General features: G+C 51.4%; 2 protein-coding genes and 1 long non-coding RNA gene across 3 annotated transcripts; 2 read left to right on the top strand and 1 right to left on the bottom strand.

Moving 5' to 3' along the window:
* The first annotated feature begins 25,683 nt into the window (after positions 1–25,683).
* On the top strand, positions 25,684–93,999 carry ADAM8 (ADAM metallopeptidase domain 8). The gene is made up of 25 exons (XM_075610304.1): positions 25,684–25,781; positions 32,363–32,466; positions 35,404–35,480; positions 39,134–39,212; positions 40,250–40,326; positions 47,066–47,255; positions 50,238–50,303; positions 51,116–51,184; positions 51,665–51,834; positions 52,642–52,723; positions 53,046–53,194; positions 55,184–55,361; positions 61,256–61,345; positions 61,806–62,001; positions 62,405–62,507; positions 73,242–73,425; positions 73,618–73,695; positions 81,177–81,261; positions 82,004–82,121; positions 85,902–86,088; positions 87,218–87,280; positions 87,750–87,827; positions 89,152–89,199; positions 90,340–90,423; positions 91,193–93,999. Exons 1-25 carry the CDS (start codon positions 25,718–25,720, stop codon positions 91,229–91,231), a joined length of 2,658 nt encoding a protein of 885 aa, XP_075466419.1. The 5' UTR covers positions 25,684–25,717; the 3' UTR covers positions 91,232–93,999.
* On the bottom strand, positions 81,884–86,740 carry LOC142501046 (uncharacterized). The gene is made up of 2 exons (XR_012803403.1): positions 86,682–86,740; positions 81,884–82,085 (listed from the first exon to the last, which is right to left on the bottom strand). It is a non-coding gene; the product is annotated as an uncharacterized LOC142501046 (long non-coding RNA).
* Positions 94,000–95,270: 1,271 nt separating the features above from the next.
* On the top strand, positions 95,271–119,674 carry LOC142501047 (sperm flagellar protein 1-like). Its single transcript, XM_075610305.1, has 7 exons — positions 95,271–95,468; positions 96,545–96,656; positions 99,105–99,270; positions 100,493–100,535; positions 102,892–102,973; positions 110,976–111,078; positions 118,904–119,674. The coding sequence occupies exons 1-7, from the start codon at positions 95,372–95,374 to the stop codon at positions 119,015–119,017; spliced, it is 717 nt and encodes a 238-aa protein (XP_075466420.1). The 5' UTR covers positions 95,271–95,371; the 3' UTR covers positions 119,018–119,674.
* Positions 119,675–144,179: the final 24,505 nt, after the last annotated feature.

A 144,179-nucleotide genomic window follows, 5' to 3' on the forward strand; every position in this document is an offset into this window, starting at 1 on the left:
CACCGCCCAGGCCCTCAGCACACCGCCCAGGCCCCCAGCACACTGCCCAGGCCCCCCTGCACACCGCACAGGACCCCCAGCACACCGCCCAGCACACCGCCCAGGCCCCCAGCACACCGCCCAGGCCCCCAGCACACCGCCCAGGCCCCCAGCACACCGCCCAGGCCCCCAGCACACCGCACAGGCCCCCAGCACACCGCCCAGGCCCTCAGCACACCGCCCAGGCCCTCAGCACACCGCCCAGGCCCCCAGCACACCGCCCAGGCCCTCAGCACACCGCCCAGGCCCTCAGCACACCGCCCAGGCCCTCAGCACACCGCCCAGGCCCCCAGCACACCGCAAAGGCCCTCAGCACACCGCCCAGGCCCCCAGCACACTGCCCAGGCCCCCCTGCACACCGCACAGGGCCCCCAGCACACCGCCCAGCACACCGCCCAGGCCCCCAGCACACCGCCCAGGCCCCCAGCACACCGCCCAGGCCCCCAGCACACCGCCCAGGCCCCCAGCACACCGCACAGGCCCCCAGCACACCGCCCAGGCCCCCAGCACACCGCCCAGGCCCCCAGCACACCGCCCAGGCCCCCAGCACACCGCCCAGGCCCCCAGCACACCGCCCAGGCCCTCAGCACACCGCACAGGCCCTCAGCACACCGCCCAGGCCCTCAGCACACCGCCCAGGCCCCCCAGCACACCGCCCAGGCCCCCAGCACACCGCCCAGGCCCCCAGCACACCGCACAGGCCCCCCAGCACACCGCACAGGGCCCCAGCACACCGCCCAGGCCCTCAGCACACCGCCCAGGCCCCCAGCACACCGCCCAGGCCCTCAGCACACCGCCCAGGGCCCCAGCACACCGCCCAGGCCCTCAGCACACCGCACAGGCCCTCAGCACACCGCCCAGGGCCCCAGCACACCGCCCAGGCCCCCAGCACACCGCACAGGGCCCTCAGCACACCGCCCAGGCCCTCAGCACACCGCCCAGCACACCACCCACAGGCGCCCAACACACCGCCCAGGCCCTCAGCACACCGCCCAGGCCCCCAGCACACCGCCCAGGCCCCCAGCACACCGCCCAGGCCCCCAGCACACCGCCCAGGCCCTCAGCACACCGCCCAGGCCCTCAGCACACCGCCCAGGCCCCCAGCACACCGCACAGGCCCCCAGCACACCGCCCAGGCCCCCAGCACACCGCCCAGGCCCCCAGCACACCGCCCAGGCCCCCAGCACACCGCCCAGGCCCCCAGCACACCGCACAGGCCCTCAGCACACCGCACAGGCCCTCAGCACACCGCCCAGGCCCTCAGCACACCGCCCAGGCCCCCCAGCACACCGCCCAGGCCCCCAGCACACCGCCCAGGCCCCCAGCACACCGCACAGGCCCCCCAGCACACCGCACAGGGCCCCAGCACACCGCCCAGGCCCTCAGCACACCGCCCAGGCCCCCAGCACACCGCCCAGGCCCTCAGCACACCGCCCAGGGCCCCAGCACACCGCCCAGGCCCTCAGCACACCGCACAGGCCCTCAGCACACCGCCCAGGGCCCCAGCACACCGCCCAGGCCCCCAGCACACCGCACAGGGCCCTCAGCACACCGCCCAGGCCCTCAGCACACCGCCCAGCACACCACCCACAGGCCCCCAACACACCGCCCAGGCCCTCAGCACACCGCCCAGGCCCTCAGCACACCGCACAGGCCCCAGCACACCGCACAGGGCCCCAGCACACCGCACAGGCCCCCCAGCACACCGCACAGGCCCCCCAGCACACCGCACAGGCCCCCAGCACACCGCACAGGCCCCCAGCACACCGCCCAGGGCCCCAGCACACCGCACAGGCCCTCAGCACACCGCCCAGGCCCCCCAGCACACCACACAGGCCCCCAGCACACCGCCCAGCACACCGCCCAGGCCCCCAGCACACCGCCCAGGCCCCCAGCACACCGCCCAGGCCCCCAGCACACCGCCCAGGCCCTCAGCACACCGCCCAGGCCCTCAGCACACCGCCCAGGCCCCCAGCACACCGCCCTGGGCCCCAGCACACCGCCCAGGCCCTCAGCACACCGCCCAGGCCCCCAGCACACCGCCCAGGCCCCCAGCACACCGCCCAGGCCCTCAGCACACCGCCCAGGCCCTGGGCACACCGCCCAGGCCCCCCAGCACACCGCCCAGGCCCTCAGCACACCGCCCAGGCCCCCAGCACACCGCCCAGGCCCTCAGCACACCGCCCAGGGCCCCAGCACACCGCCCAGGCCCTCAGCACACCGCACAGGCCCTCAGCACACCGCCCAGGGCCCCAGCACACCGCCCAGGCCCCCAGCACACCGCACAGGGCCCTCAGCACACCGCCCAGGCCCTCAGCACACCGCCCAGCACACCACCCACAGGCGCCCAACACACCGCCCAGGCCCTCAGCACACCGCCCAGGCCCCCAGCACACCGCCCAGGCCCCCAGCACACCGCACAGGCCCCCAGCACACCGCCCAGGCCCTCAGCACACCGCCCAGGCCCTCAGCACACCGCCCAGGCCCCCAGCACACCGCACAGGCCCCCAGCACACCGCCCAGGCCCCCAGCACACCGCCCAGGCCCCCAGCACACCGCCCAGGCCCCCAGCACACCGCCCAGGCCCCCAGCACACCGCACAGGCCCTCAGCACACCGCACAGGCCCTCAGCACACCGCCCAGGCCCTCAGCACACCGCCCAGGCCCCCCAGCACACCGCCCAGGCCCCCAGCACACCGCCCAGGCCCCCAGCACACCGCACAGGCCCCCCAGCACACCGCACAGGGCCCCAGCACACCGCCCAGGCCCTCAGCACACCGCCCAGGCCCCCAGCACACCGCCCAGGCCCTCAGCACACCGCCCAGGGCCCCAGCACACCGCCCAGGCCCTCAGCACACCGCACAGGCCCTCAGCACACCGCCCAGGGCCCCAGCACACCGCCCAGGCCCCCAGCACACCGCACAGGCCCCCCAGCACACCGCACAGGGCCCCAGCACACCGCCCAGGCCCTCAGCACACCGCCCAGGCCCCCAGCACACCGCCCAGGCCCTCAGCACACCGCCCAGGGCCCCAGCACACCGCCCAGGCCCTCAGCACACCGCACAGGCCCTCAGCACACCGCCCAGGGCCCCAGCACACCGCCCAGGCCCCCAGCACACCGCACAGGGCCCTCAGCACACCGCCCAGGCCCTCAGCACACCGCCCAGCACACCACCCACAGGCCCCCAACACACCGCCCAGGCCCTCAGCACACCGCCCAGGCCCTCAGCACACCGCACAGGCCCCAGCACACCGCACAGGGCCCCAGCACACCGCACAGGCCCCCCAGCACACCGCACAGGCCCCCCAGCACACCGCACAGGCCCCCAGCACACCGCACAGGCCCCCAGCACACCGCCCAGGGCCCCAGCACACCGCACAGGCCCTCAGCACACCGCCCAGGCCCCCCAGCACACCACACAGGCCCCCAGCACACCGCCCAGCACACCGCCCAGGCCCCCAGCACACCGCCCAGGCCCCCAGCACACCGCCCAGGCCCCCAGCACACCGCCCAGGCCCTCAGCACACCGCCCAGGCCCTCAGCACACCGCCCAGGCCCCCAGCACACCGCCCTGGGCCCCAGCACACCGCCCAGGCCCTCAGCACACCGCCCAGGCCCCCAGCACACCGCCCAGGCCCCCAGCACACCGCCCAGGCCCTCAGCACACCGCCCAGGCCCTGGGCACACCGCCCAGGCCCCCCAGCACACCGCCCAGGCCCTCAGCACACCGCCCAGGCCCCCAGCACACCGCCCAGGCCCTCAGCACACCGCCCAGGGCCCCAGCACACCGCCCAGGCCCTCAGCACACCGCACAGGCCCTCAGCACACCGCCCAGGGCCCCAGCACACCGCCCAGGCCCCCAGCACACCGCACAGGGCCCTCAGCACACCGCCCAGGCCCTCAGCACACCGCCCAGCACACCACCCACAGGCGCCCAACACACCGCCCAGGCCCTCAGCACACCGCCCAGGCCCCCAGCACACCGCCCAGGCCCCCAGCACACCGCACAGGCCCCCAGCACACCGCCCAGGCCCTCAGCACACCGCCCAGGCCCTCAGCACACCGCCCAGGCCCCCAGCACACCGCACAGGCCCCCAGCACACCGCCCAGGCCCCCAGCACACCGCCCAGGCCCCCAGCACACCGCCCAGGCCCCCAGCACACCGCCCAGGCCCCCAGCACACCGCACAGGCCCTCAGCACACCGCACAGGCCCTCAGCACACCGCCCAGGCCCTCAGCACACCGCCCAGGCCCCCCAGCACACCGCCCAGGCCCCCAGCACACCGCCCAGGCCCCCAGCACACCGCACAGGCCCCCCAGCACACCGCACAGGGCCCCAGCACACCGCCCAGGCCCTCAGCACACCGCCCAGGCCCCCAGCACACCGCCCAGGCCCTCAGCACACCGCCCAGGGCCCCAGCACACCGCCCAGGCCCTCAGCACACCGCACAGGCCCTCAGCACACCGCCCAGGGCCCCAGCACACCGCCCAGGCCCCCAGCACACCGCACAGGGCCCTCAGCACACCGCCCAGGCCCTCAGCACACCGCCCAGCACACCACCCACAGGCCCCCAACACACCGCCCAGGCCCTCAGCACACCGCCCAGGCCCTCAGCACACCGCACAGGCCCCAGCACACCGCACAGGGCCCCAGCACACCGCACAGGCCCCCCAGCACACCGCACAGGCCCCCCAGCACACCGCACAGGCCCCCAGCACACCGCACAGGCCCCCAGCACACCGCCCAGGGCCCCAGCACACCGCACAGGCCCTCAGCACACCGCCCAGGCCCCCCAGCACACCACACAGGCCCCCAGCACACCGCCCAGCACACCGCCCAGGCCCCCAGCACACCGCCCAGGCCCCCAGCACACCGCCCAGGCCCCCAGCACACCGCCCAGGCCCTCAGCACACCGCCCAGGCCCTCAGCACACCGCCCAGGCCCCCAGCACACCGCCCTGGGCCCCAGCACACCGCCCAGGCCCTCAGCACACCGCCCAGGCCCCCAGCACACCGCCCAGGCCCCCAGCACACCGCCCAGGCCCTCAGCACACCGCCCAGGCCCTGGGCACACCGCCCAGGCCCCCCAGCACACCGCCCAGGCCCTCAGCACACCGCCCAGGCCCCCCAGCACACCGCCCAGGCCCCCCAGCACACCGCACAGGGCCCCAGCACACCGCCCAGGCCCTCAGCACACCGCCCAGGCCCCCCAGCACACCGCACAGGGCCCCCAGCACACCGCCCAGCACACCGCCCAGGCCCCCAGCACACCGCCCAGGCCCTCAGCACACCGCCCAGGCCCCAGCACACCGCCCAGGCCCTCAGCACACCGCCCAGGCCCTCAGCACACCGCCCAGGCCCCCAGCACACCGCACAGGGCCCCAGCACACCGCACAGGCCCCCAGCACACCGCCCAGGCCCCCAGCACACCGCCCAGGCCCCCAGCACACCGCCCAGACCCCCAGCACACCGCCCAGGCCCTCAGCACACCGCCCAGGCCCCAGCACACCGCACAGGGCCCCAGCACACCGCACAGGCCCCCAGCACACCACCCAGGCCCCCAGCACACCGCACAGGCCCCCAGCACACCACCCAGCACACCGCCCAGCACACCGCCCAGGCCCCCAGCACACCGCCCAGGCCCCCAGCACACCGCCCAGGCCCTCAGCACACCGCCCAGGCCCCAGCACACCGCCCAGGCCCTCAGCATACCGCCCAGGCCCTCAGCACACCTCCCAGGCCCCCTGCACACCACCCAGGCCCCCTGCACACCGCACAGGCCCTCAGCACACCGCCCAGGCCCCCAGCACACCGCCCAGGCCCTCAGCACACCGCCCAGGCCCTCAGCACACCGCCCAGGCCCCCAGCACACCGCCCAGGCCCTCAGCGCACCTCCCAGGCCCCAGCACACCACCCAGGCCCCCTGCACACCGCACAGGCCCTCAGCACACCGCCCAGGCCCCCCAGCACACCGCCCAGGCCCCCCAGCACACCGCCCAGGCCCCCCAGCACACCGCCCAGGCCCCCCAGCACACCGCCCAGGCCCCCCAGCACACCGCCCAGGCCCCCCAGCACACCGCCCAGGCCCCCCAGCACACCGCCCAGCACACCGCCCAGCACACCGCCCAGGCCCCCAGCACACCGCCCAGGCCCCCCAGCACACCGCCCAGGCCCCCCAGCACACCGTCCAGGCCCCCCAGCACACCGCACAGGCCCCCCAGCACACCGCCCAGGCCCCCCAGCACACCGCCCAGCACACCGCCCAGCACACCGCCCAGGCCCCCAGCACACCGCCCAGGCCCTCAGCACACCGCCCAGGCCCCCAGCACACCTCACAGGCCCCAGCACACCGCCTAGGCCCCCCAGCACACCGCACAGGGCCCCCAGCACACCGCCCAGGCCCCCCAGCACACCGCACAGCACACCGCCCAGGCCCCCAGCACACCGCCCAGGCCCTCAGCACACCGCCCAGGCCCTCGGCACACCGCCCAGGCCCTCGGCACACCGCCCAGGCCCCCCAGCACACCGCCCAGGCCCCCCAGCACACCGCCCAGGCCCTCAGCACACCGCCCAGGCCCCCCAGCACACACCGCACAGGGCCCCAGCACACCGCCCAGGCCCTCAGCACACCGCCCAGGCCCCCGGCACACCGCCCAGGCCCCCGGCACACCGCCCAGGCCCCCCAGCACACACCGCACAGGGCCCCAGCACACCGACCAGGCCCTCAGCACACCGCCCAGGCCCCAGCACACCGCACAGGGCCCTCAGCACACCGCCCAGGCCCTCAGCACACCGCCCAGGCCCCAGCACACCGCCCAGGCCCTCAGCACACCGCCCAGGCCCTCAGCACACCGCCCAGGCCCTCAGCACACCTCCCAGGCCCCAGCACACCGCACAGGGCCCCAGCACACCGCCCAGGCCCCCAGCACACCGCCCAGGCCCCCCAGCACACCGCCCAGGCCCCCAGCACACCGCCCAGGCCCCCAGCACACCGCCCAGGCCCCCAGCACACCGCCCAGGGCCCCAGCACACCGCCCAGGGCCCCAGCACACCGCGCAGGCCCCCAGCACACCGCCCAGGGCCCCAGCACACCGCCCAGGCCCTCAGCACACCGCCCAGGCCCTCAGCACACCGCCCAGGCCCCCAGCACACCGCACAGGGCCCCAGCACACCGCCCAGGCCCCCAGCACACCGCCCAGGCCCCCCAGCACACCGCCCAGGCCCCCAGCACACCGCCCAGGCCCCCAGCACACCGCCCAGGCCCCCAGCACACCGCCAAGGCCACCAGCACACAGTGCAGTTGACTGAGCCACTGATTGGGCCACCTGTGCTGAAGCAGGAATATCCTTAATATCTGATCTGTTTGTGGCTCTTGAGGACTGGGGTTGGTCACCAAAGTCCTATAACATGTATGTAGTGACATCCCCAAGCTCTGGCTATTAGTGAAGGGGTTGGGGAGACAGTGGCAGGTCCTTCAACCTGAGGAATGTCACTTTCTCTCCATGTGCTGCAGACTAAATATATGGGAGCGTTTATTACAGAGAAAGGAAATGCTCTTCTGGTGGCTTCCCGAAGGGTCAGTAATCCGAACCAAGGAGTTAACCTTCCGCCCTGGCGCGGGTAGAAATGGGGTAGAAATGCTCCCGGCAGCGGGCAGCGGGCAGACACCTGAGTGTTTCCTTACAAGAGAATAAAAGCAGCAGAGTTCTTATCAGAGTAATGTGAGTTCTTATCAGAGTAATGTTATTGCAGACCAGGGTAAGAAGGTTATCTTTTAGTGACCTGCTGGGTGGTCAGACATGTCAGGCAGGTCAGACAGACTATCAGAGCACACGGGGAGGGGGACACACACATTACAGGGCTTATTATAGAACCAGGGGCAGACAAGAAATGACTTTTATTAGGACAGGCACTCATCATATATGTACAGGCATACCCCGCATTAACATACGCAATGGGACCGGAGCATGTATGTAAAGCGAAAATGTACTTAAAGTGAATCACTACCTTTTTCCCACTTATTGATGCATGTACTGTACTGTAATCACCATATACGTGCATAACTGATGTAAATAACACATGTGTAACAGGCTCTATAGTCTCCCCGCTTGCGCACAGCTTCGGTACAGCTAGGGAGACGGTATTGCTGTTCAGGACGTGCTGACAGGCGCATGCGTGAGCTGCCGTTTTCCTATTGAGCAATATGTACTTACTCGCGAGTGTTCTTAAAATGAGTGTCCTTAAACCGGGGTATGCCTGTATACACACATGCACTCATACATACATACAGTACACACATACATGCACACATACATGTACTCATACATACAGTACACACATACATGCACACATACACACACATGCACTCATACATGATACACACACATGCATGCACTCAAACATACACACAATTCTACATACATACAAATATGCACTCATACATGCACTTATACATACACATGCACTTATACCGTTGCAGGACCCTGAGGGGCTGGAAAGCCTGTAACATATCAACTACGTCTTGGTCCAATAAAAGGCATCATACCCCCTACTCGCTCTCCCTCCCGCGTTACTACTTTACGGGTGATTGAATCTGGGTGAGGCGGGTGGAAGTTACACGGACCCATTGCAGCAATCACTTGAACGTAATGCCACAGGATGCAGTAACGCGCGGCACGCATCACTTCCCTTCCTGGGAGTTTGTCAGCGTACAGCGCGTTCTGCAGACATGTCTCAACATCCTCAGGGCAGCCGGTTCTGTAACGAGCTGCGCTCACTCTGCTACTTATCTCACGCAAAGTCTCCCGGATTCCGCCGAACAGCACCAAATCAGCCCAAATCACAGTCACATGTTTTCTCTGATAAAGAAAGTGCATATTTACTGCAGCAAAACTCTGAGGTTCTGCATCAGAGCGACTTCTACAAACAGTCTTATCAGTCTCGGCATAAGCGTAGCAGAATACAAAGTGTGGCTGCATTTGCTTCTTGGGCTCCAGCAGGTTTAGCAGAGTCCTGCAGGCCCTATATCAGCTAATAACCTTTTGGGCATCAGAGTCTCCCTGTTGCAAAACGGTGCCAAAAACTGCCCCTGGAAAAAAGTCCCGTGGCTTTGTACGATTTTCCTTCTCTGGTAACTCTGGATCTGTTTTCTGCACCATTGTGTAGCTGCGACACTTTGAGAAATGCACCTTCGACTTTTTTTTAGTCATCAGTTTATAAATTAATGTATCCGCCCCAGATTAACGTATTTGTTATCATTATTTCTGCAACGCCTCCAACTATCCCAATTATTCTTCAGGGTGCGTGCGAGCAGCCACCTCTGCGGTGGAATCGTGGATATTTATTAGGGTGATCACCCTGCGCACAAAGTTAAAAAATAGGATTTGCACCGGCCAGGACTCGAACCTGGGACGCAAGAAAGGCGAATCGCGCGTGTAACCCGTACACCACTAGCGCTGGAAGTAATGATCCTCCCACTTGTTTTACTCCTGGTATTAAATCTGCCCCCAGTGTCTGACAGTATACCTCTGTATAACAGGCGGCAGGAGGAAGTGTCCGCGCTGACGCACACAACTTCATCATTTCTTTTTTATTATTTTTCATTACAAATTGAGACGCCTCTAATTGAATTTCATGAGAAGCGGAGCAGAGAAAAAAGACCTTTCTGGGAATTCACAGAGAGCGATATTTCTACTGAAACAGCCACGATTGAGTCAGAGTCGTCGTGGTTAGTACAGGCAGAGAGGTCGTACCCAGCAGACTCTGTGCAGTATGGAGAAAGAACTCACCCATGGTGCAACTTTTGGAACACGTGACACAGATACATAAAGGGTTCTACGGCCAATCCAGTAATTTCCCTAAACCACGGTGACAGAGACACTGCTAGGTGACACAGAGACACTGCTAGGTGACACAGAGACACTGCTAGGTGACACAGAGACACTGCTAGGTGACACAGAGACAATGACACAGAGACACTGCTAGGTGACACAGAGACACTGCTAGGTGACACAGTGACACTGCTAGGTGACACAGAGACACTGCTAGGTGACACAGAGACACTGCTAGGTGACATAGAGACACTGCTAGGTGACATAGAGACACTGCTAGGTGACACAAAGACACTGCTAGGTGACACAGAGACACTGCTAGGTGACACAGAGAAACTGCTAGGTGACACAGTGAAACTGCTAGGTGACACAGTGACACTGCTAGGTGACACAGAGACACTGCTAGGTGACACAGTGACACTGCTAGGTGACACTGACACTGCTAGGTGACACAGAGACACTGCTAGGTGACACAGAGACACTGCTAGGTGACACAGAGACAGTGACACAGAGACACTGCTAGGTGACACAGAGACAGTGACACAGAGACACACTGCTAGGTGACACAGATACACAGTGACACAGAGACACTGCTAGGTGACACAGAGACACTGCTAGGTGACACAGAGACAGTGACCCAGAGACACTGCTAGGTGACCCAGAGACACTGCTAGGTGACCCAGAGACACTGCTAGGTGACCCAGAGACACTGCTAGGTGACACAGAGACACTGCTAGGTGACACAGAGACAATGACACAGAGACACTGCTAGGTGACACAGAGACACTGCTAGGTGACACAGAGACACTGCTAGGTGACACAGAGACACTGCTAGGTGACACAGAGACACTGCTAGGTGACACAGAGACACTGCTAGGTGACCCAGTGACAGACAGAAGAAACTGATGACCCATACACCATGTCCCTTCCCTAACTTCTAAATAACGACCCTGCATGTGTATACAAGGGTCACAGTGACAAAGAAAATGAATTACAGTGATGAGCGCTAATTCAATTGATGGGATCGTCTGAAAACCCAGAGAAACATTTCCTGCAGACAACACAAGCAATAATCTTATTAATCTGCCCCCTTCCTGATCTAACCAGACAGAATCCTCACCCCTGGGTGCGGAGTCTTTATCTCTACAAAGGAAGCTGGCAGAGCTGTGATTACAGGAGCTTGGGATAGTTCCATATATGTGTCCCCGCTCTGGCAGGAGAAGTATCCCCTGTATACTGGGCCTGTGACTCCGCGTTACACGGGGTTAATTTCTCGTGTTACCATATCTTTACTCAGTTTTCAGATAAACGGATAATTATTATTATAGGCTAAAGCAGCAAAATTCCGGGCATTACTGAAATCCCTGCTCTCTGATTGGTCAGAATTCCGGGCATTATTCATTCAGTAATGCCCGGAATTTTTGACAACTTGCCAACTCACATCAAAGCAGAGAAGCAGGGGCTCGCGCTGAGAAAAAAACGGCAAGTTTAAAACTTAATTGCAGCAGCCCTGCTCATCTCCCCTCACCTCCCTCTTAACCCCCCCCCCTCACCTCCCTCTTACCCCCCCTCACCTCCCGCTTACCCCCCCCCCCCACACCTCCCTCTTACCCCTCACCTCTCTCCCTGTCCCCCACTTCTCTCTACCCCCCTCCTTCACTTCTTTCTTCCCCCACCCCTCCCTTCACCTCTCTTCTCCCCCTCCTTCACCTATCTTCCCCCCCTAAACCTCTCTACCGCCCCTCCCCACATAGTCGGTGGGTCCCCTCTGTCAGGGTCACCTCCCCCCATAGTCGGTGGGTCCCCTCAGTCTGGATCACACCCCCCCCCCCTATTAGCTTAAAGCTGCAGTTCAAGCAATATCCTGCATGTGTTTTTTTTTTTAAATAAATCAGTTCTGTAGTAAGAAAAAATAGTTTTAGCATTTTCTGTTTAAAAAACAACAACTTTGAAAGACCAATTTTCTTGTATTCTATTTTAACAAGCATGCTTGTTCCTATAGCAATGATTTACATTCCCCAGATTTAAAGATGTCGCCAAACTTCGCCCATCAATAGATGGAGAACGAATTGACCGGCAGCTATGCAGTTCTTTAGGTAAGTAGAGATTGCCCACATGAAACTATTGAAGTAAAAAAAAAAAAAACTAAAAAAAAAACGGGAGCTTGAACTGCAGCTTAAGGCTGAGACCCCAATCTTCACTGTGGCACACGCGCCCGGCGGGGGGGGGGCGCCGCGTGCACAGCGCTACACCGCGATCTGCGGTCTGGGGGGAGAGGGAAGGTTTGCGACGGGAGGGGGCGTGGCTGTAGGTTTGCAGGGGCGTGGCCATGACGTCCCGCGGCTGGTTCGCCCTTATTGGCTGATCCGTCGGCGGGGGCGTGGCCACGCTCCCGTCGCAGATGTCGAGGTCAAATTCTCCTGCCTCCCTGCAAACCTGTCGCGCACCGCTGGGGAAAGGTGCGCGACAAGGTAGGTGGGACCGGCCGGACTGGAGGGGCGGGGCTTGATAGCACAGCGCACACCGAGCCGTGCGCTGTGGCGGTGACTGGGACCGCAGCCTTAAGCTTGCTGCATTTCACAGCTTTGAGCACAGCCTGGGTTAAGATGCATAGCCAGTAAATAAAGTGATAAAGTGTGATAAAGTCACTTGGCATATATCACATTATATATATATATAAATATATAAATATATATATATATATATATATATATATATATATATATAAAGTCACTTTATCACTTGAGATATATATATATATATATTGTGATATACCTTCAGTGTCTCTTCTGCTAACACCTCCTCCTCCTCTATTGATCTCTCTGTGGGGGTACCCCAGGGCTCTGTCCTGGGACCTCTTCTCTTTTCTCTGTATACACTCTCTCTAGGTGACCTAATAACATCTTTTGGGTTTAATTATCACCTCTATGCCGACGACACACAAATATACTTTTCAACACCTGTCCTTACACCTGCTGTATAAACCAAAGTTTCTGAATGTCTCTCTGCTATATCATCCTGGATGGCCCTCCGCTGCCTTAAACTCAACATGGCTAAAACAGAGCTCCTCATACTTCCTCCCAAACCTGGCCCTACTACCTCCTTCCACATTACTGCTGGAACTACAATCATTCACCCAGTAGCCCAAGCACGCTGCCTAGGGGTCACACTCGACTCCTCTCTCACATTGGCCCCTCACATTCAAAACATTTCTAAAACTTGTCGCTTTTTCCTCCGCAATATAACAAAGATACGCCCTTTCCTCTGTTGCTCGACTGCTAAAACTCTGACTCAGGCCCTCATTCTCTCCCGTCTTGATTACTGTAACCTCCTGCTGTCCGGCCTTCCTGCCTCTCACCTGTCTCCCCTACAATCTATCCTAAACGCTGCTGCCAGAATCACTCTACTCTTTCCTAGATCTGTCTCAGCATCTCCCCTCATGAAATCCCTCTCCTGGCTTCCAATCAAATCCCGCATCTCACACTCAATTCTCCTCCTCACTTTTAAAGCTTTACACTCTTCTGCCCCTCCTTACATCTCATCCCTAATTTCTCGTTATGCACCATCCTGACTCTTGCGTTTTTCTAAAGGATGTCTTCTTTCTACCCCCTTTGTATCTAAAGCCCTCTCCCGCCTTAAACCTTTCTCACTTTCTGCCCCACACCTCTGGAATGCCCTTCCCCTCAGTACCCGACTAGCACCCTCTCTATCCACCTTTAAGACCCAACTTAAGACACACTTGCTTAAAGAAGCATATGAATAGCACTGTGGATATTCTGAACACGATACATAAAGCTTGGCCCCCTGCAGACGCACTTACCAGAACTCCCTCCTACTGTCTCTGTACGTTCTCCCTACCTACCAATTAGACTGTAAGCTCCTCGGGGCATGGAGTCCTCTTCCGAAATGTTACTTTTATGTCTAAAGCACTTATTCCCATGATCTGTTATTTATATTATCTGTTATTTATTTGATTACCCCATGTATTACTGCTGTGAAGCGCTATGTACATTAATGGCGCTATATAAATGTACAGTGTTGTGTAACACGCACGCACGCACGCACGCACGCACGCACACGCACATATATACCCCATGTGCAGCATGCAGTGGGGTATGGGAGCAGAGATCCCTCGGCAGCCTGCAGCTGTCCCAGGCTGAAAGAAGACTGAGCACAGGGGAGTTTAAATAAAACCTCTCCTCATTGTTACGCAGAGAATGTCAAATGTATGTGAAAAATGACAGGAAGAGCCTTCAAAATCTGCTCCTCATTTTCTATCAGCAACTGCTTTGTGCCCTGGTAAAGAGCCAGATTCCTGCGCCAATCCGGGCTACGGCTCCCAATCCGGGCTACGGCTCCCAATCCGGGCTATGGCTCCCAATCCGGGCTATGGCTCCCAATCCGGGCTATGGCTCCCAATCCGGGCTACGGCTCCCAATCCGGGCTATGGCTCCCAATCCGGGCTATGGCACCCAATCCGGGCTAGGGCACCCAATCCGGGCTAGGGCACCCAATCCGGGCTACGGCACCCAATCTGGGCTACGGCACCCAATCTGGGCTACGGCACCCAATCTGGGCTACGGCACCCGACCCGGGCTAGGGCACCCGACCCGGGCTAGGGCACCCGATCCGGGCTACGGCACCCGATCCGGGCTACGGCACCCGATCCGGGCTAGGACACATCAATCCCGGCTAGGACACATCAATCCCGGCTAGGGCACCCAATCCGGGCTAGGGCACCCAATCCGGGCTAGGGCACCCAATCCGGGCTACGGCACCCGATCCGGGCTACGGCACCCAATCCGGGCTAGGGCACCCAATCCGGGCTAGGGCACCCAATCCGGGCTACGGCACCCAATCCGGGCTACGGCACCCAATCCGGGCTAGGGCACCCAATCCGGGCTAGGGCACCCAATCCGGGCTACGGCACCCAATCCGGGCTACGGCACCCGATCCGGGCTTCGGCACCCGATCCGGGTTACGGCACCCAACCCGGGCTAGGGCACCCAATCCGGGCTAGGGCACCCAATCCGGGCTACGGCACCCAATCCGGGCTACGGCACCCAATCCGGGCTACGGCACCAGCTCCTGTGGTAATTGCCTCTAGATTATAAACTTCCCAGGGGCAGGGCCCTCATTACCTGAGGAGCGGCTCAGTGAGTAAAGGCGCTCACTCCGAAAGCAGTGGCCCTGAGTGAGAAACACAAGATCAATGCACCTTTCCATGCACTAAAACCCAACATTTCATCATTATTAATCCTTTCTAATTACTGATATTATGTTGCATAAAGCCTGCATATCCTAAAGTTTATTAGGGGTTTAATTATATAATTAGTATGATAAGCTTAGCCATCACACCCCGTAACCCCAGGCCAGGCTTGACCTGAAGGAGCGGCTCAGTGAGTTGGTGCTAGCTCAGACGGCATCGACACTGAGTGTGAATATGGGGGACCTCGTTCTAATCCCGGAGCCAGCTCCTTGGGACCTTGGGCAGGTCACTTTATCTCCCTGTGCCCTGTGGCAATAAAATCATAGATTGTAAGCTCACCTGGCCAGGGTCTGTGTCTGTAACTTTCCTATGTACCACGCTGCTTACTGTGCACTATAATTGTGAAGCACTTTGAGGTCCATTGGGAGGAAAACACAGTATGAAATACATTTATTAAAGTTATTACCGTCACGACTCTGCCCTGCACCCCACCACACTGCGCCCCACCACACTGCGCCCCACCACACTGCGCCCCACCACACTGCGCCCCACCACACTGCGCCCCACCACACTGCGCCCCACCACACTGCGCCCCACCACACTGCGCCCCACCACACTGCGCCCCACCATGCTCCCCACCATACTGCGCCCCACCACACTGCGCCCCACCACACTGCGCCCCACCACACTGCGCCCCACCACACTGCGCCCCACCACACTGCGCGCCACCATACTGCGCCCCACCATATTGCGCTGTGGCATATGTTGGCACTTTACAAATAAACTATAATAATTACGTGAGTGGCTACTAATGCCACGTTGACTCTTGGTGATTCCCCCCCACAGTGTTCGTCAGACGGGGGTTTTGTGTCACCTACGGCTGCCTGGGATAAACTTGATAGGTTCCCCACGGGGAAACAGACTCGCATGTGTATTGCTGACAAAACACCTTCCATCCTATTTAAATAGTTGACCGGTAAGGAATGGACGGCTCCATCGACGAGCGCAGCCATCGGGATAACGCTGGGATTGTACATGCAACGGCAAACATCGCGTGTGCTGGGAAACAGGATTTGTATCTCATTCTAGTGTCCAAACAGATGAATGAAGATTGAGAAATGGATAAGGAGCCTCAGCAAGTGGATCCAAATAAACGGGGATCATTGTGCGGAGATACAATGCCGGGGACCTGGAAATGCTTGGGAAGTCCACCTGATTTGTGTTGTATGGTGGAGAAGGTTTTTGAGTAAGGGGTCACAGGTCACCAGTGCAGCCATTAAACATGGCAAGGTGAAGACAGAGGCGGTGTTATTAGTAACCTGTGGGCCGACACACAAGCACTCCTGCAGTTTGGCCCAAGCTCTCCCTTGGTGACTTGGTCCCTGTTACTCTGGGTTGGTCACGGGTGAGTGAGGAGTCTGCGGATCAGTTCCAGGGAGTATCAGATAACGGAGGGGGGGAAGAAGAGACCAAAACACTGGAGATCCATCCACACGTTCTGCACTATCTCAATGCAATGTTTATGCTGCATGTGTCAGCTTTCTGGGTGTGGACATACAAATCACTCCTCATACTATGGATTCAAATTAAAAACAAACCTGATGTGACCCCAACATGTGTTTAGGATGTGACTTTGTTCTTTTGTTTTGTTTTTTATAAGGACAGACCCCTTATTGGCAGTGCGGGGGACTCCAGTGCTGAATGTGCAGCATAGGGATAATAGCACTGACTTTAATTAGGGTGATACCCGTGTCCTCTACATGTGACCTCAACATATGACCTCGGACACTTTTTGGGGCATGGACTCTTTGTTACTGCAGCAATGCTGTGTACAGCGCTACATACACTGTCAGTGTTGTACAATAATACATATTATTATAGCTGTGTCTGTTTTGGCGTACTCCCCTTACAGGGGTGCCTAAAAGTATGATCCTTTCTTGACCCCACAGGATCCGGCCAGTCTGCCTCTGCTTTATAATCAGAATCAAACAAAAGCTGCTTATATATGTCCAAATATCTGCGTTTGCCGAAAACCGGAGACTATCTTTGGACTCTCCCTACAAGACAGATATAAGTATTTATTTCTATTTATGTGATGCACGGTACCATCAAATCTTTATTGTATGTGTCATTTTATTTGTATAGGGCCCGCAATGTATGTAATGTACAAAATTACAATATAAGGTAAATAAATATTGTCACTTTGATACATCCAAAGCACTGGCCTCTGAAGTGGGATTCCAGGGCTGCAGGCTCCCTGCCAGCTTTGTGTCCCTTTACCTCCCTGTGCCTCAGGTGATATAATATAGACTACGACCGGTGCGTTTTACTCACCCGCGCACAGATAACTGGCGCAGTGACGCCGTGTAGCGGAGAACAGGTTTATTTTCATAAAGTGAAACGTTTTTTTTTCTGAAACTCATATGATTTGAGACGTAAAGGAAGAGTTTGTAAGAGCGACGGATGGGAGGAAAACTCAGGTAATATAATACAGCGAGGAAAATATCTATTTCTACATCAAATAAAGTCGTCCCGCGCGCCCCTCATCCCTTCCCGGGCGACCCCTGACATGCACATTTATTACCCATTTTCATGCATGACTTCCGTCTGCGCAGAAAATGTATTTGTCTCCCACCTGCAGCGGCGGAACCGTCCTGCTCAGCGCTCGGCATTGCCAGGAGCATGTTACGAACCGCGAGGTCCCCCCCCCTTTTTTTTATAGAAAGAATAACGGGATTTAATAACTTCTTCCTTATAGGTTTCAAAATAAAGAAAAGAATGACGCTCTCCTGATTTCAAGCAGAAAGCATTGTTACTGTGTCATTAAAACGTAGTTCTGCTGCATCCATTGTAAATGTTGGTCCTGGAGTGTAAGCCAGAAAGTCTCAAACTCAGTTCTCAAGGGCCACCAACAGGACAGGATTTATGGATATCGCTGCTTCAGCGCAGGTGGCTCAACTGATTGAGCCACCTGTGCTGAAGCAGAGCCTAATTGAGCCACCAATGCTGGAGCAAACTGATTGAGCCACCTGCGCTGAAGCAGGGATATCCATAAAACCTGGCCTATTGTTGGCCCTTGAGGACTGAGTTTGAGACCCCTGGGGTAAGCTGGATCAGGCCTCCTCTCTCTCACCGATTCCACGTCTGTCTCTATCCTCATGCAAATTCTCTGTGCTATCAGCAAACATATTATAACAGTATTCCTGGTAATACTCAACACCACTCTATACTATCACCCCTTCCTTCACGCGCTGTGGGCTCAGATGCTGAGGTGTGGGTTCCCCATCTGCAGGACAGTTGCAGGAAAAACATTATTACATTTGTGCGCAACTGCTTTTTAAAAAACAAAGTTGACATAAAATACAGACATTGGGGGGGAAGTGCCACTAAAGCCCAAATGGTTCTGTGCCGGATAATGACCTAATATTCAAAGCGATCCAGTCCGACTTCAAAATGCACTTTTTCTTAATGCTGCATTTTCATGCTTTATGCAGTGATTCCTGCCCTTTCCTGGGTTACAACAAAGAAACATCCAAGTGATTAGGATTGCGGAAGTGGTAAATGTGACTCATATACGCCTGGTTCTGTGCAGCATCTCCTGGCCTAACCCTTTCATTGCCAGAAGGGGCCAGGGACTGCAGTAAAGGGAGTCACCTCCTATATAAGGGTGACAATACAGATCACAATGGCCCGTGCAGCGGCTGAATCTGCACAATTAGCCTCACTCAGGATACAGGAGATCAAAGGCCTGGGGAGAAGCGTGTCAATCACAGATCTGTTATCAGAGGGGGCAGGGATCCCTTTGGAACAGTTCTTATCTCTGTCACATCTGGGACATGTGTTACCCTCAGGCTCTGGCTGCAGGAAATAATCCTCACCCCCTACACATGCTGGGCCTGTGATAAGCAGAGCTGGGAGGAGGGGGTCCCCCTATACAATGGCTCAGTTAACATATTGATTCCATAGGTTCTGCTCTCCAGGTTAGCCAATAACTAGGGTTCAAATCAAAGTGCCGTGATACAAAGTATCCGCCCTGCGCCTCGTGTTGGGAGAACGCAATACACGTGGCGACAGAAGCGTATCAGACAGATATTGATGACGTTGTTACGATAAGGCGGGGTTCCTAAAGTAGACGGTGTTCTCTGTAGCAAAGAAGAGGACATTTTGAGTTGTAAATAAAAAGCAGCGGTACTTAGCACCCCGCGCTATCACACTGCGATCCCGGGGTGGGGAGCGATGGAAGTTACCTTCAGACAGGGACGCGGTCTGCACACTTTGCCCTCAGCTATAAAACAGGACTTCCAGATGAAAGAATGATACAGTAGGTTCCGCTTTACGGCGTTCCCCGATGTATACCCATATTCATTAGGTTCGGCGCTTGTTCCGTTTTTCCGACGATTTTCGGCATGACGCGCACAGCGGCAAAGTATCCAGCTGTCACTAAGCAGCAGTTTTAGCGCGTGCGCAACTCCTTGTCACATGACATTTGTCAGCGAAACAGTCGGGTTACAGCTCTGCAGCTCTGTTTGCAAAGGTACAGTACAGCCGGGCCCCGCTTTACGGCGATTTCCGCATTACGGCGATTTCCGCTTTACGGCGATTTCCGCTTTACGGCGGCGGCCTGGAACGGAACCCGCCGTGTGATCGGGGCCCTGCTGTATTTATATTTATGGGAATTTATCTGCCGCCCTGTACAATTTCCCAAAGGGCCTCCCACTTCTCAGCTTCAGAGACCCTCAGACCACCTCCCCCCGACTGGAAAGAGCAAAGCCCCCTCTAACTCTTGTATCACTGGAAGACTCTCCGCCCTTTGTACTGCGCTGCACTATGTGTTGGTGCCTTCTAACTAAATTATAATCTTTTTTTTTTTACTTCTACAATTTTTTTTATTTTATTTATAAAAACGTGTTACCAGAAAGTAATACACTGAGAGTTACCTCTCGTTCTCACACATGTCCTGGGCACAGAGTTATAACATGTGTTACAGGCAGTAATACAGTGAGAGTTACCTCTCGTTCTCACGCATGTCCTGGGCACAGAGTTATAACGTGTTACAGGCAGTAATACAGTGAGAGTTACCTCTCGTTCTCACACATGTCCTGGGCACAGAGTTATAACGTGTTACAGGCAGTAATACAGTGAGAGTTACCGCTCGTTCTCACGCATGTCCTGGGCACAGAGTTATAGCATGTGTTACAGGCAGTAATACAGTGAGAGTTACCTCTCGTTCTCACACATGTCCTGGGCACAGAGTTATAACATGTTACAGGCAGTAATACAGTGAGAGTTACCGCTCGTTCTCACGCATGTCCTGGGCACAGAGTTATAACGTGTTACAGGCAGTAATACAGTGAGAGTTACCTCTCGTTCTCACGCATGTCCTGGCCACAGAGTTATAACGTGTTACAGGCAGTAATAAAGTGAGAGTTACCTCTCGTTCTCACACATGTCCTGGGCACAGAGGTATAACGTGTGTTACAGGCAGTAATACACTGAGAGTTACCTCCCGTTCTCACACATGTCCTGGGCACAGAGGTATAACGTGTTACAGCAATTAGATTGTAAGCTCCTCGGGGCAGGGACTCCTCTTCCTTAATGTTATGTTTGTCTAAAGCACTTATTCCCATGATCTGTTATTTATATTATCTGTTATTTATTCGATTACCACATGTATTACTACTGTGAAGCGCTATGTACATTAATGGCGCTATACAAATAAAGACATACAATACAATACAGGCAGTAATACAGTGAGAGTTACCTCTCGTTCTCACGCATGTCCTGGGCACAGAGTTATAACGTGTTACAGGCAGTAATACAGTGAGAGTTACCTCTCGTTCTAACGCATGTCCTGGGCACAGAGTTATAACGTGTTACAGGCAGTAATACAGTGAGAGTTACCGCTCGTTCTCACGCATGTCCTGGGCACAGAGTTATAACGTGTTACAGGCAGTAATACAGTGAGAGTTACCGCTCATTCTCACGCATGTCCTGGGCACAGAGTTATAGCGTGTGTTACAGGCAGTAATACAGTGAGAGTTACCTCTCGTTCTCACGCATGTCCTGGCCACAGAGTTATAACATGTTACAGGCAGTAATACAGTCAGAGTTACCTCTCGTTCTCACGCATGTCCTGGGCACAGAGTTATAACGTGTTACAGGCAGTAATACAGTGAGAGTTACCTCTCGTTCTCACGCATGTCCTGGGCACAGAGTTATAACGTGTTACAGGCACTAATACACTGAGAGTTACCTCTCGTTCTCACGCATGTCCTGGGCACAGAGTTATAACGTGTTACAGGAAGCAATACAGTGAGAGTTACCTCTCGCTCTCACGCATGTCCTGGGCACAGAGTTATAACGTGTGTTACAGGCAGTAATACAGTGAGAGTTACCTCTCGTTCTAACGCATGTCCTGGGCACAGAGTTATAACGTGTTACAGGCAGTAATACAGTGAGAGTTACCTCTCGTTCTCATGCATGTCCTGGGCACAGAGTTATAACGTGTTACAGGCAGTAATACAGTGAGAGTTACCGCTCGTTCTCACGCATGTCCTGGCCACAGAGTTATAACGTGTTACAGGCAGTAATACAGTGAGAGTTACCTCTCGTTCTCACGCATGTCCTGGGCACAGAGTTATAACATGTGTTACAGGAAGCAATACAGTGAGAGTTACCTCTCGTTCTCACGCATGTCCTGGGCACAGAGTTATAACGTGTTACAGGCAGTAATACAGTGAGAGTTACCTCTCATTCTCACGCATGTCCTGGGCACAGAGTTATGACGTGTTACAGGCAGTAATACAGTGAGAGTTACCTCTCGTTCTCACGCATGTCCTGGGCACAGAGTTATAACGTGTTACAGGCAGTAATACAGTGAGAGTTACCTCTCGTTCTCACGCATGTCCTGGGCACAGAGTTATAACGTGTTACAGGCAGTAATACAGTGAGAGTTACCTCTCATTCTCACGCATGTCCTGGGCACAGAGTTATGACGTGTTACAGGCAGTAATACAGTGAGAGTTACCTCTCATTCTCACGCATGTCCTGGGCACAGAGTTATGACGTGTTACAGGCAGTAATACAGTGAGAGTTACCGCTCGTTCTCACGTATGTCCCGGGCACAGGGTTACATTAAAAGAACAGGGTTATACAGTCAATTCACAATATCACAAATATTTAAACCAGGTCCCTCCACTTCAGGACAGCGACATATACCAATTAACCACAATACATGTGTGTATATGTTAGTAACAATGCACATGTGTACATGTTAGTAACAATACATGTGTGTACATGTTAGTAACAATACACATGTGTACATGTTAGTATCAATACACGTGCGTACATGTTAGTAACAATACACGTGTGTACATGTTAGTAACAATACACGTGTGTACATGTTAGTAACAATACACGTGTGTACATGTTAGTAACAATACACGTGTGTACATGTTAGTAACAATACACGTGTGTACATGTTAGTAAAAAAGAAGGGCAACCCTATTTACAATACATGCTTATTTTGCCCAGTTACATCCGGTCCCACTTATAATAATAATAATAATGATAATAATAATAATGATAATACTTCTCCCAGAATCTGATGCAGTTTGTGATAGGAAATGTGTGCTCATTTGCATGTCATGTCCCAGAATCCCTGGCTGCAGTGGAAGCACTGTATGCCAGGTGATAATGGGGGAAGGCTGCAGGCATGTGTGAGACGCGTGAATTTGCTCACAGGTGGGATTTCTCTGGGATGATAGGAATTAAATCTCCTAATGAGATTGGGAGGAACATAATTAGGCAGCAGAATGAGCAGTCTCCCCCCAAGCTGATGACTCACTGTAGTCTTCCTGTGCAGTGTGCATACACTCACACTCACTTCTCTCTCCTCAGCACTGGTCTGCCATTAGAATTGTCTATTCTTTCTTTCCCTCTCCCTCCCTCACTCACTCACTCACTCACTCACTCTCCTTCTCTCCATCTGTCCCTCTCTCACCTCCTCTCCCTTTCCCTGCCCTCTCTCCATTCCCCTCACCGCTTTTCCTCTCTCTCTCCTCATCTTACCCCTCTCCCTCCCTCTCTCTACCTCCCTCCCCATTCACTCTCCTCTCCCTCTGTCCCTCTCTCACCTGCTCTTCCTTTCCCTGCCCTCTCTCCATTCCCCTCACCGCATTTCCTCTCTCTCTCCCCATCTTACCCCTCTCTCCCTCCCTCTCTCTCACTCCCTCCCTCCCCATTCACTCTCCTCTCCCTCTGTCCCTCTCTCACCTGCTCTTCCTTTCCCTGCCCTCTCTCCATTCCCCTCACGCATTTCCTCTCCACCTCCCCATCTTACCCCTCTCTCCCTTTCCCTCCCGCTCTCTCCATCACTCTCTTGCCATCCCTCTCCATTTCCCCTCACTCTCTCCTTTCCCCCCTCTTCTCCCTTTCCCCTTCTCCCACTCTTTCCCACCTCGTCTCTTTCTTCCTGTCCCACTCTCTCTCCTCCAACTCTGCCCCATCTCTCCCCCTCCTCTCTCTTTCTCTTATCTTCCCCCTCCTCTCTCCACTCGCCCTACCATATTTCTCCATATCCCCCTCTTCCTTTTCCTCTCTCCCCTCTACCCCCCAATATCTCTCCCTCACTCACTCTCCTTCTCTACCTCTCTCCCTCTCTCACCTCCTCTTCCTTTCCCTGCCCTCTTTCCATTCCCCTCACCCCATTTACTCTCTTAATCCCCATCTTACCCCTCTCTCCCTTTCCCTCCCTCTATCTCCCCCACTCTCTTGCCCTCCCTCTAAATTTCCCCTCACTCTCCCCTTCCCCTTTTCCCCATCTCCCCCTCTTTCTTCCTGTCCTACTCTCTCTCCCCTCCATCTCTGCTCCCCATCTCTCCCTCTCACCTGCCCCCTCCTCTCTCCCCTCCCCGTACCATATTTCTCCATGTCCCCCTCTCTTGCTTTTCCTCCCTCTCATCTCTATCCCCCCCTTCATATCTCCCTCTACCCTCCTCCCTGTGTCCCACAATCCCACTCCCCATTCTCCATCACCTATGCACACAGATGTCCCTGACAGTATACTTTCACTGTACATATACTGTATATGACTTGCAGTGATACAGAGCTCAAATTCGTCTTCTTTTATTTGTATAGCGGCAACATATTCCGCAGTACGTATATCAGAAGAGCACGTGCGTGCTAAGTCAAACTGAGACCATATGAAGGAGATCCGCTAGCCCAAGGAGCTTACACTCTAGATTCTAGGAGGGGAGATTGGGCGTGAAGACACGAGGAATAGTGTGTGACTTTCTTAGCAAGGGGTTGGCTATCACATCACTGCATGACTTGCAGTAATAAGTATATATATATGGGACATGCAGTGATACTGACAGTACACACACACACACACACACACACACACACACACACACACACACACACACACACACACACACACACACACACACACACACACACACACACACATATATATGCGACATGCAGTGATACTGACAGTATACACACACAGACACACACATATGGGACATGCAGTGATACTGACAGTATACAAACACACACACACACACACACACACACATATATGGGACATGCAGTGATACTGACAGTATACACACACACACACACATATATATATATGGGACATGCAGTGATACTGACAGTATACACACACACACACACACACACACACACATATGGGACATGCAGTGATACTGACAGCACACACACACACACACACAAACACACACACACACACACACACACACACACACACACACACATATGAGACATGCAGTGATACTGACAGTATACACACACATATAGATATATGGGACATGCAGTGATACTGACAGTATACACACACACACACACACACACACACACACACACACACATACACACACACACACACACACACACACATATGGGACATGCAGTGATACTGACAGCACACACACACACACACAAACACACACACACACACACACACACACACACACACACACACACACACACACACACACACATATATATCGGACATGCAGTGATACTGACAGTATACAAACACACACACACACACACACACACACACACACACACACATATATATGGGACATGCAGTGATACTGACAGTATACACACACACACACACACACACACACACACACACACACACACACACACACACACACACATATATGGGACATGCAGTGATACTGACAGTATACACACACACACACATATATATATGGGACATGCAGTGATACTGACAGTATACACACACACACACACACACACACACACACACACACACACACACACACACACACACACACACACACACACACACACACACACATATATGGGACATGCAGTGATACTGACAGTATACAAACACACATATAGATATATGGGATCTCAGCTGCAGATTTCTCATTTCCTCCCCAGATGATTAAGAAACTGGAATGAGTCAGGGGGCGGGGCCTGCGGTTACTGACTCCCAAGTCGACCAATCAGAGCCCCCGGACATTTGCATATGAATGTATGTAAATGAGGCCCTGATATAGGCAGCGCTGGGAGTGGGACAGTGAGCGGAGAAACAGCAGCACGAGCAGTGAGCGTCTGGGAGGCAGCATGTCCCCCTGTGCCAGCCTCTGTGCCAGCCTCTGTGCCAGCCTCTGTGCCCTCTCCCTGCTGGGTAAGTCTGTGCCCACCTCTGTGCCTACCTCTGTGCCCTCTGCCTGCTGGGTAAGTCTGTGCCCACCTCTGTGCATACCTCTGTGCCCACCTCAGTGCCAGCCTCTGTGCCCTCTGCCTGCTGGGTAAGTCTGTGCCCACCTCTGTGCCTACCTCTGTGCCCTCTCCCTGCTGGGTAAGTCTGTGCCCACCTCTGTGCATACCTCTGTGCCCACCTCTGTGCCCTCTGCCTGCTGGGTAAGTCTGTGCTCACCTCTGTGCCCTCTGCCTGCTGGGTTAATCTGTGCTCACCTCTGTGCCCTTTGCCTGCTGGGTTAATCTGTGCCTACCTCTGTGCCCTCTCCCTGCTGGGTAAGTCTGTGCCCACCTCTGTGCCCACTTCCTGCTGGGTGAGTCTGCGCTGCTCCCTTCTTATCACTCCCTGATTTGGGATATTTTGTAGGAGAAAGACAGTTCATGGGAAATCTGAGACTTATTACTATTATTACTAATATTATTATTATTATTACTAATATTATTATTATTACTATTATTATTACTATTATTAGTAGTACTAGTATTATTATTACTATTATTACTATGGAAAGATGTTCAAAGATCTGCAGCTCAGGAAATATATGTTAAAGAATTATATAGTGTTACTATTATATACCAATTCTAGTGTTAGTAATATTATACTAATTCTAGTGTTATTATTATACTAATTCTAGTGTTACTATTATATACCAATTTTAGTGTTACTATTGTATATCAATTCTAGTGTTACTATTATACAGTATACCAATTTACTGAAACTATTATATACCAATTTTAGAGTTACTATTATATACTAATTATTGTGTTAATAATATATACCAAGTATAGTGTTATTATTATATACTAATGATAGTGTTACTATTATACCAATTATAGTGGCACTATACACACTGTTGCTGTGGGAATGTAGTTATTTAAAAGAACACACACACACATATATACACACACACACACACACACAAATAAAAGCATTTCGTTAGCCACAGAACGGTATCGTCTATTCATTTTTTATTATTGAAGCACGGCTAACATGGTACTGATATATATAGATATTTCCCAAATGATAATGATATATTGCTATAATGTGTGTGTATATAATAATATATAGCTAATTCGTGTCTTTATTAACTATATACTATAGAAATGCATGGCTCATTAACAGGAACATGTTAAAGTCACATCATTGCGATAGTAGCCGGCTGTACATTATAAGGGATGTATATTGTGCGTGTGTCTGTCTAATTTAAATATTTGAATTGCTTGCTTCATTGTGGATCAATAATGTATTATTATTATTATTGTTGTCCTCATAGTTTAGCCTTATTTTCCTATACTGTACTATATATTCTTGCCTTACTGCTGTAGGAATGAAGACATTGTAGCGACACTTATTGTAGTGATACATTATTGTAGTGATACATTGTAGTGATACATTATTGTGGTGATACATTATTGTAGTGATACATTATTGTAGTGATACATTGTAGTGATACATTATTGTAGTGATACATTGTAGTGCTACATTATTGTAGTGATACATTGTAGTGATACAGTATTGTAGTGATACATTATAGTAGTGCTACATTATTGTAGTGATACATTATTGTAGTGACACATTATTGTAGTGACACATTATTGTAGTGACACATTGTTGTAGTGATACATTGTTGTAGTGATACATTGTAGTGATACATTATTGTAGTGACACATTATTGTAGTGACACATTGTTGTAGTGATACATTGTTGTAGTGATACATTGTAGTGATCCATTGTTGTAGTGATACATTGTAGTGCTACCTTGTGGTGATACATTATTGTAGTGATACATTATTGTAGTGATACATTATTGTAGTGATACATTATTGTAGTGATACATTATTGTATTGCTACATTGTAGTGATACACTATTGTGGTGATACATTGTGGTGATACATTGTTGTAGTGATACATTATTGTGTTGATACATTGTAGTGATACATTATTGTGTCGATACATTGTAGTGATACATAATTGTGGTGATACATTATTGTAGTGATACATTATTGTGGTGATACATTGTAGTGATACATTGTAGTGATACATTGTAGTTGATGGGAACGTTCCTGTGGGAATTGGAAGCATATGATCCGGATTACAGCTCCTTGTAGAACATATTTAGCATTTGGGTGGATATGCTGGCCTGTGAAGTGGGTGTTTGAAGTTCAGTACCTGGTTTTGCTGGGCAGAGAGCTGGGTGTCGGCAGTGAATCCGTTTATAACGCATTGAGATCCTGATCACATTGTAGATCATGGCATGTGTGACAGGCAGGGTATGTGTTAGGACCCTGCAGCAGACAATGGGTTAAACCCCACAGGCAACAGTGCAAAGTATCTCACTTTACAGTCTCTAATGTCTGATTGTACCTCCTTACACCTCTCCTCTCTCCCCACTGTGCGTCTCTCTCTCTCTATTTCTCTGTGATTCGCTCCCTCCTATCTCTCTTCCTACTCTATCTCTCCCCTGTGCCTCTCCCCCTCCTATCTATCTATCTATCTATCTATCTATCTATCTATCTATCTATCTATCTATCTATCTATCTATCTATCTATCTATCTATCTATCTATCTACTCTATCTATCTACTCTATCTATCTACTCTATCTATCTACTCTATCTATCTACTCTATCTACTTCCTCTGTGCCTCTCTCTCTCTCTCTCTCTCTCTCTCTCTCCCTCTCTCTCTCTCTTCTGTGTCTCTGTGCCTCTCTCTCTCTTCTGTGCCTCTCTCTCTCCTCTGTGCCCCTCTCCCTCCTATCTCTCCCCCCTCCTCTCCTCTGTACCCTTTCACTCTCTTTTTCTCCCCCTCCTATCTCTCCCTCCTCTGTGCCTCTCTCTTGTATTGTATTGTATGTCTTTATTTATATAGCGCCAAAAGTGTACTCAGCGCTTCACAAAGAATACTTATTAAAGAATTATAATACAATAAGCGCAGCAAAATCAGACAATAGGAAAGGAAACCCCTGCCCCAAAGAGCTTACAATCTAAGTGGTATGATGGGAGACAGCAGGTGAGGGAATAAGTGCTGTAGATGGCTGTGCTTGGTCACAATGGGTGTCTCTCTGTCCCTCTTTGCCTCTCACTCCTCCTATCTCTCACTCCTCTGTACCTCTCTCCCTCCTATCTATCTCTCCCTCCCCCTCTCTCCCTCCCCCTCTCTATCTCTCCCACTCTCTTTCTCTCCCTCCCATCTCTCTCACCCTCCCTTCTCTCTCTCTCCCTCCCTCTTTGCCTCTATCACTTCTCCTATCTCTCACTCCTCTGTGCCTCTCTATCTCTCCCTCCCTCTCTCTCCCTCCCTCCTATCTCTTTCTCTCCACCTCCCGCTCTCCCTCCCTCCTATCTCTCTCCCTCCCTTCTCTCTCTCTCTCTCTTTCTCTCTCTCACTCACTCCTATCTCAAATCAAATCAAATAAGCTTTATTGGCATGATGAAATAACATTTCAATCTCTCTGGGACTCCTTTGTGCCTCCTTTCTCCCCCCTCTATCTCTCTCCCTCCTATCTATCTCTCTTTCTCCCCCTCTTTCTCTCTCCTTCCTATCTCTTTCTCTCCTTTGCTTTCTCTTCTCTCTCCCTCCCTCCTCTCTCTCCGTCTCTTCTCCCTCTCCCTCTCTTCTCCCTCTCCCCCTCTCCCTCTCTCTCTCTCTCTCTCTCTCTCTCTCTCTCTCTCTCTCTCTCTCTCTCTCTCTCTCTCTCTCTCTCTCTCTCCCTTCTCTCCTCTGACCCTGCCCTTTCCCATTTCTTCTGTGTCCCATAATTACTCTGTGACCATGTTCATCCATTAACCCATTAAGTGCCAGGGGCCCAGCAAAATAAGTAGTGTTTAAATAAACATGCCAGTGCCCCACTCCCACAGGGGTTAATTAAAGGCATGTTTGAGAGAATGTAATGTACATACAAAGAAAGTGATTGACAGAATAGTCCTAGAGGTGACGTGGGGTGAGACAATGTTTCTGGAGAGCAAAGCACATGGGCAAAGAAGCTTGTAACATTCTTATATAATACAGAATACACACACACACATCTACATATACACATGCGTACACACACACATACATATACACATGCGTACACACACACACACACACACACAAACACATCTACATATACACATGCGTACACACACACACACACACACATATACATATACACATGCGTACATAGATACACACACACACACACACACACACACACACACATCTACATATACACATGCGTACACACACACACACACACACACACACACACACACATATCTACATATACACATGCGTACACACACACACACATATACACATGCGTACATACATACACAAACATATATACATACACACACACACACATATATATATATATATATATATATATATATATATATATATATATATATATATGCAAATATAGCTGTATGCTCATCTGCATGTCTTAGGCAGGTCTGCAACCCCGCCTTTCCCCATTATCACCCAGCATACAGCACTTCCACTGCAGCAAGGGATTCTGGGAAATGACATGCAAATGAGCACACAGTGTCACTTTTTGCCTCAATAACCATTTTTAACATGGTTCCCTATATACATATACATATACATATATGCATACAAATCAAATAAACTTTATTGGCATGACGAAAGAACATTTCAGTATTGCCAAAGCACGAATAACATATACACATACATACACACACACACATACATATATACATACACACAAACATAGATACTCAATACAGACACTCTACTCTTTCCTAAATCTGTCTCAGCGTCTCCCCTCCTGAAATCCCTCTCCTGGCTTCCGATCAAATCCCACATCTCACACTCCATTCTCCTCCTCACTTTTAAAGCTTTACACTCTTCTGCCCCTCCTTACATCTCAGCCCTAATTTCTCGCTATGCACCATCCCGACTCTTGCGTTCTTCTCAAGGATGTCTTCTTTCTACCCCCTTTGTATCTAAAGCCCTCTCCCGCCTTAAACCTTTTTCACTGACTGCCCCACACCTCTGGAATGCCCTTCCCCTCAGTACCCGACTAGCACCCTCTTTATCCATCTTTAAGACCCACCTTAAGACACACTTGCTTAAAGAAGCATATGAATAGCACTGTGGATATTCTGAACACATGATACATAAGCTTGGCCCCCTGCAGACGCACTTACCAGAACTCCCTCCTACTGTCTCTGTACATTCTCCCTACTTACCAATTAGACTGTAAGCTCCTCGGGGCAGGGACTCCTCTTCCTTAATGCTACTTTTATGTCTAAAGCACTTATTCCCATGATCTGTTATTTATATGATTACCACGTGTATTACTACTGTGAAGCGCTATGTACATTAATGGCGCTATATAAATAAAGACATACAATACAATACAATACACAAACATATATAAATACACACCTTCATATATACAAACATATATACATTCACACAAACATATATACATACACACCAACATATATACATACACACACATATATACACATACACACCTACATATATACATACACACAAACATATATACATACACAAACATATACATACATGTAACAATGTGTGTTAGTGTCACACAGACTCTGCAACGTGAGTTAGTGTTACACAGACTCTGCAATGTGTGTTAGTGTCACACAGACTGTAACATGTGTTGGTGTTACACAGACTCTGTAATGTGTGTTGGTGTCACGTAGACTCTGTAACGTGTGTTAGTATCACACAGACTGCAGTGTGTTAAGTGTCACGCAGACTCTGCAAAGCGTGTTAGTGTCATACAGACTGTAACGTGTGTTAGTGTTATACAGACTCTGCAATGTGTGTTGGTGTTACAATGACTCTGTAACGTGTGTTAGTGTCATACAGACTGTAGCGTGTGTTAGTGTCACACAGACTGTAACGTGTGTTAGTGTCACACAGACTGTAACGTGTGTTGGTGTTACACAGACTTTGTAACGTGTGTTGGTGTTACACAGACTGTAATGTGTGTTAGTGTTACACAGACTCTGCAACGTGTGTTAGTGTCACACAGACTGTAACGTGTGTTAGTGTCACACAGACTGTAACGTGTGTTAGTGTCACACAGACTGTAACGTGTGTTGGTGTTACACAGACTTTGTAACGTGTGTTGGTGTTACACAGACTCTATAATGTGTGTTAGTGTTACACAGACTCTGCAACGTGTGTTAGTGTCACACAGACTGTAACGTGCGTTAGTGTCACACAGACTGTAACGTGTGTTGGTGTTACACAGACTCTGTAAGTGTGTTGGTATCACACAGACTGTAACGTGCGTTAGTGTCACACAGACTGTAACGTGTGTTAGTGTCACACAGACTGTAACGTGTGTTGGTGTCACACAGACTGTAACGTGTGTTGGTGTTACACAAACTCTGTAATGTGTGTTGGTGTCACACAGACTGTAACGTGTGTTGGTGTTACACAAACTCTGTAATGTGTGTTGGTGTCACACAGACTGTAACGTGTGTTGGTCTCATGTATGTTCTGTTTCTTCTCACACAGTATGTGCAGAAACACACTATCTTCCCCATGTGCACACGTATGAGAGGGTGACCCCCCACAGGCTGCACCCTGACCGCACCAGGAGGGACCTGCATGGGACACAGGTGAGTACATTCCGGGCACACGCTGGGCACACGCCGGGCACACGCTCTGTCCCCACCTCTCAGGGAGACTTCTTCATTCTCAGCCAAGAAAATGGGACATATTCTGCTATCTCCCTGGGAGAGTCCAGCTCTGATTTTATATCTCCCATTCTTATCAGTTATACCCAAGGTGTAAGTACAAAACCAGGGCTGATTGCTCGACATTATTATTTATTATATATTCTATTCTTCGTTAGATATTGTGTGTGTGTGTGTGTATATATACACACACACACACACACACACACACACACACACACACACACACACACACACACACACACGTACTTTTGTGTAAGCCTGAAACCCTAAGGAAAGAATATTTATGTCTAAGCTACAATAAGGGTGTGTGTAGTTTGTGTGTGTGTGTATATATATATATATATATATATATATATATATATATATATATATATATATATATATATACAATATGTTGCAATCTCAGTGTATGCTGCACTGTACGGATCTGAAAAAGACGTACCCATTTCAGAGGCAGTTATACATTTAAGTCTTATTTCAGTACTAACCCAAAATGTATTTATTGGATGATATGGCCCATTCGCTGTGGCACTGAAGTAGTTAAAAAGACTCAGGAAGGCACCAATGGAATTAAAGCTAAAAATAGCAAGTCTGGGAGCTCCAAATAACAGGGCACATTTAAGATGGCCGACCCCTGTAACACAGCCTATAAACCATTTTTAGAAGCCAAAGTTCACACCCTCCCTCATGTATGAAGCTACTTCTCATGTCAGATGAAAGTGCTGGGTGGGGGAGTTGGGGGGAGATATAAGCTCAGGTCCCTGCCTCAGAGTGGGGGGGCGGGGGGGATAATACATGTGGGAACCAGAGATAATATAAACAGTCTGGGTACCAGGCTCATTTACACACGCCAACAAAAGCCCCACAAACTCACTTTGCATCTGCTGTATTATAACATGTGTGGGTTTTGTTAAATATGGCCGCCCTTGGGCACGGTAAGCAAACAGTATGGAGAGCAAATAGTAATGCTGCAGTATACACAGTGCTGTATGTAGAATATATTTCTGGGTACAAGACCCTGCTCCAGGCCTGGATTATCCATTGGGCATAATGGGTACTGTGCCCAGGGCCCCAAAATATGGATCTTAAGAGGCGGCCAGTTACATATAAGGCAATACCACTAACATTATTATAGACAAAGTATCATAGTATCAAAGTATCATAGTGATAGTATCAAAGTATCAAAGTATCAAAGTGATAGTATCAAAGTATCAAAGTATCATAGTGATAGTATCAAAGTATAATAGTGATAGTATCAAAGTATAATAGTGATAGTATCAAAGTATTATAGTGATAGTATCAAAGTATCAAAGTATCATAGTGATAGTATCAAAATATCAAAGTGATAGTATCAAAATATCAAAGTATAATAGTGATAGTATCAAAGTATCAAAGTATCATAGTGATAGTATCAAAGTATAATAGTGATAGTATCAAAGTATAATAGTGATAGTATCAAAGTATTATAGTGATAGTATCAAAGTATCAAAGTATCATAGTGATAGTATCAAAATATCAAAGTGATAGTATCAAAATATCAAAGTATAATAGTGATAGTATCAAAGTATCAAAGTGATAGTATCAAAATATCAAAGTATCATAGTGATAGTATCAAAATATCAAAGTATCATAGTGATAGTATCAAAATATCAAAGTGATAGTATCAAAATATCAAAGTTATAATAGTGATAGTATCAAAGTATAATAGTGATAGTATCAAAATATCAGTCATATATTCTATAGATCTATATATGGGACATATCACCTATACATCGTATACAATGCAGATATTTCTCTATAGATCTATCTTGGAGCCTAACACCCCAGATAATGTCACGCCCCCAGTTTGCGCACCCCCTGACATGGAATAGGGGAAATACTCCCAGTATCTTTATTTAAAGCAGAATTCTTTATTGTAGTTCACATATATATTCCATTTTTTTTGTGATTTGATATTCCAGCACACTTCCCCTGCACACACCTCTGTACTCTACGTACACACACGTATGTACACACGCGCGCACACCCGTACGTATGTACAGACACAAACACTTATTAATATATACACATGAAATACGCCGGAGCAGCAGTTCAGAGCAGCGGCGGGATTAATTCGTCCGCTTCGGTCCCAAATCCCGACCCATTTCCTGATGTACATTCTCACGCCGTGGATTTAAAACGGGCCCTGCACCCCCCACGGTGCAGAAACGGCCCCCTGGGGCCCTGCAGTGGGAACTTCCTCTCACTACTTAGCACTGGGTAATTAACCCCTTTTCTGCTGGCTGGTCCTGCATCACATTCTCTCCCGGCAGTAAATGGGTTAAAAGCATCGTTCATCTTTGCTGTAGAGAGGGGGGAGGGTTGCCCAGCTGAAGAAAATGACCACGCGGCACTGTATAACAAGGTTGGTTGGCTGTCCACCGGCACAATGGGGAAACAAAATGGCCGCCAGGGTCAGGTTTTTTGTGTGTGTGTTAAAACCGGTACAAAAAAACCTACAAAAAACTCAGCTGGGACGAGGGGACCCCGGTGAGCCTCAGGGGACCCCCAAGCTAATGTAAGATCAATCACCACGACTGATCATGTTTACGATATCAGGCCATGGCTTGCTCCTGGGCGGGACTGTGTTTTAGTGCTCTATTATCCATCCTTAAGCACTTCGGGGAGTTACTGAACCCTCTGGCGGTGAAGTGGTTCATATTATGTGGCGTTTATACTGATCACTGGGCAGTACAGATAGCGTAAAGCACAAGGAGACTGCGGCAGAAAGATAGGAGCGCCCCGCACATCCCTGAGCCAAAGAGCTTACTATTAAGTGTTATACCGTTCTTAACGAAGGTTGTCTCTGTCCTGCAGAATGTGTATCCCGAGCACGCTCAGTACTCCCTGAGTCTGGGAGGGAGAAATTACACCCTGCGGCTGCTAAAGAACAGGTACTGACATTCCCGCAGTGTCTGGGGTAGTGGGTGAGTGGAATAGCCTCCTGGGGTAGTGGGTGAGTGGAATAGCCTCCTGGGGTAGTGGGTGCGTGGAATAGCCTCCTGGGGTAGTGGGTGAGTGGAATAGCCTCCTGGGGTAGTGGGTGAGTGGAATAGTCTCCTGGGGTAGTGGGTGAGTGGAATAGCCTCCTGGGGTAGTGGGTGAGTGGAATAGCCTCCTGGGGTAGTGGGTGAGTGGAATAGCCTCCTGGGGTAGTGGGTGAGTGGAATAGCCTCCTGGGGTAGTGGGTGAGTGGAATAGCCTCCTGGGGTAGTGGGTGCGTGGAATAGACTCCTGGGGTAGTGGGTGCGTGGAATAGCCTCCTGGGGTAGTGGGTGAGTGGAATAGCCTCCTGGGGTAGTGGGTGAGTGGAATAGCCTCCTGGGGTAGTGGGTGAGTGGAATAGCCTACTGGGGTAGTGGGTGAGTGGAATAGCCTCCTGGGGTAGTGGGTGAGTGGAATAGCCTCCTGGGGTAGTGGGTGAGTGGAATAGCCTCCTGGGGTAGTGGGTGAGTGGAATAGCCTCCTGGGGTAGTGGGTGAGTGGAATAGTCTCCTGGGGTAGTGGGTGAGTGGAATAGCCTCCTGGGGTAGTGGGTGAGTGGAATAGCCTCCTGGGGTAGTGGGTGAGTGGAATAGCCTCCTGGGGTAGTGGGTGAGTGGAATAGCCTCCTGGGGTAGTGGGTGAGTGGAATAGCCTCCTGGGGTAGTGGGTGAGTGGAATAGCCTCCTGGGGTAGTGGGTGAGTGGAATAGCCTCCTGGGGTAGTGGGTGCGTGGAATAGCCTCCTGGGGTAGTGGGTGAGTGGAATAGCCTCCTGGGGTAGTGGGTGAGTGGAATACCTCCTGGGGTAGTGGGTGAGTGGAATAGCCTCCCAGCGCAGAGGAATAAACACATGAAGATTGAACTTCCCTGCCAGTGACACATGGCCTTGCAATGCTGGGGCTGGGGGGAGGGAGCCGGCGTTGTGTAGGGTTAGCTGGGTGGGCCCAGACCGCCTTATCTGCCAGGAACCGTTCCATTGTAACCTTACTGTGACAATGTTTCCACGTGCACCACTTCTTCCTCTGGAACTCTGCTTCCACTTCTGCTTCCTCTCTCCTTCAGAGACACTAGCAGTGAAGAGGTTAACAGACACTCACTTGTTCCTAATGAGGTTATTAATGACGCTCTCTGCCAGAGATAATTAATCACTGATTATTCAGTATGTTTCCACTTTTAACCTTTCCTCTGCTGGTGGGACGTGTCATTGTATAGCTTTGTATGTTGCAGACGCAGGTCGCTCTGCGTGTGGGATGTACGTGGCTCTGTATGTGGGACGTGCATGGCTCTGCGTGTGGGATGTGCTTCGCTCTGCGTGTGAGCTGCGCGGCACTCTGGGTGTGAGAGGCGCGGTGCTCTGCGTGTGAGAGGCGCGGTGCTCTGCGTGAGTGAGACGCATGGCTCTGCATGAGGGACACGCAACGCTCTGTGTGCGGGCTGCGCAGCACTCTGCGTGTGGGCTGCGCAGCACTCTGCGTGTGGGAGGGACGGTGCTCTGCGTGTGGGACATGCATGGCTCTGCGTGTGGGCTGTGCTTCGCTCTGTGTGAAGGACATGTGTGGCTCTGCGTGTGGGCTGTGCTTCACTCTGTGTGTGGGACATGCGTGGCTCTGCGTGTGGGCTGCGCTTCACTCTGTGTGTGGGACATGCGTGGCTCTGCGTGTGGGCTGCGCTTCGCTCTGTGTGTGGGACATGCGTGGCTCTGCGTGTGGGCTGCACTTCGCTCTTTGTGAAGGACATGCGTGGCTCTGCGTGTGGGACATACGTGGCTCTGCGTGTGGGCTGAGCTTCGCTCTGTGTGAAGGACATGCGTGGCTCTGCGTGTGGGCTGCGCTTCGCTCTGTGTGAAGGACATGCGTGGCTCTGCGTGTGGGACATGCGTGGCTCTGCGTGTGGGCTGAGCTTCGCTCTGTGTGAAGGACATGCGTGGCTCTGCGTGTGGGCTGCGCTTCGCTCTGTGTGAAGGACATGCGTGGCTCTGCGTGTGGGACATGCGTGGCTCTGCGTGTGGGACATGCGTGGCTCTGCGTGCGGGCTGCGCAGCACTCTGCGTGTGGGAGGCACGGTGCTCTGCGTGTGGGACATGCGTGGCTCTGCGTGTGGGCTGCGCTTCGCTCTGTGTGAAGGACATGTGTGGCTCTGCGTGTGGGCTGCGCTTCGCTCTGTGTGTGGGACATGCGTGGCTCTGCGTGTGGGCTGTGCTTCGCTCTGTGTGAAGGACATGCGTGGCTCTGCGTGTGGGCTGCGCTTCGCTCTGTGTGTGGGACATGCGTGGCTCTGCGTGTGGGAGGCACGGTGCTCTGCGTGTGGGACATGCATGGCTCTGCGTGTGGGCTGTGCTTCGCTCTGTGTGAAGGACATGTGTGGCTCTGCGTGTGGCCTGCGCTTCACTCTGTGTGTGGGACATGCGTGGCTCTGCGTGTGGGCTGCGCTTCACTCTGTGTGTGGGACATGCGTGGCTCTGCATGTGGGCTGCGCTTCGCTCTGTGTGAAGGACATGCGTGGCTCTGCATGTGGGCTGTGCTTCGCTCTGTGTGTGGGACATGCGTGGCTCTGCGTGTGGGCTGCGCTTCGCTCTGTGTGAAGGACATGCGTGGCTCTGCGTGTGGGCTGCGCTTTGCTCTGTGTGAAGGACATGCGTGGCTCTGCGTGTGGGCTGCGCTTCGCTCTGCGTGTGGGACATGCGTGGCTCTGCATGTCGGCTGTGCTTCGCTCTGTGTGAAGGACATGCGTGGCTCTGCGTGTGGGCTACGCTTCGCTCTGCGTGTGGGACATGCGTGGCTCTGCGTGTGGGCTACGCTTCGCTCTGCGTGTGGGACATGCGTGGCTCTGCATGTCGGCTACGCTTCGCTCTGTGTGAAGGACATGCGTGGCTCTGCGTGTGGGACATGCGTGGCTCTGCGTGTGGGACATGCGTGGCTCTGTGTGTGGGACATGCGTGGCTCTGCGTGTGGGATATTTTGGGTTAGATGCACAAAGCCCGTTAAATCCGGGCTCATAACATGACGATAAATAAAATCGGAATGGACATTCTGTTCCCTGATTAAGCACGGTATCCCCACTGCTAATTATATGCAAAACAACGGCCATACTGCATCTCATTAGCAGAAGCTTATCTTCATGTATTAAAACCTTCCAATAATGGGACGTTATGTCAATTTTAGGGTTTCTTCTATGCAGGGCCTGAAATAGGGCTTTTGCTGAAGCAGAGTGGAAAATAACGTTACCCTATGTCATTTAAATTCTGCCTAATTGTGGCGTGACACTTACCCAGACCCCGCAAATGCCCTATTTCATGGGCTAGAGAGACGGGGGTAATGCCAAGTTTAGGTATATCTGAATAACGTTCATTAATTCCCAGCATGAACCTTAACGGACTTCAGTGGATATACAGTGTTAATATAACACCTCATTTGAATCTAATTTGCATGTCATCATTACTGACATCCGTTCTAATTACCGCCAGTCTCTTTACTGAAGCAGAAAACACAAGTTAACATGATGTTATTGTCCTCGGACGATACACTGTTATTATCTTGGTCTAACTGTAACCTTTGCTTTGTCAGGGGACTGCTGAGCAAACATTACACAATGACATATTATCTGGAGAACGGGACAGAGGTGACGGAAGCCTCGGACGTGCAGGTAAGTGTCCCTGTTATGTACACACCTGTGGGGCCTTTACTCACCATGAAAGGCCACTGTGCTGCTAATAGAGCATGCGTACAGTATAACAATAATACACAATCACAATAATGTCTGTATATATACAATGCTGGCACAGAATCTGACAGGTGCAGCGAGTCCTGAGTAGCCTGAGGTGTACCCCACTAATCGGGGCGAGCTCTGTCTTTATTCCAATGACCCCCCTTCATGCAGAATACGGGTAACCCTTCTACTTGGGCATTGTATTAGTTTCCCACTTTTCTGCAACAAGAGCCACTCTGGCAGCAAAGAGGCAAAGCCAGCCCCCCCCCCCACCTGCCCCCCCCCTGCCCCCCCCCCCTTCCTTGCAATTCAGAGCAGGAGGTGCAGTGCAGAGGCTGTGTGTATGGTGATGCCTCTCCGGTCTGTCTCCTGTACGGCTGGAAGACACCCGCTTGGCGCTGAGCTCCCAGCACATGGCTCAGCAGTATAAGTGTAGTATTTATTTGTCACTAAGGGATGTCGTCTCTCCCGTCCATTCTGCAGTGCTCTCTGTACTCACCCTGTGCTACAAAGGGCCACAGACTGCAGGGAAGCAGATCTCACTCACTGACCACAGAACCACGAGGTCTGGCCATCCCACCACAGTTTGACACAGATTGGTGGGTTTATGTATCTGACTGAGGTGGGATGGCCAGACATGGATCGGTATCTATGGTCAGTGAGTGGGATCTGGTTCCTTGACCCTTTCACTGAGGAGCAACACAGACAGAAGGAGCATTGTGTCTGTTCCTTCCACCATAGGGAGACACAGACAGAAGGGCCAATGGACCATTACGTCTTTCCTTTGCACTGCAGAGACCCAGTGAGACACTGTGTTCCTACGGGCCTGTGCATAGTGACACAGTGTGACATAGGGACACCGATAGATTTGGTGTATGTATATAGCACACTATACCTTTAACGGGATGTGGTTAATGGGTACACACTTTGGGGCGAGGCTGTTTTAACGTGCTGGGCGTCTCACCCTCTGCCAGGATCATTGCTTCTATCACGGGCACTTGGAAGGTGACAGCGCGTCAGCAGCCAGTATCAGCACGTGTAACGGAATAAGGTAAGAACCCTTTCTCTCTGACTCCGACGCGTTTTACACTTACTGGAAGGATCATTTTGTCCATGTGAAATCCTCTGATCATTTGGAAGCGGACGAACGGGGTGACACTCAAACCGGGGCGACACTCCCACCGGGGCGACACTCCCGCGGAGGACACTCCCACCGGGGCAACACTCCCGCGGAGGACACTCCCACCGGGGCGACACTCCCGCGGAGGACACTCAAACCGGGGCGACACTCCCGCGGAGGACACTCAAACCGGGGCGACACTCCCGCGGAGGACACTCGTGATAGGAATGCAAAATATTAAGATATTTATTTTCCATTTTATCTCTGACCAAAGAGCTTGCAATCTAATATGGTTTCTGAGGAATAATACGTCTTGCGCACCATTCAATGCTGTGTCGCTTCTGTCCTCCCTCTGTATAAAGACTGGATATGCAATCCCGTCCAAAATAGTTTTCGGTAAGAGAAAAGCAAAGTACCCTAAAAATTAGTCAGCGCCATGTTTTTATTGGTTACAATGCCTCCTTGCAGTTTTTATTATATACGTAGATTTAAAACCATTATTTCCCTTGGAGAAATTGGTTTGATTGAGTCCTGTGATTCTGTACTTCCTTGTCCCAGGCTTAGCTGTACAATCAGTGTAACGCACGGGGCCAAAGCATGTGAAAATGTATCAGACGCATAAAATGGCCGCTTCTTTGCGTGTCACTACCCATAATGCTTCTCTGCAGCGTAACCGTATGACGTGACCATAGTTTGGATGGGGCAGGTTTGGGGAACTGTGGAAGACAGTCGGACACACTGTCGTTTCTTTGCTGCTTTTATGTCCGTTAATGTAAAACATGAGAGGAGACGTCTTAAAAAGAAACGGGAAATTAGCAGATGTGAAAGATAGTATAAGCAGGGGGTCATCTCCAGTCATCAACAGGTCAGGTTTTCAGGATATCTCTGCTTCAGTACAGGTGGCTCAATCAGTGGCTCAGTCGAAAACTAAATTAGTCGATGAGTGAACCACCTGTGCTGGAGCAGGGGCATCCTGAAAACCTGACCTGTTGGAGGGTCTTGAGGAGTGCAGAGGGAGGTGTGAGTACTCACAGAGCACAGACTGAGTGCCCGCAGAGGGAGGTGCCCGTACTCACAGAGCACAGACTCAGCGTCCACAGAGGGAGGTGTGAGTACTCACAGAGCACAGACTCAGCGCCTGCAGACGGAGGTGTGAGTACTCACAGAGCACAGACTCGGTGCCCGCAGAGGGAGGTGTGAGTACTCACAGAGCACAGACTCAGTGCCCACAGAGGGAGGTGTGAGTACTCACAGAGCACAGACTCAGTGCCCGCAGAGGGAGGTGTGAGTACTCACAGAGCACAGACTCAGTGCCCGCAGAGGGAGGTGTGAGTACTCACAGAGCACAGACTCAGTGCCCGCAGAGGGAGGTGTGAGTACTCACAGAGCACAGACTCAGTGCCCGCAGAAGGAAGTGTGAGTACTCACAGAGCACAGACTCAGTGCCCGCAGAGGGAGGTGTGAGTACTCACAGAGCACAGACTCAGTGCCCGCAGAGGGAGGTGTGAGTACTCACAGAGCACAGACTCAGTGCCCGCAGAGGGAGGTGTGAGTACTCACAGAGCACAGACTCAGTGCCCGCAGAGGGAGGTGTGAGTACTCACAGAGCACAGACTCAGTGCCCGCAGAGGGAGGTGTGAGTACTCACAGAGCACAGACTCAGTGCCCGCAGAGGGAGGTGTGAGTACTCACAGAGCACAGACTCAGTGCCCGCAGAGGGAGGTGTGAGTACTCACAGAGCACAGACTCAGTGCCCGCAGAGGTAGGTGTGAGTACTCACAGAGCACAGACTCAGTGCCCACAGATGGAGGTGCCCATACTCACAGAGCACAGACTCAGTGCCCGCAGAGGGAGGTGCCCATACTCACAGAGCACAGACTCAGTGCCCCGCAGAGGGAGGTGTGAGTACTCACAGAGCACAGACTCAGTGCCCGCAGAGGGAGGTGTGAGTACTCACAGAGCACAGACTCAGTGCCCGCAGAGGGAGGTGTGAGTACTCACAGAGCACAGACTCAGTGCCCGCAGAGGGAGGTGTGAGTACTCACAGAGCACCGACTCAGTGCCCGCAGAGGGGGGTGTGAGTACTCACAGAGCACAGACTGAATGCCCGCAGAGGGAGGTGTGAGTACTCACAGAGCACAGACTCAGTGCCCGCAGAGGGAGGTGTGAGTACTCACAGAGCACAGACTCAGTGCCCGCAGAGGGAGGTGTGAGTACTCACAGAGCACAGACTCAGTGCCCGCAGAGGTAGGTGTGAGTACTCACAGAGCACAGACTCAGTGCCCACAGATGGAGGTGCCCATACTCACAGAGCACAGACTGAGTGCCCGCAGAGGGAGGTGCCCGTACTCACAGAGCACAGACTCAGTGCCCGCAGAGGGAGGTGCCCGTACTCGCAGAGCACAGACTCAGTGCCCCGCAGAGGGAGGTGCCCATACTCGCAGAGCACAGAGTCAGTGCCCGCAGAGGGAGGTGTGAGTACTCACAGAGCACAGACTCAGTGCCCGCAGAGGGAGGTGCCCGTACTCACAGAGCACAGACTCAGTGCCCGCAGAGGGAGGTGTGAGTACTCACAGAGCACAGACTGAGTGCCCGCAGAGGGAGGTGTGAGTACTCACAGAGCACAGACTCAGTGCCCGCAGAGGGAGGTGTGAGTACTCGCAGAGCACAGACTCAGTGCCCGCAGAGGGAGGTGTGAGTACTCACGGAGCACAGACTCAGTGCCCGCAGAGGGAGGTGCCCATACTCACAGAGCACAGACTCAGTGCCCGCAGAGGGAGGTGCCCATACTCACAGAGCACAGACTCAGTGCCCGCAGAGGGAGGTGCCCATACTCACAGAGCACAGACTCAGTGCCCGCAGAGGGAGGTGCCCATACTCACAGAGCACAGACTCAGTGCCCGCAGAGAGAGGTGTGAGTACTCACAGAGCACAGACTCAGTGCCCGCAGAGGGAGGTGTGAGTACTCACAGAGCACAGACTGAGTGCCCGCAGAGGGAGGTGTGAGTACTCACAGAGCACAGACTCAGTGCCCGCAGAGGGAGGTGTGAGTACTCACAGAGCACAGACTCAGTGCCCATACTCACAGAGCACAGACTGAGTGCCCGCAGAGGGAGGTGCCCGTACTCGCAGAGCACAGACTCAGTGCCCGCAGAGGGAGGTGTGAGTACTCACAGAGCACAGACTCAGTGCCCGCAGAGGTAGGTGTGAGTACTCACAGAGCACAGACTCAGTGCCCATACTCACAGAGCACAGACTGAGTGCCTGCAGAGGGAGGTGCCCGTACTCGCAGAGCACAGACTCAGTGCCCCGCAGAGGGAGGTGCCCATACTCGCAGAGCACAGACTCAGTGCCCGCAGAGGGAGGTGTGAGTACTCACAGAGCACAGACTCAGTGCCCGCAGAGGGAGGTGTGAGTACTCACAGAGCAGAGCACAGACTCAGTGCCCGCAGAGGGAGGTGTGAGTACTCACGGAGCACAGACTCAGTGCCCGCAGAGGGAGGTGCCCATACTCACAGAGCACAGACTCAGTGCCCGCAGAGGGAGGTGCCCATACTCACAGAGCACAGACTCAGTGCCCGCAGAGGGAGGTGCCCATACTCACAGAGCACAGACTCAGTGCCCGCAGAGGGAGGTGCCGTACTCACAGAGGACAGACTCAGTGCCCGCAGAGGGAGGTGTGAGTACTCACAGAGCAAAACTCAGTGCCCGCAGAGGGAGGTGCCCATACTCACAGAGCACAGACTCAGTGCCCGCAGAGGGAGGTGTGAGTACTCACAGAGCACAGACTCAGTGCCCACAGAGGGAGGTGTGAGTACTCACAGAGCACAGACTCAGTGCCCGCAGAGGGAGGTGTGAGTACTCACAGAGCACAGACTCAGTGCCCGCAGAGGGAGGTGTGAGTACTCACAGAGCACAGACTCAGTGCCCGCAGAGGGAGGTGTGAGTACTCAGAGCACAGACTCAGTGCCCGCAGAGGGAGGTGCCCGTACCCACAGAGCACAGACTCAGTGCCCGCAGAGGAAGGTGTGAGTACTCACAGAGCACAGACTCAGTGCCCACAGAGGGAGGTGCCCGTACTCACAGAGCACAGACTCAGTGCCCGCAGAGGGAGGTGTGAGTACTCACAGAGCACAGACTCAGTGCCCACAGAGGGAGGTGCCCGTACTCACAGAGCACAGACTCAGTGCCCGCAGAGGGAGGTGCCCGTACCCACAGAGCACAGACTCAGTGCCCGCAGAGGGAGGTGTGAGTACTCACAGAGCACAGACTCAGTGCCCGCAGAGGGAGGTGTGAGTACTCACAGAGCACAGACTGAGTGCCCGCAGAGGGAGGTGTGAGTACTCACAGAGCACAGACTCAGTGCCCGCAGAGGGAGATGTGAGTACTCACAGAGCACAGACTCCGTGCCCGCAGAGGGAGATGTGAGTACTCACAGAGCACAGACTCAGTGCCCGCAGAGGGAGATGTGAGTACTCACAGAGCACAGACTCCGTGCCCGCAGAGGGAGGTGTGAGTACTCACAGAGCACAGACTCAGTGCCCGCAGAGGGAGGTGTGAGTACTCACAGAGCACAGACTCAGTGCCCACAGATGGAGGTGCCCATACTCACAGAGCACAGACTCAGTGCCTGCAGAGTGAGGTGCCCGTACTCGCAGAGCACAGACTCAGTGCCCGCAGAGGGAGATGCCCGTACTCACAGAGCACAGACTCAGTGCCCGCAGAGGGAGGTGTGAGTGCTCACAGAGCACAGACTCAGTGCCCGCAGAGGGAGGTGCCCGTACTCACAGAGCACAGACTCAGTGCCCGCAGAGGGAGATGTGAGTACTCACAGAGCACAGACTCAGTGCCCGCAGAGGGAGGTGTGAGTACTCACAGAGCACAGACTCAGTGCCCGCAGAGGGAGGTGCCCGTACTCAGAGCACAGACTCAGTGCCCGCAGAGGGAGGATCCCGTACTCACAGAGCACAGACTCAGTGCCCGCAGAGGGAGGTGTGAGTACTCACAGAGCACAGACTCAGTGCCCGCAGAGGGAGGTGCCCGTACTCACAGAGCACAGACTCAGTGCCCGCAGAGAGGGAGGTGTGAGTACTCACAGAGCACAGACTCAGTGCCCGCAGAGGGAGGTGCCCGTACTCACAGAGCACAGACTCAGTGCCCGCAGAGGGAGGTGTGAGTGCTCACAGAGCACAGACTCAGTGCCCGCAGAGGGAGGTGCCCGTACTCACAGAGCACAGACTCAGTGCCCGCAGAGGGAGATGTGAGTACTCACAGAGCACAGACTCAGTGCCCGCAGAGGGAGGTGTGAGTACTCACAGAGCACAGACTCAGTGCCCGCAGAGGGAGGTGCCCGTACTCACAGAGCACAGACTCAGTGCCCGCAGAGGGAGGATCCCGTACTCACAGAGCACAGACTCAGTGCCCGCAGAGGGAGGTGTGAGTACTCACAGAGCACAGACTCAGTGCCCGCAGAGGGAGGTGCCCGTACTCACAGAGCACAGACTCAGTGCCCGCAGAGAGGGAGGTGCCCGTACTCACAGAGCACAGCCTCAGTGCCCGCAGAGGGAGGTGCCCGTACTCACAGAGCACAGACTCAGTGCCCGCAGAGAGGAAGGTGCCCGTGGGGAGTGTGCCATTCAGTTATACTGAGCAGAAGGGACTTCCTCTCTTCTAGTTATTAGCTCTCATATTGGGAACTTCATAACGACATCCAGGAAATGAGTGTAACGGAGGTAATTTATCATGCAGATCATTTCCTGGCCCGAGGCGGTAACCCTCCCCCTCCCGCTGCCCAGCCCTTCCGAGAGATGGATGTGCAAAGATATGCAGATATAGATACTAATGTCTATATATAGCTGTACACATACTTCCCCACAGACTGTAGGAGGGAACCTATATTTTTTTAACCAACAGAAAACTATTGAATAGATATCAGAATATAAAGAAAAGTTGGATGATTTTTTTAAAGGACCAACAAGGGATTCTTCATCGGTTTAGTGTGTATAGAACTTTCTAAACCTCACAGGTCTCTTCTTCACCTGTACAGAGCTTTCCCAATCTCACAGGTCTCTTCTTCGTGTGTACAGAGATTTCCAAATCTCACAAGTCTATTTCTTATCAGTAGTATCAGAAATGATCTATGAAGTTTGGACAGCTCTGTTCCCATGAAGAAGAGACCTGTGAGGTTGGGAAACGCTGTGCATGTGAAGAAGAGACCTGCGAGGTTGGGAAACTCTGTGCATGTGAAGAAGAGACCTGTGAGGTTTGGAAAGCTCTGTACATGTGAAGAAGAGACCTGTGAGGTATGGAAAGCTCTGTACATGTGAAGAAGAGACCTGCGAGGTTTGGAAAGCTCTGTACATGTGAAGAAGAGACCTGTGAGGTTTGGAACATTCTGTACATGTGAAGAAGAGACCTGTGAGGTTTGGAACGTTCTGTACATAGTGAATAGGAGACTTGTGAGGTTTGGAAAGCTCTGCACACACTATATACATGTATTATGATTCTCTTGCTGGTACATTAAAAAGAACCAGAACCTGCAGTGGATAGATCAGCACAGCACGGAAACTGTGAACATATACACTTGTTCTGCGGTACCTTTAACCCTTTTACTACCAGAGGTCAAGGCCCATAGCTGGGAAAGGGTTAATGAGCACGTGTTTCTTTCCAGCGGCTTCCTGCAGTTGCATGGACAGATGTACTTGATCGAGCCACTATCGGGGAGCGGGGAAGAGGGGGCGCACGCTGTGTATAAACACGAGCACCTGAGGATGAAGAGAGGAACCTGTCGCGACAGTAACAGCAGTACTGTGTATGACTACGGAGCCAGGGTGTCCGCAGTGCTTCGTCCCCAGCCCTGGGTGAGCAGGAGACGGCACAGAGCTGTCATATATGTGCTGCCACATAGTAACATCCCACAGTCACACCCGTGAGATCCGGGCTGCAGGATTAGGATGCAGTGTCAGAGCTGTGTGTGTGGGGTCATGCAGGAATAGCAGAGGGTGCTGCCTGCACGCAGGGTGGAGGTGCAGTGTCAGAGATGTGTGTGTGGGGTCATGCAGGAATAGCAGAGGGTGCTGCCAGAACGCAGGGTGGAGGTGCAGTGTCAGAGATGTGTGTGTGGGGTCATGCAGGAATAGCAGAGGGTGCTGCCTGCACGCAGGGTGGAGGTGCAGTGACAGCTGTGTGTGAGGTCAGTACAGGAATAGCAGAGGAGGCTGCCTGCACGCAGGGTGGAGGTGCAGTGACAGAGCTGTGTGTGAGGGGTCAGTACAGGAATATCAGAGGGTGCTGCCTGCACGCAGGGTGGAGGTGCAGTGTCAGAGCTGTGTGTGTGGGGTCATGCAGGAATAGCAGAGAGTGCTGCCTGCACGCAGGGTGGAGGTGCAGTGACAGAGCTGTGTGTGAGGGGTCAGTACAGGAATAGCAGAGGGTGCTTCCTGCACGCAGGGTGGAGGTGCAGTGTCAGAGATGTGTGTGTGGGGTCATGCAGGAATAGCAGAGGGTGCTGCCTGCACGCAGGGTGGAGGTGCAGTGACAGAGCTGTGTGTGAGGGGTCAGTACAGGAATAGCAGAGGGTGCTGCCTGCACGCAGGGTGGAGGTGCAGTGACAGAGCTGTGTGTGAGGGGTCAGTACAGGAATAGCAGAGGGTGCTGCCTGCACGCAGGGTGGAGGTGCAGTGACAGAGCTGTGTGTGAGGGGTCAGTACAGGAATAGCAGAGGGTGCTGCCTGCACGCAGGGTGGAGGTGCAGTGACAGAGCTGTGTGTGAGGGGTCAGTACAGGAATAGCAGAGGGTGCTGCCTGCACGCAGGGTGGAGGTGCAGTGACAGAGCTGTGTGTGAGGGGTCAGTACAGGAATAGCAGAGGGTGCTGCCTGCACACAGGGTGGAGGTGCAGTGACAGAGCTGTGTGTGTGAGGGGTCAGTACAGGAATAGCAGAGGGTGCTGCCTGCACGCAGGGTGGAGGTGCAGTGACAGAGCTGTGTGTGAGGGGTCAGTACAGGAATAGCAGAGGGTGCTGCCTGCACGCAGGGTGGAGGTGCAGTGACAGAGCTGTGTGTGAGGGGTCAGTACAGGAATAGCAGAGGGGGCTGCCTGCACGCAGGGTGGAGGTGCAGTGACAGAGCTGTGTGTGAGGGGTCAGTACAGGAATAGCAGAGGGTGCTGCCTGCACGCAGGGTGGAGGTGCAGAGACAGAGCTGTGTGTGTGGGGTCATGCAGGAATAGCAGAGGGTGCTGCCTGCACGCAGGGTGGAGGTGCAGTGTCAGAGATGTGTGTTAGGGGTCAGTACAGGAATAGCAGAGGGTGCTGCCTGCACGCAGGGTGGAGGTGCAGAGACAGAGCTGTGTGTGAGGGGTCAGTACAGGAATAGCAGAGGGTGCTGCCTGCACGCAGGGTGGAGGTGCAGTGACAGAGCTGTGTGTGAGGGGTCATACAGGAATAGCAGAGGGTGCTGCCTGCACGCAGGGTGGAGGTGCAGTGACAGAGCTGTGTGTGAGGGGTCAGTACAGGAATAGCAGAGGGTGCTGCCTGCACGCAGGGTGGAGGTGCAGTGTCAGAGATGTGTGTGAGGGGTCAGTACAGGAATAGCAGAGGGTGCTGCCTGCACGCAGGGTGGAGGTGCAGTGACAGAGCTGTGTGTGTGAGGGGTCAGTACAGGAATAGCAGAGGGTGCTGCCTGCACGCAGGGTGGAGGTGCAGTGACAGAGCTGTGTGTGAGGGGTCAGTACAGGAATAGCAGAGGGTGCTGCCTGCACGCAGGATGGAGGTGCAGTGACAGAGCTGTGTGTGTGAGGTCAGTACAGGAATAGCAGAGGGTGCTGCCTGCACGCAGGGTGGAGGTGCAGTGACAGAGCTGTGTGTGAGGGGTCAGTACAGGAATAGCAGAGGAGGCTGCCTGCACGCAGGGTGGAGGTGCAGTGACAGAGCTGTGTGTGAGGGGTCATACAGGAATAGCAGAGGGTGCTGCCTGCACGCAGGGTGGAGGTGCAGTGTCAGAGCTGTGTGTGAGGGGTCAGTACAGGAATAGCAGAGGGTGCTGCCTGCACGCAGGGTGGAGGTGCAGTGACAGAGCTGTGTGTGTGAGGGGTCAGTACAGGAATAGCAGAGGAGGCTGCCTGCACGCAGGGTGGAGGTGCAGTGACAGCTGTGTGTGAGGGGTCAGTACAGGAATAGCAGAGGGTGCTGCCTGCACGCAGGGTGGAGGTGCAGTGACAGAGCTGTGTGTGTGAGGGGTCAGTACAGGAATAGCAGAGGGTGCTGCCTGCACGCAGGGTGGAGGTGCAGTGACAGAGCTGTGTGTGTGAGGGGTCAGTACAGGAATAGCAGAGGGTGCTGCCTGCACGCAGGGTGGAGGTGCAGTGACAGAGCTGTGTGTGTGAGGGGTCAGTACAGGAATAGCAGAGGGTGCTGCCTGCACGCAGGGTGGAGGTGCAGTGACAGAGCTGTGTGTGTGGGGTCATGCAGGAATAGCAGAGGGTGCTGCCTGCACGCAGGGTGGAGGTGCAGTGACAGAGCTGTGTGTGAGGGGTCAGTACAGGAATAGCAGAGGGTGCTGCCTGCACGCAGGGTGGAGGTGCAGTGACAGAGCTGTGTGTGAGGGGTCAGTACAGGAATAGCAGAGGGTGCTGCCTGCACGCAGGGTGGAGGTGCAGTGACAGAGCTGTGTGTGAGGGGTCAGTACAGGAATAGCAGAGGGTGCTGCCTGCACGCAGGGTGGAGGTGCAGTGACAGAGCTGTGTGTGAGGGGTCAGTACAGGAATAGCAGAGGATGCTGGGTGGAGGTGCAGTGACAGAGCTGTGTGTTCATCCTGTAATATAAGGATTCTGTGACCCCCAGAGATCGGCCCCCCAGCAGAAGGACACCAGATACGTGGAGCTGTTGCTGGTGGTGGATAAGGCAGAGGTGAGGAAACATCGTCACCCCCCCCCCCCCCCGGGAACATCTTCACCCCCCCCCCCGGGAACATCTTCACCTCCCCCCCCGGGAACATCTTCACCCCCTCCCCCCCCCGGGAACATCTTCACCTCCCCCCCCGGGAACATCTTCACCCCCCCCCCGGGAACATCTTCACCCCCCCCCCCCCCCGGGAACATCTTCACCTCCCCCCCCGGGAACATCTTCACCCCCCCGGGAACATCTTCACCCCCCCCCCCCGGAAACATCTTCACCCCCCCGGGAACATCTTCACCCCCCCCCCCCCCGGAAACATCTTTACCCCCCCGGGAACATCTTCACCCCCCCGGGAACATCTTCACCCCCCCCCCCCCGGAAACATCTTCACCCCCCCGGGAACATCTTCACCCCCCCCCCCGGAAACATCTTCACCCCCCCGGGAACATCTTCACCCCCCCCCCCCCGGAAACATCTTTACCCCCCCGGGAACATCTTCACCCCCCCCCCCCGGGAACATCTTCACCCCCCCCCCCCGGGAACATCTTCACTCCCCCCCCCGGGAACATCTTCACTCCCCCCCCCCCCCGGGAACATCTTCACTCCCCCCCCCCCGGGAACATCTTCACTCCCCCCCCCGGGAACATCTTCACTCCCCCCCCCCCCCCCCGGGAACATCTTCACTCCCCCCCCCCCCCGGGAACCTCTTCACCCCCCCCCCCCCGGGAACCTCTTCACCCCCCACCCCCCCGGGAACCTCTTCACCCCCCTTCCCCGTTCCACTGACCCCCGAGTCTCACATTCTCTGCATCCTATCCCGGCAGTACCTGAAATACAGAGACCTGGGGACCCTACAGCATCGAATGAAAGAGATCGTCAACCACGTGGACAAGGTGAGGACATTTCCCCGTCACCGTGTGTGCCGTGTGTGCCGTGTGTGCCGTGTGTGCCGTGTGTGCCGTGTGTGCCGTGTGTGCCGTGTGTGCCGTGTGTGCCGTGTGTGCCGTGTGCGCCGTGTGCGCCCCGTGTGCGCAGTTATTGTGTGAGTTTGTGATATATTTATTACCATTAAATTAGGCCAAGGGTGCTCAACTCCAGTCCTCAAGACCCCCCACAGTCGAAGACTGAGCCACCTGTGCTGAAGCAGGGAACCAATGACTGAGCCACCTGTGCTGAAGCTGGGATATCCTGAAAACCTGACCTGTTGGGGGGTCTTGAGAACCCCTGGATTAGTCTGATGTGTGATATTATGAGTAGGTATTGTGTTCCGTTATTGTTATGGGCGTGTGATATAGTCACCCCACGCTCTCTCACCCCACGCTCTCGCCCCACGCTCTCGCCCCACGCTCTCACCCCACGCTCTCGCACCCCAGCTGTACCGCTCCCTGAATATCCGCGTGGCTCTGATTGGCCTGGACGTCTGGACCAACCAGGACAAAATCACCGTCAGCCGCAACGCCGACGTCACCCTCAACAACTTCCTGACCTGGCGCAAAAGCAACCTGCTGCGACAGCGACGCCACGATAACGCCCAGCTCATCACGTAAGGACCAGGGGGAGGGGAGGGCAGAGATATAGATCAATGCTGAGTATAATCTGTCCTGCAACCGCCCCACGTTTCTTCTGCGTGGGGAAGGGGTTGGGGAACGCCAGCAGTTCCAGATGTTTAACATCCCTCTGCCTGCCCTAAATGTCTTATCATCCCATGACCATGTGGTCATATTAACCCCTCGCGTCCCTCCTGACCCTCTGCCTGCCCTAAATGTCTTATCAGCCCATGACCATGTGGTCATATTAACCCCTCGCGTCCCTCCTGACCCTCTGCCTGCCCTAAATGTCTTATCAGCCCATGACCATGTGGTCGTATTAACCCCTCGCGTCCCTCCTGACCCTCTGCCTGCCCTAAATGTCTTATCATCCCAAGACCATGTGGTCGTATTAACCCCTTGCGTCCCTCCTGACCCTCTGCCTGCCCTAAATGTCTTATCAGCCCATGACCATGTGGTCATATTAACCCCTCGCGTCCCTCCTGACCCTCTGCCTGCCCTAAATATCTTATCAGCCCATGACCATGTGGTCGTATTAACCCCTCGCGTCCCTCCTGACCCTCTGCCTGCCCTAAATGTCTTATCATCCCATGACCATGTGGTCATATTAACCCCTCGCGTCCCTCCTGCCCCTCTGCCTGCCCTAAATGTCTTATCATCCCATGACCATGTGGTCGTATTAACCCCTCGCGTCCCTCCTGACCCTCTGCCTGCCCTAAATGTCTTATCATCCCATGATCATGTGGTCATATTAACCCCTCGCGTCCCTCCTGACCCTCTGCGTCCTTGTCTTCTCTCTACAGAGGCGTGGATTTTGATGGTACCACGGTTGGACTGGCCACCAAGCTAGCCATGTGTACGGGTGACTCTGGGGCTGTGAACCAGGTGAGTGAGACGGCCACGTGGCTGCAACGGGACCCTCAGCGCAGTCCCAATCCACATCATGTCAGAGTAGCCATCTTTTAAGCAGTCCGGTGAGAGGTCTGAAATGCATTAGGGGCTCTGGTAGTGAAACAGTTAACTATGACCGCTGTCCCATCTTATTGTGACTGTCCCTTTCCCCCGTCACTGCCCCTGATTCTTCTGATCACGGCCACGGACGGGTCGGGTGCCACGGATGGGTCGGGTGCCACGGACGGGTCGGGTGCCACGCCGGGATGTGGGGTCCTTTTATCTCAGTTCTTTGTATCCCGTTCCTTCCCCCCAGGATCACAGCGCAAACCCCATAGGTGCGGCCTCCACCGTGGCACACGAGATGGGGCACAATCTGGGCATGTCTCACGATGAGAACGTGGCAGGGTGCAGCTGTGCGGAGACACAAGACCGGGGGGGCTGTGTCATGGCGGAGAGAGTGGGGTGAGGATTGGGGGGCTGTGTCATGGTGGGGGAGAGTGGGGTGAGGATTGGGGGGCTGTGTCATGGTGGGGGAGAGTGGGGTGAGGATTGGGGGGCTGTGTCATGGCGGAGGAGAGTGGGGTGAGGATTGGGGGGCTGTGTCATGGCGGAGAGAGTGGGGTGAGGATTGGGGGGCTGTGTCATAGTGGGGGAGAGTGGGGTGAGGATTGGGGGGCTGTGTCATGGTGGGGGAGAGTGGGGTGAGGATTGGGGGGCTGTGTCATGGCGGAGAGAGTGGGTGAGGATTGGGGGGCTGTGTCATGGCGGAGAGAGTGGGGTGAGGATTGGGGGGCTGTGTCATGGTGGGAGAGAGTGGGGTGAGTATTGGGGGGCTGTGTCATGTTGGAAGAGAGTGGGGTGAGGATTGGGGGGCTGTGTCATGGCGGAGGAGAGTGGGGTGAGGATTGGGGGGCTGTGTCATAGTGGGGGAGAGTGGGGTGAGGATTGGGGGGCTGTGTCATGGCGGGGGAGAGTGGGGTGAGGATTGGGGGGCTGTGTCATGGCGGAGAGAGTGGGGTGAGGATTGGGGGGCTGTGTCATGGCGGAGAGAGTGGGGTGAGGATTGGGGGGCTGTGTCATGTTGGAAGAGAGTGGGGTGAGGATTGGGGGGCTGTGTCATGGCGGAGGAGAGTGGGGTGAGGATTGGGGGGCTGTGTCATGTTGGAGAGAGTGGGGTGAGGATTGGGGGGCTGTGTCATGTGATAGAGAGTGGGGTGAGGATTGGGGGGCTGTGTCATGTTGGAGAGAGTGGGGTGAGGATTGGGGGGCTGTGTCATGTTGGAAGAGAGTGGGGTGAGGATTGGGGGGCTGTGTCATGGCGGAGGAGAGTGGGGTGAGGATTGGGGGTCTGTGTCATGGCGGAGAGAGTGGGGTGAGGATTGGGGGGCTGTGTCATAGTGGGGGAGAGTGGGGTGAGGATTGGGGGGCTGTGTCATGGCGGAGAGAGTGGGGTGAGGATTGGGGGGCTGTGTCATAGTGGGGGAGAGTGGGGTCAGGATTGGGGGGCTGTGTCATGGCGGAGAGAGTGGGGTGAGGATTGGGGGGCTGTGTCATGGTGGGAGAGAGTGGGGTGAGGATTGGGGGGCTGTGTCATGTTGGAAGAGAGTGGGGTGAGGATTGGGGGTCTGTGTCATGGCGGAGGAGAGTGGGGTGAGGATTGGGGGGCTGTGTCATGGCGGAGGAGAGTGGGGTGAGGATTGGGGGGCTGTGTCATGGCGGAGAGAGTGGGGTGAGGATTGGGGGGCTGTGTCATAGTGGGGGAGAGTGGGGTGAGGATTGGGGGGCTGTGTCATGGTGGGGGAGAGTGGGGTGAGGATTGGGGGGCTGTGTCATGGCGGAGAGAGTGGGTGAGGATTGGGGTGCTGTGTCATGGCGGAGAGAGTGGGTGAGGATTGGGGTGCTGTGTCATGGCGGAGAGAGTGGGGTGAGGATCAGGGGGCTGTGTCATGGCGGAGGAGAGTGGGTTGAGGTTTGGGGGGCTGTCATGGTGGAGAGACTGGGGTGAGGATTGGGGGGGCTGTGTCATGGCGGAGAGTGGGTTGAGGATTGGGGGGGCTGTGTCATGGCGGAGACTGGGGTGAGGTTTGGGGGGCTGTGTCATGGTGGGGGAGAGTGTGGGGCTGTGCCATGGTGGGGGAGAGAGGGGTGAGGATTGGGGGGCTGTTACATGGCGGAGAGAGTGGGGTAAGGATTGGGGGGGGATTGTGTCTTAGCGGAGAGAGTGTGGAATGTGTGTGTATTTGTGTGTGTATGTATATATGTACACATGTTTGTGTTCGTCTGTGTATGTAGGTGTGGGTGCATGGGTTTGGGTATGTATGCGTGTGTTCATGTGTATATATACATGTATCTGGATGTTTTGTGCGTGTCCCCATGAGTTCCCTTGCATGTCATGTGTTAGTGTATCAGTGGTACCTTATGTTAATGTGATTGCATGCCCCCCCTTTTCAGCATGGTGTACCCCAAAGTATTCAGCAGCTGCAGCCGGAGGGACCTGCAGACCTTCCTGAGAGACGCAAGTCCCAGCTGCCTGCTCAACACCCCCGACACGGACCAGCTCTTCGGGGGGCCCGTGTGCGGAAACCAGTTTGTGGAGAGTGGGGAGGAGTGTGACTGCGGGACCCTGGAGGTAACACATACCTGTATACATGTTACACACATACAAACATACACACGTCTGTACTCATTTACAAATATACACAATATACACACACACCTATGTACATATAGACAGACACTTATTTACATACTAGCTGAGAGCCCCGGCGTTGCCCGGGATGTTTGTGGTGTGGGTGTGGCATTTGGGTGGGGAGTGGTCCACGCGGCCCATGTGCGGTGGTAGTGCTGCTGTGGCTGTACTGATGGTGATTGTATTGGTGTGCTGATTTGGGAGGGTTTGGTGCTGATGTGGGGGTGCGGATGTGGGTGTGCCGATGGGGGAGGTGCAAAGGTGGCGATGTGTGGGTGCTGATGGTGTTGATGGGGGCTGGGAATGGTGGGGAGCCGAGAATGCCAGTGTGCTGGGGGGGCATGGGATACCGGTGTGCTGATGTGGTGGTGCTGGGGTGTGTGTGTGTATACATGTTTGTGTGTATACATTGTATGTGTGTGTGTGTATACATGTGTGTGTGTGTATGTGTACGTGTGTGTGTATGTGTATACACGTGTGTGTGTATACACGTATGTGTGTGTATACACGTGTGTGTATACACGTGTGTGTATACACGTGTGTGTGTATACACGTGTGTGTGTATACACGTGTGTGTGTATACACGTGTGTGTGTGTATACACGTGTGTGTGTATACACATTTGTGTATACACGTGTATACATGTTTGTGTGTGTGTATACATGTTTGTGTGTATACATTGTATGTGTGTGTGTGTGTACACATGTTTGTGTGTGTATACACATGTGTGTGTGTGTGTGTGTGTATACATGTGTATGTGTGTATACATGTGTGTGTGTATACATGTGTGTGTGTATACACATGTGTGTGTGTGTATACATGTGTGTGTGTGTACACATGTGTGTGTGTACACATGTGTGTGTGTGTACACATGTGTGTGTGTACACATGTGTGTGTGTGTGTATACACATGTGTGTGTATACACATGTGTGTGTGTGTATACACGTGTGTGTGTGTATACACATGTGTGTGTATACACATGTGTGTGTATACACGTGTGTGTGTGTGTATACATGTGTGTGTGTATACATGTGTGTGTGTGTGTGTATACATTATGTGTATGTATACCTGTGTGTATACGTGTGTGAGTGTATACGTGTGTGTGTATGTGTACATGTGTGTGTGTGTGTGTATGTCTCCATGTGTGTGTGTGTATGTCTCCATGTGTGTGTGTGTATGTCTCCATGTGTGTGTGTGTATGTCTCCATGTGTGTGTGTACGTGTACATGTGTGTGAGTATATGTGTACATGTGTGTGTGTGTGTACGTGTCTACGTGTACATGTGTGTGTGTGTGTGTGTATGTGTACATGTGTGTGTGTGTGTGTGTACGTGTCTACGTGTACATGTGTGTGTGTGTCTACGTGTACGTGTGTGTGTGTCTACGTGCGTGTGTGTACGTGTGTACGTGTGTACGTGTGTGTCTACGTGTGTGTCTATGTGTGTGTGTGTCTACGTGTGTGTGTTTGTGTATACGTGTGTGTGTTTGTGTCTACGTGTGTGTGTTTGTGTATACGTGTGTGTGTTTGTGTATACGTGTGTGTGTGTATACGTGTGTGTGTGTGTCTACGTCTGTGTGTGTGTGTGTGTGTCTACGTGTGTGTGTGTGTGTGTCCCTGTGTGTGTTTGTGTCCCTGTGTGTCCTTTGGCCCGTGACTCCGCCTCAGGGAAGGGGGGGGGTGGGGGGGAGGTGGTGGGAAGGAGGGGGGGGGAAGGGGAGGTGGTGGGAAGGGGGGGGTGGGGGGGAGGTGGGGGGGTGGGGGGGAGGTGGTGGGAAGGGGGGGGGGTGGGGGGGAGGTGGTGGGAAGGGGGGGGGTGGGGGGGAGGTGGGGGGAGGTGGGGGGAAGGGGGGGGGGGTGGGGGGGAGGTGGTGGGAAGGGGGGGGGGAGGTGGTGGGAAGGGGGGGGAGGTGGTGGGGAGTTGGGAAGGGGGGTGGGGTTGGCTTTGGGGGGTGGAGGTGGTGAGGAGGTGGTGGGAGGTTGTAAGGGGGGAGTGAAGGAAGGTGAAGGGGGGTGAAGGTGGGGGGGGGAGGTGAAGGTGGGGGTGGAGGGGAGGTGAAGGGGGGGTGGAGGGGAGGTGAAGGGGGGGGTGGAGGGGAGGTGAAGGGGGGGGGTGGAGGGGAGGTGAAGGGGGGGGGGGTGGAGGGGAGGTGAAGGGGGGGGTGGAGGGGAGGGGGTGGAGGGGAGGTGAAGGGGGGTGGAGGGGAGGTGAAGGGGGGGGTGGAGGGGAGGTGAAGGGGGGGGTGGAGGGAGGTGGAAGGGAAGGGAAGTGGAGTGAGGGGAGGTGAGGGGTGGGTGAGGGGAGGTGAAGGGGGGGTGAGGGGAGGTGAAGGGGGTGAGGGGAGGTGAAGGGGGGTGAGGAGAGGTGAAGGGGGGTGAGGGGAGGTGAAGGGCGCTCCCTCACCCGTCCGGCAGCTCCCTCACCCGTCCGGCCGCTCCCTCACCCGTCCGGCCGCTCCCTCACCCGTCCGGCCGCTCCCACGTGGTCTGAGGCGGGAGGCAGCTTGTTGTGGCCGCTCCCCCGCTGTGTCCCGGGCGCTCGCTCCCCCGCTGACTGTAGCGGCGCCAGGGGGTGGAGGGGAGGTGAAGGCCGCTCACTCACCCGTCCGGAAGGTCCCACGTGGTCTGAGGCGGGAGGCAGCTTGTTGTGGCCGCTCCCCCGCTGTGTCCCGGGCACTCGCTCGCTCCGCTGACTGTAGCGGCGCCGGGGGGGTGGGGGGGGTTGAAAGCGCGGGAGACACGGGGAGAGGAGGAGGCTGATTTCGGGGAGGAAGAGGCGGTGAAGAGGCTCCGGCGGGTATGTGAGGCCCCCCCCCCCCCGGGTTATACATGCTGCTAATGTACACACCCCCCTACTGTGTGTGTGTGTCCCTGTGTGTGTGTGTGTGTGTGTGTCCGTGTGTGTGTGTCCGTGTGTCCGTGTGTCCGTGTGTCCGTGTGTCCGTGTGTGTCCCTGTGTGTGTGTGTGTGTGTGTCCCTGTGTGTCCTTTGGGCCGTCACTCCGCCTCAGGCCAATGAGAGGTGTGCGGGGGCGGGCCAAGGGACCAATGAGATTTCCCCTAGGGACACCGGACATCCAGCAGGCAGGCAAACATACAGTGCTTTCACTAATATAGTATAAGATACAAATACATACAGGCAGACATACACATACATACAGAGAGATACCTAATTACATATACATGCAGACATCTATAAACACGTGTGTGGGGGATATATATATTTACATACAAAGATTCACAAAGATACACAAACACAAATTATATGTGCAGATATTCATGAACATAAACACATACAGTCAGGGCCGGTTTCACCATTAGGCAAACTAGGCGGCTACATAGGGGGGCAGAATTTGGGGGGCTGTAGCTGGCTAGGTTGCCTAATGCAGGAATCCCTTGAGCAGGGCAGTTGCTAGGGGGGCTGGCAGTTTCCGCCATCCTGATTGGCTGCTGCTGGGTAATGCTGCCATTCAGGATGAGGAGGCCGCAGCCTGGGCCGTAGTGAGGCGAGTTGAGTGCATGTATGGGTGTGTCCTGTGTGATTCTGGTGTGTGTCAGTGGGGGAAGGGAGAGTGTGTCAGTGGGGGTGGGGAGAGAGTGTGTCAGGGAAAGAGTTAGTAGGGGGAGAGAGAGTGTGAGGGAGAGTGGGGGAGCGAGAGTGTCGGGGAGAGTGGGAGGGAGAGAGTGTCTGGGAGAGTCGGGGGAGAGAGAGTGTCAGGGAGAATGGAAGAGAGAGTGTGGGAGAGTGTCAGGGAGAGTGGGGGAGGGAGGAGTGTGTATGAGGGAGAGCGCGGAGAGTATGTATGAGGGAGTGAGTGTGTCAGGGAAAGAGTTAGTAGGGGGAGAGAGAGTGTGAGGGAGAGTGGGGAAGCGAGAGTGTCGGGGAGAGTGGGAGGAGAGAGTGTCTGGGTGAGTGAAAGGAGAGAGTGTCCGGGAGAGTCGGGGGAGAGAGAGTGTGGGAGAGTGTCAGGGAGAATGGGGGAGAGAGTGGGCGGGAGAGTGCGTGGGGGAGGACTGTGTATGAGGGAGGGCACGGGGAGTATGTATGAGGGAGAGAGGGGAAAGTGTATATATCTGGGAGAGTGTGAGTGAGGGGGAGATGGGAGAGTGTGAGTGAGGGGAGATGGGAGAGTGAGGGGGGATGGGAGAGTGAGGGGGAGATGGGAGAGTGTGAGGGGGAGATGGGAGAGTGTGAGTGAGGGGGAGATGGGAGAGTGTGAGTGAGGGGGAGATGGAGAGTGTGAGTGAGGGGGAGATGGAGAGTGTGAGTGAGGGGGAGATGGGACAGTGTGAGTGAGGGGGAGATGGGAGAGTGTGAGTGAGGGGGAGATGGAGAGTGTGAGTGAGGGGGAGATGGGAGAGTGTGAGTGAGGGGGAGATGGGAGAGTGTGAGAGGGAGATGGAGAGTGTGAGGGGGAGATGGGAGAGTGTTTGTGAGGGGGAGATGGGAGAGTGTGAGGGGGAGATGGGAGAGTGTGAGTGAGGGGGAGATGGGAGAGTGTGAGGGAGAGATGGGAGAGTGTGAGGGGGAGATGGGAGAGTGTGAGGGGAGATGGGAGAGTGTGAGGGGGAGATGGGAGAGTGTGAGTGGGGGGGAGATGGGAGAGTGTGAGTGGGGGGGAGATGGGAGAGTGTGAGTGAGGGGAGATGGGAGAGTGTGAGGGGGAGATGGTAGAGTGTGAGGGGGAGATGGGAGAGTGTGAGGGGGAGATGGGAGAGTGTGAGGGGGAGATGGGAGAGTGTGAAGGGGAGATGGGAGAGTGTGAGGGGGAGATGGGAGAGTGTGAGTGAGGGGGAGATGGGAGAGTGTTTGCGAGGGGGAGATGGGAGAGTGTGAGGGGAGATGGGAGAGTGTGAGTGAGGGGGAGATGGGAGAGTGTGAGTGAGGGGGAGATGGGAGAGTGTGAGTGAGGGGGAGATGGGAGAGTGTGAGTGAGGGGGAGATGGGAGAGTGTGAGTGAGGGGGAGATGGGAGAGTGTGAAGGGGAGATGGGAGAGTGTGAGTGAGGGGGAGATGGGAGAGTGTGAGTGAGGGGGAGATGGGAGAGTGAGTGAGGGGAGATGGGAGAGTTTGAGTGAGGGGGAGATGGGAGAGTGTGAAGGGGAGATGGGAGAGTGTGAGTGAGGGGGAGATGGGAGTGTGTGAGTGAGGGGGAGATGGGAGAGTGAGTGAGGGGAGATGGGAGAGTGTGAGTGAGGGGGAGATGGGAGAGTGTGAGTGTGAGTGAGGGGAGATGGTGTGAGTGTGTGTGAGGGGGAGATGGGAGAGTGTGAGTGAGGGGGAGATGGGAGAGTGTGAGTGAGGGGGAGATGAGTGAGTGTGAGTGGGTGATGGTGAGGTGTGAGGGGGAGATGGGAGAGTGTGAGGGAGATGGGAGAGTGAGGGGGAGTTGGGAGAGTGTGAGTGAGGGGGAGATGGGAGAGTGTGAGGGGGAGATGGGAGAGTGAGGGGGAGATGGGAGAGTGTGAGGGGGAGAAGGGAGAGTTTGAGGGGGAGAAGGGAGAGTGTGTATAAATGTTATAAAAACCTCTATTTGGTGTAATATTTACATTTTTCAGTTAGAAAAAAAATGACGGAAGTGTATGGTTGATGGGGGGAAGGAGGGGCGCAAGGCTGGAGGTTCTCCTAGGGCGCGAATACTATTGCGCCGGCCCTGTATACAGTACATACATACACATTGATATATATACACATACATACACCTATACATACACACACCTATACATTCACACAAATATATACATATGTAAATATTGACATACACACTTATATGTGTATATGCAATATATATCTATATACGCATACGGTTGCTGTATAACGACTTCCTGTGCTTGGCAGGAGTGCGCTAACCAGTGCTGTAACGCTACAACCTGCCGGCTAAAGGAGGGCGCGGAGTGTGCGCAGGGAGACTGCTGCCAGCAGTGCAAGGTACCGCGGGACGTTACTCCGGGCCCCCAGCGCGCGCGGCGTTTATCCGCACTGTGCGCCTCGTAACTAGCAATGAACCCCGGGCGTGTAGCACCGTCCTGACCTAAAGACATCGAACATGGCAATGACGCGCCAAGATCTCACCGCGAGCGTATGAACCCGCAGCGATGCGGAGGGCACAGTAACCATGGCGTGCTACTCCGCGTGACATTGCACAGGCCGCGCAAGAGAACGGGCCATATCTACTAAGTCGTGTTACTTCCCGGAATAGCCGGCAATGGGCCATGTCTGCTAAGCAGTACTAGAACGTCTCTTATGAAGCAGCACTGCTACGTGGCCCGAAATCCCCTGGAAGCCGGCACTTAGTGCGCTGACGCACGGCGGTTCTCAGAGCCCGATGCAGGGATAGCGGGACAGGCAGGAGCCGGCGGGCAGACCCCGTAACGCCCCTTCTCCGCAGGTCCGCCCCGTCGGGGAGATGTGTCGCAGGCAGAAGGGTGACTGTGACCTCCCGGAATATTGCACTGGGAGCTCGGCGGCGTGCCCCGAAGACGCCTTCCAGGAGAATGGGGCTCCCTGCGGCTACGGCAGCGGCTACTGCTCCAACGGGGAGTGTCCATCCCTGAGCCAGCACTGCAAGACCCTATGGGGCTCAGGTACAATCTGTGCCCCGTCCGGGTGTATAACCCCAAATCCCATTAGTGCTGGGGCAATTAGCTGCAGGCTCCTCTAACACTAGAGGTGTAAAGCAGTCTGTCCTACAGAAGTATAGAGCAATGCAGAGTATAACTCCATGTCCTTTAAAACACATGTTTAATTGTGTGTATGCTCCATGCCATTATACGGTGCAGCACGCATGGCTGTGCTCTGTATCATTATACGGTGCAGCACGCATGGCTGTGCTCTGTATCATTATACGGCGCAGCACGCATGGCTGTGCTCGGTATCATTATACGGTGCAGCATGTATACTATCAGGGTTTCTCCTGCTGCTTTACAGGACCAGTCACGGGATTCTGGGATTAACATCCTGACCACAATGTCTTGTTTATTCTTTAAGATGCTCGGGTCGCCCCAGATAGCTGTTTCCAGAGCAACATGCAAGGCAGCAAGGATCTACACTGCCGGAGAACGGCATTCGGGTACCGAGGCTGCAGAGAGAGGTAAGTCCGGCCCACCACCCAGTGACACGGGCACACAGAACCTACCCCTCCCACCACCCGGTGACACGGGCACACAGAACCTACCCCTCCCACCACCCGGTGACACGGGCACACAGCATATCCTGCCCACCACCCGGTGACACGGGCACACAGAACCTAACCCTCCCACCACCCGGTGACACGGGCACACAGAACCTACCCCTCCCATCACCCGGTGACACGGGCACACAGAATATATCCCGCCCCCACCCGGTGACATGGGCACACAGAACCTACCCCTCCCATCACCCGGTGACACGGGCACACAACATATCCCGCCCACCACCCGGTGACACGGGCACACAACATATCCCGCCCACCACCCGGTGACACGGGCACACAACATATCCTGCCCACCACCCGGTGACACAGGCACACAGAACCTACCCCTCCCATCACCCGGTGACACGGGCACACAGAACCTACCCCTCCCATCACCTGGTGACACGGGCACACAGCATATCCTGCCCATCACCCGGTGACACGGGCACACAGAACCTACCCCTCCCATCACCCTGTGACACGGGCACACAGAATATATCCCTCCCACAACCCGGTGACACGGGCACACAAAATATATCCCTCCCACCACACGGGGACACGGGCACACAGAATATATCCCTCCCATCACCCAGTGACACGGGCACACAAAATATATCCCTCCCACCACACGAGGACACGGGCACACAGAACCTACCCCTTCCACCACCCGGTGACACAGGCACACACAACCTATCACTCCCACCACAGGCTGACACAGGTACACACACCCTATCCCCCCACCACAGGGTCACAGGCACACACAACCTATCCCACCCACCACAGTGTGACACGGGCACACACCCTATCCCGCCCACCACAGGGTCACACAGGCACACACAACCTATCCCACCACAGGGTGACACAGGTACACAGAACCTATCCCACCCATCACAGGGTGACACAGGTACACAGACCCTATCCCACCCACCACAGGGTGACACAGGCAAACACACCCTATCCCACCCACCACAGGGTGACACAGGCACACACACCATATCCCTCCCACCACAGGGTGACACAGGCACACACACCATATCCCACCCACCACAGGGTGACACAGGTACACAGAACCTATCCCACCCACCAGACGGTGACACAAGTACACAGAACCTGTCCCGCCCACCACAGGGTGACACAGGCACACACACCCTATCCCACCCACCACAGGGTGACACAGGCAAACACACCCTATCCCACCCACCACAGGGTGACACAGGCACACACACCATATCCCTCCCACCACAAGGTGACACAGGCACACACACCATATCCCTCCCACCACGGTGTGATATGGGCACACACACTCTATCCCACCCACCACAGGGTGACACAGGCACACACACCATATCCCTCCCACCACAGGGTGACACAGGCACACACACCATGTGTGTGTGTGTGTGTGTGTGTGTGTGTGTGTGTGTGTGTGTGTGTGTGTGTGTGTGTGTGTGTGTGTGTGTGTGTGTGTGTGTGTGTGTTTTACTGTCTGGGAGTAAGTATCTGCTTTTCTACCATATTTCTTATTTAAAGGTGAATTATTTTTATTAGTGTACATACATTATTTATTACTTGGGGTTTCAGCACCTTTCTTCCAAACAACAATTCTACTGTGCTATATATAATTATGCACTTACCTATGGTGCATATCTGAATTCTCATGTAGCCCATTCCCTCTGTGTCTCATGTAGCCCATTCCCTCTGTGTCTCATGTAGCCCATTCCCTCTGTGTCTCACGTAGCCCATTCCCTCTGTGTCTCATGTAGCCCATTCCCTCTGTGTCTCACGTAGCCCATTCCCTCTGTGTCTCATGTAGCCCATTCCCTCTGTGTCTCATGTAGCCCATTCCCTCTGTCTCAGGTAGCCCATTCCCTCTGTGTCTCATGTAGCCCATTCCGTCTGTGTCTCATGTAGCCCATTCCCTCTGTGTCTCACGTAGCCCATTCCCTCTGTGTCTCATGTAGCCCATTCCCTCTGTGTCTCATGTAGCCCATTCCCTCTGTGTCTCATGTAGCCCATTCCCTCTGTCTCACGTAGCCCATTCCCTCTGTGTCTCATGTAGCCCATTCCCTCTGTCTCATGTAGCCCATTCCCTCTGTGTCTCATGTAGCCCATTCCCTCTGTGTCTCACGTAGCCCATTCCCTCTGTCTCAGGTAGCCCATTCCCTCTGTGTCTCATGTAGCCCATTCCCTCTGTGTCTCATGTAGCCCATTCCGTCTGTGTCTCATGTAGCCCATTCCCTCTGTGTCTCACGTAGCCCATTCCCTCTGTGTCTCATGTAGCCCATTCCCTCTGTGTCTCACGTAGCCCATTCCCTCTGTGTCTCATGTAGCCCATTCCCTCTGTGTCTCATGTAGCCCATTCCCTCTGTCTCATGTAGCCCATTCCCTCTGTGTCTCATGTAGCCCATTCCCTCTGTGTCTCATGTAGCCCATTCCCTCTGTGTCTCATGTAGCCCATTCCCTCTGTGTCTCATGTAGCCCATTCCCTCTGTGTCTCACGTAGCCCATTCCCTCTGTGTCTCATGTAGCCCATTCCCTCTGTGTCTCAGGTAGCCCATTCCCTCTGTGTCTCAGGTAGCCCATTCCCTCTGTCTCATGTAGCCCATTCCCTCTGTGTCTCATGTAGCCCATTCCCTCTGTCTCACGTAGCCCATTCCCTCTGTGTCTCACGTAGCCCATTCCCTCTGTCTCATGTAGCCCATTCCCTCTGTGTCTCATGTAGCCCATTCCCTCTGTGTCTCATGTAGCCCATTCCCTCTGTGTCTCATGTAGCCCATTCCCTCTGTGTCTCATGTAGCCCATTCCCTCTGTGTCTCACGTAGCCCATTCCCTCTGTGTCTCATGTAGCCCATTCCCTCTGTGTCTCATGTAGCCCATTCCCTCTGTGTCTCATGTAGCCCATTCCCTCTGTGTCTCATGTAGCCCATTCCCTCTGTCTCATGTAGCCCATTCCCTCTGTGTCTCATGTAGCCCATTCCCTCTGTGTCTCATGTAGCCCATTCCCTCTGTGTCTCATGTAGCCCATTCCCTCTGTGTCTCACGTAGCCCATTCCCTCTGTGTCTCATGTAGCCCATTCCCTCTGTGTCTCATGTAGCCCATTCCCTCTGTCTCATGTAGCCCATTCCCTCTGTGTCTCATGTAGCCCATTCCCTCTGTCTCATGTAGCCCATTCCCTCTGTGTCTCATGTAGCCCATTCCCTCTGTGTCTCACGTAGCCCATTCCCTCTGTCTCATGTAGCCCATTCCCTCTGTGTCTCATGTAGCCCATTCCCTCTGTGTCTCATGTAGCCCATTCCCTCTGTGTCTCATGTAGCCCATTCCCTCTGTGTCTCACGTAGCCCATTCCCTCTGTGTCTCATGTAGCCCATTCCCTCTGTGTCTCATGTAGCCCATTCCCTCTGTGTCTCACGTAGCCCATTCCCTCTGTGTCTCACGTAGCCCATTCCCTCTGTGTCTCATGTAGCCCATTCCCTCTGTGTCTCATGTAGCCCATTCCCTCTGTCTCATGTAGCCCATTCCCTCTGTGTCTCAGGTAGCCCATTCCCTCTGTGTCTCATGTAGCCCATTCCCTCTGTCTCATGTAGCCCATTCCCTCTGTGTCTCATGTAGCCCATTCCCTCTGTCTCATGTAGCCCATTCCCTCTGTCTCATGTAGCCCATTCCCTCTGTGTCTCATGTAGCCCATTCCCTCTGTGTCTCATGTAGCCCATTCCCTCTGTCTCATGTAGCCCATTCCCTCTGTGTCTCATGTAGCCCATTCCCTCTGTGTCTCACGTAGCCCATTCCCTCTGTGTCTCATGTAGCCCATTCCCTCTGTCTCATGTAGCCCATTCCCTCTGTCTCATGTAGCCCATTCCCTCTGTGTCTCATGTAGCCCATTCCCTCTGTGTCTCAGGTAGCCCATTCCCTCTGTGTCTCACGTAGCCCATTCCCTCTGTGTCTCACGTAGCCCATTCCCTCTGTGTCTCATGTAGCCCATTCCCTCTGTGTCTCATGTAGCCCATTCCCTCTGTGTCTCAGGTAGCCCATTCCCTCTGTGTCTCAGGTAGCCCATTCCCTCTGTGTCTCATGTAGCCCATTCCCTCTGTGTCTCACGTAGCCCATTCCCTCTGTGTCTCATGTAGCCCATTCCCTCTGTGTCTCATGTAGCCCATTCCCTCTGTCTCATGTAGCCCATTCCCTCTGTGTCTCACGTAGCCCATTCCCTCTGTGTCTCATGTAGCCCATTCCCTCTGTGTCTCATGTAGCCCATTCCCTGTGTGTCTCAGGTAGCCCATTCCCTCTGTGTCTCATGTAGCCCATTCCCTCTGTCTCATGTAGCCCATTCCCTCTGTCTCATGTAGCCCATTCCCTCTGTGTCTCATGTAGCCCATTCCCTCTGTGTCTCAGGTAGCCCATTCCCTCTGTGTCTCACGTAGCCCATTCCCTCTGTGTCTCATGTAGCCCATTCCCTCTGTGTCTCATGTAGCCCATTCCCTCTGTGTCTCATGTAGCCCATTCCCTCTGTGTCTCATGTAGCCCATTCCCTCTGTGTCTCATGTAGCCCATTCCCTCTGTGTCTCATGTAGCCCATTCCCTCTGTCTCATGTAGCCCATTCCCTCTGTGTCTCACGTAGCCCATTCCCTCTGTGTCTCATGTAGCCCATTCCCTCTGTGTCTCATGTAGCCCATTCCCTGTGTGTCTCAGGTAGCCCATTCCCTCTGTGTCTCATGTAGCCCATTCCCTCTGTCTCATGTAGCCCATTCCCTCTGTGTCTCATGTAGCCCATTCCCTCTGTGTCTCATGTAGCCCATTCCCTCTGTGTCTCATGTAGCCCATTCCCTCGGTGTCTCATGTAGCCCATTCCCTCGGTGTCTCATGTAGCCCATTCCCTGTGTGTCTCATGTAGCCCATTCCCTCTGTGTCTCATGTAGCCCATTCCCTCTGTGTCTCATGTAGCCCATTCCCTCTGTGTCTCACGTAGCCCATTCCCTCTGTGTCTCACGTAGCCCATTCCCTCTGTGTCTCACGTAGCCCATTCCCTCTGTGTCTCACGTAGCCCATTCCCTCTGTCTCATGTAGCCCATTCCCTCTGTGTCTCACGTAGCCCATTCCCTCTGTGTCTCACGTAGCCCATTCCCTCTGTGTCTCATGTAGCCCATTCCCTCTGTGTCTCACGTAGCCCATTCCCTCTGTGTCTCACGTAGCCCATTCCCTCTGTGTCTCACGTAGCCCATTCCCTCTGTGTCTCACGTAGCCCATTCCCTCTGTGTCTCATGTAGCCCATTCCCTCGGTGTCTCATGTAGCCCATTCCCTCTGTCTCATGTAGCCCATTCCCTCTGTGTCTCATGTAGCCCATTCCCTCTGTGTCTCATGTAGCCCATTCCCTCTGTGTCTCACGTAGCCCATTCCCTCTGTGTCTCACGTAGCCCATTCCCTCTGTGTCTCACGTAGCCCATTCCCTCTGTGTCTCACGTAGCCCATTCCCTCTGTGTCTCATGTAGCCCATTCCCTCTGTCTCATGTAGCCCATTCCCTCTGTGTCTCATGTAGCCCATTCCCTCTGTCTCATGTAGCCCATTCCCTCTGTCTCACGTAGCCCATTCCCTCTGTGTCTCACGTAGCCCATTCCCTCTGTGTCTCATGTAGCCCATTCCCTCTGTCTCATGTAGCCCATTCCCTCTGTGTCTCACGTAGCCCATTCCCTCTGTCTCATGTAGCCCATTCCCTCTGTGTCTCACGTAGCCCATTCCCTCTGTGTCTCATGTAGCCCATTCCCTCTGTGTCTCATGTAGCCCATTCCCTCTGTGTCTCATGTAGCCCATTCCCTCTGTCTCACGTAGCCCATTCCCTCTGTGTCTCATGTAGCCCATTCCCTCGGTGTCTCATGTAGCCCATTCCCTCTGTCTCATGTAGCCCATTCCCTCTGTGTCTCATGTAGCCCATTCCCTCTGTCTCATGTAGCCCATTCCCTCTGTGTCTCATGTAGCCCATTCCCTCTGTGTCTCACGTAGCCCATTCCCTCTGTGTCTCATGTAGCCCATTCCCTCTGTCTCACGTAGCCCATTCCCTCTGTGTCTCATGTAGCCCATTCCCTCTGTGTCTCACGTAGCCCATTCCCTCTGTGTCTCATGTAGCCCATTCCCTCTGTGTCTCATGTAGCCCATTCCCTCTGTGTCTCATGTAGCCCATTCCCTCGGTGTCTCACGTAGCCCATTCCCTCTGTGTCTCATGTAGCCCATTCCCTCTGTCTCACGTAGCCCATTCCCTCGGTGTCTCATGTAGCCCATTCCCTCTGTGTCTCATGTAGCCCATTCCCTCTGTGTCTCATGTAGCCCATTCCCTCTGTGTCTCACGTAGCCCATTCCCTCTGTGTCTCACGTAGCCCATTCCCTCTGTGTCTCATGTAGCCCATTCCCTCTGTCTCATGTAGCCCATTCCCTCTGTGTCTCACGTAGCCCATTCCCTCTGTGTCTCACGTAGCCCATTCCCTCTGTGTCTCATGTAGCCCATTCCCTCTGTCTCATGTAGCCCATTCCCTCTGTGTCTCATGTAGCCCATTCCCTCTGTCTCATGTAGCCCATTCCCTCTGTCTCATGTAGCCCATTCCCTCTGTGTCTCATGTAGCCCATTCCCTCTGTCTCACGTAGCCCATTCCCTCTGTGTCTCACGTAGCCCATTCCCTCTGTGTCTCACGTAGCCCATTCCCTCTGTGTCTCATGTAGCCCATTCCCTCTGTGTCTCATGTAGCCCATTCCCTCTGTCTCACGTAGCCCATTCCCTCGGTGTCTCATGTAGCCCATTCCCTCTGTGTCTCATGTAGCCCATTCCCTCTGTCTCACGTAGCCCATTCCCTCGGTGTCTCATGTAGCCCATTCCCTCTGTGTCTCATGTAGCCCATTCCCTCTGTGTCTCATGTAGCCCATTCCCTCTGTCTCACGTAGCCCATTCCCTCTGTGTCTCACGTAGCCCATTCCCTCGGTGTCTCATGTAGCCCATTCCCTCTGTGTCTCATGTAGCCCATTCCCTCTGTCTCACGTAGCCCATTCCCTCTGTGTCTCATGTAGCCCATTCCCTCTGTCTCATGTAGCCCATTCCCTCTGTGTCTCATGTAGCCCATTCCCTCTGTGTCTCATGTAGCCCATTCCCTCTGTGTCTCATGTAGCCCATTCCCTCTGTGTCTCACGTAGCCCATTCCCTCTGTGTCTCAGGTAGCCCATTCCCTCTGTGTCTCACGTAGCCCATTCCCTCTGTCTCAGGTAGCCCATTCCCTCTGTCTCAGGTAGCCCATTCCCTCTGTGTCTCATGTAGCCCATTCCCTCTGTGTCTCATGTAGCCCATTCCCTCTGTGTCTCAGGTAGCCCATTCCCTCTGTGTCTCATGTAGCCCATTCCCTCTGTCTCAGGTAGCCCATTCCCTCTGTGTCTCACGTAGCCCATTCCCTCTGTGTCTCATGTAGCCCATTCCCTCTGTGTCTCACGTAGCCCATTCCCTCTGTGTCTCACGTAGCCCATTCCCTCTGTCTCACGTAGCCCATTCCCTCTGTCTCACGTAGCCCATTCCCTCTGTCTCAGGTAGCCCATTCCCTCTGTCTCAGGTAGCCCATTCCCTCTGTGTCTCATGTAGCCCATTCCCTCTGTGTCTCATGTAGCCCATTCCCTCTGTGTCTCAGGTAGCCCATTCCCTCTGTGTCTCATGTAGCCCATTCCCTCTGTCTCATGTAGCCCATTCCCTCTGTGTCTCATGTAGCCCATTCCCTCTGTCTCACGTAGCCCATTCCCTCTGTGTCTCATGTAGCCCATTCCCTCTGTGTCTCATGTAGCCCATTCCCTCTGTGCCTCATGTAGCCCATTCCCTCGGTGTCTCACGTAGCCCATTCCCTCTGTGTCTCAGGTAGCCCATTCCCTCTGTGTCTCACGTAGCCCATTCCCTCTGTGTCTCAGGTAGCCCATTCCCTCTGTGTCTCATGTAGCCCATTCCCTCTGTGTCTCATGTAGCCCATTCCCTCTGTGTCTCATGTAGCCCATTCCCTCTGTGTCTCATGTAGCCCATTCCCTCTGTGTCTCAGGTAGCCCATTCCCTCTGTGTCTCATGTAGCCCATTCCCTCTGTGTCTCATGTAGCCCATTCCCTCTGTGTCTCATGTAGCCCATTCCCTCTGTGTCTCATGTAGCCCATTCCCTCTGTGTCTCATGTAGCCCATTCCCTCTGTGTCTCATGTAGCCCATTCCCTCTGTGTCTCATGTAGCCCATTCCCTCTGTCTCATGTAGCCCATTCCCTCTGTGTCTCATGTAGCCCATTCCCTCTGTGTCTCACGTAGCCCATTCCCTCTGTGTCTCAGGTAGCCCATTCCCTCTGTGTCTCATGTAGCCCATTCCCTCTGTGTCTCATGTAGCCCATTCCCTCTGTGTCTCATGTAGCCCATTCCCTCTGTGTCTCATGTAGCCCATTCCCTCTGTGTCTCATGTAGCCCATTCCCTCTGTGTCTCATGTAGCCCATTCCCTCTGTGTCTCATGTAGCCCATTCCCTCTGTGTCTCATGTAGCCCATTCCCTCTGTGTCTCATGTAGCCCATTCCCTCTGTGTCTCATGTAGCCCATTCCCTCTGTGTCTCATGTAGCCCATTCCCTCTGTGTCTCATGTAGCCCATTCCCTCTGTCTCAGGTAGCCCATTCCCTCTGTGTCTCATGTAGCCCATTCCCTCTGTGTCTCATGTAGCCCATTCCCTCTGTGTCTCACGTAGCCCATTCCCTCTGTGTCTCATGTAGCCCATTCCCTCTGTGTCTCATGTAGCCCATTCCCTCTGTGTCTCACGTAGCCCATTCCCTCTGTCTCATGTAGCCCATTCCCTCGGTGTCTCATGTAGCCCATTCCCTCTGTCTCATGTAGCCCATTCCCTCTGTGTCTCATGTAGCCCATTCCCTCTGTGTCTCAGGTAGCCCATTCCCTCTGTCTCATGTAGCCCATTCCCTCTGTGTCTCATGCAGCCCATTCCCTCTGTGTCTCAGGTAGCCCATTCCCTCTGTCTCATGTAGCCCATTCCCTCTGTGTCTCATGTAGCCCATTCCCTCTGTGTCTCATGTAGCCCATTCCCTCTGTGTCTCACGTAGCCCATTCCCTCTGTGTCTCATGTAGCCCATTCCCTCTGTGTCTCATGTAGCCCATTCCCTCTGTGTCTCATGTAGCCCATTCCCTCTGTGTCTCACGTAGCCCATTCCCTCTGTGTCTCACGTAGCCCATTCCCTCTGTCTCATGTAGCCCATTCCCTCTGTCTCATGTAGCCCATTCCCTCTGTGTCTCATGTAGCCCATTCCCTCTGTGTCTCAGGTAGCCCATTCCCTCTGTCTCATGTAGCCCATTCCCTCTGTGTCTCATGTAGCCCATTCCCTCTGTGTCTCAGGTAGCCCATTCCCTCTGTGTCTCATGTAGCCCATTCCCTCTGTGTCTCATGTAGCCCATTCCCTCTGTGTCTCAGGTAGCCCATTCCCTCTGTCTCATGTAGCCCATTCCCTCTGTGTCTCATGTAGCCCATTCCCTCTGTGTCTCAGGTAGCCCATTCCCTCTGTGTCTCATGTAGCCCATTCCCTCTGTGTCTCATGTAGCCCATTCCCTCTGTGTCTCAGGTAGCCCATTCCCTCTGTCTCATGTAGCCCATTCCCTCTGTGTCTCACGTAACCCATTCCCTCTGTGTCTCACGTAGCCCATTCCCTCTGTGTCTCACGTAGCCCATTCCCTCTGTGTCTCATGTAGCCCATTCCCTCTGTGTCTCACGTAGCCCATTCCCTCTGTGTCTCACGTAGCCCATTCCCTCTGTCTCATGTAGCCCATTCCCTCTGTGTCTCACGTAGCCCATTCCCTCTGTGTCTCACGTAGCCCATTCCCTCTGTCTCATGTAGCCCATTCCCTCTGTGTCTCATGTAGCCCATTCCCTCTGTCTCATGTAGCCCATTCCCTCTGTGTCTCATGTAGCCCATTCCCTCGGTGTCTCATGTAGCCCATTCCCTCTGTGTCTCACGTAGCCCATTCCCTCTGTGTCTCATGTAGCCCATTCCCTCTGTGTCTCATGTAGCCCATTCCCTCGGTGTCTCATGTAGCCCATTCCCTCTGTGTCTCATGTAGCCCATTCCCTCTGTCTCATGTAGCCCATTCCCTCTGTGTCTCATGTAGCCCATTCCCTCTGTGTCTCACGTAGCCCATTCCCTCTGTGTCTCACGTAGCCCATTCCCTCTGTGTCTCACGTAGCCCATTCCCTCTGTGTCTCAGGTAGCCCATTCCCTCTGTGTCTCATGTAGCCCATTCCCTCTGTGTCTCACGTAGCCCATTCCCTCTGTGTCTCATGTAGCCCATTCCCTCTGTGTCTCATGTAGCCCATTCCCTCTGTGTCTCATGTAGCCCATTCCCTCTGTGTCTCATGTAGCCCATTCCCTCTGTGTCCCATGTTGCCCATTCCCTCTGTGTCTCAGGTAGCCCATTCCCTCTGTGTCTCAGGTAGCCCATTCCCTCTGTGTCTCACGTAGCCCATTCCCTGTGTGTCCCATGTAGCCCACTCCCTCTGTGTCTCAGGTAGCCCATTCCCTGTGTGTCTCAGGTAGCCCATTCCCTGTGTGTCTCAGGTAGCCCATTCCCTCTGTATATGTCTTCAAAGTGTTTCATGCTCTATTTGTGATTCCAACAGTGACGTTAAGTGCGGGCGGTTACACTGTGTCAGGGGGAACGAATTCCCCATCACCCGTAAGAAATACGTCCTCACGCTACACGGGGGGCAGGAGTGCAAGGTGGCAGCGTTGGGAGAGGAGGACAGTGGAGAGACAGATGACCCTGGGATGGTCCTGTCTGGCACAAAGTGTGGCATGGGCATGGTAAGGAACCTCATACAGCCTCAATGTCATTTCACCTGATGGTAACCCAACTTCGAAGTGCCTCATTGCATTGCAAGCCCTTGATATAAAACTTCCCAATAATTTCAGAGACCGCTACAGTTCCAAATGCCCTCCTAGTTAAATGTGTTTTAAAATAAATAAAATCAAAACCCATGTTCTGTCTTCTTCTAGGTCTGTTTTGAAGGCGCGTGCCGGGATCTTTCTGTGTACGGGGAAAAGAATTGTTCAGCAAAATGCAATAACAGAGGGGTACGTTCCTTTTAATATCGCTCTTCTGTGACTTGGATATGCACTGGTGTTATTGTGTTGCAGTGCTCCGCTTCTTGCTGTGTAATGCAAGAGCCTATGCATGGATCACTGGCAGGCAGATAGGAACACACCTGTCCTTAGTTACCTGACACAGTGTTCCCGGCAGGGTGGTAGGAACACACCTGTCCTTAGTTACCTGACACAGTGTTCCCGGCAGGGAGGTAGGAACACACCTGTCCTTAGTTACCTGGCACGATGTTCCAGGCAGGGACAGGAGGCATCAACCATTTCACTTCATATAGTATTTACTTTTCCCAGTTTGCTAACTGAGACACAGTTAATGGTTTCAATGAGTGAAGATCCCAAGTCTTCCCTCGTACAGGGGCGGCCAACCCCAGTCCTCAGGGACCACCAACAGGTCAGGTTTTAAGAATATCCCTGCTTCAGCACAGGTGTTGCAGTCATTGACTGAGCCACTGATTGAGCCAGGTGTGCAGAAGCAGGGGTGTCCTTAACACCTGACCTGTTGGTGGCCCTTCGGGACTGGAGTTGCCCTGGTACCTTCATTTCTCCTGCCGTGAATTATTGTTATTTTACCTTCATAGGGACACATGGAGCCTGTGTGTGAAAGTCTCGCACTGCATGTGAATACTGGGTCTCTATATCAGCGCAGGGGAACGTGCTGAGTCGCACTGCATGTGAATACTGGGTCTCTATATCAGCGCAGGGGAACGTGCTGAGTCGCACTGCGTGTGAATACTGGGTCTCTATATCAGCGCAGGGGAACGTGCTGAGTCGCACTGCATGTGAATACTGGGTCTCTATATCAGCGCAGGGGAGCGTGCTGAGTCGCACTGCATGTGAATACTGGGTCTCTATATCAGCGCAGGGGAACGTGCTTAGTCGCACTGCATGTGAATACTGGGTCTCTATATCAGCGCAGGGGAGCGTGCTGAGTCGCACTGCGTGTGAATACTGGGCCTCTATATCAGCGCAGGGGAACGTGCTGAGTCGCACTGCATGTGAATACTGGGTCTCTATATCAGCGCAGGGGAGCGTGCTGAGTCGCACTGCGTGTGAATACTGGGCCTCTATATCAGCGCAGGGGAACGTGCTGAGTCGCACTGCATGTGAATACTGGGCCTCTATATCAGCGCAGGGGAGCGTGCTTAGTCGCACTGCATGTGAATACTGGGCCTCTATATCAGCGCAGGGGAGCGTGCTTAGTCGCACTGCATGTGAATACTGCGTCTCTATATCAGCGCAGGGGAACGTGCTGAGTCGCACTGCATGTGAATACTGCGTCTCTATATCAGCGCAGGGGAATGTGCTTAGTCGCACTGCATGTGAATACTGGGTCTCTATATCAGCGCAGGGGAACGTGCTGAGTCGCACTGCATGTGAATACTGGGTCTCTATATCAGCGCAGGGGAGCGTGCTGAGTCGCACTGCGTGTGAATACTGGGTCTCTATATCAGCGCAGGGGAGCGTGCTTAGTCGCACTGCATGTGAATACTGCGTCTCTATATCAGCGCAGGGGAACGTGCTGAGTCGCACTGCATGTGAATACTGGGTCTCCATATCAGCGCAGGGGAGCGTGCTGAGTCGCACTGCATGTGAATACTGCGTCTCTATATCAGCGCAGGGGAACGTGCTTAGTCGCACTGCATGTGAATACTGGGTCTCTATATCAGCGCAGGGGAACGCGCTTAGTCGCACTGCATGTGAATACTGGGTCTCTATATCAGCGCAGGGGAACGTGCTGAGTCGCACTGCGTGTGAATACTGGGCCTCTATATCAGCGCAGGGGAACGTGCTGAGTCGCACTGCATGTGAATACTGGGTCTCTATATCAGCGCAGGGGAGCGTGCTTAGTCGCACTGCATGTGAATACTGCGTCTCTATGTCAGCGCAGGGGAACGTGCTTAGTCGCACTGCATGTGAATCCTGGGTCTCTATATCAGCGCAGGGGAACGTGCTGAGTCGCACTGCATGTGAATACTGGGTCTCTATATCAGCGCAGGGGAACGTGCTGAGTCGCACTGCGTGTGAATACTGGGTCTCTATATCAGCGCAGGGGAACGTGCTGAGTCGCACTGCATGTGAATACTGGGTCTCTATATCAGCGCAGGGGAACGTGCTTAGTCGCACTGCATGTGAATACTGCGTCTCTATATCAGCGCAGGGGAACGTGCTGAGTCGCACTGCATGTGAATACTGGGTCTCTATATCAGCGCAGGGGAACGTGCTTAGTCGCACTGCGTGTGAATACTGGGTCTCTATATCAGCGCAGGGGAGCGTGCTTAGTCGCACTGCGTGTGAATACTGGGTCTCTATCAGCGCAGGGGAACGTGCGGAGTCGCACTGCATGTGAATACTGGGCCTCTATATCAGCGCAGGGGAACGTGCTGAGTCGCACTGCATGTGAATACTGGGCCTCTATATCAGCGCAGGGGAACGTGCTGAGTCGCACTGCATGTGAATACTGGGTCTCCATATCAGCGCAGGGGAGCGTGCTGAGTCGCACTGCATGTGAATACTGCGTCTCTATATCAGCGCAGGGGAACGTGCTTAGTCGCACTGCATGTGAATACTTGATCTCTATATCAGCGCAGGGGAACGTGCTGAGTCGCACTGCATGTGAATACTGCGTCTCTATATCAGCGCCGGGGAACGTGCTGAGTCGCACTGCGTGTGAATACTGGGCCTCTATATCAGCGCAGGGGAACGTGCTGAGTCGCACTGCATGTGAATACTGGGTCTCTATATCAGCGCAGGGGAGCGTGCTGAGTCGCACTGCATGTGAATACTTTGGGGTCTCTATATCAGCGCAGGGGAACGTGCTTAGTCGCACTGCATGTGAATACTGGGTCTCTATATCAGCGCAGGGGAACGCGCTTAGTCGCACTGCATGTGAATACTGGGCCTCTATATCAGCGCAGGGGAACGTGCTGAGTCGCACTGCATGTGAATACTGGGTCTCTATATCAGCGCAGGGGAGCGTGTTGAGTCGCACTGCATGTGAATACTGGGCCTCTATATCAGCGCAGGGGAACGTGCTGAGTCGCACTGCATGTGAATACTGGGCCTCTATATCAGCGCAGGGGAGCGTGCTTAGTCGCACTGCATGTGAATACTTTGGGGTCTCTATATCAGCGCAGGGGAATGTGCTTAGTCGCACTGCATATGAATACTGGGTCTCTATATCAGCGCAGGGGAGCGTGCTGAGTCACACTGCATGTGAATACTTTGGGGTCTCTATATCAGCGCAGGGGAACGTGCTTAGTCACACTGCATGTGAATACTGGGCCTCTATATCAGCGCAGGGGAGCGTGCTGAGTCGCACTGCATGTGAATACTGGGTCTCTATATCAGCGCAGGGGAGCGTGCTGAGTCGCACTGCATGTGAATACTTTGGGGTCTCTATATCAGCGCAGGGGAACGTGCTGAGTCGCACTGCATGTGAATACTGGGTCTCTATATCAGCGCAGGGGAGCGTGTTGAGTCGCACTGCATGTGAATACTGGGCCTCTATATCAGCGCAGGGGAACGTGCTTAGTCGCACTGCGTGTGAATACTGGGTCTCTATATCAGCGCAGGGGAGCGTGTTGAGTCGCACTGCATGTGAATACTGGGCCTCTATATCAGCGCAGGGGAACGTGCTAAGTCGCACTGCATGTGAATACTGGGCCTCTATATCAGTGCAGGGGAGCGTGCTTAGTCGCACTGCATGTGAATACTTTGGGGTCTCTATATCAGCGCAGGGGAACGTGCTTAGTCGCACTGCATGTGAATACTGGGCCTCTATATCAGCGCAGGGGAGCGTGCTGAGTCGCACTGCATGTGAATACTGGGTCTCTATCAGCGCAGGGGAGCGTGCTGAGTCGCACTGCATGTGAATACTTTGGGGTCTCTATATCAGCGCAGGGGAACGTGCTGAGTCGCACTGCATGTGAATACTGGGCCTCTATATCAGCGCAGGGGAACGTGCTGAGTCGCACTGCATGTGAATACTGGGCCTCTATATCAGCGCAGGGGAACGTGCTGAGTCGCACTGCATGTGAATACTGGGTCTCCATATCAGCGCAGGGGAGCGTGCTGAGTCGCACTGCATGTGAATACTGCGTCTCTATATCAGCGCAGGGGAACGTGCTTAGTCGCACTGCATGTGAATACTTGGTCTCTATATCAGCGCAGGGGAACGTGCTGAGTCGCACTGCATGTGAATACTGCGTCTCTATATCAGCGCCGGGGAACGTGCTGAGTCGCACTGCGTGTGAATACTGGGCCTCTATATCAGCGCAGGGGAACGTGCTGAGTCGCACTGCATGTGAATACTGGGTCTCTATATCAGCGCAGGGGAGCGTGCTGAGTCGCACTGCATGTGAATACTGGGCCTCTATATCAGCGCAGGGGAACGTGCTGAGTCGCACTGCATGTGAATACTGGGTCTCTATATCAGCGCAGGGGAGCGTGCTGAGTCGCACTGCATGTGAATACTGGGTCTCTATATCAGCGCAGGGGAGCGTGTTGAGTCGCACTGCATGTGAATACTGGGCCTCTATATCAGCGCAGGGGAACGTGCTTAGTCGCACTGCATGTGAATACTGGGCCTCTATATCAGCGCAGGGGAGCGTGCTTAGTCGCACTGCATGTGAATACTTTGGGGTCTCTATATCAGCGCAGGGGAATGTGCTTAGTCGCACTGCATATGAATACTGGGTCTCTATATCAGCGCAGGGGAGCGTGCTGAGTCACACTGCATGTGAATACTTTGGGGTCTCTATATCAGCGCAGGGGAACGTGCTTAGTCACACTGCATGTGAATACTGGGCCTCTATATCAGCGCAGGGGAGCGTGCTGAGTCGCACTGCATGTGAATACTGGGTCTCTATATCAGCGCAGGGGAGCGTGCTGAGTCGCACTGCATGTGAATACTTTGGGGTCTCTATATCAGCGCAGGGGAACGTGCTTAGTCGCACTGCATGTGAATACTGGGTCTCTATATCAGCGCAGGGGAGCGTGTTGAGTCGCACTGCATGTGAATACTGGGCCTCTATATCAGCGCAGGGGAACGTGCTTAGTCGCACTGCGTGTGAATACTGGGTCTCTATATCAGCGCAGGGGAGCGTGTTGAGTCGCACTGCATGTGAATACTGGGCCTCTATATCAGCGCAGGGGAACGTGCTAAGTCGCACTGCATGTGAATACTGGGCCTCTATATCAGTGAAGGGGAGCGTGCTTAGTCGCACTGCATGTGAATACTTTGGGGTCTCTATATCAGCGCAGGGGAACGTGCTGAGTCGCACTGCATGTGAATACTGGGTCTCTATATCAGCGCAGGGGAGCGTGCTGAGTCGCACTGCATGTGAATACTTTGGGGTCTCTATATCAGCGCAGGGGAACGTGCTTAGTCGCACTGCATGTGAATACTGGGCCTCTATATCAGCGCAGGGGAGCGTGCTGAGTCGCACTGCATGTGAATACTTTGGGGTCTCTATATCAGCGCAGGGGAACGTGCTTAGTCGCACTGCATGTGAATACTGGGCCTCTATATCAGCGCAGGGGAACGTGCTGAGTTGCACTGCATGTGAATACTGGGTCTCTATATCAGCGCAGGGGAGCGTGCTGAATCACACTGCATGTGAATACTTTGGGGTCTCTATATCAGCGCAGGGGAACGTGCTTAGTCGCACTGCATGTGAATACTGGGCCTCTATATCAGCGCAGGGGAGCGTGCTGAGTCGCACTGCATGTGAATACTTTGGGATCTCTATATAAGCGCAGGGGAACGTGCTTAGTCGCACTGCATGTGAATACTGGGCCTCTATATCAGCGCAGGGGAGCGTGCTTAGTCGCACTGCCCGGTTTTTGGAGCTGAGGCGTATGTAAGAACAGTTTCTTACGTCTCATGCAGAACGTTAGACTCACAGCACTTCAGACTTGGCAGATTTTGGTGGTAAATAAAAGGAAAATGAATGTTGCACAGAAACGTAGAATGTGATGCATCTCATTATAATCTGCGCACCATGTAACTCCTCCCCCAACTCCTCCTACTGACTCAACTCCTCCCACTGACTCCCCAACTCCTCCCACTGACTCCCCAACTCCACCTACTGACACCCCTCAATCACACGCTGGGGCAGAGACGCAGAATGTGATGCATCTCATTATAATCTGTGCCCCATGTAACTCCCCCCCCCATCTCCTCCTACTGACCCTCCCTAAGGTGCAAACTGGGGCAGAGACGCAGAATGTGATGCATCTCATTATAATCTGTGCACCATGTAACTCCTCCCCAACTCCTCCCACTGACTCCCAACTTCTCTCACTGACTCTCCAGCTCCTCCCACTGACTCCCCAACTCCTTCCCCTGACTCTCCAACTCCTCCCCCTGACTCCCCAACTCCTCCCCCTGACTCCCAACTCCTCCCACTGTCTCCCAACTCCTCCTACTGACTCTCCCCAACTCCTCCCACTGACTCCCAACTCCTCCCACTGACTCCCAACTCCTCCCACTGACTCCCAACTCCTCCCACTGACTCCCAACTCCCCCTACTGACTCCCCAACTCCTCCTACTGACTCCCAACTCCTCCTACTGACTCTCCCAACTCCTCCTACTGACTCCCCAACTCCTCCTACTGACTCTCCCCACGATGCATGCTGGGGCAGAGACGCAGAATCTGATACATCTCATTATAATCTGCGCACCATGTAACTCCTCCCCAACTCCTCCCACTGACTCCCAACTTCTCTCACTGACTCTCCAGCTCCTCCCACTGACTCCCCAACTCCTTCCCCTGACTCCCCAACTCCTCCCCCTGACTCCCCAACTCCTCCCCCTGACTCCCAACTCCTCCCATTGACTCCCAACTCCTCCCACTGACTCCCAACTCCTCCCACTGACTCCCAACTCCTCCTACTGACTCCCCAACTCCTCCTACTGACTCCCAACTCCTCCTACTGACTCTCCCAACTCCTCCTACTGACTCCCCAACTCCTCCTACTGACTCCCAACTCCTCCTACTGACTCCCCAACTCCTCCCACTGACTCTCCCCACGATGCATGCTGGGGCAGAGACGCAGAATCTGATACATCTCATTATAATCTGCGCACCATGTAACTCCCCCCAACTTCCTTCTCCTACTGAAACGCAGAGTCAAATGACGCACCGACGTCCGCGGCTTAACGTTGCCATGGCAATGCGACATTGCAGCGTCAAATGACGTCACGTGGTTGCGTTACCATGGCAACACAACGCCGCGCGACGTCACGTTGCGGACGGCTGCGGTTCAGAAGGAGGCGGCCACAACAGCGAAGTGCCCAGGGGCGGCGGATTCTCAAATCTGCCGCTGCCATTAACCCTTCAGTTGCAAAGCCATGAATTGCAGGCCCCACTGGCAGCAAAAGGGTCAATTTAAGCCAAGAAAGAGCGCTGATGGAGTTAAGTTATAATCGCCCGATATCTCCTCCCGGCAGGTGTGTAATCACAGGCGGCAGTGCCACTGTGAGCCTGGGTGGGCACCGCCGTACTGCGACCGCAAATTTACCGAGATCGCTACAGGTAACGGAGTCTCTTACCCTGACCCTCTTCTGGCAGGCCCCCCCACCCGCTCCCGTCACCCACCTATGTTGCCACTGGCCCCTATAGGTCGTGGATCCCCCCCCCCCCCCCTGGCTTTGCGCCACACACCCAATGATCACAATCCATGTGAGTGTGTGCAGCGTGCCGATGTGCGGCTCCTGAAAATAGGTGCGCTTACCTGTATATAACTGTGGTAATAGGTGCGCTTACCTGTATATAACTGTGGTAATAGGTGCGCTTACCTGTATATACCTGAGGTAATAGGTGCGCTTACCTGTATATAACTGTGGTAATAGGTGCGCTTACCTGTATATACCTGGGGTAATAGGTGCGCTTACCTGTATATAACTGTGGTAATAGGTGCGCTTACCTGTATATAACTGTGGTAATAGGTGCGCTTACCTGTATATAACTGTGGTAATAGGTGCGCTTACCTGTATATAATTGTGGTAATAGGTGCGCTTACCTGTATATAACTGTGGTAATAGGTGCGCTTACCTGTATATACCTGTGGTAATAGGTGCGCTTACCTGTATATACCTGTGGTACTATGTTTCTATATAATCAGATACACAAATAAGAGATGCAGTGACAAAACCCCTTCAAATAAGCCCCCCCATCTTTTTATTTTATTTTCTGTATTGATGGTGGTGCTGGGGTTTTAACCCTTTGTGTCCAGCAGTAAAGATGTTGACCACTGGACATGTCTCTGATCCTGCAGGTGCAGACAGGGGGGCTCTTATTGTTGGGGTGCTGGTGGCACTTTCTCTCTCCGCTGTTCTGGTCGTCGGGGGGATTCTTTACTACAAGCGGAGACAGAAGAAATATCCCCAGAAAAGGTAAGGAATGGACAAAACCCTTCATCTCTCTAAGGCTGCGTCCAGGGTCAGCGCTTAGCCGCTGACCCGTGCTGAGGCGCTGCTGCTCGGCAGTGAGCCCCTGCAGCCGCAATGAGAGCGGCTTTAGCAGGGGCTCGCGCACGCGTCCGCAGGCGTGCGGAAGCGTGTGTCTTATCAACATTTTAAATTCAAGCGCTCAAGGGAGCGCAGGGCCGGTCACGTGAGCGGTTCACCCAATGAGGGCAAACCAGCTCCGTGACGTCACTGGCCCGCCCCCCCGACACGCCCCTGACACGCCCCCGGACGGCGCGCGGACCAAGGCCAGGGAAAGCGCCCGCTTTCCCTCAGCCTCCGCGCGCCTCAGCATGGCTGCAGTCCTATGGACGCAGCCTAACACAGGGGAGCTCAACTCCAGCCCTTCCCCCACTTCCCCCCCCCCCCCCCCCCGGTCAGGTTTTCAGGATATCCCTGCTTCAGCACAGGTGGCTCAATCAGAGGCTCAGTCGAGAGGACGATCCCATGAACGTCTATAAAGGCCGAACGATTTACTGCAGACAAATCTGGGTTTCTACCACAGATATTCGTTGTTCCTCTGGCAGTTTTGGATGTCCGGTAACTGGGTTATACATCACATTGTAATTAATATCAGCTGCCCTCGGCTCTGTGACTGATTATCGGTGAGCTCCTGCTGTTCTGCAGAAATCCGTCATCGCTGGCCTGAGCGCATTCCCCCCCCCCCCCCCCCCCCTCGCCTTGGCTGCCCCGAGCTCCCTCCCCGAGCTCCCTCCCCTGACTCCGGTGCTGATACATTGCGGGAAGCTGATACATTGTTGGAACGGATACATTGGAGGGTATATCGGGAGGGGAGTATTGCAGAGGAACTCCCATTAACTCGGCACTACCAGTTTATGAATAACCCTTACTGTGTGCGCTGCCCTTACTGCGTGCGCCGCCCTTACTGCGTGCGCCGCCCTTACTGCGTGCGCCGCCCTTACTGTGTGCGCTGCCACGGCAGAGGTTTCTCGTCGCCTCTAAGCTGGAGGCCTTAACCTCCTGGACACTTAAAGCAGCCGTCCAAGCTGCCGGGTTTCCCCCCTTTAATATGCGCATCATTACAGTCCACACAATGATAAGTCATTAGCCGAGTTGCCGATCGATCCGTTCTCCAGTGATCGATTGGCGAAGATTCGGCTCTGGGGGTTCAATAAATGGCTGTCAGTGCAGCAGGAGAGGACCCAAGGTGCAAAGTTCTGTGGGGGAGATCATGTGACCAGGCAGTCACTAGATACAATTGGTGCACTGCCAGAGAGAGAGCAGGGCTCAAAAAGGGATGTGCCAGAGCCTGTTTCAGAAGAGGAAGGGGATGTGACTTTGTAAATGGTTGCTATAGAAACAAAAAATACTTGTTACATTATAATACATTAAAAGTGTTATTCACAGTTTAAAAAAAATGATAGATGTATTTTCTCTTTGTACAGAACTGATTTATTAAAAAACAATAAAAACACATGCAGGATATTGCTGGGACTGCAGCTTTAAAAGGCACGGGGCAAATAAACTGGTGAGACCCGATTCCCTGCTCCTCTGGTAACTCCGTCACCTCTGCAGGGAGCAGCAATACTTTGCTGTGCTACAAGTCGGGGTCACAGGAAGAAATCCTATCACTGGAATATTTTCTGCCTTTTTTTGCAGCAGGGAGACGTTGAAGTATCTCCCTTACGGTGATATCTGGCATGCATCCGTGTCGCCAAGTACAGCACTGTGTATGTGAACACAGGGTGGTCAGATCATATGGCCCCCGATCAAACATGGCAGCGGCACCCATTCAATTCTTCAATCCTAATACCTTTCTTCAGGGGGGAAGTTGCACAAGTCTCTTTGGGGCAGAAGGGCAGCAGCATTGTGTAAATAAAAGAGGATGCATTGCATCACGATGTCCTGCCCCTGACCATCACATCCCCTTTTTCTTGCTGAGTTTTTTGCCTGGTTCCGAGGTCACTTCCTGCTGACGTGTGAGGTCACTTCCTGCTGAGTGGACACTTGGGTTGGCGGTTTGGTGCAGATGTGCATTATATAATTGATTTATCTCTGAGGTTATTTCTGGGGAAATGGGAACGTCTGGATATAGCGGTGTCAGCAGAGAGTGACCTAATCAATGCTGTATATTTACGATATATATGTATATATACTCGTGCTGTATGGCTTTGTATGGGTACAGCACTGCGGGGCAGCGTATACTCATGCTGTATGGCTTTGTATGGGTACAGCACTGCAGGGCAGTGTATACTCGTGCTGTATGGCTTTGAATGGTTACAGCACTGCGGGGCAGTGTATACTCGTGCTGTATGGCTTTGTATGGGTACAGCACTGCGGGGCAGTGTATGCTCGTGCTGTATGGCTTTGTATGGGTACAGCACTGCGGGGCAGCGCATACTCGTGCTGTATGGCTTTGTATGGGTACAGCACTGCGGGGCAGCGTATACTCGTGCTGTATGGCTTTGTATGGTTACAGCACTGCGGGGCAGTGTATACTCATGCTGTATGGCTTTGTATGGGTACAGCACTGCGGGGCAGTGTATACTCGTGCTGTATGGCTTTGTATGGGTACAGCACTGCAGGGCAGTGTATACTCGTGCTGTATGGCTTTGTATGGGTACAGCACTGCGGGGCAGTGTATACTCGTGCTGTATGGCTTTGTATGGTTACAGCACTGCGGGGCAGTGTATACTCATGCTGTATGGCTTTGTATGGGTACAGCACTGCGGGGCAGTGTATACTCATGCTGTATGGCTTTGTATGGGTACAGCACTGCGGGGCAGTGTATACTCGTGCTGTATGGCTTTGTATGGGTACAGCACTGCGGGGCAGTGTATACTCGTGATGTATGGCTTTGTATGGGTACAGCACTGCGGGGCAGCGTATACTCATGCTGTATGGCTTTGTATGGGTACAGCACTGCAGGGCAGTGTATACTCGTGCTGTATGGCTTTGAATGGTTACAGCACTGCGGGGCAGTGTATACTCGTGCTGTATGGCTTTGTATGGGTACAGCACTGCGGGGCAGTGTATGCTCGTGCTGTATGGCTTTGTATGGGTACAGCACTGCGGGGCAGCGCATACTCGTGCTGTATGGCTTTGTATGGGTACAGCACTGCGGGGCAGCGTATACTCGTGCTGTATGGCTTTGTATGGTTACAGCACTGCGGGGCAGTGTATACTCATGCTGTATGGCTTTGTATGGGTACAGCACTGCGGGGCAGTGTATACTCGTGCTGTATGGCTTTGTATGGGTACAGCACTGCAGGGCAGTGTATACTCGTGCTGTATGGCTTTGTATGGGTACAGCACTGCGGGGCAGTGTATACTCGTGCTGTATGACTTTGTATGGTTACAGCACTGCGGGGCAGTGTATACTCATGCTGTATGGCTTTGTATGGGTACAGCACTGCGGGGCAGTGTATACTCATGCTGTATGGCTTTGTATGGGTACAGCACTGCGGGGCAGTGTATACTCGTGCTGTATGGCTTTGTATGGGTACAGCACTGCGGGGCAGTGTATACTCGTGATGTATGGCTTTGTATGGGTACAGCACTGCGGGGCAGCGTATACTCATGCTGTATGGCTTTGTATGGGTACAGCACTGCAGGGCAGTGTATACTCATGCTGTATGGCTTTGTGTGGGTACAGCACTGCGGGGTCTTCTTGTATTACTACATACTGATTCCAGGATACTGCTCTGTCACACGATCCGCGTCACACGTGTTTTTTCCTTTTCCTAGGACGGCGACTCCCGGCTCTGCCTCTGGATTATCCAATCCTCTGTTCCAAGACAGCAGCAAGCCCGTCAGCAAGAAAGATTCCCAGTACCATCTGATCGGACGCCCCCAGCTCATCGCCAGCACTTCCAACCTGCAAGACTGCAGGTCTGCCTACATCACCATAACCCCCAGCCAGGATGCTGAGCAGGTGAGGAGCCGGGGGGATAAACAGGCCAGGAACCCTGCAGGATCTGGCCAGCGGCATTATACACTTCTCATCAGTACGGAGCACAACTTCCATGTAAAACCTCATCACAGAGCTCCTCGGGGGCAACCCACACGCCAGACTTACAGGACCACAAATACCTGGGTGACATGTCTTAGTGATAATAAAGCTGGGTTACATGTTAATTGGAGAACTCTTGAATACCTGGTCTGTGTGTTGCTGTTGAGGACTGAATTTGGGGAGCTCTGCCTAATAAAGACAGACTGAAGTGTCTGGCCCTGCACACCCAGGAGAGGAGGCTTATAATATACAATATTATATAGTAGGGACTGTCCTCTTCCACCAAACATGCAGTGCTTGGTGCCACTTACTCACTGCACAGAGGCAGTAGTAAATAGAAAAATAGAAGGAGCACACAAAAGATTTGGATGTGTCAAAAGACTAAATGTATTTGTACATCAGAGTCAATACAGGTAACGTTTCTGGACCCTTGGTTCTTTCCTCAGACCAAACACCTCAAAAGTGAAAAGCAGTAAACATATAAATACCCCCACACGGCAAAATAATTCACCTACCCCCCTCAACACCTGTGGTGCAGGGCTGCAGCCACTCTGCAGCATAATTGGTCCCGCCCCCGGCGTCTGACGTCACCGCGCGGCATCGTGTCATGACGCACGTGACTTCATGACGCGGCGACGTGGCTGCAGCCCTGCACCACAGGTGTTGCTGGGGGTAGGTGAATTATTTTGCCGTGTGGGGGTATTTATATGTTTACTGCTTTTCACTTTTGAGGTGTTTGGTCTGAGGAAAGGACCAAGGGTCCAGAAACGTTACCTGTATTGACTCTGATGTACAAATACATTTAGTCTTTTGACACATCCAAATCTTTTGTGTGCTCCTTCCATTTTTCTATTTACTACTGTTACATAGGATCCAGCTTTGGGACGCCGGGATCAGCAGGAGGTAAGCACCAAAAGTAATTACTTTGTTTACATTTTCTAAACAGTGGTGTGCCATTTATACCTTGCTTACACTGCACAGAGGCCTTCCTTGTGATACACTGTCTTTCCTTTGTTGATGTAACAGGTTTTCTCTCTCTGTCCTTCTGCAGGCTTCCCCATTCATCTCCAACTCCCATCAGCGGTCTCCCATATCCATTCCAAAGTCCCCCCAGGTACTTGGCACTTTTGATTTTCTCTGTCCGAACGGACCATTAATCCCAGAACCCTCCCCTACCGCGATGGCTCGTGTGTGTGTGAGAGCATCGCCCTCTCTCTCGCCCTCCAGGAGTGTCCGTATATAAACTTGCTCTCCGCGAATAGATCTAGTCCTATGTTAAAGCTATTAATGCGGTCGCAACCTACAGTGGTAGTGAGTAGCAGAGGGTAATTGTGCGCGGTGCTTCCTTTTATTTGTTACACCCAAGAATAAAAAAAATGACCATTGAAATGTTACATTTAAAAACAAAAAATGTAAATATTTCTCTCACGTTTTTGTACAAAAATAATGAAATCAGCCCCATGAAGCGTATAAAACATGTCACTGTCCTTAGTTAACTTGCTAAGGTGTGTGTGTGTGTGTGTCTTTAAGGCGATGAACACAAGAAAGTTGACCCTAATCTCTCTGCCTTCTTTGTTATTTAGGTGACTAAGCCCAAGGTAGCGCCCCCAGTACCTCCTGCCCTGAATGTCCCATCACAAGCCAGATCGGGATACCCCCAGGTAAGTGAAATCAGGGCCGGCACAGCAGGGCCTTCCGGCAGCGTAGGGGTTCATTTATTAAAAAGTAGTGGTACTGTCTCATTTCCGGGCATCTTAATACTGGTAAACCCAGGGAAACCCTCTTTTGTATCCCAGTTTGATGCATTGAGGGATTAGGTCTGTAGATAAGAGAGAGGTGGTACTGTGTAGGGAGGGAATGGATATCCAGATGTAGCTGCAGCCTTAGAGTATATGTGGGGTACATCGGGGGAAGGGTCCTTCTCTGCTGTTGGGGTTGGGTATATCGGGGGAGGGGTCCTTCTCTGCTGTTGGGGTTGGGTATATCGGGGGAGGGGTCCTTCTCTGCTGTTGGGGTTGGGTATATCGGGGGAGGGGTCCTTCTCTGCTGTTGGGGTTGGGTATATCGGGGGAGGGGTCCTTCTCTGCTGTTGGGTATATCGGGGGAGGGGTCCTTCTCTGCTGTTGGGGTTGGGTATATCGGGGGAGGGGTCCTTCTCTGCTGTTGGGGTTGGGTATATCGGGGGAGGGGTCCTTCTCTGCTGTTGGGGTTGCGTATATCGGGGGAGGGGTCCTTCTCTGCTGTTGGGGTTGGGTATATCGGGGGAGGGGTCCTTCTCTGCTGTTGGGTATATCGGGGGAGGGGTCCTTCTCTGCTGTTGGGGTGGGGTATATCGGGGGAGGGGTCCTTCTCTGCTGTTGGGGTGGGGTATATCGGGGGAGGGGTCCTTCTCTGCTGTTGGGTATATCGGGGGAGGGGTCCTTCTCTGCTGTTGGGTATATCGGGGGAGGGGTCCTTCTCTGCTGTTGGGGTGGGGTATATCGGGGGAGGGGTCCTTCTCTGCTGTTGGGGTTGGGTATATCGGGGAGGGGTCCTTCTCTGCTGTTGGGGTTGGGTATATCGGGGAGGGGTCCTTCTCTGCTGTTGGGGTTGGGTATATCGGGGAGGGGTCCTTCTCTGCTGTTGGGTATATCGGGGGAGGGGTCCTTCTCTGCTGTTGGGGTGGGGTATATCGGGGAGGGGTCCTTCTCTGCTGTTGGGGTGGGGTATATCGGGGGAGGGGTCCTTCTCTGCTGTTGGGGTTGGGTATATCGGGGAGGGGTCCTTCTCTGCTGTTGGGGTTGGGTATATCGGGGAGGGGTCCTTCTCTGCTGTTGGGGTTGGGTATATCGGGGAGGGGTCCTTCTCTGCTGTTGGGTATATCGGGGGAGGGGTCCTTCTCTGCTGTTGGGGTGGGGTATATCGGGGAGGGGTCCTTCTCTGCTGTTGGGGTCGGGCCCGGGTGCAGTCTGCGTCTCGGTAACTTTTCTTCCTTTCAACTTTCAGAAACCAAACCCCCCAAACAAACCTCTCCCAGCCCTGAAAACGAAGCCGGTAAATACACGCGTGTGCAGCTCTCTCACACGCGCATACACCTCTCTCTCACTTACACGCGTGTGCAGCTCTCTCACTTACACGCGTGTGCAGCTCTCTCACTTACACGCGCGTACACCTCTCTCTCACTTACACGCGTGTGCAGCTCTCTCACTTACACGCGTGTGCAGCTCTCTCACTTACACGCGTGTGCAGCTCCCTCACTTACACGCACGTACACGCGTATGCACCTCTCTCTCACACGCGTCTACATCTCTCTCACACGTGTGTACACTTCTCTCTCACACACGTGCACACCTGTCACTTGCACACCTCTCTCACACGGGTATACACCATGCACCTCTCTCACGTACACACGTATACACGTATACACCTCTCTCACGTACACACGTATACACCTCTCTCACGTAGACACGTATACACCTCTCTCACGTACACACGTATACACCTCTCTCAATTACACGCCTATGCACCTCTCTCACTTACACACATATACAACTCTCTCACTTACCCACGTTTACCCCTCTCTCACTTACACGTGTATGCACCTCTCTCACTTACACACGTATACACCTCTTTCACTTACACACGTATACACCTCTTTCACTTACACACGTATACACCTCTCTCACGTACATACGTATACACCTCTCTCACGTAGACACGTATACACCTCTCTCACGTAGAGACGTATACACCTCTTTCACTTACACGTGTATGCACCTCTCTCACTTACACACGTATACACCTCTCTCACTTACACACGTATACACCTCTCTCACTTACACACGTATACAGCTCTCTCACGCACACACGTAGACATCAGAGAATATACTTCCTCCTCCTAACACAGAACTCCCTGACCAGTCCTGTTATAGAGACAACAGGGACACATATCTCAAACTCCCTAATACACAGACAACAGGGACACATACCTCTCACATCCTCCTAATACACAGACATCAGGGACACGTACCTCTCACCTCCTCCTAATACACATACATCAGGGACACCTACCTCTCACCCCCTCCTAATACACAGACATCAGCGGCACATACCTCTCACTGAGCCTTTATAAAAAACATAATCATCTCTAAAGTCAAATTTGAATATGTCTTTTGTTGTTTTGTTTTATATAAGGAATTAAAGCAGAAGCCATCGCCTGCGGCCCCCTCACCTCCTGTGAAACCATCGGCATTGAGGGCGACAGCCGGGCCCTCACAGGTAAGCACAGCAGAACTGGGGCTGCATTGTCAGACACCGGCAGACATATTTAATGGGCCCCGCACCTCCAATCTGTACCAGACAGCCCCACCACCTCAGAGAGGGTCCTCCCAAGACTGCAGATCTGTCATTTATACAAACAGGACTGGGTTTCTGTGGTTACATCAACTGTGAAAGTGATGTTATTAACCCTTTAACACACTCGGAGGGTGATGCAGTGGCAGCCTCTTAGGTCCCTCATTTATTGGCACATCTTTTGGTGGCCATTTTAAGATCCCACAGATATTTGTGGGTATTTCCTGATCCCACACCTCCTGGTAGTAAAACCATAGCGATTCTGCACCCGGAAACCTCCCTCAGTCTATACAGCTTAAAAAATGTCAAACCAAGTAATGTAGCAGCACAGATTAAATCATATCATAGTGGTGAATATTCCCCCCTACTCACTGCCCACACATACTCCTTCCAGGTGACACTTTCACCTTCATTACAGCTTTAAAACTCACCTCCCTGCCCTCCTCCTCCAGCACTGGGACTGCCTCGCATAGTCTGGTCCTTAAATTCACAGATAGAGAATTAGGGATAAAATGAATGATGATTCCTTACCATTCTGCTCAGTGATATTTCGTTTGAGCTTCTAATCTCCGTGGGCATAAACAGAGCTAAAAATATATATATACAGAGACGAGCAAAAAGTAAAAATGATTCATCAGCATCTTAGAAACTAGCACATCGTACTTACTCCTGACCATAAATGTTCCTCTTTCAGAAGGTTGCCCTGAGGCCCCCTGTCCAGCAGCGGAGATGACCCTTGCCCTGCATTACGGCCAGTCTGTGACTACCTAAAAATAGACATCAGGGACAAAACATCTTCCTTTCGGGGAGCCCGCTACTAAATGCCGCGTCCTCTCTGCTGCTCGGATCCGGCAGCACGAGACGTGCCTTATGGAAGACGATGTTACGCCACAGAACGCGGATCCTTCCGGAACCAGGATGACCCGTGCTGCAGAACGGACATCGCTGTCTGATAGAGCCGGAGAGGAGGGCGAGTCACGTGTGTTCGGATTTGAATCGGACACATTCTCTTTCTCTCTGATTTCGCCTCTGTCTAACCAATGAATTAAAAACAGGAGCGTGCGCTGTAGGTGAAGGGGCAATTTGCATTTCAACATCTTTGGGACGTGTGTGGAGTTCTCTGTCCACAGTGGGAATTAAACCCCCCGGAGAACTGAACGAGGGGCAGCATTAAAGCCCGCCTGGAAAACCTCTGCAGGATTGAGCATGTTCTTGGGTATTGCTCTCGGGTACAGGAGATGCACGGAGAATGGGAACATGTACAGGACGGACGAGTTCAGATCTAACTCGTGACCCAAGCTGGTTCCAAGACGATCCAACGTCTAGTTCCAGTGCATTGTGGGACTTGTGGTCCGGTATCCCCACCACCCTTGCACTATTGGATTATGGAAACCCCATTCAAGCGAGCACAAGATTATCGGTCGGAGAACAGACTGATTTGCAACCAAGTAACTGTTGCTTTATTAACCAGACCGGTGCGATGCCCATTTAATTGCACGGCCTTCTGTACACCACTGATTTGTATCATCTTTCATAATGGGAAACGTTTATTTGCAAGTCCCGGGGATCGTCGCGGACACCGATTTTTCTGTTATTTCCTCTCGTACAATAGATTTACTGCTGCGTTCTTTCATATACATTCCGGAAATAGCGGCTGAACCAAAACGGCTTCGTATTTCTGTTTACAAACAGGATTTTATCTCTTTGAACTGTAAATGGAATCTCTTAACCCCTTCATGTATAGAAAGACCTGCAAAACATTGCTCTGTTCATTACTGATATGTATCAGTCTGAATGTTACAGATATACTGTACATCAGTTTATATATTATAGGTACACATTGCGCTGCATGCTGCAGATACACATTGCTCTGCACTGATATACAGGTACACATTGCGCTGCATGCTGCAGATACACATTGCTCTGCACTGATATACAGGTACACGTTGCTCTGTATCACACACACACACACACACACACACACAGCTGTTTGATGCAGATACACGTTGCTCTGTATCACACACACCCACACACACTGCTCTTTGAGGCAGGTACAGGTTGCTCTGTGTCACACACACTGCTGTTTGATGCAGATACAGGTTGCTCTGTGACACACACACACTGCTGTTTGATGCAGATACACGTTGCTCTGTCACACACACACACACACTGCTGTTTGATGCAGATACACGTTGCTCTGTGCCACACACACACACACACACACACACACACACACACACACTGCTGTTTGTGGCAGATACACGTTGCTCTGTGCCACACACACACACACACACACACACACACACACACACACACACACACACACACACACACACACACACACACACACACACACACTGCTGTTTGTGGCAGATACACGTTGCTCTGTGTCACACACACACACACTGCTGTTTGATGCAGATACACATTGCTCTGTATCACACACACACACACACACACTGCTGTTTGATGCAGATACACATTGCTCTGTATCACACACACACACTGCTGTTTGATGCAGATACACATTGCTCTGTATCACACACACACACACTGCTGTTTGATGCAGATACACATTGCTCTGTATCACACACACACACACACACACTGCTGTTTGATGCAGATACACATTGCTCTGTATCACACACACACACACACTGCTGTTTGATGCAGATACACATTGCTCTGTGTCACACACACACACACACACACACTGCTGTTTGATGCAGATACACATTGCTCTGTATCACACACACACACACACACACACACACACACACACACACACACACACACTACTGTTTGATGCAGATACACATTGCTCTGTATCACACACACATACACACACTGCTGTTTGATGCAGACTGCCCTGCTTGTTACAGATGTATTTTTCTCTGCGATGTATTCCATGTCTTCCCATCAGTGAAGAGATAAACACCACATAACGTATTGCCTCATTCAGATAGTCGGAAACGCACAGGCGCCGCACTAACGAGGAAAAGAGAAGTCTTGTTATTCATCTCATGCAGGCTGTGCCTTCCATACCAGGCTGTGCCTCCCATACCAGGCTGTGACATCTAATTAAACGCACAAAGTATGATGATAAATAAAGTCACAGGACAGCGTGTCCCTCAGGATTACAGTGCTGCGTTGTCACTATCGTGTCCAAACTGTTTGCCTTACGAGTAACACATCTCAGCACTGAAAGGGTTAACTTATTACCATGTACACACCTTTTTCAGCTGGGCTGAGGTTGTTTTATTCTGTAATGCTACATGCTGCATTTGTGCTTTTTACAGGGGGGATTGTGCAGGGCATTGTGGAGCAGTGGGTTACACAGGGTTCCCTTGGCACAGAAATACATTTAAATTATTGTATAAACTATTTGTTGAAGAGAAGTAAAGGATTGTGTGTGATTTTCATGTGGCCACAGGGACCTGGTGTCTTTATTCTAAGTGGAATATTTTACAACAATAAAAAAAAATTAAAAAAGATATATAATAGTAATTTTGTCTTATTACTTTTGTGTGTGTGTGTGTGTGTGTGTGTGTGTGTGTGTGTGTGTGTGTGTGTGTGTGTATGTATATATATATACAGTATATGCAATATGATACCGTTTGACGAATATCAGAGGTAGCACTCCAAGTGGGTAGTCAAAGAAACTTGTATTAATTAGACATAGTACCAACGTTTCGGTCCTCGTGCGGGACCTTTGTCAAGGTGATGTGACCTTCACCTTGACAAAGGTCCCGCACGAGGACCGAAACGTTGGTACTATGTCTAATTAATACAAGTTTCTTTGACTACCCACTTGGAGTGCTGCCTCTGATATTCGTCAAACGGTATCGTATTGCCTATTTATTCCATACAGGATTTGCACCCCCTTCATTGATTTACCAGACGGAGTGCCGATTGTTCTTCATTATCATCTATATATATATATTTATTTTTTTTAAGTTATGGTGTGAAAAAGGCAACAAAAAAGCTCCACCGTTGGCATATAACTGGGATATAAGGCCCCTGCTGCACAGTATATATATCTCACTGAGATATAAGGCCCCTGCTGCACAGTATATATATCTCACTGAGATATAAGGCCCCTGCTGCACTGTATATATCTCACTGGGATATAAGGCCCCTGCTGCACAGTATATATCTCACACTGGGTATAAGGCCCCTGCTGCACAGTATATATATCTCACACTGGGATATAAGGCCCCTGCTGCACAGTATATACATCTCGCTGGGATATAAGGCCCCTGCTGCACAGTATATATCTCACTGGGATATAAGGCCCTTGTTGCACAGTATTTATCTCACTGAGTATAAGGTCCCTGCTGCACAGTATATATATATCACTGGGATATAAGGCCCCTGCTGCACAGTATATATATCACTGGGATATAAGGCCCTTGTTGTACAGTATATATCTCACTGAGTATAAGGTCCCTGCTGCACAGTATATATCCCACTGGGATATAAGGCCCTTGTTGCACAGTATATATCTCACTGAGTATAAGGTCCCTGCTGCACAGAATATATCTCACTGGGATATAAGGTCCCTGCTGCACAGTATATATATCACTGGGATATAAGGCCCCTGCTGCACAGTATATATCCCACTGGGATATAAGGCCCCTGCTGCACAGTATATATCTCACTGGCACTGCAAGATATAACCTAATAATGACAGTAGGGGAAGGTCCGGCCGCGACTCAAAGCTTTTTGTCCCCGTGTGCGCCCTGTAATGGAGCTACAGAGCGGCCCGTCACCTGGCAACGGAGGGTCTCCATAGCAACCGGAGACAACACAGGCCAGAGCGCGCATCCTCCGCCGTTATCGCGTTTATAGCTTTAGCCCCCCGGTAATTAGGATGAGCGAGGAGCAGCTGCAGGAGCTGTACGCCTGGATAGACCAGGTGCCGCTGAGCCGGACCAAGAAGAATATCACCCGGGACTTCAGCGACGGAGGTACCGGGGGGCTTTGATATACCGCGGGGGCTGTGTATACCGGGGGGGGGGGGGGATGGTGTCTGAACATACCGGGGGGGAGAGGGCGTGTGTATATCCGGGGGGGGGGGTCTATATATACCAGGGGGAGAGGGGGGCTGTATTTCCCGGAGAGTGGGGGTCTATATATACGGGGGGGCGGGGGGCTGTATATACCGGGGGGAGAGGGGGGTTGTATATACGGATGGATATATATATATATATATATATATATATATATATATGCAAATATAGCTGTATGCTCATCTGCATGTCTTAGGCAGGTCTGCAACCCCACCTTTCCCCATTATCACCCAGCATACAGCACTTCCACTGCAGCAAGGGATTCTGGGAAATGACATGCAAATGAGCACACAGTGTCACTTTTTGCCTCAATAACCATTTTTAACATGGTTCCCTATAGGCTTAAGCTTGCTGCATGGTCACAGCTTTGAGCACAGCCAGGGTTAAGGTGCATACCCAGAAAACCACCCACAGACAGCTGTTTCGACCTTGATGGGTCTCATCAGTGTGGGGTTGATTTTACTGGGAATGCAAGAGAGGCTTATGGGATAGGCCAAACCATAATACTGAGTTAAGTTATGGTGAGTAAAAAAAGTGACAAAAACCCTCCACAGGAAAGCAAATATGCAAATATAGCTGTATGCTCATCTGCATGTCTTAGGCAGGTCTGCAACCCCGTATATATATATATATATATATATATATTACACACACACACACGCCTGTTTTGGCAAGTCCCAACAAACCACTGAAGTTACTTACTCCATCTTTCTCTGTCAGGCTCCCAACATGACTTTTATACTTGGTGAATTAGTCTGTATTGTAATATAACGCCCTGTATTTTAATGTACGTTATGTAATGAGCTGTGTTCATACACATACGTACAAACAGAGTTGTGAAGCATCCGTCATCACACCACAACCAACAATAATTCCTGAGAACAAGAACGTCCACTTTCTCCTGCTCCAATATACTGTATGCTCCACGGGTTGTGATTACTGATCTGCTCTTCTTGTTTTTGTCTCCCTGTAAGTGATGGTTGCAGAGGTGGTGAAGCATTTCCTTCCCAGGATGGTGGAAATGCACAATTACATCCCAGCAAACTCAACCCAGCAGAAACTTAGCAACTGGGCAACTCTGAACCGGTAATGCCACATTTAGGTTTTTATAATACAGGATACCGAAATCCGGTATGAAATCTTACTTCTCCACCTCTCTCCCCTCCTTGTTTTACACTCCCTCCTCCATCTATCCCTCCCTCCTCCATCTCTCTCTCTCTCTCTCCTCCATCCCTCCCTCCTCCATCTCTCTCCTCCATCTCTCTCTCCCTCTCTTACACCCCCTTTCTCCCTTACCCCCCTCCTCTGAATCCCACACACAATCCCCCCCTCTCACCCCCTACAAACAAACACAATAGCAGATCTCTCAAGGAAGCAAAGTCTAGAAACGTGTTTTGTGTTTATGGCGTATTTGTTGTTTTTTCCTCTCTGAAAACGAATGCTTCTTTCAAAGCCCCTCAATGAACCATTCACTCTTTTATTTTGCTATTTTATAGGACAAATGCCCAGCAACTAAGGAGTTAATCATATGAAAACGCGTTAATATTACAGCAAAAAAGTCTTGGTACAGGTAGAGAAAAGAAAACATGAATTTAATGACCCAGTGTCATTAGGAAAGATAACGAATGCAGAATCCTCTCCCCAGTGACCAGTAATCTAGGCCGAGTCGCTCTTCATGTTAATCCATTTATATTAATACACATGAGTAAGGCAGTACAGCATCTGCCCAGGGGAGCAGTTTTAACAACCATACCTGTCTTTATTGATTACATGAATAATGTTCGTCCTCGCCAACTCATTTCTAGCGGAAGTGGATTGGAAGCGGGAAGGAATGAGATGGGTGATTAAGAAATGTTGTTGGTCATCGATAACCTGATTACATGGTGAAAACACATGGGTTATAAAGAGGCAGATTTGCTGGACTATAATAATAAAAAACCCTGAACGGATTATATTTAAATGAAGTTAGAAATAATGAATGAATCACCAGAAAATGCTCTGCTGGGCCTGCACAGGGCTGTACTTGTCTCTTCTTCCTGTAAGAGTTTGAAGTGTACCACTTATTTCTTTTACAGAAGAAAACCTTACCGGGAAAGATATATTGAGATATGTCAGTTTAAATCATGTCTTGTTTTGTTATGTGCTACAGAATCTTCGTTGTTAAAGGAGTGTAAAGTAACGTTCGTATGAAACGACTGTAAAGCAGGAAGTGTCTCTCCCAGGGGTGGGCAACTCCAGTCCTCAAGGGCCACTAACAGGTCAGGTTTTCAGAATATCCCTGCTTCAGCACAGGTGGCTCAATCAGTCTTTGACTGAGCCACTGATTGAGCCACCTGTGTTAAAGCAGGTATATCCTGAAAACCTGACCTGTTGGTGGCCCTTGAGCACTGGAGTTGCCCACTCTTGGTCTATTCACATCTATGCTCTTACCTTTATACCATGTGCACTGTCATGTAATCCTATTGATAGGTCCGACTGCTAATGCATTACCAAACCCTTTGAGTAGTCTATGACTTTGGGGCAATGTCATAAGAAGTGTTACCCTGGGGGCCTTATGACATTGCCCCACCGCCATTGACGTTCTGCTTGTTTCTCGGGGAGATTGCACCCTCTGCTCTCAGTGACCTGAGATTGCGACGGAAGAGGTGTAGGACCTCTCTTTCTCCTCCTTGCATCGGAGCCGATCATGTCATGTGATCACATGAGCGGGGGGTCCCCTGTAACTGACCCTCACTATTCGAGCTCAGTAATGAAGATTATAACTTTTATGATGATGGTAAAATTGAATCAAAGTCTAAGATGGCTGCCAGCAAGCCAAGACATTATGTTGTGATGACATCGCGGCTTCCTATTGGCCATACTGATTTTCCATAGGGGACCAGAAACCCTGGAACATGTAAAAGTAAATATCACAGGAACGTGGGGGTTTCTGTAATCAAAACATAGCACAGATCATCTCCGCTGAATCCCTCTGTTCCGACATAAAGAAATGTAATCAGGGTCATTGCTTCTTTAACCCTTTATGTGCCAGAAGACTTGCAGTACCTGTGCTGATGCGGACCTTACAGCGTCTGGGTCATTTGATCACTAGTGTAGTGGTCACTGCGATCTGCCTCAACATCAGGAACAAGAGGAGGAGGTCCTTCTCTTCCCCGCTGAGATCACTGAGAGCTCCCCTAGGAACAAGCAGAACATCAATGATGTCAGGGGACCCCCAGGGTGCCACTTGTGACATTGCCCCAAAGTCACAGGGCACTCAAAAGGTTATAAGCTCTTAGGGATAGGGCCCTTGCTCTTTTCATTGTTTCCATTTGTGTCTGTATAACCATATTTACATGTGTTTGTCATTTACCTTGTATTGCTTTGTTTAACCAAGGTTATAATTCATTGTGTGCAGTGTCAGTGCCTTGTAAGAAAAAGATGAATAATGAAGGTATCCGGCACATGATCTAATCTCAGGGGAACAGCATGATAAGTATCAATCCTTGGTTAATAAACCATGCCGGTAATGATTCTCTGCTCATTAACTGACAGGAAGGTATTTTCCAAGCTGAATGTGCGTGTCTCCGAGGAGATGGTGCGTAAGCTGATATCCAATACCTCAGGAGCGATCGAACCTGTGCTCTGCACTCTGCGGCTGAAGATCAATGAAAAGCTTCAAGAGAAGATCCAGAGAGAGAGTGACGTGCAGCACGCCAAGGTCTGCAGACACATCATCACCGCCTCTGCTGTCTGTAACGCGAATATATAGACATGCAAGCCGTGCTGTTCCATGAGACACCTTCTGTCACTGCTACGTAAACATCCTAGTGCATAGGCAGCATGGTGTCTGGCACAGGTGGGGTCTTCTGGAGTAGCACTGCTTAGGATACTTGGCCCTTTATGGCCCTGTCAATTGATTGGGGATATTAGGGGCAGTGGATATTCACAGTCGAGTGTAAATAGCTGCTTGGATATTCACAGTCGAGTGTAAATAGCTGCTTGGATATTCTCACTCGAGTGTAAATGAAATGAAAAAAAAATTCATCCAAGCCAAGAATTGAACCCTGGTTCACTCGGCTCATGGGCAGCAGCAATAACAATCAGCTATAATACCTACTGATGCTTTTTAGTGAATAAAGGCATTTAAGGTGGACACAACATTCCCGTATTGACATTCCAGTGTAGATAGCTGCTTGGCTATTCGCACTCGAGTGTATTTACACTCGACTGTGAATATCCACTGCCGACATTAGGGGCGTTATTTACCAAATTCTTCATCTGCCAAACTGGGGCAAAGTCTGCGCTAAAGGATTGCACCAGATTCATCACCGGAAAAACTCCCGTTACTTTTAATGGGATTCCTGCTCTGTTATGGATATAGCTCTGTTTTTTTGCACTGGTTTTGCCCGACTTGTGCAGACTTCAGTAAATAGATCCCAAGATATATCCCAGCTTGGAAGGGGTCCCGTAGCACATTTTTGTAAATATGGCCCTTAACCTATTGAAACGTTTGTGACACATATGATCACAGAGCAGCATGTTGCTGGATATTCCGGCGTATAAATATAAAAAGCATTGCTTTCTTTTTTTAGTTCATATCACCCGTTTTTATGACTGGATTTTGAGTGACTTTACAAAGCAACTGAAGTTTTCCCTTTACGAAATCGTGTGCAATTCTTTGCACTGCTATTGATGTAGTTTTGCAGGCTGGAGACCCCCTGTATATTTCGAAGCTGGAGTGCCAACATTGAAATTCTGGGAAAGGGTTATTAGGGAGATCTGTTCAGCCTCACGCATCTACATGCATAGAAATTAAATCAGTGGACGTTGGGTTATATAAGGCCGAGAAAACGATGTGGATTCATTGAGCATGCTGACGTAGGAGACGAGTTTGGATGTGACTAACATACACTTAACTGCTCTTATTATGTGCTTTGTAGGAGTCTGATTATTACAGCATCAATACGGGACAGCCAACCTATGGTAAGAATAATTCAAAGGATAAAGAGGTGTTGTAAAGTAAAAGAGGCCCCCATTCTGTAATGAATATCAGTAACAGCTTGCTGCACAGAAACTATAATAAGGGTTCTTCAGGCTTATTACAAAATGATACATATTTGATAAACCTGGAAATCATCTCGCTGCAGCCACTGTTGAAGTGTTAATGCCCCTTGGTGTGGGGGGTGGAACTCAGGGTCCGGGGGGGGGGGGAGGAGGGGTGGTGGAACTTGGGGTGCAGGGAGGGGGGTGAAACTCTGGGTGCAGGGAGGGGGATGAAACTTGGGGTGTAGGTGGGGATGGTACTTGGGGTACAGTGGGGGATGGAACTTGGGGTGCAGGGGGGGTGGAAGCAGGGGTGCAGGGGTGGGTGGAGTTCAGCCCCTTTGGGATGATACAGTTTTACAACATGGGGATGTATGTACGAATGCTCCTAATTTTGCACGTGCAGCACCTCCACCCAAAAAATAGTCCCTGCTCCTGGGGAGCAGCTGTCCGTGCGCTCTCTAACTTCTCAGCTTTCTGCAGCAGATAACAGAAACTGGGCATGACTGGGCCAGGAACCCCCCAGCACGCCCTAACCACAAATGTGAAATACCTGGCAACTCAGTCACACCTCAGAGAGCAGGATCTGGATAAAATGATACACGGGCGTAGCGATGAGCAGTGTCCCGCAGTATGATTGTAATACTGTAATAATAAAAAATAATGATGATTATTATTATAACAATATTAATAACAGTCAGCGATGGGAGTCAGACAATATTTTAGGCACAGTTCTGGTGACGTACCATACAGTGTAGAGGACGTCCACTTCAAATAAGTCAGTTGTCAATGTACATGGGATCTTGGCACCCTTCCTCCTCCTCTCCCCCCTATATCTCCCCCTTCCTCCTAATCCCATCCCCACCCCTATCATGTTCAGGGGGAAGAAAGGTTGTTTTTTTCTAAAGTGTCATTTATTTGAAAACACACTTCATTTGTAATATCTGCCTGAAATAAGTACCTTTCAAAGTATTTATTATGATGACATTTTTTTCAATTGAATTAAAACAGTCAACGTATTTTTGTTAATATTGTTATTGCCCAACTGTACACTGGCACGTACAGGGTTAACCCCTCCTTCATTGCAAAAAGATTGCATCGGATTTCTAAAAAACAAAACAAATACCGTTGTTTTGAACGGTCTAAAATTTCTTGATAAATTTAGCGCTGATTTATTTTTTTGCCCTGTTTTGGGGAGATTTTGATGACCCGTAAATGTTTATCAACATCAGATACATGAAATGTCGTTGTTCAATGTAGGAATTGGAACATGGCACTGTCGCGGAGCATGAAGTTAGGAACCTCCGTGTGAGAGACATGTTCACAGTACCTGTAGTGTCTCCTAACCGGCTCTCTGCATACCCTGCCATTAATATATAGAATAAATAAATACATTTCCCAGGCCCTGTCATCCCAGAAGAGAAGCAGATGCTGGGAGCAGGACCTTCATTATTCAAAATAGGACAAGGGATTCTAAAACAGAGATAAATTAAGGGGAAAGAGGCTGCAGGAAGAGGCTTTGCTGGGCTAACAACAAACCCCTCGTAAATCTCATGTGGACACCCTGAATCTTAAGCCCTTCCCCCCCCTCTATCCCTGCTGTGCTCAGGCCTCCTTCCTGTCTTTTCAGAGATTAGGAGCCTCTGACTGACATTTTAACGCCTTTAGTGCTGGCGAGGTGAGCAGTGAAGAGTTTAATATGCAATACCTGCCCAAAACGTTTTCGAGAAACCACTTGAAAGCAAAATACTGTTGTACTGTAAATGATTTGCTGCTATTTGTTTTAGATCCTCTTCAGCACTTCTAATATTGTGAATTACATCAATAAGCAGCAAATCATTATTTCCGGCCAGACTATTTTGCTCCAAACCCACAAACTAACAGAAATGTAGGGAGATGTGTCTGCAGCGCCGGAGCGCAATAAAGAACGGCGGAAAAAACGTCTTGTTGGAAAAGGATGTTAGCAAAGGTTTTGAAAGTACTGTGTAACACATTATGCTCCACAAATCTCTTCAGTACAGTGTAAATACACATTCAGCTATCGAACGGGGGCCAACTCCAGTGCTCAAGGGCCACCAACAGGTCAGGTTTTCAGGATATCCCTGCTTCAGCACAGGTGGCTCAATCAGTGGCTCAGTCTTCGACGAAGACTGAGCCACTGATTGAGTCACCTGTGCTGACGCTGGGACTGATTGAGCCACCTGTGCTGAAGCAGGGACTGATTGAAAACCCGGGCTGTTGGTGGCCCTTGAGGACCGGAGTTGGCCGCCCCTGAACTATTGCATCCCGATTCTAGGTCCTGCTGCTCTCCTCTGTCCCACGTATGGGAAGGTGGCGTGTCCCGATCCAGGCTCTGCGGACCGGGGGCAGAAACCCAGGTATTACCTCCTTATCTTCATTCACTCCGGCACCAGCATAGTCCGCAGAGCAGTACAAGAGGAGGTTAACGGCAGCAACTGTTAAAAAAAAAGGCAATTGGGAAAGTGTGAATCTGCCAAAAAACCATGGCGTAGGAAGGGGAGAACTGCGCTCAGCATTGTAAGCCCCAAACACCCATAATAAATAGCGCTGGAGCTGTGCCCATACATTCCACACTCGCCTGCAGGTAACAATGTGGCTGCATCACACACCTGCACAAAAGGTGAAGAGGTCCCTGCTACGGGGAGTCGGGGGCAGCGGGACCTTTTGGGATCCCCTCGCTGGTTATGGTTTGGACACGCAAAAAAATCCCATTTCAAAGAATGAGGGGAGGCGGTAGATTTTCGTAGGGGGGCGCGGCGGTTGCAGAAGCCCAGCGCTCTTCCCCATGGCATCGAGCGAGGCCTGTGCTACCTATTACTTACCGAGATTCAGACGGCTGTTGACGTGTCACCATGGCAGCACAGCGTCAAATGACGCCGCGGGGTGACATCACATGACCCCGCGGCATCATTTGACGCAGGGAACTGAGGTACCGGGGGCAGGAGGCCACAGCTGCAAAGTTTGCGCAACCCTGGTTTATACAATGAAACTGTCTGATTTCTGTCTCTGTAACGTTGTCCCATGTTCCCATTGTCTCCGTCCCTACATCTTTTTCAGCCCTTCTTTCACGTCCCGTGGGTTTCTCTATAAGACCCCCCCTCCCCAATGCTTGGAAAAAGTGGCCTAGGCCAGGGGTGGCCAACTCCAGTCCTCAGGGGATATCCCTGCTTCAGCACAGGTGACTCAATCAGTGACTCAGTCTTCGACTGCACCACCTGTGCTGAAGCAGGGATGACCTGAAAGCCTGACCCGTTGGTGGCTCTTGAGGACTGGAGTTGGCCACTCCTGACCTAGACATTGCTGTATGAATATTTCCTCGCTGTAAAGTAAATGCGGTTCTGAGGCGACAGGATGAACCAGACGTTTCAAACATACTGTTCCCATGGAAAGTAATAGCATGTTATGCATCTGCTGCAAACGTTTGCCCAAGAATTGTGCCAGTTTTGCCTTGGTATCTATAGGGCAGCGGGTGAGGGGAGTGAAACATGAGGTATTGAGGGCTGTGTGGTCCAGGTGGCAGGCCGGTGGCGTGCACTTCTCCCGTGGGTTTGGAAGGTATGATGATGTCAGGAGGAGGACACTGTGTAGGATTCCTTAAAGCAGGGGTGGCCAACTCCAAACATCAAGGGCCATCAACAGGTCAGGCCAATCAACGACTGAGCCACCTGTGCTGAAGCAGGGCTATCCTTTAAACCTGACCTTTTGGTAGCCCTTGAGGACTGGAGCTGGTCAGTCCTGCTGTAAACACAATCTCAGCACCCCTTTTTCACCTCTCTATGGGCCTCATGCAGAAAGCAGCGCTATTAACAATCTCGCCATTTTCCGGCGAAAATCGCGCTAAAAACAGCTGAAAATGGCGAGGTAGGAAAAAAGCGCCATTTTTTTTTTCTATTTGAAAATCTCGCCGCGCGGCTGGCGAGAAACTACATCTCGCCAGTCTGAAAAATATCCAAATTCAGAAAGGCGCGCTCGCCATCTAGCGGCTGTTTTTGGCGCGATTTTCTTCAATTTTCTCCGCCAACTAAAGTTGGCAAGAAGCAGGAGCTCGCCGGCTATAGGGGAAAAAAAAAAATGCGCGATTTTTTTTTTCTCCCTTTCAGCTGCGCGCATCTCCTCATTTACAATTCTCCACATGCAGTAATGCTAAAAATAGCGGATTTCGCCCATTTCTGCATATGGAGAATAAAACTCTCCATTAAACCTACTTTTTCTTAAACTCTCCAATTTATTCTAGCGCTGCTCTCTGCATAGGCCCCTTAGTCTTTATTCTAGTCTACATTGCCCTGTTTTGTCCTCCTAATCCCATCCCCAATCCCAGATATCGGACAAAAAACGATATTCTGTAACATTTGTAAAGAATAACAATCTAATTGTATTCTATGGACAAATATAACAATGTCACCATGCCTAAAGCAGCTATGTGTCTGCTTTTATTTGGAAATGAAGCATTGGGAATTAGGCATTTCTCAGGGGAGAGTCCCAGTGTAGAACTATATTTACATTTTATCCCATACTGTCCTTGGCATAAAGCCACTAAAGTTAAGGCAAAATGAAGGAGGAGGGCTTTGCCTTTCTAAACTCCTGTTGAACACACAGTAACATCAGACCAGAGGGAGCGAACGACTTCTCATTTTATCATTGATGCTGTATTTAAAAAAATGGAAAAAGTAGAGGTTGGTGCTGTAACACAAGAAGCAGAAGTCGGGGGTTGGTAAGCTCAGTGTACTTCAGCCTCACTGATAGTTTCAGTGCCATGAATAACCTCACAAATCAAAGATGGCGGCCACCATACTTTTTAGTTTTCCTATACATTTCTTAAGGAGGGATGTGCACAAAATGGCAGGGCAGGGCAGCTATGTTTTCCTGCCTAAATTGTGTGACCCTGTGAGCAGGGAGGTGGGTGCAGTCTCGCTGACAGCTGCTTGTGTTGCTCAGATAACTTTTTTCACTAATGGTTTGCAGACCCTGAAGGGCGTGGCTTTGTGCTCCCAGAAGTCGTCTTCATCAGGCGCAGGAAGCGGAGGTCACGAGTAGCACTATTTGCTTGCTTTTGGAAGCTTTCTTTCCCAGGAATATCCTCTTTGGGGTTTTAAGACCCATTTTCAGTTGTTTATCTAAATTGTAGCAAAAACTATAATAACGTTTCAAATTATCCACATCCAGGGTCACAGAGAATTTCTAATTACCAGGCACGAATTAACCTGTGTACGCGCAGCTCTGCTACGCGGCAGAATCCAAGAGATGGGCATATGTGACAAAATAAAACAATTCTTCAAATATTCCGTTAGAAAAATATATTTGTGAGTATTCTCCCACTAGCAAAAATTCGCTTTGCTTGTTTTGACCTTTCGAATGCTCTCTGATTCCCATCCCGAATATTCCAATTTTGAAAGAAAATTAATGACGCCTTTTTTCTAGCGCTAACGCATTCGCGAATATACAATGATGCAGAAAAAACGAGCATCATTTTTACAGCAAATTCAAATGTCTGGCGAAAAATTCATCCGTCTCTGATCCTCACTGCATTTCTGATACATACATCAATCCGCACGACGTTGCCCCAATGGGGAAAAGAGAGAGATCTCTCTTATTTATTCATTTTATTTGTTTTATTAAGTAAAACACTGAGATTTACAGTCTAGTTTTTGCAGGCGGACACACAAACATAATTCTGAACATGTTGCATAAGAAAGCTAATTGTGTAACTAAAAATATCTGCGGTTGTCGCCGGGCACATCTTTAAAGCTTTTCCTTCCCCGCTACAAGTCGTGTTCTGCACATTCTGCAGTCCAGTTTAATTGGTTCTGGATGTTCACATGGTGTTTTTGTGCACATTGTGTAATAAAACGTTCGTCAGATTGCTGAGCGCTGTCAGGAAGCATCAAATTCCTTACAATACCCAGTGTTACTTTTAGAGTAGTCAAAACATACACATTCACACTCACCTAAACATGTCCATTGCAACAGGGGGCTCAACTCCAGGCCTCAGGCCCCAACAGGTCAGGTTTTCAGGATATCTCAGCTTCAGCACAGGTGGCTCAATCAGAGGCTCAGTCAAAGATGGAGCGTCTGATTGAGCCCCCTGTGCTGAAACAGGGACTGATTGAGCCATCTATGATGAAGCAGGGATATCCTGAAAACCTAACCTGTTGGCGGTGGGGGAGGGGGCTTAAGGACAGGAGTTGAGTACCCCTGCATTGCAGCACACAGTGCTGCGGCTCCCTTCAGTACTGAAGCGGTTTTAATGTCTGTTTCCAGTTGATGACTTGTTGCTAATCGCAGTCAGATCCCATGGATTCTGTGTGGCTGTATATTCTTTGTGTCACACTTCGCATTGTATGTTATACCGCATGCAATCCTCACGTTTTGCAGCTGGTCCCGTCACACGGCTGTATGTTTGTTTGCTTTCACCTCACACGGGTGGGGACAGGTTAACAGCTCTGATCCTGGGGTCTCTTTCCTGTTATAGAGCAATGTGTCATGTGGCTATTTCTTCCTGCCAGTCCAATCTGGCGCCCATACGGATAGGCAAGCAGCATCTACAGAGAGGATCTCCTAGTCCCTTCATTACCTGGGAGGGTAACAATTTAGCAATGTCCTCAATGTATTCCTTATTATTATTGTAACCATCCCTGCGCAGCTTCTAGGGAGATTACATTGGTGTGTGTTGCTTGGCTATGCAGTATGGGTTTCCCTGACTCGGGGTGCTGGATTCAGGCAGCCGGGCGATGAGGTAGCAAGGATGGAAAATAATGGGCGCTAGGAACTTTTATAGTATGACATACATCTTTATTCGTGTCCCCGGGCACCGGGACACATCATTCACATAACGTTGTACTGCATTACAGTGTTTATTCACGTATCTGGTACTTCTGTAACTAAGGCTGAGATTATAGTGCCGGCGACGCGACGTCGCGGCAAAACAAATGTATTGCCGCCGTTGCGTGCACTTATAGTAAGCACGACGCTGGCGGCGCAAATTTCTGAAGCCGGTCAAATTAGATTTTTCAGTGGCTGTCCGCCACATGTGACAGCCTCTGAACCAATCAAAGACCTGGTTGCCGGAAAGCGTCATCCGTTGCGTCCTCTATAAGCGCGGCCTAAAGGGTGAGCAGACATCCCGGTTTGACCGGGACAGTCCCGTTTTTTGGCCATTTGTCCCGACTTTTCTGCCCACTGTTCCGGTTTTTCTGTGCGCTGGCCGCTCATGTGCATTCTCCACTCGCCTGACCCTTGTGTGCATGAGTGATCGTTGCTTGTCTGCTGCGCATGCGCAATAAGCGCTTGCTGGCCGCGCATGTGCATGCACGACCGGCAAGCTCTGATCGCGCACAGGCAGCCGGCAAGTGCTGATTGCGCATGCATATAAGCGTCCAGCAAACGCCAATCGTGCATGCGTAGTCAGCACATTACCCACTCTTGGTTTGTCTACTTAGTTGCTTTACTGTTATGGGACCCGGCCCCCCTTTGTTGCTTCAGAATAACCCCCTGTAATACCCCATGTAAGCTGGGCCTGTTACAGGAATCCTGGCTGGTCCTCTGTAAAAGACAACGATACCTTTTGGCCTGAAGGGCCACTTCTATACAGACTGAGACAAATACTAGTGCGCATCTGCGGGTAGAAGCGATCCAGCCACACCCGGGAGCCCTCTTTCCTGAGGCCCACTGTGGCATGCCGCTCTTTCTCACCTTTTGGGACATGCTGGACTCCATTAGCCATCTTCTGGGCTTCTAGCTGGAAGGGCACTGTCCCTATCTATAACATAACAAATAAAGGGGGGCCTGGTCTGTTCTATTGCTTTATGAATATTGTACATCCCTCAACCTTCTCCCCGAGGCTCCTCTCCTCTTGTCCTCCCGGAACCTAACCTTTCTCAAACATTCCTCCTGTCCTAAATACTCCCCCGTGACATCAGAATCACAATGGTAACACATGGTGAGGCCCAGCATACACTAACCCTTTAGGAGGGGGGTTACATTATTATTACAGATTGCTTTTTTCTTCTAGTCTGGAGGCAGCCATCTTAGATTTGTAACGTCATTTATGAAAGTGAGAGACTGAAGTGCATTGAGATTCAATATTAATCCCTCCGACTCCTGCTTCTGAAACTGCACAAACGTGTCCATTATGGAAACATTTTACATGGCAGCAGAGAGGAGGAGGAGAGGTTTGTGGTATCCTAGGGGAAACAGAAGTATACATACTGTACACATCAAATAGATTAACAGTGAGTATGAATGCATTTAAACACTTACATCCCATATCCAGGCCTTTCAGATGCCTGAGAACAAAATGTAGATATTTCATTTTAAAGCAGCAGTCCCTTTAATATGTGCATCAATACAAGCCACACAATGATAAGTAATTAGCTAAGTTATCAATCGATCCGTTCTCCTGTGATCTATCAGCAAAGATTCGGCTCAGGGGTTCACTAAATGGCTGTCAGTGCAGCAGAAGAGGACAAAAGATGCAAAGTTCTGTGAGGAAGATCATGTGACCAGGCAGTCACTAGATACAATTGCTAGAGAGAGGGCAGGGCTCAAAAAGGGGTGTGCCAGAGCCTGTTTCAGAAGAGGAAGGGGATGTGACTTTGTAAATGGTTGCTATAGAAACAAAAATGCTCGTTGTATTAGAATACATTAAAAAATGTAATTCACAGTTGTTTAAAAAAAATGCTACAAGTATTTTCTTATAGTACAGAACTGATTTACTAAAAAAAAACATGTAGGATATTGCTTGAACTGCAGCTTTAGATAACTTATGTAACATAGATATGCTGCATCTGTAAAAAATGTCACATCAGTAAATAACACAATAAATTAAAAAAGTGTATCCTGCCATTACCAAAAGCAAATTACTTTTCATATTACTAGCAGACCTGTGAACTTGCTGATATTCAATCTCACTCACCTGGAATCAGATTCACGGATTTTTTGCATCAAACATTTCAGATTCAGTGTCACTAAAAGAAGTTGGTGCTTGTACATAAAAAATGCAAATTGTGGCCCAGAACCCCGCACTCTCACTAAATTGGGTAATATGATATTCTATATTTTGCATTTGAAAAACTATTAAACAAATCCTGAATCTTAATGGAAACTGCTAATGGCAGAGAAGGTGTTATATGGGGGTGTATGAATTTGGGGACGGCATCTTTACTAAGAGATTGAGACGCCTTGTACACCTTTGATGGTTATGTGGCACTGCAGGAGTTTGGATTCCCCCTTCCAACAAGCGACAGAGAAGCCCGATGCTACATCCAATATGACAAAAATACACAGTAAAATACTTATATATTCTCTTGAAAAAGGGTCATTTAGTTTAACCCTTTGGCCAAATCATTGTAAGCTTGTGAACCACGACAAGGCAGACCCAGTTCACAGGTCCTAACACTACAAGATAAAATACTAATATACCTCTACTAGGATTAAAATTCTCATTTACCTCTATTAGGAGGGAGAAAGACCAACATTGGATCTATATCCAGTAGAATGAAAAAGACCTGCTGACTCGGGGAGTGGGAAGGGGCTTAAACCCTGGGAAGGAGGAGCCACTAACCGCCAACAGCAGAGACAGCTGAAAATACGTTAACAAACAACACACAGAACCCCAGCAAGCTCATTTTAAGAACCCCTGAGCCCCACAAAATATATATGTATATAAGTGTCAAAAGGAGAGCTATTGAGCCTGGCAAATGTAGACAACAAGCAACAGAGAAGCCCGATGCTACATCCAATATGACAAAAATTCACAGTAAAATACTTATATATTCTATTGAAAAGGGGTCATTTAGTTTAACCCTTTGGCCAAAGCATTGTAAGCCTCGACAAGGCAGACCCAGTTCACAGGTCCTAACACTACTAGATAAAATACTAATATACCTCTATTAGGATTCCAGCCCACACAATTTTATTTTAGCAGCATTTTGGAGTTTTTAACTCCATTTAGAGGGGAAATCCCCAATGTGCTTTCTAACGAGAAACAGAACAAGTCATTCAACGCAGCATAAAAGCTATTATATCCACATGACTTCATCAGTCCTCAGCCCAACTTTTATTCTGCAGAAACTGACAGAACGACAGCCTTGTTCCTCCGTCCGACCTGGATTGCTCTGCTGCTACTCGGTACACATCACGCACAGAATGCTTAGCAAAGCATTCCCTTCAGAGGTCAAATCCAAGGGCATAGACTGGGAGAGATGTATAGCAGAGACCAGGGTGAGAGGGTCCTGGTGATTTGTATAAAACATCTGTGTGGTTTTTTTTGGGGGGTTGGGGGAGAGAGTTTTGTTATCTGTGCATCCATTATAAGTAGGAAGTAAGGCTAATAAGTAAACGTGTTGTGACATTGTCTTGCAGCTCGGATGGCAGCTCACACCCATACGCACATCTGGAGCTTGGCGTGCGCTTGCTGTTGGAGGAAAAAGAGCAGGCACTGCTGGCCCTCCAGGAAACTGTGCAAGTGAGTGAGTGTGAGGGCACAAGTGGGCACATAGCTTCAGATGTCTTAGGAGTCCCGTATCGGTTTGAAACACCCAACAACATTGACATGATGCAGCAGCAATGAGGAGTAGTGGCAGGGTTTGTTTGGAGTGGGAGAACTCCAAAATCTTAAATTTTAAATCTCGGTTTCAGCATCACGTAACCTAGAGCAGGGGTCCTACACTCCAGTCCTCAGGAGCCCCCAACAGGTCAGGTTTTTTTTAGTATATCCCACCGTCGGCACAGGTGGCTCAATCAGTGGCTCAGTCAAAGACACAACAACGACATCAATCAATTCCTGCACATACAACACGCACACAACAACGAAATCAATTCCTGCACATACAACACAAGCACAACAACGACATCAATCAATTCCTGCACATACAACACAAGCACAACAACGACATCAATCAATTCCTGCACATACAACACAAGCACAACAACGACAGCAAGCAATTCCTGCACATACAACACAAGCACAACGACGACATCAAGCAATTCCTGCACATACAACACAAGCACAACGACGACATCAAGCAATTCCTGCACATACAACACAAGCACAACAACGACATCAATTCCTGCACATACAACACAAGCACAACAACGACATCAAGCAATTCCTGCACATACAACACAAGCACAACAACGACATCAATTCCTGCACATACAACACAAGCACAACAACGACATCAAGCAATTCCTGCACATACAACACAAGCACAACAACGACATCAAGCAATTCCTGCACATACAACACAAGCACAACAACGACATCAAGCAATTCCTGCACATACAACACAAGCACAACAACGACATCAATTCCTGCACATACAACACAAGCACAACCACGACATCAAGCAATTCCTGTACATACAACACAAGCACAACAACGACATCAATTCCTGCACATACAACACAAGCACAACAACAACATCAAGCAATTCCTGCACATACAACACAAGCACAACAACGACATCAATTCCTGCACATACAACACAAGCACAACAACAACATCAAGCAATTCCTGCACATACAACACAAGCACAACAACGACATCAAGCAATTCCTGCACATACAACACAAGCACAACAACGACATCAAGCAATTCCTGCACATACAACACAAGCACAACAACGACATCAAGCAATTCCTGTACATACAACACAAGCACAACAACGACATCAATTCCTGCACATACAACACAAGCACAACAACAACATCAAGCAATTCCTGCACATACAACACAAGCACAACAACGACATCAAGCAATTCCTGCACATACAACACAAGCACAACAACGACATCAATTCCTGCACATACAACACAAGCACAACAACGACATCAAGCAATTCCTGCACATACAACACAAGCACAACAACGACATCAAGCAATTCCTGCACATACAACACAAGCACAACAACGACATCAAGCAATTCCTGCACATACAACACAAGCACAACAACGACATCAAGCAATTCCTGCACATACAACACAAGCACAACAACGACAGCAAGCAATTCCTGCACATACAGATACCGAGCACTTCAAATACAATGCATTACAGCGCAGGTGCTAGAGGAAACACGCTCACTTCTCAGAGCATGTCACAGTTTCTCCCGTCATCTTCTCAGCTGATCTTAGGCCCAAGTGTTACAATATGTTTCCCCGTCTCCGTATGTTTCCCCCGTCTCCGTATGTTTCCCGTCTCCGTATGTTTCCCGGTCTCCGTATGTTTCCCCCGTCTCCGTATGTTTCCCCGTCTCCGTATGTTTCCCCCGTCTCCGTATGTTTCCCCGTCTCCGTATGTTTCCCGTCTCCGTATGTTTCCCGGTCTCCGTATGTTTCCCCCGTCTCCGTATGTTTCCCCGTCTCCGTATGTTTCCCCGTCTCCGTATGTTTCCCCGTCTCCGTATGTTTCCCCCGTCTCCGTATGTTTCCCCGTCTCCGTATGTTCCCCCGTCTCCGTATGTTTCCCCGTCTCCGTATGTTTCCCCCGTCTCCGTATGTTTCCCCCGTCTCCGTATGTTTCCCCCCGGTCTCCGTATGTTCCCCCGTCTCCGTATGTTCCCCCGTCTCCGTATGTTTCCCGGTCTCCGTATGTTTCCCGGTCTCCGTATGTTTCCCCGTCTCCGTATGTTTCCCCGCCTCCGTATGTTTCCCCCTCTCCGTATGTTTCCCCCTCTCCGTATGTTTCCCCCGTCTCCGTATGTTTCCCCCGTCTCCGTATGTTTCCCCCGTCTCCGTATGTTTCCCCGTCTCCGTATGTTTCCCCGTCTCCGTATGTTTCCCCGTCTCCGTATGTTTCCCCGTCTCCGTATGTTTCCCCGTCTCCGTATGTTTCCCCGTCTCCGTATGTTTCCCCGTCTCCGTATGTTTCCCCGTCTCCGTATGTTTCCCCGTCTCCGTATGTTTCCCCGTCTCCGTATGTTTCCCCGCCTCCGTATGTTTCCCCGTCTCCGTATGTTCCCCCGTCTCCGTATGTTTCCCCCGTCTCCGTATGTTTCCCCCGTCTCCCTATGTTTCCCCGTCTCCGTATGTTTCCCCGCCTCCGTATGTTTCCCCGTCTCCGTATGTTTCCCGTCTCCGTATGTTTCCCCGTCACCGTATGTTTCCCCGCCTCCGTATGTTTCCCCCGCCTCCGTATGTTTCCCCGTCTCCGTATGTTTCCCCCGTCTCCGTATGTTAACCCGTCTCCGTATGTTTCCCCGTCTCCGTATGTTTCCCCGCCTCCGTATGTTTCCCCGCCTCCGTATGTTTCCCCGTCTCTGTATGTTTCCCCCGGTCTCCGTATGTTTCCCCCGTCTCCGTATGTTTCCCCGTCTCCGTATGTTTCCCCGTCTCCGTATGTTTCCCCCGTCTCCGTATGTTTCCCCCGTCTCCGTATGTTTCCCCGTCTCCGTATGTTTCCCATCTCCGTATGTTTCCCCCGTCTCCGTATGTTTCCCGGCCTCCGTATGTTCCCCCGTCTCCGTATGTTTCCCCCGGTCTCCGTATGTTTCCCCGTCTCCGTATGTTTCCCCGTCTCCGTATGTTTCCCCGTCTCCGTATGTTTCCCCGTCTCCGTATGTTTCCCCCGTCTCTGTATGTTTCCCCGTCTCCGTATGTTTCCCCCGTCTCCGTATGTTTCCCTGTCTCCGTATGTTTCACCGTCTCCGTATGTTTCCCCGTCTCCGTATGTTTCCCCCGTCTCCGTAGGTTTCCCGGTCTCTGTATGTTTCCCCGTCTCCGTATGTTTCCCCGTCTCCGTATGTTTCCCCCGTCTCCGTATGTTTCCCCGTCTCCCTATGTTTCCCCCGCCTCCGTATGTTTCCCCCGCCTCTGTATGTTTCCCCGTCTCCGTATGTTTCCCCCGTCTCCGTATGTTTCCCCGTCTCCGTATGTTTCCCCGTCTCCGTATGTTTCCCCGTCTCCGTATGTTTCCCCCGTCTCCGTATGTTTCCCCGTCTCCGTATGTTTCCCCGTCTCCGTATGTTTCCCCGTCTCCGTATGTTTCCCCGTCTCCGTATGTTTCCCCGTCTCCGTATGTTTCCCCGTCTCCTTGTTTCCCCGTCTCCGTATGTTTCCCCGCCTCTGTATGTTTCCCCGTCTCCGTATGTTTCCCCCGTCTCCCTATGTTTCCCCGTCTCCGTATGTTTCCCCGCCTCCGTATGTTTCCCCGTCTCCGTATGTTTCCCCGTCTCCGTATGTTTCCCCGTCACCGTATGTTTCCCCGCCTCCGTATGTTTCCCCCGCCTCCGTATGTTTCCCCGTCTCCGTATGTTTCCCCCGTCTCCGTATGTTTCCCCGTCTCCGTATGTTTCCCCGTCTCCGTATGTTTCCCCGCCTCCGTATGTTTCCCCGTCTCTGTATGTTTCCCCCGGTCTCCGTATGTTTCCCCCGTCTCCGTATGTTTCCCTGTCTCCGTATGTTTCCCCCGTCTCCGTATGTTTCCCCCGTCTCCGTATGTTTCCCCCGTCTCCGTATGTTTCCCCGTCTCCGTATGTTTCCCCGTCTCCGTATGTTTCCCGTCTCCGTATGTTTCCCCCGTCTCCATATGTTTCCCGGCCTCCGTATGTTCCCCCGTCTCCGTATGTTTCCCCCGGTCTCCGTATGTTTCCCCGTCTCCGTATGTTTCCCCGTCTCCGTATGTTTCCCCCGTCTCTGTATGTTTCCCCGTCTCCGTATGTTTCCCCCGTCTCCGTATGTTTCCCCCGTCTCCGTATATGTTTCACCGTCTCCGTATGTTTCCCCGTCTCCGTATGTTTCCCCGTCTCCGTAGGTTTCCCGGTCTCTGTATGTTTCCCCGTCTCCGTATGTTTCCTGTCTCCGTATGTTTCCCCGTCTCCGTATGTTTCCCCGTCTCCGTATGTTCCCCCGTCTCCGTAGGTTTCCCGGTCTCTGTATGTTTCCCCGTCTCCGTATGTTTCCCCGCCTCTGTATGTTTCCCTGTCTCCGTATGTTTCCCTGTCTCTGTATGTTTCCCTGTCTCTGTATGTTTCCCCGCCTCTGTATGTTTCCCCGTCTCTGTATGACAGCCCTCTGTTGTATTGTAGGTGGAGTGGAATAGACTAGGTCAGGGGTGTACAAACTGGGAAGTGCAACATTTTCTGGGGGGGTGGGGCGCAGCGCTTACAGGGGCCCAGCGCTCTTCCCCAAAGCATTTACATTAAATGCCGGGGGATCGCGCAAGGCCTATGTAAGTTCCCTTACCTGATCTCCGGGAGCTTCTGGCGACGCGGCGTCTATTCCGATGACGTCGCATTGCCATGACAGAAATGCCGGTGGTAAGGGAGGGGGAGGGGGAGAGCAGACAGGGTGGCACAGACTAAAAAGTGTGTGCACCCCATAACTAGGTCACTGGTTCAAAACTGTATTCTTTAAAAAGCTGCTTTATAGTATAGGAGGCAACTGGCCCCTTTCAGCACCGATGGGGTTAATGTTTGTTTCACGTGCTAATGATGAGTAGTCACTGCATTAATGCTATTGTAATCGCCATTTATATGCCACGCTAAGGGCCCTGTAACCCCATATATGCAGAGGTGACTGTCAAGTGCAGGTCACAGGAAGAGCGGCGGAATGTTTCTCTGATGTGGCATCTCAGTTGTGGCCACAGGGTAAAGGAGCCAACAGAAATGTGCCACATACAACCTGTGATTCATATCCTTTTATATCAGCATAAAGCCAAACATGTGCTGTATTAGCAGGACACAGGATCCTTACTGCAGCAGTTCCTGCGTCCTTCTCCCCCATCTGAGAATGAGCATGTAGGACAGACACACTGTGCTGTATTAGCAGGACACAGGATCCTTACTGCAGCAGTTCCTGCGTCCTGCTCCCCCATCTGAGAATGAGCATGTAGGACAGACACACTGTGCTGTATTAGCAGGACACAGGATCCTTACTGCAGCAGTTCCTGCGTCCTGCTCCCCCATCTGAGAAGGAACATGTAGGACAGGCACACTGTGCTGTATTAGCAGGACACAGGATCCTTACTGCAGCAGTTCCTGCGTCCTGCTCCCCCATCTGAGAAGGAACATGTAGGACAGACACACTGTGCTGTATTAGCAGGACACAGGATCCTTACTGCAGCAGTTCCTGCGTCCTGCTCCCCCATCTGAGAAGGAGCATGTAGGACAGACACACTGTGCTGTATTAGCAGGACACAGGATCCTTACTGCAGCAGTTCCTGCGTCCTGCTCCCCCATCTGAGAAGGAGCATGTAGGACAGACACACTGTGCTGTATTAGCAGGACACAGGATCCTTACTGCAGCAGTTCCTGCGTCCTGCTCCCCCATCTGAGAATGAGCATGTAGGACAGACACACTGTGCTGTAAGGGATATACTGTAGAATATGATGCGGTTTGCTATTTGATGCAGTACAGGAATTTTCTCTTGTATAAACTTGCACCTTCCCCAAATGCACAAAGCTCGTAGTTATTTCTGCCTGCTGTGGCACAGGGGTTACCGCCACTACAGAGTTGGCGGATTTAATGAATGCCAAGAAGAGGTAGATACAGACGCAAACGTGGAGTCAGCCCATTATGATCTTGCTATGAGTAGCTCATCCCCTATACCTATACGCCCTCCGCAATAAGTTCTTCCTAACTGCACCTATGCGCCCTCCTTATACTGTAAGTTCTCCCTAACTGCTCCTATACACCCTCCCTAATTGCTCCTTTACGCCCTCCATATAAGTTCTCCCTAACTGCACCTATACGCCCTCCCTATAAGATCTCCCTAACTGCTCCTATATGCCCTCCCTATAAGTTCTCCCTAACTGCTCCAATACGCCCTCCCTATAAGTTCTCCCTAACTGCTCCTATACGCCCCCCCTATAAGTTCTCCCTAACTGCTCCTATACACCCTCCCTAATTGCTCCTTTACGCCCTCCATATAAGTTCTCCCTAACTGCACCTATACGCCCTCCCTATAAGTTCTCCCTAACTGCACCTATACGCCCTCCCTATAAGTTCTCCCTAACTGCTCCTATATGCCCTCCCTATAAGTTCTCCCTAACTGCACCTATACGCCCTCCCTATAAGTTCTCCCTAACTGCTTCTAAAACTACTTTCCACTTCACTCATTGAGCAAAGTCGGCACAAAATACCTTCATACATTAACGTGAAGGAACACAAGATGGGATTAACTCTATTAGCATCATATGTTCTGCCATCTTTTTAACATATCCTCCTTAGATCTGCCTCCAGAAACCAGCATATGGTTCAAGGTTCAATAAAGAATCAGTCTCTCTTCTTTCTCATACCGATCCCCCCACTGCTGGAAGAATTTACCCGAGTCCCTCAAATCCACCGCCTAAATTCCTACAAGAACTCGGCTGTGTCCTACTTTAAACATGTTTAACTTGTAATGTTGTCACCTTTATTTTGTGCCCGGAACATACTTGAAAACGAGCGGTGACTCAATGTATATTTCCTGGTAAAACATTTTATAAATGAAATAATATCGTCCCTCTGTGTTGCTGCACACACCCAGAACTCAAGTCTCTACCCAGGATACCTAAAAACACAGTGTTGACTCTAGTAATCCCTTGTTGCACTTTCCTTGTGTCCTTTAACCCCTCCAAACATCAACAGAGATCCACACGAAATACACAGGAGAAGTGAGTGTGGTTGCCATTATATTGATAGAGAATACGTGTTGGGAGCTGGAAGGACAAAGAGATACTGGAGTTAGATTTATAGTGCAACATGTGTTCATTTTCCGAGACATTACCTCCTGCCATAACCCCAGTGATCTGCGGTGTGTAACTGATGCATGGAGGCAGAGGGGGTTAATATTGGACTGAAAGACAACACAAAAGATGATTCTTAGATAAAACAGCTGTTTCTCATCTCTCCTCTCTCCCTTCATCCTGTTGATAACAAGTGAAACACGACCGGTCAGATGCTGCTTTGCCACAATGTAATTCCACATCAATGTCACACAAGCAGAAAGCGCCAAAGTCCAATATGCAAGCTCTGTGACCAGCCAAAAAACAACGGGCAGAGTCTCCTCCGAGGGGAGAGAAGAGGAAGGCAGCTAACCACACGGCAGAGCACGCCGCCATGCCCCTGTAATAAGGAGGCAGCAGTACTTTGCAAAACACATTTCCCTTGGCAGTGGGCACTCCTCTGGCATCACCCCCCAGCAAGACAGTCAGACAATGCATGTGGGCGATACCTGGGTTCAGATGCTGGCACCGCTGAGTGTTTACTGGCAGGGAAGTGGTTGTTGCTCTGCAGAGTATTTAGGAAGTGGAGAGGGAAACAGGGCGATGCTCTGCAGGAGGACTAATAATATATCTCTCTCTGCTTGGCAGATCTTACATATGAAAGTTCAGCGTCTGGAGCACCTGGTGCAGTTAAAAGATCTGAGGATCGAGGATTTAACAAGACACCTGAACAAGCAGAGGGGGCAGAGGAACATCCTGTGAGACGTCTGCACCAAAGCTAGGCAAGAGAGGCATCGCCAACACCACCAGCTCCTGCTCTTACCGACAAGCTGAACACCGTGAAGCAGCAGCACCAGGATTCAGTGTGAAAGAAATCCACCGGGTCATTTCCAGGTTCTCACAATCTGAATACACAGAATGTAAACCCATTGCCAATACAAAGCTTACTCTCATCAATACCTAATAGAGCTAATAATTGCATTGTGCACATGCCTATCACTCCTAGTTTTAATATCCTACTCCCTGCTGGGGAATTCAGCGTTTCTCCCAGATAGTCCCCATCCTGGCGTTTAATAAGCTGTGCAGTAGTTTGTGCCTTGAATGCAGAGATTCTGCTAACTTATTAAGGATTTCTAAGAAGACGATAAAGAAATCAGTGGTATTCTTCTGTAATTTAATAGAGCTTGAGGCGTTATTAAGGTATCATTAATGTAAGAGGCACCTACAGTATGGAGATAATATGGCCTTCTAATTGGTTGGTCTAACAGCCCTAACTGATACTACAATTTATTCAAACTACATCCAACCTCACGAGGGGCGGAGGGTCTATAATTCCTTGTGACTCCCAGTCCCCCTCTTATTAGTTAAGGATTGTGGTAATTAGAGAACCCTTGTTATTAAACTGAATACAAATATAAAGTGAACTTCTCCATGGTCTGTGTATAAATGGACCGTCCCAAGGTGTGTGGGGGGCAGGGGGGCTGGCAGATTTAGTGCCCCCGTAGTGACTAGAGACGTTTGCAAAGAGAAGATCATCAAATGGGATTTTGGACTTTCACCGCTCGTGAAAAATGTGCCCCACTTTACCAACTAAAAAATATCTGGTGAGAAAAATGCCATCTTAGGTAAATTTGCCATAAATAAAGCACAGACATGCACACTAGCCCAGTGAAGCCCACGCTGGTAGTGAGTGATACTTTGGTGCAGTGCCGCAGCAAGCCATGCGCGGGACCCCAGGCAAAATTCACGTGTTGCGTTTGGCCGCGCAGGCGCACTCCACACTGCCGCAAAAATATAGGGTTTACTGAACCAGCATTGCCCCTCCCCCCACAGTTATCTACACGATTCAGTTCATACTCATCCAGCAGGCTGCCCCATCACCCCACAGCTACTTGGCTGGCATATGCTGTACTTTACAATGCTGTACTGATTACTCAGGGTTCCCCGGTTTCTTCATCATCACTGTACTTTATTGTTACGTACATGTGATAGGCTTCATGCATTGACTATATTCACAAACGTTTTTGTAGCCCCGCTGGGGACCAGTGTCCCATTTTTTATCTGATATTTATTTTCTATTTGTTACTGTTGGTAGCTGAAACTAATGTGCTATATGAAGATTTTTTTTTTATATCAAATGGTTCAGTTTTCTTGTTTGAATAAATAAATCTTATAACAGCAATCTAAGATTCTTCAAACAAGATGTTTTTGAGGGCGGGTTGGCACATTTTTGTAGCTCTGTGTTGAGCTTTTATGCATATCATTATTTGGTAAAAATCCAAATTTTTTAAAGACGCACACACACCCCTCCCCAGTATTTTTTCTGGACATTAAGATGGGGGACACTAACGATGAATCAGTCCCTGATGTTAGAAATAACACCTATGTCCACACATGCAGTGACAACACCAAACGTACACGACGTGAGCCACATGTCTTCGATGACGGAAGTGCACTTCATTGTGAGGAACCCTCAGATCTCACCACATATTTGATCAAATTATAGAGAAATGACTCGCCCAAGATGTGAGATTGTGGTGGGACATTACCACTCTGGAAAATTATACAAAAGCCAGAAGAATACCAAGAGGGTCGGGCATCAAAAAGTCCCCTACATTAGGTTTCAATAGCAAAGAGTTTGAAAGTGAATGGAGAAACTCGTTTAAACTGATTGATATAATCGTCCAAAACAAAAATAAAGACAAAGGGGTGTTGGAAAATGAGATTAAAGTCCTACAAACAAACTCAAAGGTGTATCAATCAATAGAAATTTTTGACAAATATGACCAAATATTGTTAAAGAATATAGAGTCTGTGGAGAAATCCATATTGAATAAAAAAACAAACCAAATTTGAGCGTGATTGACAAGATTATGTAAAACAACAAGTGTATATTTGGCAAAAAATTACTAGAAATCATACTGGTGGACAACCAAGAGATCCCTCCACCCCGAGTCAACCAGGATATGTCTGCAAATTACAAAAAAAACAACGAGTCAAAAAAGCCCTTTGGGACGAGATCTGAGAAACAGCTGGGAACAAAGAGGGTCAGCAAAGAGAAAGAAATATGCTTAGAGGTCCCAGAAGATAACGTCATTAGTATCTCAGACGTTGTTTTGTCACCATCCCTTCTTAATAAGGGTCTCAACTTTGCCCCGCAGAGCGATTTCAATCTCTTTGATACTATAATTGATATACAACGATTTACGCGTAAATTGTTTGAAAAAATTCTTTGCTAACACTCCTTTTGACATAAAGATATATATATATCTATATATATAGATGTAGAGGTATCTGTACCGTTAGCCGAGCTTAATAATCAAAAACCAATAGACGATACCGTTCTGTGGCTAACTAAATGCTTTTATTTTGTAGATGTATCTGTACCGTGTTAGCCGAGCTCAATTGTAGAGGTAGAGGTAAATAAAAGCATTTAGTTAGCAACAGAACGGTATCGTTGCTGGCAATGTGTGTGCTAACGAGAATGTCACAGGTACATCACTGGACACTGTACCAACTCAGTCATCACAGAGTCTCTCTGTTGATGATCGATTGGACACTGACCAGGATGGTGATTCTCTTCCATTCAGAGAACACTGCGCTCTCTCTGACATGGAGGGTTAATTTTTTTTAACAAAGGTTAGATTCTGACACTATAGACGATTCTCCATCTAACTTTTTTAGTCAACAACATACTTCATTAAGGAAAAAATCAATTTTTCCCCCAATGCATCAAAAGGACCTTATATCAAAACTTTTGAAAGATTGGTCGAAAGGGATCTTAAAATGTTGGCAGAGAGCTTTGCATTCAATCGCACACCTCTTAAAAATGTGACAGAGGCAGAATGTAAGGAATTACAATCTTTGAAAAAAGATAAATCCATCGTCATAAAAAAACGCCGATAAGGGCGGTGCGATTGTGATACAGTGCTCTGCGCAATATAAAGAAGAGGCGCTCAGACAACTGAATGATCCGCTTTCTTACCGTATGTTAAAAAGAGATCCAACCGACATCTTTCTACAGGAACTGAGAGAACTTCTTGACATGGGTAAAATTCTGTATGTCTTAAACGACAAAGCATTTGACTTTCTGTATTGTCAACATCCTATTGTTCCCATCTTTTACCATCTCCCAAAGATCCATAAATCGCTCACACGCCCTCCGGGACGTCCCATCGTGTCGAGCATTGGATCTTTGGGAGATGGGTTACCATGATTGATGGGTACTTGCAACCCCTGGTTCAGTCTTTGTCATCACATTTAAAAGACACAGATGATTTACTCCTGGATATCCAAGGATTGCAATGGGACTTACCGTTGGGTCACTATGAACGTGACGTCCTTATATACGGTAATAAAGCATGAGCAGGGTATTGCAGTGGTACAGCATTTTTTTTACATCTTTCTCACTTAGCACCTGTACTTTGCACTTTTTGTTTAGACCATCAGTTTTTTACTCACACACAATTACTTTACTTTTGATTCACAATTTAATCTACAAACCACGGGCACAGCTGTGGGCACTTCTTTTGCACCCTCTTACGCAAATTTATTTATGGGGTTGTGGGAATCTATTTTTATTTACAGTGACCACAATCCCTTCAGATAACTCATCACATTTTATAGAAGATACATAGATGAACTTCTATTTATTTGGGAGGGTGATCTACTCACTTTACATTCATTCACATTAAATATTAATGACTATAATCTCACTTTCACTTATGCACAAAATATACATCATATTTATTATTTAGATTTAATGCTGTACATTGACATTAATGGTAACATACACACCGACATTTACAGAAAGTCTAATGTGAGAAACACATACCTTAGGGTCGATAGTAATCATCCCAGATCCCTTAAAAAAGGTATCCCAAAGGGACAATTTCTTAGATTGAAAAGGATTTGCTCCACCGGGGAAACCTTTGGGATTAAGGTCTAAAGAACTGGCCTCAAGATTCATAGCTAGAGGCTATGAAAAAACCCATGTCAATGAAACTCATAATACTATACAGACTATTGACCGTGCAGGATTATTGCCAAACCGACAGAACTAAAGGGAAATGTTTAATGCAGAATGAAGGCATTTTGCCACCTTTGTTTATTACTCAACAGAGCGGACAGGCTGGCTGTATACGGTCAATAGTCCAAAAACATTGGGATACGTTGAAGCTGGATGGAGACTTAGGTCCTGTGTTGGATAATGGACCCAGGTTTGTATTCAGCAGGGCCAAATCATTGGGTACCTTCCTGTCTCCAAGTCTTTTCAGCCCCCAAGCAAACAGTTCTACACTCAGAGGGATTCCTAAGGGATTTCACAAATGTGGGCATTGTGTCATCTGCAAATGTGCAAATCAAACGAAAAAAATCCAAGGTGTTAAACCAAAAATTAAGCGGATTATACAAAACGTCATCAATTGTAATACTACCCACACCGTATATCTTCTTAGATGCAGTTGTGGCAAGGGGTACGTGGGGCGTACCATTAGACCCCCTCAGAATGAGGATTATGGAGCATGTCAGGAAGGAATTAATTTTCCCCCTTATGAGATATCATTGGATGATATGACTCTGGGGTTTTGTGTTTGCCTTCCACTGGATCAATAAGTAAGTATAGATATAGGATAAAGTATCTCTAAATGTAGCATAGGTTGCACTTGATGGACGTACGTCTTTTTTCAACCTCAACTACTATGTAACTATGTAACTATGTCCTCTCCATCAAGAAAGGAAATCATTTCCATCCAGTCCCCAGACGTTTTTCCAAATGCCCCCTGCTTGGCATTGCTAATTTTTCACTCCCGGGTATCGAGCATGTTCAGCCCCAACTCGCCGGGGAGACAGGTTGAACGTGCTCAATAACCGTGAAATGTTCTGGATTTTTAGTTTAGACACTTTGGGCCTCAGCATAGATTGGGAGCTGAAATATTTTTTGTAAATGTATCAGTGTCCACATATAGAGGTGCTTTGATACATTTAGAGTTGATAATATTCAAAGCTGATATATGTTTATTTCATCAATTAACTTTTAGATCATACTAGCTGAGAGCCCCGGCGTTGCCCGGGATGTTTGTGGTGTGGGGGTGGCATTTGGGTGGGGAGTGGTCCACGCGGCCCATGGCGGTGTGCGGTGGTACTGCTGCTGTGGCTGTACTGATGGTGATTGTATCGGTGTGCTGATTTGGGAGGGTTTGGTGCTGATGTGGGGGTGCGGATGTGGGTGTGCCGATGGGGGAGGTGCAAAGGTGCCAATGTGTGGGTGCTGATGGTGTTGATGGGGGCTGGGAATGGTGGGGAGCCGAGAATGCCAGTGTGCTGGGGGGGCATGGGATACCGGTGTGCTGATGTGGTGGTGCTGGGGATAGTGTGTGTGTGTATACATGTTTGTGTGTATACATTGTATGTGTGTGTGTATACATGTGTTTGTGTGTGTGTGTGTATGTGTACGTGTGTGTGTATACATGTGTGTGTATGTATACATGTGTGTATGTATACATTGTGTGTATGTATATATTGTGTGCATACAACATGTTTGTGTGTGTATACACATGTGTGTGTATACACATGTGTGTGTATACACGTGTGTGTGTGTATACACACGTGTGTGTGTATACACACGTGTGTGTGTGTGTACACACGTGTGTGTGTGTGTATACACACGTGTGTGTGTGTATACACACGTGTGTGTGTATACACACGTGTGTGTGTGTATACACGTGTGTGTGTATACATGTGTGTCTATACGTGTGTGTGTATACATTATGTGTATGTATACCTGTGTGTGTGTACGTGTGTGAGTGTATGTCTCCATGTGTGTGTGTACGTGTACATGTGTGTGAGTATACGTGTACATGTGTGTGTGTGTACGTGTCTACGTGTACATGTGTGTGTGTCTACGTGTACATGTGTGTGTCTACGTGCGTGTGTGTGTACGTGTGTGTGTGTATGTGTGTGTGTGTGTCTACGTGTGTGTCTACGTGTGTGTGTGTGTGTGTGTGTCTACGTGTGTGTGTTTGTGTGTGTGTGTGTATACGTGTGTGTGTTTGTGTATACGTGTGTGTGTGTGTTTGTGTGTGGGGAGGGGGGGAGGTGGTGGGGAGGGGGGGGAGGTGGTGGGGAGGGGGGGGAGGTGGTGGGGAGGGGGGGAGGTGGTGGGGAGGGGTGAGGTGGTGGGGAGAAGGGGGGGGGAGGAGGGGGGGGGAGGTGGTGGGGAGGAGGGGGGGGAGGTGGTGGGGAGGAGGGGGGAAGGGGGAGAGGTGGTGGGAAGGGGGGAGAGGTGGTGGGAAGGGGGGAGGAGGTGGTGGGGAGGAGGGGGGAAGGGGGGAAGGTGGTGGGGAGGAGGGGGGAAGTGGTGGGAAGGCGGGGGAGGTGGTGGGAAGGGGGGGGGAGGTGGTGGGAAGGGGGGGAAGGTGGTGGGAAGGGGGGGAAGGTGGTGGGAAGGGGGGGAAGGTGGTGGGAAAGGGGGGGAGGTGGTGGGAAGGGGGGGCAGGTGGTGCAAAGGGGGGGAGGTGGAGGGGAGGTGAAGGGGGTGGGGGGTGGAGGGGAGGTGAAGGGGGAGGGTGGAGGGGACGTGAAGGGGGGGTGGAGGGGAGGTGAAGGGGGGGTGGAGGGGAGGGTGGAGGAGAGCTGAAGGGGGGTGAAGAGGAGGTGAAGGGGGGGTGGAGGGGAGGTGAAGGGGGGGTGGAGGGGAGGTGAAGGGGAGGTGAAGGGGGGTGAGGGGAGGTGAAGGGAGGTGAAGGCCGCTCCCTCACCCGTCCGGCCGCTCACTCACCCGTCCGGCCGCTCCCTCAGCCGTCCGGCAGTTCCCACGTGGATCTGAGGCGGGAAGCAGCTTGTTGTGGCCGCTCCCCCGCTGTGTCCCGGGCGCTCGCTCCCCCGCTGACTGTAGCGGCGCCGGGGGGGGGAGGGGAGGTGAAGGGGGGTGAGGGGTGGGTGAGGGGGAGGTGAAGGGGGGTGAGGGTTGGGTGAAGGGGGGTGAAGGCCGCTCACTCACCCGTCCGGCAGCTCCCACGTGGATCTGAGGTGGGAGGCAGCTTGTTGTGGCCGCTCCCCCGCTGTGTCCCGGGCGGTGGCTCCCCCGCTGACTGTAGCGGCGCCGGGGGGGGAGGGGAGGTGAAGGGGGGTGAGGGGTGGGTGAGGGGAGGTGAGGGGGAGGTGAAGGGGGGTGAGGGTTGGGTGAAGGGGGGTGAGGGGAGGTGAAGGCCGCTCACTCACCCGTCCGGCAGCTCCCACGTGGATCTGAGGCGGGAGGCAGCTTGTTGTGGCCGCTCCCCCGCTGTGTCCCGGGCGGTGGCTCCCCCGCTGACTGTAGCGGCGCCGGGGGGGGGGGGAGGGGAGGTGAAGGGGGGTGAGGGGTGGGTGAGGGGGAGGTGAAGGGGGGTGAGGGTTGGGTGAAGGGGGGTGAGGGGAGGTGAAGGCCGCTCACTCACCCGTCCGGCAGCTCCCACGTGGATCTGAGGCGGGAGGCAGCTTGTTGTGGCCGCTCCCCCGCTGTGTCCCGGGCACTCGCTCCCCCGCTGACTGTAGCGGCGCCGGGGGGGGGCTGAAAGCGCGGTAAACAGGGAGACACGGGGAGAGGAGGAGGTGCGCGCGGGTGTGGAGGCTGATGTTTGGGGAGGAAGAGGCGGAGGCTCCGGGACCGGCGGGTATGTGAGCCCCACCCCCCCCCCACCCCCCACCCCCTGGGTTATACATGCTGCTAATGTACACCCCCCCCTACTGTGTGTGTGTGTGTGTGTCCCTGTGTGTGTGTGTGTCCCTGTGTGTGTGTGTGTGTCCCTGTGTGTGTGTCCCTGTGTGTGTGTGTCCCCCTGTGTGTGTGTGTGTGTCCCTGTGTGTGTGTCCCTGTGTGTGTGTCCTTTGGCCCGTCACTCCGCCTCAGGCCAATGAGAGGTGTGCGGGGGCGGGCCAAGGGACCAATCAGATTTCCCCTAGGGACACCGGACATCCAGGCAGGCAGGCAGGCATGCATGCAGGCAGGCAGGCAGGCATACAGTGCTTTCACTAATATAGTATAAGATGATGTTTTCTCTACCGTTAAATATGCTGTTTCAATCAAATTTTGAAGATTGGACATAGAATTATAATTAATTTCATTAATATTATATTAATTTGTTATTATTTCTTATAGTTAAGTTAGCCTTCAGGTGAACATCCATGTTTATTATTACAGACTAGAGTTAATTTACTTTATTTTAATTATTATTTCATTTATTTAATCATTTGTTCTATCTAGTCATAACACAATTGGACATTTGTTTCATTATAAATACTTTTAAGGATTTATTCAGAACATAAAAGCAAAAATCGTAATTTTAGGATATGTTTTTTTCCAAAACAACACAGTTTTCCTTATGCTTCATATGATCAAATTTCCATATGGTGTCTGTCCTGGAACAGGATTGTCTAATTCCTGTGCCCCTTTGCAGCTCATAGGATTTGTCTCCCTAGTTCAGCTGCCTGTAATTTCCCTGTCCCAGCAGCTAGCTGCATGTGTAAAAGGCAACCTTATTGATACATATGTTCTTTACACAGCCCTAGTCAGTGTTGGTTGCCTTAGCAACCTCCTATTCTCCTAAAATGAGAGCGGGCTATTCCACCCCCCCCCCATATCTCTGTTCACAGTTAGTCTGATCCTGAGACTATTCCTGTTTCCCAGAAACCCTTACACTTCCTTTTCTACCCTAGCTGGCTGAGTAAGTACATCTCATGCTACTCACCTCTTGGCAAGGATTACCGTTTTTTACCTTTCCCCACTATCAAGCACCCTCACTATAGCGAAGCTCTCTCTCACTACACCATCATCTACAAGTGCCTGTGTGTGTCTCTGCTTTCCCCAATAAAGTGAAGAAAAGACAAATAACTTGTTGTGCTTGTAACAGGAACGAGTTAAGCTATCTGGCCATATTTATACGCAGCGTATACCCTGTGGCTCTAGGACAGTGTCATTTCTATTAAGGGGTGTTTGCAGCTTACTTTATGCGCTCTGTTTTTATTGCCTCGGATTCTTTATCACAGGATCAATTATATATGTTTTTAATTTATATATGTTTATATTAAATGTTTCACTATATGCGTGTATTTGTGTCAATCTTGATTTCAAGTTTTGCTTATTGTTAGTTGTTCTTGGGATACTGGAATATGATATTTGTTGTAAAGTGTATTTGTATTTTGACATTGTTGCTGTCTCTCCGGTGGTGATACAGTTAAACATCTCCTCTCCCACTGTGCATTGGATCTGGTCCATAAGGGAGCCAGGTGTGTACAGGTGGGAGCTGTTTTTCAACACGGAGAGGCAGCTATTTAAAGCTGCAGTTCAGGCAATATCCTGCATGTGTGTTTTTTTTAATTAATCAGTTCTGTAGTAAGAAAAAATACATTTAGCATTTTCTGTTTAAAAAAAACAACAACTTTGAAAGACCAATTTTCTTGTATTCTATTTTAACAAGCATGCTTGTTCCTATAGCAACGATTTACATTCCCCATATTTAAAGATGTCGCCAAACTTTGCCGATCAATAGACGGAGAACGAATTAACCGGCAGCTATGCAGTTTTTTAGGTAAGTAGAGATTGCACACATGAAACTATTGAAGTTAAAAAAAAAACTAAAAAATAAATAAAAAAACGGGAACCTGAACTGCAGCTTTAAGACACTACATGTTTAGCACTGGTCACTCTTTGCTAAAGCTCCTTGGCGGAGAGAAATTAGAGGACCCCTGTCTTGTATGTTTTTTGGACAATATGCCTAATAAATAGTTTTATTTTTGTACCTGCCTCCTGCCCTCTTCCAATATTTGCAGGGCTCCATCTTTCCCCTTATACATCGATTTACTTCTTCCAGACGGAGGCGCGCTCAGACAGAACCGTCAGGAGCAACGTACTGCGGACCCACACACGGGGGACACCTGCGGGGAAGAACCGGGGGCCCCACATCTGTGGGGGCCCCGCGGACCCGCAGGGACCACCCAAGGGCCTCAGATCCCCGTGGGAACCACCCGAGGACCCCCAGACACACGCAGGCCCACCCATGGACCCCATTTGGGGCCCACGGTGACCACCTGGAGGCCCACGGTGCCTGGCGGGGACCACCATGTTTTATGGGGGGCACAAGGGGGTGGGTTATGTTTTGTTAATTAAATATGGTAATGTTTATTGTGGGGATGTTCTGTGTATTGTTTTTCTTGTGGGTAGTGGGGGTGGGGGTATTGTCCCCAAGGGTGGTTAGGCCTCCCGGGTGGGTAGTGGGGGAGGGTGGTTAGGCCTCACGGGTGGGTAGTGGGTGAGGGTGGTTAGGCTTCACGGGTGGGTAGTGGGTGAGGGTGTTTAGGCCTCCCGGTGAGTGGTGGGAGGGTGGGTTAACCTCTTAATTACTATAGCGGTTAATAACCGCTAATGTGATTAAGGGGTTAGGGGACATTACATTGGCTCTTTTTATTCTTGTGTATGTTTTTCAGCACCGGAGGGGGACATGGACGGGATGAGGACGGCCTTCATCGTGGCAGCCGGGCAAGGGTGAGTGCAATATGTATTTATTTTATTTATTCTGCTTTAATTATTTTAAATGGGCAAATGCACTATTATCCATTTGTGGATAATAGTAATTTTGCACATTACTATACTGTATGTGTTAGGGGGCGGTGGGGGGGGGTGTATTTATTTATAAGAATTTATGTGTTTTTAAATTATTTTTGTGGGGCACAGAATTGGTACTGCAGGCAAGCCGGGGCACCTGTGGGACCACCCAAGGGCCACCGCTGGCCTATAGTATCATTGCTGTGCATCCCAAAAATTAAATATATGTACTGTATGTTAGGGGTGTATAGGGTTTGTTGGGGGCACAGGGGGTTGGTGGTGTATATATATGTATATATATATAGTAATGTTTATTGAGGGCCTAGGAGGTGGGTAGTGGGGCTGTAGTTTGTATTGTTTTTATTGTGGGTAGCAGGGGTGGGTGAAGGGGGTATTAGCCCCAACGGTGGGTGTTTAGGACTTGCGGGTGGGTAGCGGGAGGGGTTAACCCCTTCATTACCGTAGCTGCAAAAAGCTGCTCGTGACTACTAGAATTGAGCGGGTTTCAAAAAGTGGCGATGAGTGCCGAAAATTGGCTTTTCGCCACGCGGCTACCGAAAAAAAAAAATTCAGAAAAAAAAAAAGCTGATTGAATCGCCGAGGCATTTTTGGTGTAAAAATGGCGAAAAACGGCTTTTCGGCGCTTTCTGCATGAGGCCCTATATGTTTATTTTCCGTGTTCTGAGGCAGCCATTACTCCTCAGTGTAATGTTGCTACAAATGTAACTTAGGCCGCGTCCCAGTGTACACTGTAGTGCGCGTGCCCGGCGGGAGGGCGACGCGTGCATAGCGCTTCACCGCGATCTGCGGTCTTGGGAGAGAGGGAGAGATTGCGACGAGAGGCGGCGTGGCGGGGGCATGTCCATGACCTCACGCGGCTGGATCGCCCTCATTGGCTGAGCCGCCGGCGGGGGCGTGGCCACGCCTCCGTCGCGAGTTCCAAATACAATTTTTTTGTATTAGAGAAAACTCGTCGTGGAGCGCGGCTGACAAATGCGCGCCGAGGCAAGTACTGGGCCCCGTATGATTGGGGGGCGGTGCTTGTTCGCACAGCGCACGCCAACGCACTGGGACCGCAGCTGTACCCTGTTGGCTTCTCAGCCAGTTGCCTTGGCAACGCCCCTTTTTTCTTAGTCAGTTGAGCTGTTCCTGGCTCCCCCTGCTAGTTGGCATAATCCTTGCCTTATTTCCTTTTAGTCCAGGCCAGCATGCTTACTTTTAGATCCAGCAGCCATTGTGGGTAGTGTAACTTGTCTGTCACTTGGTGACGTTATTGTAATTTACCTCTCCCTTACTTTTGTCACCTGCCCATTCCCCCCTGCCCCCCCCTTCTGTTATTGTTGTGTTTACAATAAAAATACAAAAGAAAGAAGGACGCTGTGCATCTTCGGGGAGAGAGTTAAACTGCCTGACTCTAGCACTTGCCACAGTGAGCTTGAGTCAGAACAGTTGACTTCAGTTAATGTCTCATTAAGTGAATAACGGAGCTTTCCGGCTCTACCCTGTAATGTGTGAGCATGCAGCACCGTGAAATAAATCACCGGATGGAGCATTCCCACTTTGCCTTTTCACAGCGCTCATTGCTAATAACGACCCTGATACTTTGAGGTCCATTGAAGTCTCTGTGCTGAGACTCAGGTCCAGACTCCCAATGCAAGCTGCGGTCAGCACCAGATGTTGGGGAATGAATCTGCGATGTTCATGACCTCATGTTCTGCTGTCTGCCGGAGCCCCCAGTGACCCGGTAACTCTCAGACACGGGTTCTAGCCCAAGTCCATTCCTCATGTCTTCTTACTCTCCCTGGGGTCTCTTCATCCCCTCCCAAGACTGGAATTATATTGTTGGTTCTGGCAGAAGACTTGTGTATAAATGGGGACCCAGAAACATTTGGGACTTGAGCCAATCTCTAAGAAAACTTCGGCTGCGAGCGATTCTTTGTACATTGTGATGCAATTCTTTAGACTTTGTAACATAATCAGTTGCAAAAAATGTTAACTTCAAAGGATATAGATCGAAAATAAATTTGGATGCTTAACTCATCATTTTGAATTTAAAAAAAGAGGCGCTCCGCGGGCTGTCTTGCGTCAGCGTAGAATTTGCTTTTCAATAGCACAGAGAGGCCCGTGTCAGTGACCCTTCCATTGTCATAGATGGATAATTGAGTCATGCTATTTAATATTCCCATCTGTATACACACACTCCTTATTTGATCATTCTTATTTAGCACTTAAAATTCCCTAAGTCCTCAGTGCTATAGAAAATAAAATGCACATTGATTTTACAACACAATATAACGGCAGTGCCACAGACAGAACTGGAAACAATGTGAAAGGGTTATGCCTGCCCCGAAGAGCTTACAATCTAAGCATTACAAGCCTATGGTGTAGCTGCCCTGTAAAGGTTAAAGTACACAAAGTAGATCAGTTACACAAGTAGAAGTGTTGGGGAGTTTGTACTGAGATGAGATGTACAATCATTTTTAACGCATCGCGTCATGTTGAATATCCGATTGATACACAGAATTATGTTTTTATTGAAATGGTATTTTTTATTTCTAACTAGTATGAGTAAATATAGATTAGTCATGAGGACTGGAGTTGGGAAACACTGGATTAGTGTGATATTATTTATAATAGCCATACTGTGAGAATAATAAATGTTGCTATCCCAAGGGTGCGCAAACCTTTTCCCCGGTGCCCCCCTGCCTACCCTCCTCCCCTGCTCGCACCCCCCTCCTTACCTTGCCTGCGGGGTCACATGACATCCCGTTGCCATGGCGTCATTTGATGACTCGTCGCCGAAGATAATGGAAGTTGCAGAGGCCTTGCACCATCCCCCGGCATTTAATTTAAATGCCTTGGGGAAGAGCACGTGTCCTCGGCAACTGCCGCACCCCCCCTGGAAAATCTTGCGCCCCCCAGTTTGTGCACACCTGTGTTAAACTATACAAGAAACATCCCTGCTGCTTGATACATGTTTGGGTTGACGCACAGCACTTTGCTTCTGCGCTAACATCCAGAACAAACTTTTTAGGGTTTACTCCAAGTTGAAGTTGGCGGCCAATTTTGACGCACTTTCTACTTTTTTTTGGCACACACAAACATTATTTTTTAGTACACACTATTATTGTTTCTGCCAAGCGCCGTCCAGCTCTGTGCGCCAAACAAAATAAAACACATTTTAGGCGCTGCTGGCACAGGATTGAGATATGTCAGGCGGGTACACACAAAATGAGATTTCCGTGCTCCAATTCCGCACCAAAAGAAGCCGCTTGTGATGCTTAATACACAGGCGCCTTTTATCTCACTTCTTGCAAAGCTCGTCTTCGGAAAGAAGCCATTGGGGGGAGACATTGGGGGGGGGGGGGGGGGTGAATGTGTGTAAGGCGTCATACACAGAGAAGCACTATTCTCATTTTCTTTGAATTAGTCACACAGATCTTTGAGGTCTCACTTATTGGGAAATGGGTCGCACGTATTTTTAAGACCGTCGCGCTGATTTTGAAGGCACATATTAGGAATGAGTCTCTCCGTATTCGGACACGTTTGCCCACTGAAGCCAGCCCTTACACCTGGCGTGTTCAACTCCAGTCCTCAAGTCCCGTCAACAGGACAGGGTTTCAGGATATCCATGCTGCAGCACAGGTAGGGCAGTCAAAGACCGAGCCACTGATTGAGCCACCTGTGCTGCAGCAGGGATATCCTGAAAACCTGTCCTGTTGACGGGACTTGAGGACTGGAGTTAAGCACGCCTGACTTAGAGTGTGTCTCATTTAGGGGGGGTGGGGGGAGGGGGTAGTCGGACACATATAGGGGGTTATGACTAGTCTCACGATTGCAAATCTAATGCAAAAGTATTCCACCAAATGTATCACCGGAAGAACTCCAGCTGAACTTCTTTCTGTGATAAATATGGCGCTGTCTTTATGGATCCAAGAGACTTTAGTGACGGGTCCCTAAGAGGGCCAGGTATCCTGTCATTTATTGGAAGGCAGCCAGCAGATTTGGGGACAAGTTTTCTCCTTTACAAATCAGTCTCCTCTGAGTCAGCGTTAAGTATTCACAAAGTTATATATAAATAGTTGTTTTGTTTTTCTTAAACCAGAGTATAAGAGGGTATTGTGTTAAAAATAAAATAGAAACATCTCTCTCCTGGAATGATTAGCGGCCCCTGTCTGTACGAGACATTATTCATGTCCTTACATTTGGTAATCTTTGCATGATGTGCGTCGTGTTCTTATAAGAAATGCTTGCGTCTCCTTACCTTCTGGTGCCCAAAAGTGGCGCATGCGTGTAGTGTAATATAACATAGCATTTACAAACGTGCACCACAGACAACATCCAAACTCGGCCGGTAACGCCACGCACACACCGCCTAACACATACAAAGTGGTTACATTGGCACAAAGATGCACTAACGGTTCTTATGTACGTCCGTTTCACAACAAAATCACTTATGGTGACACTTTAGACACGCCTCATTCCTTAGAAGGCAGTCTCTGTCATTGAGGTAGTCTCATTCCTTGGAAGGCAGTCTCTGTCATTGCGGTAGTCTCATTCCTTGGAAGGCAGTCTCTGTCATTGAGGTAGCCTCATTCCTTGGAAGGCAGTCTCTGTCATTGAGGTAGCCTCATTCCTTGGAAGGCAGTCTCTGTCATTGAGGTAGTCTCATTCCTTGGAAGGCAGTCTCTGTCATTGCGGTAGTCTCATTCCTTGGAAGGCAGTCTCTGTCATTGCGGTAGTCTCATTCCTTGGAAGGCAGTCTCTGTCATTGCGGTAGTCTCATTCCTTGGAAGGCAGTCTCTGTCATTGCGGTAGCCTCATTCCTTGGAAGGCAGTCTCTGTCATTGCGGTAGCCTCATTCCTTGGAAGGCAGTCTCTGTCATTGCGGTAGTCTCATTCCTTGGAAGGCAGTCTCTGTCATTGCGGTAGCCTCATTCCTTGGAAGGCAGTCTCTGTCATTGAGGTAGCCTCATTCCTTGGAAGGCAGTCTCTGTCATTGAGGTAGTCTCATTCCTTGGAAGGCAGTCTCTGTCATTGCGGTAGTCTCATTCCTTGGAAGGCAGTCTCTGTCATTGCGGTAGTCTCATTCCTTGGAAGGCAGTCTCTGTCATTGCGGTAGTCTCACTCAATGGAATGCAGTCTCGGCCATTGAAAGGTAATCTCACTAATTCCCATGATCAACAGTCTCAAATATGTCTCCCCTCCTGAAATTAACAAAGAAGGGTGCGTGGCAATGCTGGTCCTGACCTCCATGTAGTAACGCGAGAGGGAGAGGGAGGTGGTGGTCGTGGGGGGGTTGGGGGGTACGATACCTTTATTGGACCAACACGTAGTTGATATGTTACAAGCTTCCCACCTCTCAGGGTCCTGCATCAGGTGTGTCTCTGCCTGAGCGGTGGGAAAGCCTGTAACATATCAATCTTCCCACCTCTCAGGGTCCTGCATCGGGTGTGTCTCTGCCTGAGCGGTGGGAAAGCCTGTAACATATCAATCTTCCCACCTCTCGGGGTCCTGCATCGGGTGTGTCTCTGCCTGAGCGGTGGGAAAGCCTGTAACATATCAATCTTCCCACCTCTCAGGGTCCTGCATCGGGTGTGTCTCTGCCTGAGAGGTGGGAAAGCCTGTAACATATCAATCTTCCCACCTCTCAGGGTCCTGCATCGGGTGTGTCTCTGCCTGAGAGGTGGGAAAGCCTGTAACATATCAATCTTCCCACCTCTCAGGGTCCTGCATCGGGTGTGTCTCTGCCTGAGAGGTGGGAAAGCCTGTAACATATCAATCTTCCCACCTCTCAGGGTCCTGCATCAGGTGTGTCTCTGTCTGAAAGGTGGGAAAGCCTGTAACATCAACTACTTGTTGTTCCAATAAAAGGCATCATACCCGCTCCTCCCTCTCCCTCCTGCGTTATTTACTGGTGAGTTATTCCATGAACTCCTTAGTGTAGGAGGGATGTGCAAAGTATGTCTGAGTCACCTCTGACTGGTTCTGATCAGAATAAAATACTGTTTTGGTTCTAAATCCTCAAAGCCGAATACCTACTGAGGATACTGTATGTCTAAGGGTTGTTGGAACAATGCAAGACTAATATGGAATATTGCAGCAGGGAAGGGGTTACAGCCTCTGGCTCACTTATATGGCTTCTTTGTGGTTTCATGAAAAATGCAGAGAAAAGCTTTCTTGCAAATGTGAAGTTTCTATCTCTGCCCCCTGCATCTGGAGACAGAGAGAGTCTACTCAGCAGAGAGGCATGAGGCCTGGCCCGCTGCCCCCTCCTGACGGACACTTTCTTATCCCACATACTTACTGATTGATCTTACCACTCACAGCTCCATGACTCACTCTCTCCCCACAAGGCAGCTTCTTATTCGGGAGAGCAAGGAAACAATAGGAGAAAAGGAGGGTTTAACCCCAAAGCTGCTGCAGAGACGGCATGTGACAGCTGTACAGCTAGGACAAAGATGAACCAATGTAGCTGAATGCTCGTGACGGACACTTAATGCGGCAGTGCCATACAGGGGGTGTGCGCGTGCAAATATATATATAGAAACCATTTCTGGGGGCGTTGAGATTTAACCATTGCACTGCCCGAGAGGGGTCTGGATCTACATTTTGGGGACTAGACGCCTTCTGCTTTTGTATAGGTTACCAAAATGTTTTATTTTCACAGTATGGCTACTAATAAATATAAAGGACTAGTTTAATATTATTTATAACACTGGTTATAAATAAAATATACCAATAATTCTGCTTTGGGTAAAAAATACGATAAAATTAATTTTAAACAACAAACTGCATCATATGTATAAATAACCAATGACCTCCACACGTGCGGCGCATTTTATGTAGCTTTGTACTACTTTTTAGCACAGAAATGTTCACGCACGATAAGAATTCAATCATGACCTTAGTAACAGGCACCTATGTATAGCAAGATGTGAGACCCCGCGGATGTGGAAGATGTGAGACCCCGCAGATATGGAAGATGTGAGACCCCGCGGATGTGGAAGATGTGAGACCCCGCGGATGTATAAGATGTGAGACCCCGCGGATGTGGAAGATGTGAGACCCCGCAGATATGGAAGATGTGAGACCCCGCGGATGTATAAGATGTGAGACCCCGCGGATGTGGATGATGTGAGACCCCGCAGATGTGGAAGATGTGAGACCCCGCGGATGTATAAGATGTGAGACCCCGCGGATGTGGAAGATGTGAGACCCCGCGGATGTATAAGATGTGAGACCCCGCGGATGTGGAAGATGTGAGACCCCGCGGATGTATAAGATGTGAGACCCCGCAGATGTGGAAGATGTGAGACCCCGCGGATGTGGAAGATGTGAGACCCCGCGGATGTGGAAGATGTGAGACCCCGCGGATGTGGAAGATGTGAGACCCCGCGGATGTATAAGATGTGAGACCCCGCGGATGAGGAAGATGGGTAATTGTGAGTTTCGTTGTTACACTGGAGCTAAGGATAACTGAACCAGCGGGGAGTTTAGATAACAATAAATAGCACAAAGACATGTCGGGCCGTGTGAGGAACCGTTACAATGCAGGAAATGACAATCACAGCCGGAAGTGAACGGTTAATCACCTCCAATGTTTGACTGCGCTTACCAATAAATGAGGCAGTCTCTCTCACCATCTGACTCACACATTGGAAGGCAGTCTCACTGAAAGGAAGTCTCACTCATTGGAAGGCAGTCTCACTTATTGGAAGGTAGTCTCACTTACTGAAAGGCACTCTCACTAATTGGAAGGCAGTCTCACTTACTGGAGGGCAGTCTCACACATTGGAATACTCTCTCACACATTGGAAGGCAGTCTCACTTACTGGAAGGCAGTCTCAATTACTGGAGGGCAGTCTCACACATTGGAATACTCTCTCACACATTGGAAGGCAGTCTCACTTACTGGAAGGAACTCTCAGTCATTGAAAGGCAGTCTCACTTACTGGAGGGCAGTCTCACACATTGGAATACACTCACAAGGCAGTCTCACTTACTGGAAGGCAGTCTCACACATTGGAAGGCAGTCTCACTTACTGGAAGGAACTCTCAGTCATTGAAAGGCAGTCTCACTTACTAGAGGGCAGTCTCACACATTGGAATACACTCACAAGGCAGTCTCACTTACTGGAAGGCAGTCTCACACATTGGAATGGTTAGGAGATGCGGAAGTTAGCAGGGTTAGGAGATGGGGAAGTTAGCAGGGTTAGGAGATGCGGAAGTTAGCAGGGTTAGGAGATGCAGAAATTAGCAGGGTTAGGAGATGCGGAAGTTAGCAGGGTTAGGAGATGCGGAAGTTAGCAGGGTTAGGAGATGCGGAAGTTAACAGGGTTAGGAGATGCGGAAGTTAGCAGGGTTAGGAGATGCGGAAGTTAGCAGGGTTAGGAGATGCGGAAGTTAGCAGGGTTAGGAGATGCGGAAGTTAGCAGGGTTAGGAGATGCGGAAGTTAGCAGGGTTAGGAGATGCGGAAGTTAGCAGGGTTAGGAGATGCGGAAGTTAGCAGGGTTAGGAGATGCGAAAGTTAGCAGGGTTAGGAGATGCGGAAGTTAGCAGTGTTAGGAGATGCGGAAGTTAGCAGGGTTAGGAGATGCGGAAGTTAGCAGGGTTAGGGGATGCGGAAGTTAGCAGGGTTAGTAGATGCGGAAGTTAGCAGGGTTAGGAGATGCGGAAGTTAGCAGGGTTAGGAGATGCTGAAGTTAGCAGGGTTAGGAGATGCGGAAGTTAGCAGGGTTAGGAGATGCTGAAGTTAGCAGGTTAGGAGATGCTGAAGTTAGCAGGGTTAGGAGATGCGGAAGTTAGCAGGGTTAGGAGATGGGGAAGTTAGCGGGGTTAGGAGATGCGGATGTTAGCAGGGTTAGGAGATGGGGAAGTTAGCAGGGTTAGGAGATGCGGAAGTTAGCAGGGTTAGGAGATGCGGAAGTTAGCAGGGTTAGGAGATGCGGAAGTTAGCAGGGTTAGGAGATGCGGAAGTTAGCGGGGTTAGGAGATGGGGAAGTTAGCGGGGTTAGGAGATGCGGATGTTAGCAGGGTTAGGAGATGCGGAAGTTAGCAGGGTTAGGAGATGCGGAAGTTAGCAGGGTTAGGAGATGCGGAAGTTAGCAGGGTTAGGAGATGCGGAAGTTAGCAGGGTTAGGAGATGCGGAAGTTAGCAGGGTTAGGAGATGCGGAAGTTAGCAGGGTTAGGAGATGCGGAAGTTAGCAGGGTTAGGAGATGGGGAAGTTAGCAGGGTTAGGAGATGGGGAAGTTAGCAGGGTTAGGAGATGCGGAAGTTAGCAGGGTTAGGAGATGCGGAAGTTAGCAGGGTTAGGAGATGCGGAAGTTAGCAGGGTTAGGAGATGGGGAAGTTAGCAGGGTTAGGAGATGCGGAAGTTAGCAGGGTTAGGAGATGCGGAAGTTAGCAGGGTTAGGAGATGCGGAAGTTAGCAGGGTTAGGGGATGCGGAAGTTAGCAGGGTTAGGAGATGCGGAAGTTAGCAGGGTTAGGAGATGCGGAAGTTAGCAGGGTTAGGAGATGCGGAAGTTAGCAGGGTTAGGAGATGCGGAAGTAAGCAGGGTTAGGAGATGCGGAAGTTAGCAGGGTTAGGAGATGCGGAAGTTAGCGGGGTTAGGAGATGGGGAAGTTAGCAGGGTTAGGAGATGCGGAAGTTAGCAGGGTTAGGAGATGCGGAAGTTAGCAGGGTTAGGAGATGGGGAAGTTAGCAGGGTTAGGAGATGCGGAAGTTAGCAGGGTTAGGAGATGCGGAAGTTAGCAGGGTTAGGGGATGCGGAAGTTAGCAGGGTTAGGAGATGCGGAAGTTAGCAGGGTTAGGAGATGCGGAAGTTAGCAGGGTTAGGAGATGCGGAAGTTAGCAGGGTTAGGAGATACGGAAGTAAGCAGGGTTAGGAGATGCGGAAGTTAGCAGGGTTAGGAGATGCGGATGTTAGCAGGGTTAGGAGATGGGGAAGTTAGCAGGGTTAGGAGATGCGGAAGTTAGCGGGGTTAGGAGATGCGGAAGTTAGCAGGGTTAGGAGATGGGGAAGTTAGCAGGGTTAGGAGATGCGGAAGTTAGCAGGGTTAGGAGATGCGGAAGTTAGCAGGGTTAGGAGATGCGGAAGTTAGCAGGGTTAGGAGATGCGGAAGTTAGCAGGGTTAGGAGATGCGGAAGTTAGCAGGGTTAGGAGATGCGGAAGTTAGCAGGGTTAGGAGATGCGGAAGTTAGCAGGGTTAGGAGATGCGGAAGTTAGCAGGGTTAGGAGATGCTGAAGTTAGCGGGGTTAGGAGATGCGGAAGTTAGCAGGGTTAGGAGATGGGGAAGTTAGCAGGGTTAGGAGATGGGGAAGTTAGCAGGGTTAGGAGATGGGGAAGTTAGCAGGGTTAGGAGATGCGGAAGTTAGCAGGGTTATGAGATGCGGAAGTTAGCGGGGTTAGGAGATGCGGAAGTTAGCAGGGTTAGGAGATGCGGAAGTTAGCAGGGTTAGGAGATGCGGAAGTTAGCAGGGTTAGGAGATGGGGAAGTTAGCAGGGTTAGGAGATGCGGAAGTTAGCAGGGTTAGGAGATGCGGAAGTTAGCAGGGTTAGGAGATGCGGAAGTTAGCAGGGTTAGGAGATGCGGAAGTTAGCAGGGTTAGGAGATGCGGAAGTTAGCAGGGTTAGGAGATGCGGAAGTTAGCAGGGTTAGGAGATGGGGAAGTTAGCAGGGTTAGGAGATGCGGAAGTTAGCAGGGTTAGGAGATGGGGAAGTTAGCAGGGTTAGGAGATGCGGAAGTTAGCAGGGTTAGGAGATGGGGAAGTTAGCAGGGTTAGGAGATGGGGAAGTTAGCAGGGTTAGGAGATGCGGAAGTTAGCAGGGTTAGGAGATGGGGAAGTTAGCAGGGTTAGGAGATGGGGAAGTTAGCAGGGTTAGGAGATGCGGAAGTTAGCAGGGTTAGGAGATGGGGAAGTTAGCAGGGTTAGGAGATGCGGAAGTTAGCAGGGTTAGGAGATGGGGAAGTTAGCAGGGTTAGGAGATGCGGAAGTTAGCGGGGTTAGGAGATGCGGAAGTTAGCAGGGTTAGGAGATGCGGAAGTTAGCAGGGTTAGGAGATGCGGAAGTTAGCAGGGTTAGGAGATGCGGAAGTTAGTAGGGTTAGGAGATGCGGAAGTTAGCAGGGTTAGGAGATGCGGAAGTTAGCAGGGTTAGGAGATGCGGAAGTTAGCAGGGTTAGGAGATGGGGAAGTTAGCAGGGTTAGGAGATGCGGAAGTTAGCAGGGTTAGGAGATGCGGAAGTTAGCGGGGTTAGGAGATGGGGAAGTTAGCGGGGTTAGGAGATGCGGAAGTTAGCGGGGTTAGGAGATGGGGAAGTTAGCAGGGTTAGGAGATGCGGAAGTTAGCAGGGTTAGGAGATGGGGAAGTTAGCAGGGTTAGGAGATGCGGAAGGTAGCAGGGTTAGGAGATGGGGAAGTTAGCAGGGTTAGGAGATGCGGAAGGTAGCAGGGTTAGGAGATGCGGAAGTTAGCAGGGTTAGGAGATGGGGAAGTTAGCGGGGTTAGGAGATGGGGAAGTTAGCGGGGTTAGGAGATGCGGAAGTTAGCAGGGTTAGGAGATGGGGAAGTTAGCAGGGTTAGGAGATGCGGAAGTTAGCAGGGTTAGGAGATGGGGAAGTTAGCAGGGTTAGGAGATGCGGAAGGTAGCAGGGTTAGGAGATGCGGAAGTTAGCAGGGTTAGGAGATGGGGAAGTTAGCGGGGTTAGGAGATGGGGAAGTTAGCAGGGTTAGGAGATGGGGAAGTTAGCAGGGTTAGGAGATGCGGAAGTTAGCAGGGTTAGGAGATGCGGAAGTTAGCAGGGTTAGGAGATGGGGAAGTTAGCAGGGTTAGGAGATGGGGAAGTTAGCGGGGTTAGGAGATGCGGAAGTTAGCAGGGTTAGGAGATGCGGAAGTTAGCAGGGTTAGGAGATGCGGAAGTTAGCAGGGTTAGGAGATGGGGAAGTTAGCAGGGTTAGGAGATGCGGAAGTTAGCAGGGTTAGGAGATGCGGAAGTTAGCAGGGTTAGGAGATGGGGAAGTTAGCAGGGTTAGGAGATGCGGAAGTTAGCGGGGTTATGAGATGCGGAAGTTAGCGGGGTTAGGAGATGCGGAAGTTAGCAGGGTTAGGAGATGCGGAAGTTAGCAGGGTTAGGAGATGCGGAAGTTAGCAGGGTTAGGAGATGGGGAAGTTAGCAGGGTTAGGAGATGCGGAAGTTAGCAGGGTTAGGAGATGCGGAAGTTAGCAGGGTTAGGAGATGCGGAAGTTAGCAGGGTTAGGAGATGCGGAAGTTAGCAGGGTTAGGAGATGCGGAAGTTAGCAGGGTTAGGAGATGCGGAAGTTAGCAGGGTTAGGAGATGGGGAAGTTAGCAGGGTTAGGAGATGCGGAAGTTAGCAGGGTTAGGAGATGGGGAAGTTAGCAGGGTTAGGAGATGCGGAAGTTAGCAGGGTTAGGAGATGGGGAAGTTAGCAGGGTTAGGAGATGGGGAAGTTAGCAGGGTTAGGAGATGCGGAAGTTAGCAGGGTTAGGAGATGGGGAAGTTAGCAGGGTTAGGAGATGGGGAAGTTAGCAGGGTTAGGAGATGCGGAAGTTAGCAGGGTTAGGAGATGGGGAAGTTAGCAGGGTTAGGAGATGCGGAAGTTAGCAGGGTTAGGAGATGGGGAAGTTAGCAGGGTTAGGAGATGCGGAAGTTAGCGGGGTTAGGAGATGCGGAAGTTAGCGGGGTTAGGAGATGCGGAAGTTAGCAGGGTTAGGAGATGCGGAAGTTAGCAGGGTTAGGAGATGCGGAAGTTAGCAGGGTTAGGAGATGCGGAAGTTAGTAGGGTTAGGAGATGCGGAAGTTAGCAGGGTTAGGAGATGCGGAAGTTAGCAGGGTTAGGAGATGCGGAAGTTAGCGGGGTTAGGAGATGGGGAAGTTAGCAGGGTTAGGAGATGCGGAAGTTAGCAGGGTTAGGAGATGGGGAAGTTAGCAGGGTTAGGAGATGCGGAAGGTAGCAGGGTTAGGAGATGGGGAAGTTAGCAGGGTTAGGAGATGCGGAAGGTAGCAGGGTTAGGAGATGCGGAAGTTAGCAGGGTTAGGAGATGGGGAAGTTAGCGGGGTTAGGAGATGGGGAAGTTAGCGGGGTTAGGAGATGCGGAAGTTAGCAGGGTTAGGAGATGGGGAAGTTAGCAGGGTTAGGAGATGCGGAAGTTAGCAGGGTTAGGAGATGGGGAAGTTAGCAGGGTTAGGAGATGCGGAAGGTAGCAGGGTTAGGAGATGCGGAAGTTAGCAGGGTTAGGAGATGGGGAAGTTAGCGGGGTTAGGAGATGGGGAAGTTAGCAGGGTTAGGAGATGGGGAAGTTAGCAGGGTTAGGAGATGCGGAAGTTAGCAGGGTTAGGAGATGCGGAAGTTAGCAGGGTTAGGAGATGCGGAAGTTAGCAGGGTTAGGAGATGCGGAAGTTAGCAGGGTTAGGAGATGGGGAAGTTAGCAGGGTTAGGAGATGCGGAAGTTAGCAGGGTTAGGAGATGGGGAAGTTAGCAGGGTTAGGAGATGCGGAAGTTAGCAGGGTTAGGAGATGGGGAAGTTAGCAGGGTTAGGAGATGGGGAAGTTAGCAGGGTTAGGAGATGCGGAAGTTAGCAGGGTTAGGAGATGGGGAAGTTAGCAGGGTTAGGAGATGGGGAAGTTAGCAGGGTTAGGAGATGCGGAAGTTAGCAGGGTTAGGAGATGGGGAAGTTAGCAGGGTTAGGAGATGCGGAAGTTAGCAGGGTTAGGAGATGGGGAAGTTAGCAGGGTTAGGAGATGCGGAAGTTAGCGGGGTTAGGAGATGCGGAAGTTAGCAGGGTTAGGAGATGCGGAAGTTAGCAGGGTTAGGAGATGCGGAAGTTAGCAGGGTTAGGAGATGCGGAAGTTAGCAGGGTTAGGAGATGCGGAAGTTAGTAGGGTTAGGAGATGCGGAAGTTAGCAGGGTTAGGAGATGCGGAAGTTAGCAGGGTTAGGAGATGGGGAAGTTAGCAGGGTTAGGAGATGCGGAAGTTAGCAGGGTTAGGAGATGCGGAAGTTAGCGGGGTTAGGAGATGGGGAAGTTAGCGGGGTTAGGAGATGCGGAAGTTAGCGGGGTTAGGAGATGGGGAAGTTAGCAGGGTTAGGAGATGCGGAAGTTAGCAGGGTTAGGAGATGGGGAAGTTAGCAGGGTTAGGAGATGCGGAAGGTAGCAGGGTTAGGAGATGGGGAAGTTAGCAGGGTTAGGAGATGCGGAAGGTAGCAGGGTTAGGAGATGCGGAAGTTAGCAGGGTTAGGAGATGGGGAAGTTAGCGGGGTTAGGAGATGGGGAAGTTAGCGGGGTTAGGAGATGCGGAAGTTAGCAGGGTTAGGAG

This window comes from Ascaphus truei, chromosome 8 (assembly GCF_040206685.1).
Source record: "Ascaphus truei isolate aAscTru1 chromosome 8, aAscTru1.hap1, whole genome shotgun sequence".
Taxonomy (NCBI): Eukaryota; Metazoa; Chordata; class Amphibia; order Anura; family Ascaphidae; genus Ascaphus; species Ascaphus truei.

Coding starts and splice junctions, on each gene's coding strand:
- ADAM8 (XM_075610304.1), top strand. CDS start 25,718: ATGTCCCCCTGTGCCAGCCTCTGTGCCAGCCTCTGTGCCAGCCTCTGT. Junction 61,346..61,805: donor ACTGCTGCCAGCAGTGCAAG/GTACCGCGGGAC, acceptor CCTTCTCCGCAG/GTCCGCCCCGTCGGGGAGAT. Junction 73,696..81,176: donor CAAAATGCAATAACAGAGGG/GTACGTTCCTTT, acceptor TCCTCCCGGCAG/GTGTGTAATCACAGGCGGCA.
- LOC142501047 (XM_075610305.1), top strand. CDS start 95,372: ATGAGCGAGGAGCAGCTGCAGGAGCTGTACGCCTGGATAGACCAGGTG. Junction 102,974..110,975: donor GACCGGGGGCAGAAACCCAG/GTATTACCTCCT, acceptor ATTGTCTTGCAG/CTCGGATGGCAGCTCACACC. Junction 111,079..118,903: donor CCCTCCAGGAAACTGTGCAA/GTGAGTGAGTGT, acceptor TCTGCTTGGCAG/ATCTTACATATGAAAGTTCA.